The sequence below is a fragment of the Elgaria multicarinata genome, chromosome 11 (assembly GCF_023053635.1).
Source record: "Elgaria multicarinata webbii isolate HBS135686 ecotype San Diego chromosome 11, rElgMul1.1.pri, whole genome shotgun sequence".
In the NCBI taxonomy this organism is placed as follows: Eukaryota; Metazoa; Chordata; class Lepidosauria; order Squamata; family Anguidae; genus Elgaria; species Elgaria multicarinata.
The window spans coordinates 31,953,343-32,078,317 of NC_086181.1; the positions used below are offsets into that span (position 1 = coordinate 31,953,343).

General features: G+C 48.3%; 6 protein-coding genes and 2 long non-coding RNA genes across 11 annotated transcripts; 6 read left to right on the top strand and 2 right to left on the bottom strand.

Moving 5' to 3' along the window:
* The first annotated feature begins 8,421 nt into the window (after positions 1-8,421).
* Positions 8,422-15,094, top strand: GARIN5B (golgi associated RAB2 interactor family member 5B). Its single transcript, XM_063136899.1, has 5 exons — positions 8,422-8,440; positions 9,732-9,892; positions 14,594-14,763; positions 14,885-15,050; positions 15,083-15,094. Exons 1-5 carry the CDS (start codon positions 8,422-8,424, stop codon positions 15,092-15,094), a joined length of 528 nt encoding a protein of 175 aa, XP_062992969.1.
* On the top strand, positions 15,095-18,371 carry LOC134406304 (uncharacterized). The gene is made up of 3 exons (XR_010025968.1): positions 15,095-15,152; positions 15,865-15,962; positions 18,330-18,371. It is a non-coding gene; the product is annotated as an uncharacterized LOC134406304 (long non-coding RNA).
* An 8,618-nt stretch (positions 18,372-26,989) lies between these two features.
* On the top strand, positions 26,990-28,260 carry LOC134406434 (uncharacterized). The gene has a single exon (XM_063137862.1). The coding sequence runs from the start codon at positions 27,154-27,156 to the stop codon at positions 28,192-28,194; it is 1,041 nt and encodes a 346-aa protein (XP_062993932.1). The 5' UTR covers positions 26,990-27,153; the 3' UTR covers positions 28,195-28,260.
* A 6,404-nt stretch (positions 28,261-34,664) lies between these two features.
* LOC134406369 (cytochrome c oxidase subunit 6B1) lies at positions 34,665-38,999 on the top strand. Its single transcript, XM_063137747.1, has 3 exons — positions 34,665-34,797; positions 36,537-36,637; positions 38,946-38,999. Exons 1-3 carry the CDS (start codon positions 34,665-34,667, stop codon positions 38,997-38,999), a joined length of 288 nt encoding a protein of 95 aa, XP_062993817.1.
* A 5,878-nt stretch (positions 39,000-44,877) lies between these two features.
* RASIP1 (Ras interacting protein 1) lies at positions 44,878-68,813 on the top strand. The gene is made up of 12 exons (XM_063138505.1): positions 44,878-45,015; positions 48,196-48,347; positions 51,454-52,037; positions 53,838-54,208; positions 56,586-57,233; positions 58,618-58,655; positions 60,615-60,766; positions 61,512-61,627; positions 61,729-61,969; positions 64,390-64,562; positions 65,820-65,967; positions 68,213-68,813. Exons 2-12 carry the CDS (start codon positions 48,214-48,216, stop codon positions 68,410-68,412), a joined length of 2,805 nt encoding a protein of 934 aa, XP_062994575.1. The 5' UTR covers positions 44,878-45,015; positions 48,196-48,213; the 3' UTR covers positions 68,413-68,813.
* Positions 68,814-68,995: 182 nt separating this feature from the next.
* Positions 68,996-73,095, bottom strand: LOC134406877 (uncharacterized). 2 transcript variants are annotated; one of them, XR_010025987.1, is made up of 3 exons: positions 73,033-73,095; positions 71,197-71,270; positions 68,996-69,331 (listed from the first exon to the last, which is right to left on the bottom strand). It is a non-coding gene; the product is annotated as an uncharacterized LOC134406877 (long non-coding RNA). The 2 variants fall into 2 exon arrangements; XR_010025986.1 differs by having other exon boundaries at positions 71,197-71,297.
* A 1,937-nt stretch (positions 73,096-75,032) lies between these two features.
* Positions 75,033-100,364, top strand: MAMSTR (MEF2 activating motif and SAP domain containing transcriptional regulator). 3 transcript variants are annotated; one of them, XM_063138592.1, is made up of 14 exons: positions 75,033-75,049; positions 76,011-76,096; positions 83,787-83,852; positions 85,237-85,295; positions 87,376-87,451; positions 89,623-89,772; positions 90,496-90,632; positions 92,592-92,714; positions 93,801-94,072; positions 95,027-95,174; positions 96,253-96,663; positions 97,243-97,380; positions 99,468-99,522; positions 99,919-100,364. In XM_063138592.1, the coding sequence occupies exons 2-14, from the start codon at positions 76,042-76,044 to the stop codon at positions 100,362-100,364; spliced, it is 2,136 nt and encodes a 711-aa protein (XP_062994662.1). In that variant the 5' UTR covers positions 75,033-75,049; positions 76,011-76,041. The 3 variants fall into 3 exon arrangements, with proteins under 3 accessions (XP_062994662.1, XP_062994663.1, XP_062994664.1); XM_063138593.1 differs by lacking the exon at positions 75,033-75,049 and having other exon boundaries at positions 95,030-95,174; XM_063138594.1 differs by lacking the exons at positions 75,033-75,049; positions 92,592-92,714.
* A 3,597-nt stretch (positions 100,365-103,961) lies between these two features.
* On the bottom strand, positions 103,962-118,490 carry IZUMO1 (izumo sperm-oocyte fusion 1). The gene is made up of 9 exons (XM_063138124.1): positions 118,259-118,490; positions 114,435-114,509; positions 113,216-113,299; positions 110,567-110,587; positions 109,291-109,371; positions 108,972-109,072; positions 107,241-107,391; positions 105,550-105,718; positions 103,962-104,055 (listed from the first exon to the last, which is right to left on the bottom strand). The coding sequence occupies exons 1-9, from the start codon at positions 118,488-118,490 to the stop codon at positions 103,962-103,964; spliced, it is 1,008 nt and encodes a 335-aa protein (XP_062994194.1).
* Positions 118,491-124,975: the final 6,485 nt, after the last annotated feature.

Genomic DNA, 124,975 nt, shown 5'->3' on the forward strand with positions numbered 1-124,975 from the left:
AACTGCACTCCACGGTCTGAGACTATTCCCTCTGGGAGGCCATGGTACCTGAACACCTGATTTACAAAGAGCCTCGCCGTTTCTTTTGCCGTGGGCATCCCTATGCAAGGTACAAAATGGGCCATCTTTGAAAATAAATCTACTACCACGAAGATGGTGGTATGGCCTGCAGACAGAGGAAGGTCCGTTATAAAATCCATTGAGATCACCCGCCAAGGACCTGAAGGAGTCGCCAAGGGGTGCAGTAACCCTGCCGGCCGCCCCCGCAAATCCTTTGCTCTGTGACAGACTGGGCAACTTTGCACATAGCGGCCAACATCCGCTCGGACCCGAGGCCACCAAAATTCACGTGTCAGGAGATGCAGCGTTTTACAAAACCCAAAGTGCCCGGCAGGCTTTGAATCGTGGCACAGGCGAAGCACCGAATCCCGACAAGGCCCCCCTGGTACATAAAGACGGCCACGGTGATACAGAAGGCCGTCCTTCATGGCGAACGGAGTTGGTGGGTCATCCCTGGCGTGTGCTGCCACCAAAGAGTCCCGCCCCTGGAGGTCCCGAATTTGCTCGATCAAGGGGGATCCTACTGGGGCAGCCGCAAAATGTTCTGGACGCAGAATTGTTGACCTTTTTTCTTCCCCAGGCTGTGTCGCATATTCAGGCTTCCGGGATAACGCATCCGCTTGTCGATTCTGGGAGCGTGGGATGTACTTCAGCTTGAAGTTAAACCGGACGAAGAACAAGGACCATCGCTTCTGACGCTGCGTCAATTTTCGTGCAGTCTGCAAATACTCCAGATTACGATGGTCCGTTCTCACCTCCACCGGGTGTACTGCTCCCTCCAGCAAATGCCGCCATGCCTCAAAGGCTGCCTTAATGGCCAGCAGCTCCTTCTCCCAGATGGTGTAGTTACGTTCTGGGGGCGTGAGCTGTCTGGAGTAAAAGGCACAAGGCGACAACCGAGATGTCTCCTTGTTTGGCTGCAGCAGCACTGCTCCGATAGCAACGTCCGAGGCGTCTGTCTCAACTATGAAAGGGGTCCGAGGATCGGGATGCTGTAGAATTGGAGACGAGGTAAACTTAGTTTTCAGTTTCTCAAAGGCCTGCTGGGTGCTCATAGTCCACTGGAACGGGGCCTTACCCCGGAGCAACTGGGTGATAGGCTCAGCGAGGGTTGCAAAGTCGGGAATGAATCTCCGATAAAAATTTGCGAATCCTAAGAACCTCTGAACCTCCTTCCTGTTCCTCGGAGGCTGCCAGGATAACACCGCCTCCACCTTTGCTTGGTCCATCTCCACCCCTCTTGCCGAGATCCGGTACCCCAAAAATTCCACCTCCGTCAAATCGAACTCGCATTTTTCTAATTTTGCATAGAGGTGGTGTTCTTGGAGCCTCCGAAGCACTGCCTTCACATGGACGTCGTGGATGGTCTGGTTCGGGGAATAGATCAAAAAATCGTCCAGATAAATTATTACGAACCGATCCAAGTAGTCCCGGAACACATCGTTCACGAAGTGCTGAAACACGGCTGGGGCGTTGCACAGGCCGAACGGCATGACCGTGTACTCGTACTGGCCGTATCTGGTCATGAAGGCAGTCTTCCACTCATCCCCGGGTCGGATGCGCACCAAGTTATAGGCTCCCCTTAAATCCAGCTTCGTAAAAACCCGAGCATGACGAAGACGTTCCAACAATTCCGGGATTAAGGGTAGCGGGTACCGGTTGCGGATGGTAATTCTGTTCAGAGCTCTGTAATCATTGCAGAGCCTGAGTTCAGTAGTGTTCTTCTTCTTCACAAAGAGGACCGGGGCCCCTGCAGGCGACGTGGATGGACGAATGAAGCCCTTCCTCAAGTTGGACTCCAAAAATTCCCTTAGGGTGGCCAGTTCCGGTTCCGACAATGAATATAGGCGCCCCGCCGGTATAGGGGCTCCTGGGACTAAGTCTATGGCACAATCATATGTCCGGTGTGGAGGCAGTCGCTCAGCTTCTTTTTTGTTGAAGACTCCCGCAAATTCTTGATATTTTGCGGGTAGGCTGCCCGCAGGTTCTTGGGGGGGTGTTTCTGGGGCGGCAGGGATCCGTTCGGGCCAGCAGTGCTCCTGACAGTAGGGTGAGGCAAACAGCACTTCCCTCCGAGCCCATGATATACAAGGGTCGTGCTGGGTCAGCCAGGGCATCCCAAGAACCAGCGGGAAGTGTGGGACAGCGGCCACGAAAAACTGGACCTGTTCCACATGGCCCTGAATCTCCATAGTCAGCACCTCCGTCTGTTGGGTCACGGGGCCTGACTTTAGGAGCCGTCCGTCAATAGTCTCCACCGGCCGGGGTTCTTCCAGTTGCTGCAACGGCACCTGATGCTGGGTGGCAAACCCCAGGTCCATAAAGCTGTTGGACGCCCCAGAGTCAATCATGGCCCCTACTGACATCACCGGGCCCTCCCGTCCCCTAAGGGTAGCTGTGACCAGCAATGGATCCCTTCGGGGTTCTGACTGGGGTGGGGTAGTGGCTAAAGCCGGTTCTCCCAGGCTTTTAACCCCAACTAAGCCTGGGAGAGTCCGTTTCCCGGCAAGGAGGCCCCTCGCTGCTTGAGAGGACACACATGGGCAAAATGGCCCCCCTGTCCACAGTAAAGGCAAAGGCCCCCTGCCCTCCTTCGCTCTTTTTCTGCTGCTGACAGACGTGGACGTGCTCCTCCCAGCTGCACCGGCTCCTCTGGTGGGCTAGGTACAGGAACCTTGGGCGAGGCTATGGATGTCTCTGGAGCAGCTGCATGTCCCCCCAAAGCCCACCCTTCTGACCTGGGAGGGTTCTGTAAGCGGGCTAGCCTGCGGGCATGCAGCCTGCCATCAATCCGTGCCGCCTGTTCCATGAGCAGAGCCAAAGACCCAGGTGGAGCAGCTCGGGCCAATTCATCGAGGATAGCGTCTGAGAGTCCATATCTATACTGGGCTTGGAGGGCGCTATCGTTCCAGGTGAGGTCCTGAGCGATGAGGCGGAACTCCGTGGTGTACTCCCTCACGGAGCCCTTTCCCTGGTGCAGGTGATGGATGAGCCTTTCTGCTGTTTCCACCTTAACTGGATCTCCCCAGGTAGCCAACATCTCTTTTAAAAAATTGTCCAGCTGGTTCAGGAACGGGTGGTCTTGGAGCAGATACGGAGTGGCCCATCGCTGCGCTGGTCCAGACAGGAGGCTGATGACAAACGCCACTTTCTGAGTGTCTGTAGGGAAATCCTCTGGCCTGAGTTGGAAATGCAGCCGGCACTGGGCCAAAAAGCCTTCCAGCTCCTGCGGTTTGCCATAGAATTTCTCAGGTAGGGCTGCCAAACATTTATTCCTTCGAGGGGGGGGCGGGGGTTGGGCTGGTTGCGTTTGCAATACAGCGACGGCGGTCTGTAACTGCATAACAAGAGTCTCCAGTTGCTGGTTTTTTGCTAGTAATTCTTCCATTGCCCTTATCTTTGTCAGCCAGGTCAGAGATTATTCTGTCCGGGAAAGCTGCCAAATGGCTTGACAAAGACAGATTAGACCAGCGGGTAACTAAGCAACAGATGAGTTTATTGCAGTATGCAAACAGTTCAGGGAAGGCAGTGCAAACGGAGCTGTGAACGTAAAGGCAAAAGGACGTTGCAGATCAGGATTCAAGCTTACAGAGAAGTCAAGGTCCAGTCCAAAGTCTAGGGAATTGGCAAAGCAGGTAGTCGAGAGTCCAGTCCAGGGTCAGCGCAGCCAGCATTCAGCAAAGTCCAAACAACAGTCCAAAAGTCCAGGGGGCAATAACAGGCAAGCGTAGTCACTAACCAGTCCGCGGTCAACCAGGAGTCCAGAGAAGCAAGGCGTGGTCACGGGGTCCAGGAGTCAATGCCGGAATCAGGAACCAGGAGTCAGGGAGCAAGGCACGAGGTCACGAGATGCAGGAACCGAGGCTTTCGCCAGAAAGCTCAGATAATCTCTGACAATTTGGCAGGGCTCCCGGCTGCTCTTTTATCCTCAGTCAGAGTGCTGAGTCAGCGTTCCGCAGCTGGTCTCTGATTGCTTGGCGTTTCTGTTGGAGACGGCTAGACCTGCGTCGGGTGGCCTTCTCCGCCCGGAACTGGCTGAAACCGGGCTTCTCCGTCTCCTCCTCAGATCCCTGCTGCTCTTCCAGAGTCTTTGCTGGCATCAGGCCCTCAGAGCTGGCAGAGGTTCCTGCTGGCCGTGGCTCCTCTCCCTGAGGCTCTGCCACAGCCTCTGCCAGTCCATTCTCCTCTCCTGAGCCAGGCCCCACTGTACTGGGTCCAGCCTCTGCCAACTCCCCCTCATCTCCTGACTCCGGTTCCATGCAGGGCATGACACCAGCCCTGAATCGTGGGAACTGGCAGGTAAGCTCAGAGGGAAGAAGGAATTCTCAAGAGGGTGGCAGATGACGTCAGCATCCCTGCTAATCAAAAAGTGCTGGTGCTATGTCCCTGCAAGTTGTGGCTCCACTATTCCACTTCATACCACCCAAACAGAGACCCAGTGAACTTGGCTTGAAGGGGGCCTGCCCCCAGGACAACCCCTGCATCACAAACTGAAAAGCAGAGGCACAGTGCCTCTTCCTCCAGAAGTTCCAGTGGCCACAGGCAGAGATTTGAGTCCCCTTATTGGCTGCTTGCAACTTCCATTTTGGAGCGCAACACACAAAGGTAAGGAAGGGTCGTCAACAGAACGCAATGCCTACGTAGTTCCCCGGCCAGGAGGCCTGTAGGGAAACACACACAGCCCTCTAAGGACAAGGGTTCAAGACCCACATGGGGAGGGAAAGACTTTTGATAAGCCGGATAGGGTGACCATATGAAAAGGAGGACAGGGCTCCTGTATCTTTAACAGTTGTAGAGAAAAGGGATTTTCAGTAGGTGTCCTTTGTATGCATACAGCATCTGGTGAACTTCCCTCTTCATCGCAATAGTTAAAGCTGCAGGTGCCCTCTCTTTTGTATCTGGTCAAGAGGGCAGGACTTCTGCAGCTTTAACTGTTATGACGAAGACAAAATTTCACCAGGTGCTACATGCATACAGATGACACCTGCTGAAATTCCATTTTCTATACAACTTTAACGATACAGGGTCCCTGTCCTCCTTTCCATATGGTCACCCTACGGGCCATATCCCTTTTGGCATCAGCTTTGTGTTCGGAATGCCTTCACCTGCTGCATCACCAGGTGCTGTCTTGTCCTGGGGGTTGCCAAGGGTGCAGGAGCCTGTAAGAAACCGATGGAAGGAGGGCCAGCTGGGAGCATCCTGGCTGCTGCTGTTAGTCATGAATGGGGGTGGGGTCGGGGGTTTCTCTTGGCTAGCATGGGATACTGTGCAGGATGGATCTTGTACCTGCCAGAGAGTTGCTTGCGAAGAACGGGGGGTGGTGGGGGTGGCGTGGTTTGTGGGAAGTATGAGCAGTGCTGAGCAGGTGGAACTCATCGTCCCTGGACCTGGATGCACAGTAGGTATTTGTGAGGGGTTGAGGAGGAGCAGGGCGTAGGGTGACCATATGACCGGATCTGTCTGGGTTTTTAATGGCAAATCCGGGAGGGGAAATCCGGATTTTCTTTCAAAGAGCAGCTCTAATGGGAATTAACAAAAATGCTTATAACTCCATCATTTTTTAAGATAAAGACATGAAACTTGGCACAATGGTAGCTCTTAGGAAGGGCTTTAGTCATACCAAATTTGAAACCGATCTGTTCATCCATTGAATTTTTAGGAATTTTTTAAAAATTGAGGTTTTAAAATTATTATTTTTTAAATCGTTATTTTTAAAGTTAAAGAGATGAAACTTTGTACCATGATAGGATTTAGGTAGAGCTTTAGCCACACCAAATTTGAAACATATCCGTTCATCCATTAATTTTGTAGGATTTTTTTTAAAAATTGAGGTTTTAAAATTATTATTTTTAAAATCGTCATTTTTAAAGCTAAAGAGATGAAACTTTGTACCATGATATGATTTAGGTAGAGCTTTAGCCACACCAAATTTGAAACAGATCTGTTTATCCATTGATTTTTTAGAAATTTTTTAAAAAATGAGGTTTTAAAATTATTATTTTTAAACTGTCATTTTTAAAGATAAAGAGCTGAAAGTTGGCACCATGATAGCTTTTAGGTAGAGCTTTAGCCATACCAAATTTGAAACAGATCTGGGGGCAATAGCAAACCCTGTTAACAACAACGGCAGCTTGCAATGAGTGAAGATACAGTCAGAAAAGATATTTGAGGGAAGGGGAGAATGTAACACACAGAGTATAGCAAAAGCTTCAAAGTACAGCAAAACCTACAAAAGTAGGAGTGAGTGAAGTTAATTTCAGATACATTGAATCTCTCACGTTCTTTATTTCATTGATTTTAACATTAAGATGTTATGTAGAACAGATTTATCTTAAATGTGTGCTGTAAAATCAGACATGTGACCAAGGCTATGTTCGGGTGGGCACGCCCCCTTGGTGCTGGACACGCCCCCTTGGGGGCGACCATGTTGTCCTCCTTTTTGGTTTCCAAAATATGGTCACCCTAGGCAGGGGTAACACCTGAGTGCTCTCCCACTGCTCATGGGAGACTGCAGTAGCTGATCATGCTAGCCCTTTCCTCGTTGAACGATTGCAGCAGGACTCCACGGCTGAGTTTGGACGACAGGCTAATCAACCAGGGTGGGTGGGTGCAGGGTTGTTTTTTTTTAATAGGAACAGAATGGGAAACAACTGTTGATTAGCTTGTCGTCCAAACTCAGCCTACGGGTACAACGGCTGTTTGCTCTGCACCATACATCCGGGCTGTGATCCTGCCAGGCCAAAGTGCTCATGAGTGGTTGAAGTGGAGTGCCTGACCCTGGCTTGTGTGAGCAGGGTTGGAAGAGTGTTAGAGCCATACAGCTCAGCGTTCACATACGACAGAGGGGGTAGTGGGGAACACATGGGAACCGTTTGCAGCAGTTGTATCGGGCTGCATACGGAACATGATTAGTGGAACTGAAGTGAAGGCCAACAGGCTCCCTGGGGGTGAGGGGAGCTATTAAGAGCAACACCTCTTAGCCTCTTAGTCTACTTCCAGTTTCAATAAAGCTTTGGTTGTAGGCCTAGCTGTGGCTGAATCTATTTACCACTTAAACAGCATAGTTGCCCCCTTTGCACACCTTGTGGGGTGCTCTGTCCTGCCCTCCCCCCATTGAAATGGAGTAGAGGGGGCATTTTCAGTGTCTGGACCGCCTAAATAGAGAAGACTTAGCAAATGGGCGCATGTTCACGCAAAGTGCTCCCTTTTAGGGGCAAAGTGCCTAGAGGCCTTCAAGAGGCAGCTGGACAACCATCTGTCAGGGATGCTTTAGGGTAGATTCCTGCATTGAGCGGGGGTTGGACTCGATGGCCTTATAGGCCCCTTCCAACTCTACTATTCTATGATTCTCCGTTTTCCCTAACCAGAGAAAGCTGTCATCCCGTCGCAGTGCCATCTTAACGCATGGGCACGCTGGGCACGCTGGGCAGTTGCCCGGGCCCCCCACGAACATAGGGGCCTTATGCTAATCTATGCACAGACCAGAATTTAACACTAATTTTTGTTTTTCAAGTTCAAGGCTCATGTTATATTGTCCAGACATTTCTATTGATTAATCTTTGCTGTACAGCAAGGTTTTTTTAATGTCAAAACACTGATTTTGTTGGAGGTACCAATAAATATAAGTTTATTTTATCGATAATTTACATTTTTATTCCTATGAGTGGTTGCGTAGGCAGGGCCCAGTGCACTGCTTTGCCCGGGGGCCTATAAGACGGCCCTGCCCTGTAGCCCTTTAGCTGGCATTGCTGAAGTACAAGATTGCTATGCTAATCTGCTTTTTAAAAAAACAAAAACGTGTCTCCAAATGTGATGATAACAAAGAAAACAGTAGACTGATAGATCTGATTTGTCGGGGATTGTCAGGATGAGTGCCTGCACTTAGAAATTTGCCGCTACACCATTGGGGTCTAGGCAATGCCATCACCTTCCATTCATAACCCTCCTGAGTTTTCCCAGCGCTCCGTCCTTTCTTACTGCAGAAAATCTGTTCAGAAGGAATTGCTGCACAGTGTCTTCTGACTGTAGCGCTCGGAGGTGTCCGTCTCGATGCACCTTCATTCAGCTGCTCAGCAAGTCCAGCTCTTGGTTTCTCGGCTGATGTCACAATGCGGGCAAAGCTTGCAAGCAAACATTCTGCAGGGTCAGGCCTGCCTTTCAGCTGGGGGCAGGGGGGGGCACTTGCAGAGTGGAGAGGCCACCGTGGTCAACAGAATCCAGGAGCCGCAAAGGACATGGGGGCCCCAGCCCCGTCCAGAATAGCGATCCGGGATTTTGTGGCCCAAAGGATGCCCCTGGTCCTGTACCGTGATAATGGGCAAAGCTCTATAAGATGTTCTTGAATTCACTTCAGGCACAGCCATGACCACGTACCCTTCAGGTAGGTGCTGAGATGCATGAGTTGGGGAGTACATTGGAACTGGAGAATCTAGGCCAGCTTTCCCCAGCCTGGTCCCCTCCAGCTGGCCGGGGGGATTATGGAAGTAGTAGTCCAACGTGTCTAGAGGGCACGAGCTTGGGGAAGGCTGGCCTAGGAGGATGTTGGGTGTCATGGAGTTTATACCCCAATTTAAAGAAGGAGACTTGGCTGATAAGTTTTCCTTGTGCTCAGGTATTATTTGAAGACTGGGGAGGGGGCATTTCCCCCTTAGATCAGATTGTCTCATATATCTAAAAGAAGCAAGTGGATATGGTGTCGCTCTTCACTGAAGCATGTGGCTTGGCTCACTTGCTTGAGTTGCCCCTTGCTAGCCTGGCCGGCATTTGCTATGGCCTGAATGTCAGAATCTGTCAAGAAAAGATGATCAGCGGCCTGAAATCCCTGGCCTTTCGGTGTCTCCCAATTTTGTGATTTTAAGGGAGAAGCTTCTGGTGGGCTTAATAATAATTATTAATATTTTTATATCGCCCCATCACCAAAGCTCTCTGGGCGGTTTACATAAGATTAAAACATTAAAAACCATATACAAAATTTAAAACTATAAAAACATACCACAGACAAAACATACATCTTAAAAACAACTATAGGAAGGGGTGTGTGTGTGTGTGAGAGAGAAAGAGAGAGAGAGAGAGGGTGTACTGGGACTGGGGCAGGACCTACACTACTGCTTTATAACAGTTTATAACGGTTTTGACAACTGTTCAGGCCCAGGACACATTACGTATACATTTTTAAACCGTTTTCACAGTGTTTAGTGTAGATCTGCCCGTTATTTATTTTAGCACCATCATTAATCTTTGTAAACTGCCCAGAGAGCTTCAGCTATGGAGTGGCATATAAATGTAATAAATCATCATCATCGTGTACAATGCATTACAAAGTCCAGGAGGACATCCCTGACGCTGAAGCGCTTGCGATCTATTCAAGAGTGTAGAACCTCCAGCCATGGGTCCCAATCATGCTGGTATTTTTGGCCTCGTCCGTTTTGACTGGAATGTGCTCCCCAAGAACTTCTCTGAAATGGAATTTGGCCCTCTTTCAGATGGAAAGATGTTCATTGCCACCCCATCCCACCCCACCCAGCTATAACTCACACAGGAAGACCAGAGCATTTGAAAGGGAGGGCTCTGAAGACTCAACAAAAAAGCCGTGAGCCTGGCCTTCTAGGCTCCTCTGGCCTTGATTTCCCATGCACCACCTCTTCATTTATTTCCCCCTTTCTGTCTCTCAGGGAAGGCGCGGAGGAAGGACCCGCAGAACTTCCCTGAATGTATCGGTGACCAGGACTTCAGTGGCTGGGCCCCATCGCCTGGCAAACTGCAGAAGCTGCTGCAAAAGGCTGAGTATAATCTGTTAAGCAAAGCGCCGATCTTCGAGGGCAACTTTTTGCAGGTGACCGAGCGGGCTGGACACGGGGCTGTATGGCAGGGAGACGATGCTCCCTGTCGGAAGAGCCTATCCTCCCCCTCACACCCCCTAGATGCGTGAGGCTGTGAACACCACATGGGCTGGTGTAGAATAAATGGTGGTGGTGGGCAAACCGCTTCAGCGCCCCGCCCCCGCCCTCACCAGCAGCCGCCCTGTCCCATGTTTGTGCCACTTGATGTTGCTGCAAACACCCCCAGTGTTTCCTTTGACATTCTGCATGGATTTATGCATAAAAGAAGCAAGGGGTGCATGTGCACGGCTGGCGCAGGGCCGGTGCTATCATAGAGGCCACTCAGGCAACCGCCTAGAGCGCCCAGCTAAGAGGGGCGCTGTGCGGGAGCACAGTACTCATGCACGTTGGCTGTGAGCCAGCCCGGCCCAAGGATTCAGCTGGGCCTGGGCGGGCGAGATGGTGCTCCTTGCCCGCCCAGCCGAAACAAAGCCAGGGACGCTGGGGTGGGGCGGTTCCACGTTCGGACTTCCGGAACGCGCCCGGAAGAGAGAGAGAGAGATAATGTATGTATGGTTGAATGGATTGCATGGGGTCTTTGAGTGAATGCATGTGTTCATGCGTGTGTTTGTTCGGAGTGAGTGATGCTGAGTGTGCCTGTGCACGCGTGTGTGAGTTGGGGGGATGATTTGGAGGTGATATTCCTATTAAACAATGCATTTCAGACCCATAGATGTTCCTTTCCAATTTGTTTGCTATAATTGGCATGACGTATTTCTGGCACTTTAAAATAAATTTAGCAGTTTCAAGTGTTGTGCTTATTTTTTCCAGGAAACATATGCTCTTAAAAATCAAAGTTGGCATTTTTGGGGTGGGGGTGGGGCGGTGCGGTGAAAGTAGCTCACCTTGCCTAGGGCGCAAAATAGTCTGGCACCGGCCCAGGGCTGGCGTCAAGGGTGGGCATGGTTGGACACTTGCTGAGGGCCCACGCCTCAGCAGGGGCTCGCTCAAAAGAGCCCCCTGGAGTTACTCCCCCACTTCAGCACTGCATCCTGCTTGTTCACCTGCCTCTCACTCTGTCCCAGGTAACAGCGGGGGGGGGGGTGAGTGTGAGGAGCAGCAGATGCCACGGCATATTTACTCCCTGGCTCTCTGCCTGTCATGCAAGCAAGTGGCAGCAGTGTTGAGAAAGAGGCCGAACCAATAGTCGCTGATGACAATCGTAGTCTCTCTGAGGGAGGAGGCGGCCCGTTGAGGGCATCTTGTGCAAGGGCCCTCAAAAAACAGACCAGCACTGGTCGGTGGGGGATGGGGGCAGAGAGAGGAGAGACTGTTACATTGGCAACCCACTGCAGCAAGGTGCTCTGCGGAAAATCTGCTCTGCATGCAGGAGGCCTTGTGGTTCATCTCCAGTTAAAAAGGGCTCAGGGAATAGGGTGACCATATGAAAAGGAGGACAGGGCTCCTGTATCTTTAACACTTTATTGAAAAGGAAATTTCAGCAGGTGTCATTTGTATATATGGAGAACCTGGGGGAAATTCCCCTTCATCACAACAGTTAAAGCTGCAGGAGCCCTGCCCTCTTTTAAATCTGGTCATTCTAGTATAGCTCCTGCAGCTTTAACTGTTGTGATGAAGATGGAATTTCATCAGGATCCCCATATATACAAATGACACCTGCTGAAATTCCCTTTTCTATGCAACTGTTAAAGATACAGGAGCCCTGTCCTCCTTTTCATATGGTCACCCTATCAGGGAAAGGCCTCAGCCAGGGAGGTGCAGCCAGTCGGAGTAGAAAGCGGCTGGATGGACCAGTGGTCTGACCCATTAGGAAGAAGCTTTACGTGTTCATATATGAGAGGGGGAAGAAATGGAGGTTTGCATGGCTGTTTTCTGAGGAGACTCTAGGCCTTAAGTCAGCCTTCCTCAACCTGGGGCGCTCCAGATGTGTTGGACTACAACTCCCAGAATGCCCCAGTTGGCTGGGGCATTCTGGGAGATGCAGTCCAACACATCTGGAGCGCCCCAGGTTGAGGAAGGCTACCTTAAGTGGAAATCACCCTTTAAGGAACAGCAGTGTCATCCCTCAACCAGGGGTTAAAGGCTCACTACCCCAGCGCGTTAGTAGCCAATCAAACACACGAAGCTGGAGAATGCTCTTAATCCATTTACTTCCAATATACTGCAGTATGGGGGTGCTCTCCAGTTCTACAAAATGGAGGCACCCAGAACAAAGGAATCTCAGTCTATTTATAGGCCCTGACTACAAGAGGGTGTTAGTCTCTTTCTAACCCCTTGATTGGTCAGTTCTGGATTAGCAAGTTAAGTTACATTCAATTCTCAAGTTAAGGTGCACAATCTCAATGAGTCATAGGTTACAGTCAATGCTCCATTGGTTGAAAGTTTTCCTCTTTGTCTGCTAGCACATGAGGCCCTGGTTAGGCCTCATCTAGAGTATTGTGTCCAGTTCTGGGCTCCATAATTCAAGAAGGACGCAGACAAGCTGCAGCGTGTTCAGAAGAGAGCAACCAGGATGATCAGAGGTCTAGAAACAAAGCCCTATGAAGAGAGACTGAAAGAACTGGGCATGTTTAGCCTGGAGAAGAGAAGATTGAGGGGAGACATGATAGCACTCTTCAAATACTTCAAAGGTTGTCACACAGAGGAGGGCCAGGATCTCTTCTCGATCCTCCCAGAGTGCAGGACACGGAATAATGGGCTCAAGTTAAAGGAAGCTGGACATCAGGAAAAACTTCTAACTGTTAGAGCAGTGCGACGGTGGAATCAGTTACCTAGGGAGGTTGTGGGGTCTCCCACATCTGTCAGGGATGCTTTAGGGTGGATTCCTGCATTGAGCAGGGGGTTGGACTCGATGGCCCTTCCAACTCTGCTATTTTATGATTCTATGATTCTATGATGATGTCCACCATTAAGGAATGCAAATCTGGCCCGCAGCCACCTGTAGCCACCCTTTGGCAGAGAAGCCATCTTTAAGCCTTGGCACATTACATTCTTAGGCAAGATGAAATCTCTCCCTGGCTCTATCAGCAGGGTTAGGGTGCTTCACAGAGGGCAGTCCTCTCTCTGAAGGGCTGTCCAGCCCACATCTGGTTTAAAGGTAAAGAACCATAGGAGAGAGAGACCAAGGGCCTTAGCATTTGACTAACCACCAACAGTTTGGGGAGTGACCCTGCTCCTCTGGAATGAGGGTCCATCAGGGGTTTAACAGGCCCCTTTTTTGCCGGCCTTCAGGAGTGCTCTGAAGAGACCCACCTGTTTTCAATGGCCTTTTCTTAATTTTGGGTCACCTGGTTTTATTTGTAGCCCGTGAATGGACCCAGGTTGTAATAGCCCTTGATACAGGGAAGCCGTCAACCAAACATACACAGGTGTCAGAGTTGGATATTTTGTGCCCACCCTGAGGGAAGCCACCGTGCCGGCTGGCAACCCTACACACGGCTTCTGCCTGTGCACCCCTCTACTGTAGCCCCCTGCAAGAGGTGGGTCTGTCCCCTCCGTTCCCCTGAAAGATTGGCTGAACCGCAACAGTGGGGAGCAAGCAGGCAAAGCATACAACTTCTCCCTCAGCCTACTAATCTGTAGGTCAGGCAGGCACCAACTTTGTATTCCTTTCGGTGCCTCCTGAAAACATCATTATTCCAGGAAGCCTTTCTTTAATGACCAGCCACGGTTCACTGTACACTTTGCTTCTTTTAAGATCTATTTTAAAGTGTTTATTCTGTTTTTATTTTATCTTATCTTGTACACCGCTCCGAAATTTTGGGGAGCGGTATATAAATATCGTAAATAAATAAATAATCTCCCTGGGCATCAATGCTATGTGCCGGCTAGGGAAGTCTGCCCCTAGTGGCTAAAGTTGTTACTCCAGGTTTCAATCGATCTCCGGCTATTGGGCGGTATAGAAATTAAATAAATAAAAAAAATATAAATTTAAATTAAGGACATACCAAGGGTCCATCTAGTCCAGCACTCTGTTCGCACTGTGGCCAACCAGCTGTTAACCAAGAACCCATAAGCAGGACCCAAGTGCAACAGTATTCTCCTGCCCATGTTCCCCAGCAACTGTATATTGACTTAACTGCCTCTGATACTGGAGGTAGTACATAGCCGTCAAGACTAGTAGGCGTTGATAGCCTTCTCCACCAGGAATTTATTTAACTCCTGTTCAAAGCCATCCAAATTACTTAATATGTTTTTAAAACAAGTAACCCTAAAGTGGAAACCACTAGGCACTACTTAGTATGTATGCCAAATTTCAGGTGTCTAGATTTCACAGTCTTGGTGTTTTGGCATTGGCAGATGGACAGAAAGACAGATGCACACACATCCTCTTTTATAGATCAGGTTTTTACTAAATGTTATTGTTTAGTATTGTTTCTTTTAACTTGTATGCCAGCTTTGCGGAGGGTTTTTTCCCCACACTTACAGGTGGCCTAAAAGTCATTAATAATAATAATAATAATAATAATAATAATAATAATAATAATAATGCCTTTCTCTATCTGTCAGCACCAGAGGTTATTTTGTTTTAAATTACATTAATTAATTTTAATTTTAATGTGGACATGTGGTTGAAGCCTGCAGTAATTCCTTCAGTCCCTGAGTAGTACACAGCTTTGCAAAGAGATTAGTAGGCTGAAGGACAGATTTTATATGGCTTCTCCCTCCCCTGCTCTTCTCTCCTCCCCACCCAGGTGACCAAGAGGGGCAAATGCGCTGGCATCCTCAACCACCCCAATATAGTCGTCGTGGGCATTTTGGCCAGCAGTCCCAGTCTGCTACTTCCAGACCTGATGATCATCGCCCGGGAAAAAGCAAGTGTAGGCGCAAAACACCCAAAGTCTAAAGAACTGGAAATCACTCGGTAAGACTGGTGCAGCCTCACCCCCAACCCCTCCACTTGCCATGCCACCCCACATCTTCCCAGGACATGCCCCCCCCAAGCAATGCTGAGGTTCCTAGGTTGACCCCTTCCTCCCCCACAGGCTGATCCCACTTGAGGCGGTGGAGATTTTTGTTCATGACTTGGAGGAGCGGCGGCTGAAAGTGCAGATAGCGACGGGGCAAAAATACTACCTGCAGCTCTATGCCCCTGGCAGGGATGAGAACTTCCTCTTTGAACGCTGGCTGCGCCTCCTTTACCTGCTGCACGTGGCCTCTGGCAGGATCAGTGCTCCACCAAGCTTCACCTCTAAGGAATCTGGGCTTCACACGATATGGAAAACTGCTAGCCTGCGTGCTGTGCCCAAGAAGGTGAGCATCACGGTAGCCAAGCGCAGGCCAGAACTTCCTGGATGGGGGTGATAAGGAATTTGACTTGTGGGTGGGTGTCTGTACGGTCTATTAACCCTGTAGTGGCTGCACAGTGGTGATGCATTGTTTAAATGATGCAGGCGCCAATTCACAGCCACATCGGAATCCCCCCCCCCCGAAACTGCGCGTTTCCAAAGTGCTGATTTATGGAGACTTTTACCTTTGCTCCAGGTTATCCAGTGGGCGTTGCGAAAAAGCTCCAATTGGCTACTGAAGAGAGAAAGAGAGAGAGGCAGCGTCTGTTGTTGTTGATGATGATAGGAACGCAGGGCAGGGGGGTGGGCTTCCCCGGCTGGATAGCCCACGCTCCCTCCTGCCCCGTCCAGCTTTATCGATTTAGCCTCGGAGCAGTGATGCTGTGGGCTTTTGAGCTGACGCCCTTCCAGAGCAGCATTGTATAGTCACGCCTAAGGAAACAATGCCATTTGGAAGCCTCCCTTCTTTCATCCTTCCCCACATCAGCCCACCCACCCACTTTCCCATCTGTCTGCTCAGTCTTCACCCTCTCCATCACGATCCCAGACACTGCCGCTCATCCCTTCATATTGGGCGAGTTCACGCGTCGCCCAGTTGGGGCACAAGTGCACCTGACCCAGACACGGTCCACCCATCATACTGCTGCTTCTGCCTGACTTGCTCTGCATTCCTCCAGCAGCATTGGCTCCCAGCCATCATGGAAAAAGGCTCCACTGGACAGCTGAAGGAGAAAGTACGGAAGGCCAATTCCGCAGGCGGGAAGCCAAGATCCATGTACGTAGTTGCTCTGCTTCTCGGACTTGGGATGAATGATCCTAAAGTTGCTTATGGTTGATCACAGGTGTGTCCAAACTTTCCTGCAATTTCTTGCAGGACTATAACGCAGGGGGAATGGTGACCATCCTCTCTCAGTGTCGCAGCCTTGAACTACCCCATTCCCAGCTGATTTTATCTTTTTTTTGGGGGGGGGGGAAATAAAGGGCAAGGGAAGGTTCAGTTACAGGTCTCTAGTTGCCTCATCTTTAAAACACGCACGCACACACACACACACTGTATTGTTTCTAAAAATGCATATTTTTTTCCTTTTTTTCAAAAAGTATATACATTTAAACAGGAAAAAGAGCAAAATTAGTTCAAACAAAAAATATATGATTTTTTTTTGGTATGTATATTTTCCAAACGTATACATTTCTGCGCACAGTTTTTCAAATGTGTAGATCTTCTGCAAGCAATTTTACCAAAGCATTTTCATGTTCATTTTACCAAACCAATGTGCATGGTTCCAAATGTATGCAATTTTTGTATACATTTTTTTACAAATGCATTCTTTTTTGTTGCAAACTGCATCGTAAACTTTGGGAAAGTATGGGTTTCAGTTACTAAGTGTGTTCTGAATTTTATTCAGGTTCAGAAAAGGGGAATTTGGTAAGTTTTCATTGAAATGCAAACCGAAGTAATTTCAGTGCTAGAGAAAATGCTTTGCACGCAGGAATTCCCAGGTTCAATCCCCGGCAGGGATGTATGAACCATTTTGTCTCGCAAAACATGCCCCGTTCAAAGCTCTGAACGGGAGCACGTGTCCACCAAAAATGTTCACAAGTTGTCAAACACATGCTCCCATTCGTCTTCTGAGTTTGATTTGTGCAAATTTCCTAAATTGTACAAATTTCCTCTGTAGAATGAATCAGCCCTCCCTGTAGCCTTTGGAGGAAATTTGCACAAATTGAGAAATTTGCACAACTTTGAGGACATTTGCGCAAATTTCCAAATCGATTGCTGCTCGTTTTGCACCGTTTTCCCATGGAGAGCGATCACAAACAAGAATTGTGCATGAGACTATTCCTGGCAATCTCAAACACTGCTTGCTCACCCACCCTATCTTCAGGTAGCACTAGAAAAAAAACCTGCCTGAAACCCTGGAGAGCAGCTGCCAGTCAGTATCGACAATACTGAGCTAGATAGACCAATGATCTTGACTCAGTGACGGGGTTCGCAAAATTATGAAGGGTAAAATAAGCCACTTCACTTCTTCCCGCCCACCCACCCCGACACACATACGTGCAGGTCACATGCTGGGGGGGGGGATTTGCATAATTAACCTTGGCAGTGCAGCTTGTTGTGTGAACCTGGCTACGGTGGCTTGTTGCTGTGGGTAACAAGCTACCCAGAACCCTAAAACAGCCCAAGGTAACCCTGGACAGCTTCACAACAGGCCACCCTGCTGAGGGTAATTATGCAAATCCCTCTGGCATGCATGGGGAGGATGGGAAATAAGCCAATGTGCCTTATTTTCCCTCTGTGAATGTGAGAACCAGGCCAGTATAAGGCAGCTTCCTGTGTTCCTAACCTGGTCCTATTCCACACACACTGAGGCTGCTGAGGTGTATTTTGAACTGCTAGTAACCCACTGGCCTTGTTCAGATGACACGCTGAGCCACGGTGGTTAAGCATTTTGAGCTAAACCGTATGGCTTAGCGTGTCATGTGAACCATGACTTAGCATGTGATGTGAACCATTCCTAACCATGGTGGCTACATAACCATGGTTTAAACATGCTCACTAACCATTTGCTGCAAAAAGGTGAGCAGCCTAACCATGGCTTAGCGTGTTGTCTGAAGAGACCCACTTGTCAGGCCGTTACGTTTTTCTCTTTAACCAAAAGAACAAATGCCATTTTAGCTTTTAAATTGCTGAAGGAAAGGCCTCCAAACTGAATCCCAGTCTACAACAGGTGGAGACTTTTTGGTAACATGTAATGGGGTGGGGAGAATAGCACTGGGGAGAATTGCTGCGAGAATAGCAAAGCGTGGCCTTGTTTTCATCTATAAAATGATTGGAGATGTTTTCCCTCCCGCTCAATAATAATAATAATAATAATAATAATAATAATAATAATAATAATTTATTTCTTACCCGCCTCTCCCTTTGGATTGAGGCAGGGAACAATATTAGTACAACAAATCAAAATGAACATGTTGTTCAGCTCTGGCCAGTTGTGCAACTAGGGAGGAAAGAGGATATTGCCGGTTCAGAAGGACTCCTGCCACCGCTTGGTTCCCCCAAAGTTAACTGGGTTGGGCCAATGTATTGCGGGGAGGGAGTTACTTTGGTCAGTTTCTTATCCAAGCTTTTCTGTTGCAGGCCAAGTGCCATCGCTTCAAAGCAAAAGAGCCTAAAAACAGGTAGGGATGACAGCAATGAAAGCAGGGGCATGCTCAGTTAAACCCTCAGCCCTATTTCCTGATATGAGTGGGGTGGGCAGGAAGGAACTCCCCACCCCACCCCGCCTCCAGACAAATGCCTCTCTATGGTGCCGCCATTGTTGACATGGCCCAGAAGTGAATCTTTTATTCAGCTGAGTGTCTGTAGATGAAGTAGGTGGGTTCGCCCACCCACCCAGAACCAGTGTGCCATCACTCACCATTCTCTACAGCCCCTCTTCACCAACGGACCCCTTTTTCAGCCTCACTGCCCTTCCTGCCCCACTCCTTCCTTTCTTTTGTATTTTAAAAGGAATCTCTGGACATTCATCTTACTCCTCTCAAGGATTGCTTAGAATCCCAACAAGTGAGGTAAGGACAGAAATAGAGACTGATCTTTTTCTTCTCCGGACTGGCTCTGTAGTTTCCGCTACCTCCCAGAGAACCCAGTGCCTAGAGCCGGCATGTCTTAGAGACAAATGACACAGATCTGCCCAAGGTGCTAGTCCTCATCACCCTTTTTATTGTCCTGCCCTAGCTGTTTTGGTGGGAGAAGTAGCCCGTGTGAAAGGGGAAGAGAGAAAATTGATACAGCTTGGAAGACAGAGAAAGGTTCTAGATCAGCCTTCCTCAACCTGGGACGCTCCAGATGTGTTGGACTACAACTCCCAGAATGCCCCAGCCTACTGGCTGGGGCATTTTGGGAGATGCAGTCCAACACATCTGGAGCGCCCCAGGTTGAGGAAGGCTGTTCTAGATGCTAACGTCTAGGGGGAAAGGAAGTCCTCAGCACCTTCAGCAAACTACAATTCCCAGAGTACCTTGTCCATTGCATGCGTATAAAGCTGATAGAGGTTTGCATTATAGATAAAGAATTCCATTGGCTTTCTTCATAGTGGAAGAAAGTAAAAAGCAAGAGGCTGGAAGAGGAGCTGAGTTTGGGTTATAGAATCATAGAATAGTAGAATTGGAAGGGGCCTTTAAGGCCATCGAATCCAACCCCCTGCTTAATGCAGGAATCCACTTTAAAGCATACCTGACAGATGGCTGCCCAGCTGCCTCTTGAATGCCTCTAGGTAATTGGTTCCATTGTTGTACTGCTCTAACAGTTAGGAAGTTTTTCCTGATGTCCAGACGGAATCTGGCTTCCTGTAACTTGAGCGTATTATTCCATATCCTGCACTCTGGGACGATTGAGAAGAGATCCTGGCCATCCTCTATGTCACAACCTTTCAAGTACTTGAGGAGTGCTATCTTATCTCCCCTTAGTCCTCTCTTCTCCAGGCTAAACATGCCCAGTTCTTTCAGTCTCTCCTCATAGGGTTTTGTTTCCAGACCCCTGATCATTCTTGTTGCCCTCCTCTGAACCCCTCCAGCTTGTCTGAATCCTTCTTGAAATATTGTGTCCAGAACTGGATGCAGTACTCAAGATGAAGCCTAACCAGTGCCGAATAGAGGGGAACCAGTACCAGGCGCAATTTGGAAGCTATACTTCCATTAATGCAGCCCAGAATAGCATTTGCATTTTTTGCAGCCCCCTCACACTTTTGGCTCATATTCAGCTTGTGATCTACAACAATATCAAGATCCTTCTCACTCGTAGTATTGCTGATCCAAGTATCCCTCATCTTGTAACAGAAATCATCACAAGAAATAAATCGCTCTCCATGTACTGTGTTGTAATAATTGGTTTCTTATTCCTGTAGGGCAGGGGTGGGGAACCTGTGGCCCTCCAGATGTTGTTGATTGACAACTCCCACCATCCTTGACCATTGGCCATGCTGGCTGGGGTGGATGGGAGTTGGAGCCCAACAACCTCTGGCATCTGGTGCAGCCTTCCCCAACGTAACGCCCTCCAGATGTGTTGGCCATGCTGGTCAGGAAGGATGGGTGTTGCAGTCCAACACATCTAGAGAACGCCAGGTTGGTTAAGGCTGGGTTCTGCCCTCAAATGGATGCAAAGCAGTGGATGGGGACCATCTGTGGTCATCACCATCCTAGCTCTTGCCCGTCTGCTATGAGTTCAGAAAGGAGGACTTTTGGATCCCCAAGAAGTGGGCAGGTCAAGCTTTCTGTGGAAGCGATAGCATAGGAATTCCATTTACCTTCCCTCCATATGCCATGATACTGAATCCTTCTTCCCTTACAGGGGTGCACTTACACAGATCAGTCTCAGTATTCAGTTCCAAAGATTCGAAGCCGGAGTGCATCCAAGAAGCCCGAGAGGCCCCAGGCTAGCCCTTCTAGCTCCCACAGACCTCGGTCTCCGAAGCAATCCCAATTGAAACAGGCTCCTCCCCGCTCCTCTCCACGATCCCGTGCTTCGGTGGGCAAAGAGCTTTCTCAGGCCTTTATTACGTCTCAGGCCGCTGGACGCCCCAAGACAGACAATTGGATCAACACTGGGGGATCTAGTCAGGCAAGGAGTGCTGGGCATCCCTATGTCGCAGAAGAACTCCCCACACCCGTAACATCGTCCAATTCTGAACCCACGCCTGTCAAACTTCAAAAGAGCCAAAAATCCAGTGCTTTGGTACAAACCACAGACAAGACACCCACAAAAGAGCAGAGCCCCGAGCCCCACGGAGACAAGGAACCTGCTACCAAATCACCGAGCAGGAGTCCTGGCCCTACAGAGCCACTCAGGCCTCTGTCACGAGGAAGAGAAGGGGCAGCCTCCCAGAGCCTGTCACCGAAGCACAGTCAGTCTGTATCCAGACCTGCTTCTACAGGAGCGCCATCAGCCAGCCCTCCCACAAGATCCCGCATCTTAGCAGCTGGTGCTCCTTATGAGGCGGGTGCCGTATCCATAGCGCCAGGCCCAGCCAAACCAGGTGGTCGGGAAACTCAAGTGACTTCAGAGAAACGTGGGACCTCATTTGCTCCTTCAGCGCTAGAGAGCCGGGGCCGGAGCAGTGCCTTGCGTTCACAGACAGCAAAGGTGGCATCCCAGGAGCCAAGCACGGCACTGAGCAGCAGGCTGCAGTCTTCTTCAAGCCCCTCCCCAGAGTCCGCTTCTCAGAGTCCGTCGCGGAAGAGGAAGGAGGCTGGGTTGCAAATCCGCAGGACAACGGCGTCAGTAGCGGTGGGTCCTTCTCAATCAGGTTGGAAGACTGTGGCAGTGGGGCCCTCCGGGCTGGGCAAACTGGTTCTAAACAAGTCCCAAAAGCAAGCATCGGGAACCCAGAAACAAAGTGAAGCAGAAACAAAATCCTATGCAGTGAAGAGCAAGGAACCGTCCAGGTATGTTGGGAGAGCCAGCTCACAAGAACATACGAAGAGCCCTGATGCTGGATCAGACCAAGGGTCCATCTAGTCCAGCACTCTGATCACACAGTGGCCAACCAGCTCAGGTTAAGAAGTGCAGTCCTAGTAATTTGGGGGTGGGAAAAGCAAAAGAACCATCTGGAGAGCTGCCTTTGAAGCCCAGGTGATTGGAGTCAGGCAGATCTGTTAGCATCACTGGGATAAATTATTATTATATTTATTTGTATCCTGCCTTTTGCCCAATGCTGGGCTTCAAGGCGGCCTTACAAAGTTTAAAACATACATTGGTGGGGGGGTGTGTGTGAGAAAAAACACACAGAAACGTTTAAAATACACAACAAAATTATAAGTCATTAACATAGATGGAGGGCCAGATTATTCTCCAAAGGCCTGCTGGAACAAAAAAGTTTTCGCCTGCTTCCGAAAGCCCATCAAGGAGGGAGCCAGCCTAGCTTCCCTGGGAAGAGAGTTCCAGAGCACTGGAGCAGCCACCGAGAAGGCCCTCTCCCATGTTCCCACCAAGCGTGCCTGTGAAGATGGTGGGACTGAAAGAAGGGCTTCTCCAGAAGATCTTAAAGCACGGGCAGGCTCATAAGGGAGAATACGGTCTTTCTTGAGATAAAGATACTCAAGTGAATGAAGACAAGTATGCTTTACACAATGGATGTGATGAAATGATTGATAGTGACCCCCTGTCAATGAGATGATGGAAGCTTGGTTTGTACATTGCCACAGCAGTGGGGGAATGATCTGTGGTTCCGTCCCACGCCACGCCGTTTGGATGGAAGAATCACGGGGGCTGGGCAAGTGACGTGATTTCTTCTCACGCTAGCGGTCCTTCAAGGTTGGAGGATGTTTATGTGGAAACGAACCACAAAATCCTTCCCATCCGGCGATTCCTCCACCCAGACCAAAATGACTCTTGCATTGCTGGTCTGGCATGATGGCAGTTCTCTGTCAGAGGGCTGAGTTGCAATATTTAAAATCCCCTTCCTTGGCTGCTGCTACAGGGAATAGGACTCTCAGGCTCCACAGCTGTGGCACCAGACCTGGGTGGCTCAATATGAGCCTGTTAAAACCAGTCCAAGCCTAGAGAAGTTTTGTGCCTGGTGTAGGTGTAGTTGACAATTTCCAGTCATGTACCTTCTTGCCCCTCAAGAAACAGTTGCTGAGGCCAGAATGCTTGTTCCCTTTCAGTTATCTCCGAGATAGGAAGAGCTGCATTTGCTTAATAGTGATGCATCTGGGTGCTGTTAAAGGCACAGGAACAGGGCCAATAAAAAAACCCACTCCTATCTGCTCAGAAGTGGCTGGCCCCTAGCAATGGCTGGCTTTAGGCTGGAAGCGGATCCAGAGGACGACATCTTCCACTTGTAACCCTCCTGTGTTTTTCCACCGCTTCCGTTTTTTTGTTCTTACCACAGCAAATCTCTTGAGAAGACAAAGATGGGGCAGCTGCACTATGCCTTCTAACTGGTTGTGCAAATAGCGCCCAGAGTGTCGCTCTAGAGCATTGTGGGGAAATTTTAAATGGTGCCATATAGCTGCCTGGTGTGTGGGGCTGAAGTCAGTGCTAGGAACCCTTCCAGGGTGCTTGGGCTCCAGCATGGGTGCTGGGTGCTGTCGCTGGGCCTGCCGTTATCCCATATAAGCATGTCACCATCACTTGCTTTGTCCTTTGCTCTGAAAGGATTTTTTTTTGAGGCGGCCGGTAGTCCCTATGTGAAGTTGGCAGCAGTATCTTCTGCCTTCCTGGGCCAACAATGCGTGATAATAAGGGCTATTACTGGATTAAAGAACTTGTAGCGAATTCAGTGTATATGTTTTAATTAATGAATTAAAGTTGTAATTATTATCTTGCACAACCTTGCTCTATTGGCACCGTCTTAGAGGAGGCATTCCATCCTCTGTGTAAGAGAAGGGGAATGCCTCTTCCAAGATGGTGGCCTGCCATCTGCAATCATTGTAAGAATTTTTTAAATTAAAATTATATTGCATTGTAGCCATAAAATTTGGTCACCTTGTCTTGACTCAGTTCCATAATAAGGTGGAAAGTGCATTCTATTTTAGCAGCCTGTTTTGTCTCCGTCTTTGCTTGGCATTGCTCTAAATGTCAAGCAATTTATTTTATTTTATTTATTTATTTAAGTATTTTTATGCCGCCATTCAGCCAAAAAAGGCTCTCATGGCGGCTTACAAAAGTATTTCTTGACAGTCCCTGCCCACAGGCTTACAATCTAAAAGACATGACACAAAAGGAAAGGGGATTGGGAGGGATTTGGGCAGCTGTAAGCCAAGTACTATGGGCAATGTGCATGCAAGCACATTTTGGTTAAAAGTTATGCTTATTGCTCTCTTGAACCATCTGAATACAAACTAGAGTTGGTGGGCACGTTTTGCTTATTTCTAACATATTCTGAACTTTTAAAAATGTTGCCTCCAAAGCACTAACATCAGAGCCAGGTTAAGAAATCTTGAATGATGGAGTTCGAAATCTCAATAACTGAAAAACACTATGCGTTTGGGCTTTTTTTACTTGCTTTCTTTTCAAAGGGATAAATCAACATGCCCTGGGGGCGGGAAACATCATCCCAGCTGTAGCCTCTTTCTGCAACCTATTCATGTTCATTAGAACCTGTAAGAGAACCTCACACACAAAGCTGCCATTGTGGAGGACTCTCTCGACATACAATCAGAAATCATCCTTTTCACGTATAATGTCTGATCCCATTAGTAATTATGTCATATTTTCCTGTCTTCTGCCTCCATGTGATTTAGAAACATGCTTTTCCCATTAAAAGCTTTAAGAACATAACAAGAGCCCTGCTGGATCAGACCAAGGGTCCATCTAGTCCAGCACTCTGATCACACAGTGGCCAACCAGCTGTCGGCCAGGGATGAAAAAGCAGGACATGGTGCAACAGTACCCTCCCACCCATGTTCCCCAACAACTGGTGCACACAGGCTTACTACCTCAAATACTGGAGGTAGCACACAACCATCAGGGCTAGTAGCCATTGATAGCCTTTGCCTCCAGGAATTTATCCAACTCCCTTTTAAAGCCATCCAAATTGGTGGCCATCACTACATCTTGTGGTAGTGAGTTCCATAATTTAACTTTGCACTTTGTGAAGAAATCCTTCCTTTTATTTGTCCTGCATCTCCCACCAATCAGCTTCATGGGATGACCCCGGGTTCTACTGTTTTGAGAGAGGGAGTAAAATGCTTCCCTATCCACATTCTCCACACCTTGCATAATTTTGTACACCTCTATCATGTCTCTCCTTAGCCTCCTTTTTCCCCAAGCTAAATAATCCCATTTGTTGTAACTTTTTGATTCTTGGGATTCCAAGCAGGGAGAGTAGGTGATCTTGGATACCATTATGAACTTTGAAATTAAAAATCCATACCTTCTTGAACAAATTAAACTAATTGAACCACTGTTATCTTACCAGGAGCCAGGAGTCCAGGAACAAATTGAAATTGGCTCTCAGTGCAGGTAGGGGGGAAATTCCAATTAAATTACCTATATAGTCCCCTTGTTCCCACCAGACTACCCCTGGCTGGTGCTTGCATGGCTGGGAACTGTGCACCTGATGCTTCCTCTCTTTCCTTTTCAGCCAAACAAAAAAGCAGCCTTAGTTTCATAACCCTCTTTAGCATCCTGTCTTCATCCTTGGAGAAAATGAAACACTCAAAAAGCAAGGATGACAATAAGGTACTGGGGAAGGGCAAAGGCAGGGCCAGGCTAAAGGATGGGGCGGGGGAGGGACGGGTCTACATGGGACACCTTTTGGGAGCGGGAGGAGGTGCTCTTCAGGGGTAACTGATCGCCCCATAGTTCTTGTGCACCCGCACTCCCGAAAGCAGCTATCGCAAAGTGGTCTTCTCTGCTCATGCTGATTAGTCAGCACTTAATGACTGACGGTCAAATGTGTGTTTGGAGGTGATACGGAAGTTCTATCTGTGGGATTATGGAACTGTGATGATCATGGGGCTGCCTATACAGCAGCAGTTTGCCCCCACGATAAGCAAAACCCCTGGTGCTTTTGCTACTTCGGGGTGGCGGTGGCTAACCCTGGAGCCTGGGCCTGTCCTCTGCCTGGGCGGATGTCGGCCAATCAGGGGTCGCCATCTGCTTGGCCACGCCTCCGCTGAGACTCTGGAGCGAGGATGGACAGCGGATGCACCATAACCACCTCGCTCCGGAGAAAGAAGTCGGGTAAGTCCCTGACTTTTTTTCTTTGCAGTTTTGCAGGAAAGCCCCAAGGTGGCTGCTGTGTTGTATAATCGATGCAGCGCCGTCGCACACCCACCCCTGGGCTTTCTGTGCGTATAGACAGCTGCCCATTCACATGTCTAAGCCGTAATTTGTTGTTGCAGTCATGTATGAACCAGTCCGTATTTTAGGATTTTTCCAGGGGTTTCTTTGTGTAATTCACCACCAATGTAGCTCCAATGAAGACTTGTCTGAAGTAGATATTTTTCAAGGAGCCTCCCTAAAGCACATGCCATTCCCTTCATTTCTCTCCCTTCATTTCAGGGAGAGAGTGAGCAAAGGAGGAGGAAAACAAACAACCCAGGGATTGAGATAATAACTATGGGTTGTTCAGTTGTCTCCTAGACAAACCCTGGGTAAAGCAACAAACCATGAGTTAACCATGAGTTAAATAAACTATGTGTTAGCATTATGTGCAAACCAGGTCAAAGGATAGGTTTGCGTTTCATTATCTTTCCCCCCATTTTTTAACCAAATTTAAGCCCAGCCCAGAGGCAGAGAAGATGGTGACTTGCATGATGCATATGAAGGCTATGTGCTCATGTTTTGGTCAATCCTGTTGTTGCAAAAACAGGTCCTTCCCTGGTGGCCTGCAGTGGGGATGGGGTGATGCCCAGGTACAATTTGGTCAGTAGCGAGGGCCCCGCAGGGATCTATGCCACAAGGTCGAACTGCGGAGGGTGGCACAACCCAGATCCCTCTGTGCCCCAACGGAGATACTTGCTAGGGCTGTTGCAGAACCTCCAGCAGTCTTAGTGGTTCTGTTAAACTTCTCTTGTCCAAACCCAAATAACAGAATCACTGAGTTGGAAGAGACCCTGGAAGCTATCTGGTTCAGCACCCCAACCTTACAGCCATATATTTTCAAACATTAGCAAGCATACTGGAATTAGGCACATGGAAATCCTTTGCCTCTGAGGAAGACCTTCAGTCAAAATGAACTGGGCAGTCGTCACAAAATAAATCATTACTTTTCAGACATCAACACGAAGCCTGCCTCATTCTACGCTTTTTTGGTTTTTTGCTGCTCTCTCTCTCTCTCTCTCTCTCTCTTTCTGCTCTCTTGTAGCACGTGGCTCTCAAGCCTTCCAAAAAGGTAACAATCTCTGGCGTGATTGGCCCATCAGGCAAAAACATCCTGCAGGAGGGCGAGGAGGAGTGGAATCCAGAGGGGAGCGCTGCTCTGAATACGGATACAGGCACCAGGACTTCAGCAACGATGGGGATGGAAGCAGAGGACCGCCCTCCCTCACAGTCCCTCTCAACTGTGGGCAAAGGAGCTCCTGAAGCAAAGACTCCTGCAGCAGGTGGTGGCATTTTGGAAGCGGCTCAATGCCTGAGGCCAGGCAGCCAGATTGCTGCTAAGGAGCCTGCTGTGGCAAGCGAGACTTCCCAGGAGCCCAGCAAGATCACGCACACGGGACAGCCCTCACACTTGGGGAATCGAGATGTAGCTAAAGCACCCGTGGCCATATTCAAAGCTTCCAAGAAATCTAAGACCTCTGCTGCCCCTTCTAAGCCAGGCACTAATGCACCTCAATTGAAAATGCCTAGTCCCAGACCCTCCAAAAAGCCTTCACCCACCAGGGGATCCCCTAGTCCCAGACCCTCCAAAAAGCTTTCACCCACCAAGGGAGCCCCTAGTCCCAGACCCTCCAAAAAGCCTTCACCCACCAAGGGAGCCCCTAGTCCCAAACCCACCAGGGGAGCAACAAGAAAAACAGGTAAGGCTAGCCCAAGAACCAAAATATCTGTGGGCATGGGACACCCAATGGTAGACACAGACACCATGGCAGCTGCTCCCTCTGACCCAGACAACAGCAGCAGAGCCTGGGAGCAAGGGAAGCCCAGGGGGCCGTCTCCACAGCGGAGGGGAACGGCTGATGGCCAGAGGTCAAGCTCCCAACCCCCTGCAGTATCCGGCCCTTCCCCCAAACCCCGTGTTTCGGTGGGTGTGAGTCGCTCCGTAACAGAAACCAAATCTATGGGGGTGGGGCGCTCAGCAACGCACACATTTTCTGAAGCTACTGGCCCTTCCGTGCCGGCCAGTTCTCCCCCCAAATCCCACGTTCCGGGTTCTGAAGCAGCTGGCCTTACAAGGCAGGTCAGCAAGGCCAGATCCAGACTGCCGGTGAACAGGGCACCCAAGCTGCAGCGGCTTGACGTTGTGAAGTTGGAGGACAAGACTATAGATGAGACGAGGAAATCTCCGAAACCCAGAAAAGCTGCTGTCCCTAGCGGACCCAGCCGTCATGAATGAAGAGACCCATCTCACAGATCTGGATCATTAGAGAAGGCAGCGGGATAAGTGGGAAAGTCTCTAGAATTGGGGACAGGACCTGACAGCCGTTTTTAAAATTATGTACGGAGTGAAGGCGGTGGGCAGAGAGATGTTTTCCTCCCACTCCCATAACGTTAAAACTCAGTGGAAATGGATTACTATTAGCAGTAGATTCAGGATGGAGAAAATAAAGTACTTTTTTCACTCAGCACATAATTAATGGAATTTGCAACCACAAGATGTTGTGGTGCCTGCTACCTCAGACGGTTTAAAAAAGGGATTTAGCTCAGAAAAACAGTGGGTATGGATAGTCATGGTTCATGTTGTGTCTATATGGAACCTCCATGTTCGGGGCAGTATATACCCCTGCATACCAATTACCCTTTGCTTGTGAGCTTCCCAGAAGTATTTGGCAGCCCACCATAGGGGGAAAGGGAGCTAGAGGACTAGATAGAGCTTAGATCTGATCCAGTAAGGCTGCTCTTCCTTCGTATGTTCACCAAGACTGAAATGCATCTTTCCCCAAATATGAAATTTACCATATTTTCCCAATTTGAAACTTCTTCAGATGTCATTTTTGAAATTCAGGTTGCAGCCAGCAGGCCCACTCTCTCCGGCTCATGTACGACAACCTATTGGTTTTAAATCAATGGGTTGTTATTACATATGAACCAGGCCATTGTGTGCAGGCTGCTATTCCTTCTTTCCCTCCACAATTATTGTAAATTCAGGATACCTTTAAAAAACCACTGAATCTTAGGGCTTGCTGGTGACGTTTTCAAGCAATAATGCTAAGTGTCAATGTGCCAAACGCAGTATCTCCATATTGGAAGGGTTTGTTGGACTACAACTCCCAACAGCCCTAGCCAGCATGGCTTACAGTGAGGGAAGATGGGAGTTGCAGACAGTCCAACAACATCTAGAAGACCACGAGTTGCCCACCCCTAGCTGTGCTAAACCATTCTTCAGCACCACATGCACAACCAGAAAGGAACCCAAGCAAAACCTCAGACTAGCGTGTTCCACCCCCACCCCGCTCATTCAGTTCCACTTTTCCTCTTGTCCTTACATACTAACTCAAGTCAACTGCTAAACAAGCCAACTACAAACTGAAGTTTTTTTTGCTGGTGTATTTAGCAAACTACAGTTTATTTTAAACTTCGGTTTCTAGTTTACACGTTAACAACAAACCCAGAATCTGATGAAGTGAAACTAAATTCTGGTTGTTCTTCCTCCCAGTCACATAACAGGAGAGCGCACAAGTCCGACACTCCCTGTAGGCGGCTTCCTCCTCATGCATGTAGCAGTAAAATATGATTTGACATGATATGCAAACGCTGCCGTTGTGTGTTTCAAATTAAAACGCTATATTCAGCAGCAAAACACCTAATGAGGAATATGTCTTAGAGCTCCATCCGACGAACGTTTTACTGCACGCTCATTACTGGGCACTCACGGATTACTCACATGACGTCGTCTGCCTCTCGCGTGTCTTCCGCCCCTTCTGGCCTTTGTTGTGCCGCAAAACCCCCCAGAGAAAGTCCGGTTGCTGCTCTCTCCTACCAGAATGAATGGGGCTAATTACTTCCTGTTTTCAGGAAGCGACGTGGGAGCGGCGACAGAGAAGGGACGGGAGCTGTGCGTTTGACCTAGATGTGATGGGGCTTTTATTCTAAAGGTGCATGGGGCCCCAATGTGGATTGGGACCACAGCACACAGATAGAGGAGGTTTAAACCTTTCCCCCTGCCACTTGTTTTCTCATGTTTGCCCACCCCCTGCATGGGGGCTAAAAAGGTGCGGGGAGGGGAAGCCTCCATTGGCACTGATGGAGGCTTTTATTCTTTTTTTCATCCCCATGTGGAGGGGAGGCAGATGTCAGAAAACAAGTGCCTTGTGGGGGAAGATTTAAACCTCCCTTATGCTCCCATCCTGGTCCCCATCTGCTTCCGGTCCCCGTGAATAAGAGTAAGAAAGCGGGAGGAGGTCAGGTGCACACTGCATATTTAACGTATCATGTGGTTTGATCTTCAAGTAAAGGCCAGTCTAGTGAGTACAACAATACCCTTGTGCAGCTCCCATTTCTTTCAATGGGGCTTGTGCAGAAGATGTTCCCCATGGATTCTATCTGTACCCTAGAGAGGAGAAAAGGCAGGAGTGACGGTAGGGTGGAGCTGCAAATTATTTGCAAACCTGCCAGTAAGGATATAAAAGATGAAACTGATCCAACATTTCCCTTGGAGCGCCAGTTAAATTCTCTCCTCTGTATTGTATTATGTAGGGTTGCCTTTGCAAAGGGCCTGGAAGCTTGAGTTGCTGCAGAAACCTGCAGCCTGATGGTTCGCTGCAACTGGCTACTGTGAACTTCTCACTCCAAATGTTCTAGTTTGTTTCCAAACACAAATCAAAGTGTTGGTCTTGACTTTGAAAGTCCTAAGTGACCTCAGGCTCCCTTGGTACCTAAAGGACCATCTTCTAAAACACGAACTTGCCCGTCAATTGAGGTCATCTTCTGAGGCCCTCCTCTGAGTGCATATGAAGCAGAGGGGCTTTTCTGTGATGGCGGCCCAGTTGTAGAACTTGGCACCATCAGCGTTGTCTTCGAGGTGCCGTACGAACTTTATTCTGTTTCCCAAGCTTTTAGTAACACCTGAGATCCTTGTTGTGTCTATTTTTATCCAGATGTGTGTCTGAGGGTACAACTCCTCTGGATTTGTTTTTTGTTTTTGTTTTATATAGTTATATTTGCTTTGTAAACTGCCTTGAAGGTTTTAATGTGGAAAGAATGATAGAAATATTTTAAACAAGTGATATGCTCTGATGCATTGTATTTCCCTGCTCTCTTTTTCTCCAGAATTCAGAAGTAAGCCTGTTTGAAAGGACCCTCTCTTGATGGTGTCCACAGTGTGTTTGCTCCCAGTCATAGCCCATTTTGCACGACGAGCCAGGTTTTGGAGTAACCCGAAGCCGCGATGGGAGATAAAATAGGAGCAACTGGTTGCTATACATAATGCTAAGGATCAAAGACTATTTTTATTAAACTTTTAAAAATAATAATAATGAGCATGTCTTTTCTTTCCTTCCCAGGTTAGGGCCAAACCCAGTCAGAATACACTGATGGTTGATAAGAACCCTTTGTGGCTGTGGGCCAGAGGCGTACCTTTGGGTGTGGCCTGCAGAAGTCAGAAATGCCATTATCTACAGATGCCATCGGCAGAAGAGAAAAAAGGGAAAGCCAGGCCTCATCGACTACACCAAGCAGGATATTGCGCAATGAAAGCAGTATAAAAGCGGTATATAAAAGGCAGGAGGCACACTACTGCTTTATAGCGGTATTGAAGTACACTGACAACTGTTGGGGCCCGTAGATGCATACCATATACTGCTTCCATACCACTATATCCTGCTTGGTGTGGGTCCTGCCTTTTTATATACTGCATTCATAGTGCAATATCCTGCTTAGTGTAAATGGGGCCCTAGTCATAGAATCATAGAATAGCAGAGTTGGAAGGGGCCTACAAGGCCATCGAGTCCAACCCCCTGCTCAATGCAGGAATCCACCCTAAAGCATCCCTGACAGATGGTTGTCCAGCTGCTTCTTGAAGGCCTCTAGTCTGTGGAGTGGCAATGAGAGGTGTGGGAGGGGAGAGGCTTTCAGCCTTATGTGGCTGGCTGTCTTGCCAGATGCTTGAAAGGCACCCGGGGGTGCTGCTGCTGCTGCAGAGTTTCACTCTTCCTTGCTGCTGTAGGCAGGGCTTCTAGGTTGGGATCCTTCCCAGGGGCTGCCTTAATGGCGCCACATTGATGCTGCGCTCTCCCTAAACCTTGCTGTTTCCCTCCTGCGGGGTTGCGCTTGCTAATCCGCAGGCCAAAGAGTGAGTGAGTGTTTCTGGTGGTCATCTGGTCACTGGAGCTCCCCGCCCCCCCCCGCTCTCTTCCTGGCTTCCAGCGACCAATTGCCAGTCGCCAACTACCAGGATCGCCCCTATATTCTAATTTTTAAAATGTTTAGAAAATTTGAATCAGGGAAATTCCACATATGCACTACAAATTCTTCTTCGCTCTTGTGTATACACACAAAAAATGTGATGTGAAAATTTCCAGCGAGCAGCAGCCTGTTTCTTTGAGTAATGTGGCAATGCTTGGCCCTGATTGGCTGACTAATTCCCGCTCTCCCCCCTTCTGGAAGTTTCCGTGGCAGTTAAGTTACTCCCAACCTGCCACCAGAGCGGTATCTACCTTCTGATTGGTCCTGGGGCTTTTTGCCCTTCCATGTTCCTTCAGTTCTGGAAGTTTCTATGGCAGTTATTCCAAACGGACACACAGAGGTGGGAGAAGACAGAACGAAACTTCGCTGGTTCATTCTCTAGAAAAACTTGCTGGTTTGCAAGCTGCCATTTTGGGTTGGTTCTAGAAAGTTCTCTCTTCATAAGCCTCCCTCACAGGGCCAGCTAAGAGCACTTCGTGGAGTGCTTTGATTGGCTGAGAGCCTTTGCCCTCCCATGATTCCCTTTGGGTTCAGGGAAAAAAAAGATATCCTGTTTATTTCAGACTTATATTGCAGGGTTGAGAAGTCACTTTTTCTTTCTGTTGTTGAGGGCCACTGGAAGACTCTGCTTATTTCTTTTATTGCTGTGTTTTTAAATGTGTTTTTAAGTGATTTGTTTCTATGTTAACTTTTCATGATGATTTGGGGTTGGATCGAGATTTACGCTGGATCAATTGCACTGGCACAAGTGGGCTTCCCTGCTACCCCCTTCCCACGCCAGTCTGTCCAGCCCCTTGAAAATGCTCAGCCCTGCTGAATGGGGTGAGTTGGGGTGAGGGGGATCCCCAAAAAACAAGCAGAGGGTCTTTCCTTTTGAGGAAGGCCTCTTCCTCTAGAAGAAGGCAGGTCCTGGGCTGCTCGTCTCTCTCCTTCTTTCCCTCTTTGTTCCCACCCATTAAGCTCCTGGACAGGGACAGATTGCTTTTAAAAGAGTGTGAATGTTTGTAGAAGGATTTGGCCAAAGGCCATAGGTTGTCCACACCTGATCTATGTTTTGTCCTAGTGACTGTTCAAGCCAGTCAAGAGACCACAGAAGTGCCCCCACCCACACTTTTCCCATCCTCCTTCCCTGTAGTGGCAGTTAGGAACCAGAGTCATGCCAATTATTTGATGCTAGTACCAAGCAATTAGGTTTGGAGGAATTTAATGGTAAGATAAATTGTTTTAAATTAGACTAGATGGGTAATATGGTGGGGAGGGGCAGGCTAGGAGAGGAAGTTATGAGACTGAGGTTGGGGTGTCAGGAATAAAGGTAAGTGCAGGAAGGGGTGTCGTCTGGCTCCAATCATGGGTATCCCCTGTTTACACAATCAGAATTATACTGGATTTTAGCAACCCCTGAACTTGATTCAGCCCTTGATAAGATAGACCTGAATCATTTTATCTTATTGGGGTGAATCAAGGGTTGGAATTAGTGGCAAAGGTGGCTAAAATGAAAGGCCATATCTTAGATTCATCCTTCTTTCAATCCCTCTATAAGCAAACTTCATGTTAACCCAACCTGGTTCCTTCCAGATAAGTTGGGCTAAAATCCCCATAATTCCACAGCCAGCAATGCTGGCTGTGGGGTTATAAGTGTTGCAGTGCAACACTTGGGGAAGACTGATGTAGACCAGGAGTGGGCAGATGGCAGATTTCCAGATGTTTTGGATTTCAACTTCTAGAATCCTTTGCCATCATAACCAATGGCCAGGAATTCTGGGAATTGAAGCGCAAAACATTTGAAGATCTACTTTGTGCCCATCCCTATGGTAGACAACAGTAGGGCTATCTATCTCCAATGGGCTACACTCACAGTTGCATAGAAAAATAATACAGCTATTTGTGAATGATCCATTATAAGGCTACAAGGAAGCAGCGGCTGGAACAGCCTGGAATAGATACAGTTGTCAAGGTATTGCTCCCTCCCTGACGACTGACCATGGTGCTTGGGGCCGATGAGAATTGGAATCCAACATCATTTGGAGGGTCGCAGGTTCTCCACCCTTGGGCGTTGGAGGCCCATGATCATGGGTAGCAATGTGAGGTCAATGCAAAGGAGGGAGTCAAGGAAAGCAGAAGTAGATGTCACAAAGAAGCAATTTATTTATTTATTTATTACATTTTTATACCGCCCAATAGCTGAAGCTCTCTGGGTGGTTCACAAAAATTAATAATAAAAATAAGAGCAATTTAAACGGTAAGGTTTGGAAAAATTGTTTGTGGAAGATAAGATAACTTCTAGAAACACTGGTTGGATTCAAAACACTGGGTTGAAGATTAAGCTGAGACAAGAATGCAGAAACTGGTAATCGGAAGCTGTTTCTGAGCCAAAGTCTTTAATTCTCTAGAAAGGAAATGAGGGTGGCTGGGGTGTGATTTGTTACTTGCATCTCTCATTCTTTATCTGTTTCCCTCTCAGAAATGCCGCGTGTTCCAGCTCTTTCAGAAGACATCAGTAAGCTTAAGAAAAAACAGGGCAACTATCTCACGGCCCCATTTGACCCTCGCTTTCCAAACACCAACCAGACCCGTAACTGCTACCAGAATTATTTGGGTGGGTAAAAGAGGGGATATGGCTGCATAGGGTAGGCCGATTCCTGAACTGATTCTGAGGTATTTGGGAGGGGCAGGCTGATAATATCTGCGCAAACGTCTTTCTCGACCTCAACAGCTTTATATATTATTTACTCATAGCTTCTTCAGTGAGCTGTTTAGCAGAGCACAAACAAGTAATAAAGGCCCAGTGCTAAAGGTCAATGCAAATCAGGTGAAAAATAGCCACCCTTGAATAGGAGGATAGAATGGCTATGGTGCAGTCCTGTTCAATTCTGGTTTTCACACACACACACACACACACACACACACACACACACATTGTTGCCCATCAGCAATTAGGATCTGGGCAGTAGACTGAACACACAGACACACAGGTTACCTGGTCATAGTATTCAACACTATGCTGAGATATACTGCATTTCTATTTAAAATATAATCATTTCTAAATTTTCATCTATACATATAAATTAGAATATGCAAATTTTATGCAAACCTGTGTCCTCCTTTGTCCTCTTTTTTTGGGTGTGTGTGTGATACATGTCCTCTTTTTGTGTGGGGTGTATGATTTATAAGCAGTCACCTTAAGTGATACAAAAAACCAGCCCCCACTTGGTTTTTTAAATGGCATTGCTTAAAAGCAGTTTCGCCTCCAAAACATTTTGTAGTGAAATTTGATGTTAACTGCCTGTTGCTCTGAAACTGCAAAAGCCAGTGGAAGTAGCACTCTGACCTCATCCACTGACCAAAGAAACAAGAGCCACCAATTGCTATTCATTGCAAGAACATCAGTAATAAGATCAACCTGGCCTGAACTGGATATAAATGCCCAATTATAGTTCAAGGTAACCATTTTGTTGAATTCAACTCCTCCACTACCTTCTTCCTTTCCCTTTTCCTTGTGTGTCTTGGCTTTTTAGTTTGTAAGCCTGAAGCCAGGGCCCAGTGCTCTCTCTCTCTCTCTCTCCCCACCCCTCTTTTTGTTGATGTGAGCTACTTTGCAAGACAATCGTCCGAAAAGTGGGATAAATATACAGTAAGTAAATAACATTCTAAAATACAGTTTTAACTCCTTTCCCCTGTTTCTAGTTCTCAGTACCTTTGACCTTTCCATGGTTCCGCTACAGACCATCCCTCCCCAACATCTTACAACCTCTGTCCTACAATCATCCACGTCTGTCTGTCTCCTATCTAAAATTATTTCTAAACTGCCTTTAAGGTTGGAACCACAATCTGTAATCAACGACATCATCATAATCTCTACTCCAAAACCCTATGCTCAAACATCTGCAGATCCCTCATCAATAACCTTAAGCATTTTACTTAGGTATCACCCTTTGCCAGCTGCCCAAAGGCTTCTGTCTGCTTGGGATTCAGAGCTCTTTCACACTGAATCCAATACACACTAACCTGGGAGTAAGGCCCAATGAACTTAATGGGGCTTATTTCTGAGTAGTCATGGATAAGATTGCACTGTTCATGACCTAAGAGCCAAAGCAACGAGGAGCCATGTGCTGCTGTGTTTCAGGTATGTTTCATCGGCAGGTTCAGATTGAAAGATCTTATGTGAAAGTATTCTTGCCTGGTTAGAGGAACATTTAGTTATTGCAGGGAGGGTGATTCCATGGTGCAGATACTACAGCTGAGACGCACATTAAATAATCTTAAACGTCCGCCAGTGAAAAAACTGGATGGATAGCACTACGGAAGATGAATGTGGCCTCTAATTCTTCTTTGCAGATTATTACCGCTGCGTGAAAACCATGAAAGCTAAAGGCAAGGACATCAAGATGTGTGAATGGTACCGCAGGGTCTACAAATCCCTCTGTCCCATTTCTTGGGTAAGTGGAAGCATCACATTTGCAGGAGGAAACTTGCAAATGTGCACTCTTCTTTTCCAACACCTTTAAATGAGCAATTTATTGCACACGTGATTGGCCACTCACGGAAATTTTCAGAATCGTTACATGACATCGTCCACGAGCAGGGTGTCTCCTGTGGTATCCCCTGAAAATCCCAGGATGAAAAGAACCACTTTTAAAGTAGTAATAGCCAGGGAAAGTGGGAACTCCCGCCACTAGGCAGTGCTGTCTCAATGGAAGTGACTGGAGCACGCTTAGAGGGGAAGTATTGCATTCAAAGCACGTGGTCACCCCTCTCCTCCCATGTAACAATTCCGCCAAAGAACAAAGAAGCACAGAAGCTCCAGATAAGCAATGCAATTTCCCTTAATGTAGAGATACTCTTCAACAATGCCAATGAGGCTGCATGCAATGAGGAGCTGAAACGGAGGCTTTTGGTTTTCACCTTGCATTTGCATTTCTTAAAAAAAAGAAGAAAAAAGCACATTCTCTGTCTGTCTTTTATTTGGTACCTTGAAACAAACAGGGTGTGTTGTTTTTAATGAAAACTGGCAATTTGCTGATAAAAAAAACCCTCCCCTTAGAAAACGTTGCTGCAAAAGTAGCAGACCATACACTTTTGCTATAACTGTAGTCATGGGCCACTTTGGAAAATCTTGAGCTTTCTCTGTTTATTGTAGGTCTATTGCCAATAAAACACGCACATAGTTTGCCCTGCTGGTGTCCATCAACCCTCCGAAGGGGTCTGCCCCTCCCCCCCAGTTGGAGAAACTGGAGACCTCAAAAATCCAGTGGTTGGTGGCGCAGATCTGCAGAATCTAGAGTGCTCCACCAAGCTCAGCCTGTGACAGCTTTGCATGCAAAAGCCTGGACATTTGTCACAAAAGAATTGCAGAATAAAGTATGCAAAATAAGATAAATTATTTTGGAAACAAAGCCCTATGAAGAGAGACTGAAAGAACTGAGCATGTTTAGCCTGGTGAAGAGAAGATTGAGGGGAGACATGATAGTACTCTTCAAATACTTAAAAGGTTGTCACTTAGAGGAGGGCCAGGATCTCTTCTTGATCATCCCAGAGTGCAGGACACGGAATAACAGGTTCAAGTTACAGGAAGCCAGATTCCGGCTGGACATCAGGAAAAACTTCCTGACTGTTAGAGCAGTACGACAATGGAATCAGTTACCTAGGGAGGTTGGGGGCTCTCCCACATTAGAAGCATTCAAGAGGCAGCTGGACAACCATCTGTCAGGTATGCTTTAGGGTGGATTCCTGCATTGAGCAGGGGGTTGGACTCGATGGCCTTATAGGCCCCTTCCAACTCTACTATTCTATGATTCTATGTCCATTTGCTCAATTTGCATAATGCAGGTGTGCAAAACCCAGCCCGCTGGGATAAAATCCAGAGGGTATCCCCTCAGATCAGAGATGACAGTGAGGAACCAGGTGGTGGGGACTCGGCCTACTGTGCTATGTAGTCTTGCACAGTGTCCATAGTTAGCTTTGTGTGGTGCCCTGCATCCATGGGGACACCAGGAACCACTCAAAACCAGGGACTCAACCAGTGCTAGGAAGAGAGGCCACTGGCTGAGTCCCTTTCTCCCAGCTGATAGGAACCAGCACAAAGAGAGGGAAAAATAGAAGAGAAAAACGGGGCAGGATGATGGGTGTGGGACCACACCCATTTAAGTCATCTGGCCATGGTGGGACTGGTGGGGGCAATCCAGTTTCCCACCTCAAAATGATTCTGGATCCCTGGCATAATGTATACAGGCCACAGAATCTGGGTTTTTTTTTCTCTTGATGTTGAATTTGGATTGCCCAAGCAGAGAATTATGTATACGTATATATCATACATACATAATTTGAATCTAGATTCAGCCATATATAGAGTAGGCCCATATAAATCAACGGGACTTAACTATTTAAATTCCATTGATTTCAGTGGCTTTTTTCTAAGTATGCCTAAATCTGCAATCAACCCACATATCTTAATGCAAAATACAAAGAACCCTGAGCATAGAATTTCTTCAAATCATGCCCACACAATTCTTTCCATGGCTGGGTCTAGTGTGAGCCAGCACGAAACAGCCAATCTCAGGTGGAAGATTTTGGAGTACCATTATGGGACAGAAAATTATGAATTACATAGATGGAGATGCTTTTTTCTCTACCAGTGTGCATGTATGTGTGAGTGTATGATTTATTTTACCTCAGGAACCATCATATCTTGGGGGAGGGGTCTCTTTTAAGCTTCCTCAACCCCTTGTCTGCTTTCCCCCTCCTCAGGTAAATCGCTGGGATGAACAGCGCGAACATGGAAACTTTGCTGGCAAGATATGAACTCCTGCAAGAGGAATTCTTCCAGCGCATCCCAAATCAGTCAGTCAAACTATTAGTTATCTCAGTTGATGTGATATTGAATTGTTCAGTTATTTTTGTGGATTTGTAAAAACAAAAGGAAAAACAAAAGTACAAATATTACTTTGAGAAGAAAAAAAAGCTGGAGGGAAAAATCATTCCCAATAAATTTGTTAGTGAAAACTGAAAAGTTTAGGTTATTTATTTTCATTTCTCCTCCCCTCAACTCCATCCTCATGTATGCATGTTTGATTGTCCCATCTCTCGCCCTGTCAAGATTATTTGTATTTCAAAAAGTATAGACTTCTCCCATTATCCCTCACTGGCTTTTGGCAACGTTGCCTGCGTCTGTCACTCTCCCGTCTTGGACATCTTGAATACATAAGCCACAGTTATGCATAATTTCCATTGAAATCTATAGAAATGAGTTTTCCTAATAGATCAAATAGCAGCTTCCAGAGGTACGGGTGGATTTAACTGGGAGCTTGTCTTGACGAGGGATTTGCCCTGGGGTGGATCTGGAGTGGCAGCAGGTCATCTATATGATGCAGCCGCCATCCTAAAGCCATCCAGGGGCAAACCCCCAAAGCTCCGCTTTTAAAAAGTCAGTCACTTACCGTGATTTTTTTTCTCTTGGAGCTCCTTTGGAGGCTTGTCTGGGCAAATGGCGAACCCTGATTGGTCGCCATTTGCCCAGACAGAGGAGAGGGGTGGGCCAGTGGGCTGAATGGCCACTGGCTCACCTCAGCGCTTCTCCAACATGGGGAGAAGCCCCCCCACCCAGGTTAAAAAAAACGGGTATGCAAGGAGGTGCAGGTGGCCTGTGCACGGGCACAGCGCCTCCTCCAAAGTAAAGCGGGGGGAAAACAATGGAGATGCAAAGAGGCACTCCTCGCATGCAAACCTCCGCGCTAGTGTCTTCATGTGTGGATAATGTGAAGGGGTGCAAAAGCGGGGGTTTGGGGGATCGTGGCGCAAAAGCGCCATCATCAAGATGAAGTCTATGAAAACAGTGCAGGCAAAAAGAATTAAACCCTCCTCCCCAATGCCACAATCCTGATCTGAATCCATCCATTCCACCTCACCCCACACAGGAGTGTTTTGTGCACACACACACACACACACACACAAAACAGAGCTGTTTTATGCGAAAACTTTCACAGATCCTCTTACCATGTGGGGCACAAGAGGTTTATAAACTGGAGAGCAAAAGCTGACCCGTTCAGCCCGTTGCCCTAAGACAAGATCCTGTACGCTCCTACTGAGTGCACACCCAGCATGCCCTGGAAATAATGAACTGGAAAGGTGTTCAGCCAGAGCATAAACGCCCACTCCTTTGCCCACACCCAAGCGTAACTGGCTGAGGGAAAAGGGTGTAGGGGAAATGCACGCTCACGTACCGAGCAAGCACACACCCAATATCCAAATTGGGGTCGGCAAAACGACTGCACACACCCTGCAGGGACAAACCCAAAAAGAAAAAAAAGAAAATTGCTTATGAAGGGGACTGTGGCAAAGGGAAAATGCTCTCCGCCCAGAATAATGGCTAAGGAAACAGGTGTGGGAAACATATTTATGCACATGTGAATTTCAGAGGGTTGGAAACACCCCATGAGGCTGTTATTCCTTGGCCCCTGCAGTGCACCACTGTGCCGGCTGCCAGATCCACCCACCCACCCACCCACCCCAATGCCATCGCTGTGCCAAATGTACTGCTGAGCGAACGCACACTGGGTTCTTTTCCTGGAGCAACCTTCTCCAACCTGGTGCCCTCCAGGTCTGTTGGACTACATCTCCCAGCATGCCCCGGCCAGCATGTAGTCCCAACACATCTGAAAGGCACCAGGTTGGGGAAGGCTGGCCTAGAACTAGAGTTAGGGTGACCATATGAAAAGGAGGACAGGGCTCCTGTATCTTTAACAGTTGTATTGAAAACGGAATTTCAGCAGGTATCATTTGTAAATATGGAGAACCTGGTGAAATTCCCTCTTCATCACAACAGTTAAAGCTGCAGGTGCCCTGCCCTCTTTTAAATCTGGTCACTCTAGCATAGCTCCTGCACTTTAACTGTTGTGATGAAGAGGAAATTTCACCAGGTTCTCCATATTATTATATTTATTATTATTATATTTATTTGTACCCCGCCTTTTGCCCAATGCTGGGCCTCTATATACAAATATATACAAATATATACAAATGACACCTGCTGAAATTCCCTTTTCTATGCAACTGTTAAAGATACAGGAGCCCTGTCCTCCTTTCCATATGGTCACCCTAACTAGTGTGGCATAATGGTGAGGAGACTGAGCTGCAAACAAGGAAGCCCCTGCTTCAAATAATATCATCTCTGCTGCGAATTCACTAGGTGGCCTCAGTCTAGCCGGCCTCCTAACCTACGCCTCCAGCTGCCGCATGGGAATAACAGTTCAGGCCTACTTATAGGATTGTTGTGTAACGATTACTAAGATCATGCAAAATGTTTTGGACACCCTATGTCCCGCTGTTTAAAAAAAGTTTAATAGACAGCTGTGGTGGGTATGAACTGATTGGAACCGCAATACTTGGGGAGGGGGTTTATTTCCCCCCACATCCTGTTTGCCTGATGAATATCACCTCCCTCCTAAGCTGCTTTTTGCCCTGCAGCAGAAAATACACAGTAACCCTGTTGTTACGTTTCTGATGGAATTCAACCTATTTTCCCTTTCCTTTCCTTTCCTTTCCTTTCCTTTCCTTTCCTTTCCTTTCCTTTCCTAGAAGGCATCTTAAACATTTTAAAATCAGTGTGTGACTTAAACTTTTTAAAAACGGTGGTTAATCTAACCACAGATATCCCAATGACATGACTTGTTACTCCCTCAACCTCTCTCTATACGCTTGGCCAAAGCGTTTTGATTCCCTTTGGAATGAGTGGCAAGAGAGCCATGGTATTTCTTTGCCCTGTGCCCTGTGGTGGACTTCCCAGAAGTACCTGGCAGGCCGCTGAGATAAGCAGCATGCTAGATTAGTTGGACCTTTGGTCTGATCAGTAAGGCTGTTCTAATGTTCTTATACTACGGCGCTGCTCCCAGGGCCAGATCTACACCAAGCAGGATATGACACTTTGAAGTCACTTTGCAAACTGTATATGGAGTGTGTCCTGGGCTCCAACGGTTGTCACTACTGTTATAAACTGTTTTAAAGCAGTACTGTGGATCCTGCCTAGATGAGGCTTTTATGGTGGAATCATCCTACCTCATTCATGGAACTTTACAGCGAGTCCAGATGGTGTCGTCTTCCATTTGTAACCCTCCCGTATTTTCCCACTGCTGCTGCCGTCTTTTTCTTTATCAGAAAAAATAATAATTGTGGAGGGAAAGAAGGAATAGCAGCCTGCACACAATGGCCTGGTTCATATGTAATAACAACCCATTGATTTTAAACCAATAGATTGTCGTACATGAGCCGGAGAGAGTGGGCCTGCTGGCTGCAGCACACCCGCCTCCTCTGCTTTTACGCAGCAACCCAGGTTCGGCTCTTACTGAGTCTGCCATCCAAACTCAGACTGCTGGGTTGTTTAAAATGTTTTTTTGTTGTTGGGTTAACCGCTGGGTTGTTTAGCCCCTAAATAGCTTAGCAGTCCGGGTTTGGACATCACACTGAGCTAGAGATGTACAGGTTGTGTAAAATCTGTACTGTCTGTGTTTCTCGGTTTGTCAGGCGCCTTTCATTCTGTTGTCCACCCATCAACTGAATTGGGATTTTTTAGCTTTCCAAATGTGTGCAAATTCGCACATGTGAAAATGCGCTAATTCCACCCAAATGCACATTTTTGACTGGGTGGGTGGGTTTTTTTATGAAAAAAATTGCACAAAATTCCCAAAGGTTAAAAAAATCATTCTACAAGTACATGGAATCTATCCAGCGGGGAAAAAGCTGGTCTGCTATGGGTCGGATTCATCCCTATACTTAGCAGGAGCCGATCATGGGTTGCTGAGTTAAAGCGGAAGAGGCCGCCACTCCCTCCCGCACGTTCCCGACAGCCCATTGGTTTTTAAACTGATGGGCTGTTGTTATGTGTGAACAGCACCAATGCCGTTTGATTGATAGAGCTATGAACCTGGATCCTCCTCCTCCTCCTCCTTCTTCTTCTTCTTTTTCTTCTTCTTATTGTTATTATTATTGTTGTTGTGGGCCTGTTCACACAACACACTAAGCCACAGTTAGGCCAAGAACCCTTTTGCAGCAAATGGTTAGTGAACATGTTTAAACCGTGGTTTTGAAGCCACCATGGTTAGGAATGGCTCACATGACATGATAAGCCATGTTTATCTCAAAATATTTAGTCACTGTGGCTTAGCGTGTCGTCTGAACAGGGTCTTAGTGTTTATTTCTTTTCTTTTTACTATACGTTTCCAATGCTACTGTCCAACTCATTTTCAAAATCTTTCTTGTTGACACAGGGAAACTGTTATCTGGGAGAAGAAAAAATAATCCCCCGCTGTTTCACTGTACACACTAATTAACTATCTGATAAGAACAATAGTGATAATTGTTGTATTTATATTCTAACTGTCAGACCAATGTAGACCCAATCTGAAGGTTCAAAGCTTTTAATAAAAATGTAAACTTAAACCACTAGTTATGATAAAAACAAATGTACATAGAATAAATATTAAACTGAGGACTGGAAGCTTACATGTCACAAAGATACATTTGCTTCTTCCTCCATACGTCTTGATGACACTCCGCCCCTCCGGTCTTTTCATGATCTCTTCTGGGCGTATGATGGCCACAGGAAGTGCCTGCGCATGTCAACTCCTAGTCTATGGCCAGTCGATTATGTGGATCTGCAGCCACCACAGGCAGGATGTAGCCCCAGACAAGACACCTCAAACATTGCTTTTTTGAACAGAGGCATGTAGGCGTGCCAACTGACCAGGAAAAGTGGTCCAGCCTGCTCTTGTGCCTTTAAGAGCAGCTTGCTGTGTGCTGAAATCAGTAGGTGACGCTTTTCAACCCGATCATATCTCCATATCCTAGCTGTAGCTACAGGCGCAGCTGCAGTAGAGTGACCAGATGTCCTGCTTTGCACAGGACAGTCCTCTATTTGTAGGCATCCTCTGTTTGAAGCGCTGTCCAGTCTAAGCCAGGCTGAAACATAAGGAACCGTAAGAAACTATAGGAAGGGATAGGAGGGAGCTTGAAATTACCCATCAGCAATCAGCACCTGGTCAATGGACTGAGCAGAGCACACAGGTTACCTAGTGAGTCCTTCCCCACTATGGCGAGATGTATTGTATTTCTGTTTAAATTATAGTCATTATTTCTAAATTTACCTCCATACGTATCAATTAGCATATGCAATATTTTGTGCAACAGTGTTGTCGTCCCCCCCCCTTTTTTTTTTGCAATGCAGAACTGGCCACCATAAACTACACTGGCTAGTAAAAATACTGGCAACCTTCATGGCGTGTCCAAAAGCTGGCTCCTATGCATGGCGGCCATGTGGTACAAACAGCTATTGAAAGCCTATCCTGGGAGGCTTTCCCCATAGCTCCCTCAAGGCTGAACAGTCATGCCTGTAGGCCCCCACTGTTTGGTGTGCGCGGAGTTGAGTGTCAAAACCCCAGACTTTGGATTGTCTAGGTTCACCCCTCCCCACCTCCTCCTCACTGCCAGGGGTTTCCTGGCCCTGCTAGTTCAGATGTCTTTGCCTGCCTGTCCCACTCCCTGCTCCCGTGCCCTCCCCAGTAGTTCTTGGGAGAGGCCCAGCTTCCCAGCCAGTTTCCTGCCCCCCCATCTCCCTTTCCTGCCCCACCTCCTGTATGTGAATGACCAGAGGCACGGGAAATCCGTGCGCAGTCATCGCTGGACTTAAGTCACAGCACACACAGGAACGCCGTCGCACAAGGCTGGCCACCATTCTCCCGAAGCAGAAGATGGAGCCTGGCCTGGAGGACGCCTGAGAGTGGGCGACGTACTGAGATCGCAGCACCCTCTGGGACACTCCCTGGAGCAGGTAAGCATGCTAATCCCGTGGCTGCATGTACGAGGCATAAAACCCCATCGATAATCTAGAGAATTCAAAACTGTGGAAGGACAGTGAACAGGTGGCAAAATGGCGGCAGCTGGGGCTGTGCTGGGATCTTTTTTCTGCTCTGTCCTATCACATCCCACATAAAGAGAACCCAAGCCCCCCCCCCCACTTTCCTCTCAGAAAACCCAGAAGTTGTGGCTCCTGGCTCCCCCTTGCACTGACCTATTTCTTAGATCCCATTTCAAATAATCCAGTGCTCAAGCCATCCTGCCTTCTCCCCCTTCGCCATTCTTTGCTGTCTCCACAAAGAATCGTCTTCTAGAAACGACCTGGAAGCCAAGAATGTGGAAAGAATAGGAGCCTAAAAAGCTTCCATTCTCCGGGAAAAGCTTAGGTTCACTATCAGCTCTGGTCCTACTGTTAGCTAGGGCGAGCTGTCCTGCTCTGAACGGCAGATTTGGTGGGTGGGGGTCGGGGGTTACCATTATAAAGCAGTGCGATGTGGATTATTTACTGTAAATAATCCTGTATTCTTACCACCAGATGGGTGGAGGTGTGGTAGAGCATCTTTTGGATTTTCTACCTGAGGCAACAAAATATTTTGGGGCAACTTGGGATACAACAGGGGTGCTGGGAGCCAGAACTCCTGGGTTTTCTGCCCCCAAACCTGCTGTGTTTTATGGAGGAATGAAAAGAAGCCAGGCATTTGAAATGTGGTGGGTTAAACACTGGGGGCTCAGTATTTTGAAGAGGGACCGAGTGGTTATGATAGAACCGGGGCAGGAGAGTAAAGAGGGCCTTCGGGTTTTGGATTCCTAAGCTTCATATCGTCTCCCCCATTGTGACCATCTCCTGAAAACCAAGCTGCTTAGGAGGTATCCTTGTGAGGTGAGGCTCCAACTATCCTGACCCCCCCCCACACAGCTCCTTATCTCGTGTTTTCCTGTTGACGTAATGGTTTGACTCAGAGCCTCTGACTCACCCCTCAGGGTCAGAAAGTGGAAGTACAGGGCTTGAGGTCATTGCCTCTCTGGTCTGGGTTTGAATTCCACCAGGCAACTACACACTGTAGGGTCCATGAAGAATGGTGGGGGTGTGGAAGGTTAATTGGGGTGTGGAAGGTTTAGGGAAAGAGGGAATCTGGACTAAAATAGGAATGCAAGGTCAAATCACAGGGAGCTGAGTGTAAAGACTTTCAGAGTGTGGTCTGCTCTATATGTGATTGATTGACTGATTTGTTACATTTATATCCTGCCTTTCATCCAAGGAGCCCAAAATGGCACACATCAGAGGTTGGCAACAACTGGGCACCAATGCATCCCCAGACATCTTTCTTGGGGCCTTACCCTTCCAACTTAAAAATAAATAAATAAATAATTTTCTTACTGGCGGTTGGGATTGCTGTGAAATAGGTTTCTGTTGGTGCTGAAAACTGGTTCAAAAGAGATGTTTAGTGTGTTGGGGCTCAGACCCCCACCTCTGCCTTGTACTCATTGCTTTTGGGCAGGTTACTTGTCCTTTGCCATGGCAGCCATTTTGTGGTGATGCCCAGAATAGTTTCTCAAATTGCCAAAGATGCCCATGGCCCCAAAAGGTTGCCTTTTCCTGGTATACATGATCTTCTTCCTTTCCATTTTATCCTCACAACAACTCTATGAGGTAGGTTAGGCTAAGAGTCAGTGACTGGCTGAAAGTCCCCCAAACACACACAGAAAGAAATTTTATTTATTCACTATATTTGTATCCCATGTTGTAGTCAAAGTGGCTTATAGCACCATTAAAACAATAACAAATAAACATTACAATCAAATAGAATCACAGTAATACTGGGGATGTGTGAATCTTTGTGATTCGCTTCCGGACACATTCATATTTTTAAAATTTCAAGTCTTTTTTCCTCCCGAATAAGAACTTTGCAAATTTTGGTAAATTACTAACAGAAGACGAACTGAAACAAAATTCTCATCCATTTGTACCAACCAAATTCAGTAGGTATAGCTATTTCCTGTACATCGGTGTCCATGATTTACCTGCCTACCATATCGCTGTTAAAGATAAGCCTGTCAGAAAAAAGGGGTGGAAATCCCATTTAAGCACTAACATGCTTGAATACACAGAGATTCAGACCAGGACTTTTAAGAGCAAAGCACTCAAAGCTCTTGGCATGGATGGATGAATCTCGTTTCTCCCACATTTGACTGCTTTATATCTGAAGTTCTTTTTGTCCCAAATATGGAGAACTTTGCGAATTTCGCTAAACTCTGACCAACACTCAACTGAACCAAAATTCTCACTCCTCCCTAAGTAAAACGGTTGTGAACGCAACACACAGATATTGGCTCCAATTTAATGCGGTGGCCATCAAGTTTAATGTCACCTGGAACAAGAAAATCCTTAACTGTCCATTTGCCAAAGTCCAAGCAGAGGAGGAGATGGGGGGGGGGATTTCACCCGAGGGGGGTAGAAGTGGTTCTGCAATCAAGGCACCCCAAACAGACAAAATCCTGTCTCTACACCTTTTTCTGCATGAAGACAAACACCCACTGATAGTACAATCCCATCCAGGCTTTAAATTACACCCAATTGAGCTCATTGGGATTTACTGTCATGTAAGTGCATATAGGATCCCGAGCTCAGAATCTTAGGGTTACTCTGCCAAAGAGTAACGTCTAAAGTTATGGATGGTGAGTGAACACAACAGATATGCCAATGGAAGCTTTTTAAAAAAGATTAATTGCCTTGTGTGTATCGGTGGTAAGGGGAAACAGCCAAGGAGGGGAGGCTGTGGGGCAGATGGGGAGGCCCTATGGACTGAATGCGTTCCTTACTCTATGGTGTGTAAGAACCTTCCCCAACCCAGTGTACTCCTGTTCTACACAGGCTTGTACACGGAAAGCCAAGGTTTTAAGACCCAAGGAGCCTGTGTTCTAAACCTGGTGCCTTCCAGATGTGTTGGATGACAAATCCCATTAATGGACATGCTGGCTGGGGACGATGGGAATTATAGTCTCACATGTTTGGAGGGTACCAGGTTGATGAATGCTGGCCTAAATGCCTCTATAGACAAGTCCGCAGAGGGGCTGAGGGTGACAGTGCCTAGGGAGAATTAGCCTTTCACGTTGCGCCTCTCTCCATCCCCTCACTGTATCTGTCTTTCAAAAGCTATAGGTCCTTGTGACCATGTTCTCAGATGAACGGAAAGACGGGAGTCCCCGATTTGGGAAGCTTCACTTTCCTGTTGGCCTTTGGATCAACTCCCCAAAGAAACATTTTGCCAAGCTGGGACGCCGGTGGCCAAGCGTGGGGTCCGTCAAGTAAGTTGAATGTCTTACAACAACAACCTATCTTGGCCGGTATCAGGCATTCTCCCTTGATTTAGCTTCATGGGCCCATCAAGCCTGACGTCAGCCATGGATTGCAGCTGAGTGAGATCAGATGCATCTCTTATGGAATATCAATTTCTTCCCGTTAGGCCGTTTCCTTCCCAAGATCGGGCCTTCGGATCTTGGGAAGGAATCTGAATTTGATCAATCATAGAATCATAGAAAAGCAGAGTTGGAAGGGGCCTACAAAGCCATCAAGTCCAACCCCCTGCTCAATGCAGGAATCCACCCTAAAGCATCCCTGACATAAGCTAGAGTGTAATCTGAATTTGGTGAATAAGCTAGGATGGCCACTTGTGAATCGCCCCTCCCCCCAAAGCCACCGATTTGCATAACATTTGCATATGCTAATTTATATTTTTAGCTGCACATTTTTATTTATTATAGCACTTTTATCCTGCCCTTTAGCCATAAGAGGTTCTCAAGGCAGCTTACAAAAATAATTCTTAACACAGTCTCTGCCTACAGGCTAACAATCTAAAAAACATGACACAAAAGGAAAGGGGAGGGGGGAGGGAGGAGAAAAAGCAAATTTAGGCACTAGATTCTTAGTTGCACATTTAGAAGTAATGATCATAACTGAAATGGAAGTACAACACATCTCATCATAGTGTGGAAGACTGGGACCAGGTGAACTGTATGAAACAAAAACAGAGGGAGCTGCTTTATATGGGGCCAGAGCCTTGGTCCATCTAGTCTAGTACTGCCGACACTGACTGGCAGTGGCTCTCCAGGGTTTCAGGCAAGTGTCTTTCCCTGCCCTTTCTGGAGGGGCCGGGAATCAAACTTGGGACCTTCTGCATGCAAAGCAACAATGAGCCACAGCCTCAGTCTACTCATGAGGGACCGACCATGGATGGTCACCTTCAAGGCCCAGCTCTTCCTTTGGTGGTTTATCTTTACTCTAGACTTGGACTGGACAGCACTTCAAATAGAGGATGCGTTCAAAACAGAAGACTGTTCTCTGTAAAAGAGGATACATAGCTGCTCTATGATAAAACAGTATAATACTACCTATATAAGAAGTAGAACCTGCAACAAAATGTTGCAGCGCAGAGTGCTCTTGTTCAGGGTTCTGGCCGCCCAACCATGGCTTCTTCTACAGTACTTAATTCCATCCACCATCCCTAGGTTTTCTGTCCCCACCCCAACAGTCCCTCAGCATCCCATACCCACTCAGCATGTTCAGTCTTCAATGGGCTATTTCCCCCCATAATTAGGCTTTTTAAAAAACAGAGTTTTTTGCACTTCTGCAAATCCTGGGATTGATTGATTGCATTTATATCCCACCTTTTGTCTGTCAAGGAACTCAAGGTGGCATACATAATCCTCCTCCTCTCCATTTGTATCCTCACAACAACCCTGTGATGTAGATTGGCTGAGAGTCTGTGACAGGCCCAAAGTCACCCAGTGAGCTTCCATGGTCAAGTGGGGACTAGAACCCGGATCTCCCAACTTCCAGTCCAACACTCTAGCCACTACACCACATTTTGGCTACATAACAACAGGCACCCAGGCAGCAAGTTCACTGTTAATATGTAGAATATTCTACACTTGTCTGTCTGTCTGCCTAAAACACTTCATTATTTCAGGCAAAAGAAGTATTTTCTAGGAAGATTAACAGTCTTGAATTGGTCCAATATTCAGAAATCACGTCTTAGGAAATTCAGAGTGGAGAAACACCCTATAGCAAGGTGGTGTGTCTTTGTAGGCTTTCTTGCCTTTGTGACATCACACCAATTCAATTCTTCTTCTCACACCTATTTGCATAATTACAATTCCTAGCATTAGTTGAGAAGCAGCTGCTGTGCATTCCATGCAGTCAGTATTTCACTTCTAAGCAAAAAAGTGATAGCCATACTAAAAGTAGGATTGCAATAGAACAAATATACCAAATTTGTGCCATATGCTCCTGAGGCCCACTCCATGGTTGTTTGGTGCAGAGCATTTAGCATGGTGGTGCCATTTTTTATTTTATTTCTTGCCCACCAATCTTCGAAGTGAGGGCAGAATTGATTTGGCTTCATGATGACAGCTTCAATGCATAGTGTCATCATGAAGAAATCAGAACGAGGGCAGGGCTTCCTGCCTTCACACTGGAGCCTGGTGGGTTAGAAAATGGTGCCCACCATTAACTGGGAGTGCAGCTGTTAAGTTTACCCTACACTTTGCCCTGGTCTGCACCCCCAAATTGCTAAAATGCCTCCACCCAACTTTGCAGCATACAAACAGGGTTGTGAAGTTGAAGGTCATTTTGGCTCTGTGCAATTTATAAACTACTTGGCCGAGTTACAACCAGTTGAAGCTGGTGGTTCTGGTCTCAGTGAGGTGGTGAATCTGCTCTGGGTTTCAGTCAAAAAATATTATTTATTTATTTATTTATTTATTACATTTATATACTGCCCCATAGCCGAAGCAATCTGGGCTGTTTACAAAGATTAAAAACATTGAACATTAAAAATCAATACACAAAATCTGAAAACCATAAAAGCACAAAATTTAAAAATAAATAAATACATGCACACATTTAAAACAACTATGAAGTCTCAGCTGATCTGGGGTCAATTACAAACTCAGCATATGCTGTTAAATGCCTGGAAGAAGAGGAAAGTCTTGACCTGGTGCCAAAAAGATAACAATGTTGGCACCAGGTGAGCCTCGTTTGGGAGATCATTCCATAATTGGGGGGCCACCACTAAAAAGGCCCTCTCCCTTGTTGCCATCCTCCAAGCCAGTCAGAACTCTGAAGGAGCTCTCCAAGGTGTGGAATTCTGACTGACAGCCACCCAGAGCGGATTCACGCCACTGACACCAGAGCCACCAGCCTCCACTACTTCCAGCACCATCCTGGCCCCTTTGGCTTTCTGACAGTGGGAGAGAATTGGGTTAAGCTGAGCAGAGGTGACTTGTCCAAGGCTGCCCAGTGAGCTTTGCGACAGAGCAAGGGTTTTGACAAACCCAACTGCCTGACCATTGCTCAGCACCACTTGCGATATCAGCCCCTCTGCCTCTTCCAGACGGTTTCTGCTCTTTGCAGGTCTACGTCCTCGGATACGGCCAGCCGTGGCAGTGAACCGGTGGAGATGCGCCCGGCCACCAAGAACAAGGCCAGCCGACACAAGAGGCTTTCCACGCTCTTCCAGAGAAGTGGGGTGGGAGGGCAGACTGGTGGGGGCGGAGGCCGCTGGGCCAGTGAGAAGAAACTGGCCAACCTCATCGACCCCTTGCCTGAAGGCCGGGTCGAGCCCCCATCGCAGGGGGAGGTGCCGGGGGTCCTGAAAATCTACGGCGGGGACATCTCCACAGGCGCCAATTACAAGAGCGTGCTGGCCACGGCGCGCTCCACCGCCCGGCAGCTTGTGCGTGAGGCCCTTGAGCGCTACGGCGTGGCACAGCCCAACGCCGAGGAGGCCTACGTCTTGTGCGATGTCGTCGGCAGCGTCCACCACGGCACAAACGGCTCCTGGCAGGCCCAGTATCTCCGGGCAGTGGGCGACTCTGAACGGCCCCTCGTGCTGCAAGATGTGTGGAAGCCCAAGACCGGCTGTACCCGCCGCTTTGAGATCCGCCGGCGGTGTGATGTAGACAGGATGGCAGAAGGGGAGGACGAGGACGGGGCCGGTGAGTGTGGAGCATGAGGCGGTGGGTGGAGTTCTCCCTGGGTGCCCCACAGGGCTAGGCCTAGCTTTCTGCCATAGCAGGGGTGTTGGACCTCTCTCTATCAGCCCAAGGCAAATTCAGTTTCCAGACAACCTCTCGGGGGTTACATTCCAGCAGTGGGCGGGGCCAAAGGCAAAAGAGGGTGGGGCCAAAATACCCCAAACACCCATTTATTTATTTATTGAGTTTATATCCTGCCTTATTTCCTCCTTCATGAACCTAAGGTGGTGTACATAGTCCTCCTCCTCTCCATTCTATCCTCACAACAAGCCTGTGATGTAGATCGGGCTGAGAGTCTGTTGTGATTGGCCCAAAGTCACCCAGTGAGCTTCCATGGCTGAGTGGGGACTAGAATCCAGACCTCCCAACTCCCAGCCCAACTCTCTAACCACTAAACCACGCTGTCATATTTGAGCTTAGCGCTGGTAATTAAGCCTTAGGAAAACGTGCAAAAGGCGGGAACCCACCAAATGATTGAAGAAGTGGGGCGGGCCATGGGAAGAAAACGTAATCATGTGAGGAAACCTGGAGGTCTGGACTGGGACCCCAGGTGGGCCAAATTTGGCTCCCGGCCAGACACTCCACTGCCCCCGTGCCATAAAGTATTGTGAACTTTCCAAATCCTTCAGAATGGGTTCCCTTTTTTGAAATGAGCCTTACAGTTGTGAGGAAGAGACGCTCAGATGTTAACACCTGGCAAATGGAAGTACTTCTTTGCCCGGTGCATAATCAACTTGTGGGATTCACGGCCACGAGCCGTGGTGTGATGGCCTTGAATTTAAACAGCATTCAAAAAGAATTAGGTCTAGGCACATGGGGAGAGGCCGATCCATGGCCGCCCAAGAGAGCTGAAAATGGAACCTCTCTGTTCAGACGCGGTATACAACTCCCATCAGCCCCACCTGGCCTGGCCAATGCTCAGGGATGATTGAAGTGCTATCCCAAAGCTTCTGGAGGGCACCAGGGTGGGAAAGGCTTGCTTGGCTACTTCCCATTATTCCTTCTCTTCCATGGCCTCTGTCATACCAAACTAACCCTCCCTAGAGGAAAACATTATTATATAAATTAGTAGAGAGGTAGTTGTGTTAGTGTGTTGCAGCAAAAATGGCAAAGAGTCTTGTGGCACCTTAAAGACTAACCAATTTATTCTGGCATTAGCTTTCGCCGACTCTCTCCGCTTCATCAGTTGCACCTAATGAAGTGGTCTACAGTCCACAAAAGCTTGTGCCAGAACAAACTGATTTGTCTTTATGGTGCTTCAATAGGGAATCCGCACGTCGTACCGAGATCGCTTCTAAGCGACCCCAGTGCGGCGTGAAAGCGATCGTGTAACTTGCCTTTGGAAGAGCCGACGAAGAGACGTCCTTCCCGCCGCCGCTGCCACCCGCAGACCTCCTCGCCGGCTGGGACGGAGAGCTTGGGGGAAGAAGGCGGGGTGGAGAGCTTCTTCCGCTCTCAACCCCGCCTTCTTCAGCCGAGCTCTCCTCGCTGGTCGGCGAGGAGGTCTGTGGGCGGCGGCAGCAGCGGCGGCAAAGATGTCTCTTCGTCGGCTCTTCCAAAGGCAAGTTACACGATCACTTTCACGCCGCACTGGGGTCGCTTAGGAGCGATCTCGGTACGACGTGCGGATTCCCCCCTGGACTCTTTGTTATATAAATGAGGTAAATCTCTCCCGTTTGACTTTGTTTTGCAAGGAAAGGCAAACTGGCTCCCCTGGTTCCCTTTGCCTTCCAACTCTTCCTCTCTTCCCGTCGATGGCAGGTATCAACTCCCAGGCCCATCGGCAGCAATCCCGCCGCTCTCGGGCCGCCTCAGGAGGCCACACAGCCCCCAAGGAGAGGGCGGACAACCTCTCCCTCCGTCGCAGCATCAGTGAGATGAATCTCAGCACAAAACGCCGCAGGGACCGCAAAGGCGTGCTCAGCATGGCAGCCGGAGAAGCGGCGGAAGGCGGCTCGGCTGAGGAGGCACGACTCAAGGCCGAAGAGGGGGCCGAGGGCACGTCAGCCCCTTCGGCCTCGGAAGAGGCGGCCATGGACGTGGCCAGTCTAGAGCAGCTCACGCAGTGCCTCATACAGCCACCCACGGAGCACCCCTATTTCCTACAGTTGTTGGGCTACAATGAAAAGCAGGTAAGTCCATTTTTCCATTGGGAAGAGCTGGATGGTTCACCAATAGGGGGCTCAGTGTCATTCAGCTTTCATGTAGCGAAACCATAGAGTTGGAATGGACTAGAACAGTCTTCTCCAACCAGGTGCCCTCCAGACACCTGGAGGGCACCCAGTTGGAGAAGGCTGAGCTGCAAATCCCTGCTGAAGGAGGACCGCTCCTCCAGTAGCCCTTCTTGTCCCCTCCGTTAGCCCGCATCATCTGGTCCACACACACACACACACACAACAGAGAGCAGAATTAAATCCATGAGGCTGAAGACACAAAATGTGGGTCCCAGGCCCTGTACCAGGGGGAAAGGCAAACGGGCGCGCATCCAGTTCGCAAGCCAACATTCTGCCTGATCTTCATGGGCTGAAAAACGAGGTGGTAGAGTTCTGGAGTGGCAGGGAGGAAAGAGTCACTAAGTTCAGACTGCCGCAAGGAGGTTCCTATCTAAAAAGCCTCCTGCAAATAGCAACCTGCCCAGCACATCCATGAGGCAGTTTTCATTGAGCCTGCTGTTCCTCATGTGGTTCCAAAAGTCTTACAGTCCAGAATTCTATCACTGTACCTCTTCTTCTTCTTCTTCTTCTTCTTCTTCTTCTTCTTCTTCTTCTTCTTCTTCATCAGCATCAGCATCATCAGCATCTATATAGCACCAACAATGTACTTGGTGCTGTGCAGAATATACAAATAAAACAGCGATACCCTGCCTAGAGGCTTACAGTCTAAAATCTCATTAAAACATATGAAGGGGGGAAGGAGTTACACAAAGCAGAAATAAAGGAATAATCATAGCAATGAGAACAGTAAATCAGGTTTAAATACCCAAAGCTATGAAAAACAGATGAGTTTTCAAACGCTTTTTAAAATCTAAGATGGAACTCATTCTACTGTTATGTAGCCCGGGCCCAAGTGAAGCAAAGATTATCCATTGAGTTTCCTTAATGGAGTCCATGAGAAGTCTAAGAAGAAGGGGAGGGTGCTGTTGCACTCGTGTCCCGCTTGTGGGTTTCCTGTGAAGAGCTGGTTGGCCACTGTGTGAAAGAAATGCTGGACTGGATGGACCCATGGTCTGGTCCAGCACGGCTCTCCTTATGTTCCTACCCCCCACCACACCACACCTCACATGAATTTAGCAGAAGGTAAGAGAAGCTTTCCTCATGCCACTAGGCAGGCCCTACCATGAGGCAGAGTGAGGCGGCTGCTTCACGAAGCTAATTCTGGGCGTTCTTGAAATGATAGCAAATTGTTAGTTATCTCTAATTTATTGTTATTGTATTTCTACTCTCGGAGAGAGAGGCTCGCTTGTGAGATTTTTCTGCCTCAGGTGCCAAAATAAAGACAGGTTGCTTACCTGTAACTGTAGTTCTTCTTTGTGGTCTCTGTGCATCACACATATGGGCCAGCTTCGGAAACTTCTCTAGCTGGGAGCCTTTTAGGCGGGAACCCCTCCCCCACCGTCCAGTAAGCAGTCTCCACAAGCTGTTGACCCACAGGCGGTTGAAGAGAACTGAGGGGATTAGGCGGGAACGCCTGAGCATGCTCAGTGGACGGTGGGGGAGGGGTTCCCGCCTAAAAGACTTTCAGCTAGAGAAGTTTCCGAAGCTGGCCCATATGTGTGATGCACAGAGACCACGAAGAAGAACTTGGCCAGTCCTGGATACTATGCACTTTTACCTTGTGGGGAGGGAGCCATTTGTTATTCTGCCTCAGGCGGCAAAATGTCTTGGGCCTGCTTATCAAACTCTCAGTTATGATGCTGTGGAGCTTTCGTGGTTGCATCCGTCACACTCCAGCTATTCGAGCATCCTCAATGAATGTCCACAGAGTTTCTTATCTGCTCATCCCCACCCAAAGCTGCTTCTCGTTTGACCCTCACTTGTCTTCTGCCTCCCTCTTTCAGTCAGCATCCACCTCCCCTCCTCTTAACTTAGGGTAATCTTGATGTCCAGGGGTTTATGTCGCTGAGCTCTTCACAAAAATGCACTAGGAACTTGTCTTTATGCACAAGAAGCAAGGTCAGGCCTTACCGCTGGGCCAAGTGAGGCGGATGCCTCTTGGGGTGGGGGGGAGAGGCAGGGCAGCAGTACAGCGGAGGGCAGAGCTGTCTATGCAGCAGGTCTTGCGCCACCTTACGCTAGCTTGCTGTCCTCAAGTGTGGTGGAGACAAGCGGTGCTTCCAAACAAGGCCTTTATGGTACCATCACTTTGCTTCATTTGTATATTTATTTGTTACATTTATCTCCCACCTTTCCTCCAAGAAGCCCAAGGCAGTGTACACGACCCTCCTCCTCATTCTAGGCTGCTGGAGCGCTTACCCTGTCTTTCTCCATTGCTCCACCGCCCCCTCCACAGGAGTTTGTGATCCACGTCATGACCCGCCGCCGGCACATTTTCGGACGCCCCGAACGCCGCCCGGCTCCAGACCAATCCAGCTACGTGGACACGTTCCTGAGTGCCCCGGACATCCTGCCGCGCCACTGCTGCGTCGTGTCTTCCGTGCCCCCGGCAGATCCCAGCCAGCCCCGGGGCTCGGCCATGGTGCGGCCTTTCCGGGGAGCGTCCATAACCCACAACGGCGCCCCGCTCCATCGCCAGGTGGAGCTGGCCCCCGGAGACTTGCTGGGGATGGGGCAGCACTTCCTCTTCATGTACAAGGACCCGCGGTCCGCGGCCGCCCCGCCGGCCTGGTTGCCCAAGGCGTGGGTGTCCCCAGGATTGGTGGGGGCCTTGGCGTGCCAGGCGTGCGGCCGGTCCCTGCAGGAGAGGCAAGAGGCCTTCCGGGCTTACCTCAAGAGCCGGGAACCTCAGCTGCGTTACCGGCCCCAGGAGCAGGAGGCGCTCTTGGCGGAAATCGTGAGGCTGCAGGAAACGCCGGGTTGCAGGCTGGGCCCGGCCTTCCTCTTCGGGCTCTGCCTGGAGCACGCGGCCCGAGAGCTGGAGCCAGGACAACTGCCCAGGTTGATAGCCAGGATTGCTCAGCTGGTCAAGGAGGCTGTTTGGGTACGTGACTCTCGTACAGCTTGCTTCGTGCCCTTTGACCCCGACATTGGCGCCCTTCCCTTGGCAGGGGTGTCAAAACTCTTTCAGCCCAAGGGACAGATCCAATTTGAGAGATGCTCTTAGGGGAGGCAGTCCAGTGGTGGGCGGGGCCAAAGGCAAAGGGGGCGGGACCAGATTTACTCAAACTACCAGCATATTATAGCTTAAAGCTCTTACTGCTAGTAACTAAGGCTTAGGAGAGCCAATCCAACCTTCAAGAAAGGCGATAACTGCATGAGAAACGCCCAGCGATTGGCAGTCAGGGGGGAAGGGGGCGTGGCCATCTGTGCAACCCTGGAGGGAGGGATTGGGACCCCTGGCAAGCTAGATTTGGCCTGTGGCCGTGAGGTTTGACACGCCTGCCTTGGGACAACCCCACCCCCACTCCACCCATTCCCTTCTGTCTGTATGTGTAGGTCTGTAATATATTCAACCATGAAATGGAATCCAGCGTTTTCGCCTTCGTGAAAAAAGCAGCAGCAGCGATAGTACCAAGATGCTAGTCCTTATGGTTGTGGATAAAACATGGAAGCTTCTCCATGCTCTTCTGCTTCCTAAAAAAAAAAAAAAATGAACAGAAACAAATGGATTTGAACCCCTTATTCTCATAATACAATTTGGGCTTCCATTATATACAATTTAAAAATGTATGTATGTGTATGGGAGGAATATATACAGCCCTGTCCTTAAACTCAGTTCATTCCAATCCACGTCTCGTTCATTTTATATTGATTTTTGAAATTATTTTCTTGTGCACCGCCACGATTGCTCTACTGTAGGGGCACTCTAAAAATATCATTAATAGGTAAGTAAATCAATAATTTTTGTGAACCGCCCAGAGAGCTCCGGCTATTGGGCGGTATAGAAATGTAATAAATAAATAAATAAATAAATATTTTTACAAAGAAGCACGATTCTAGTCCTTATACCCTATCTGATGGCAACTGAACAAGCTCCACTCCTAAGCAGAATTAGGCCTGCCCAGTACCTACGTGAGAGAACACGTAGGACGCTCCCTATGTGAGCTCTGTATCTGAGCTCTTTAAGAGGAAGTTATAAACATAATGAAGGAAAATAAGATTCCCCCGTATCACTTCCTCCAGCACCCACGGGCTTCCTCGCTTGTGGCAGCGTTCCCCAACCTGGTGCCTGCCAGATGTGTTGAATTACAATCCCCATAATAATGGCTGATGATTATGGGAGTTGTAGTCCAACCGTTATTGGGGACACACAGTCAAGGAAAGCCACCCTGTGGCTTTCAGGCATGGAAAGGGTTCAAGGCTACTTGGTATTAGGTTCCAGTCCTCCCTAATTAATTGTATTTTCTTCATATCCTTCTTCCCAGGAGAAGATAAAAGAAATCAGAGATCGGCAACCAGAAAAGTAAGTAGGACCTGAAGTTTGTCTTGTATTTGTCTGCTGGGAGATGCTGCTCCACATAGCACATCGTTGGGAGGTGCCACGAAGGGCCAGCCTAAGACATTTTGCTGCCCGAGGCAAAAGACAACATGAAAGGGGGGAGGCCCTCCCATTCCATCTACAAAAGCCAACTGGGCTGGCCGTTGAATATTCCTTCAACCTTGATCCTGGAACAGCATCTTCCGCCACACCTAAAACCTAAAACCATCAGGCCAGCTTAGAGGGGGCAGGGCAGGGCAGGACCACGTGGTCCACAGATCTCCTCCAACGCCTTCTGCCATCTCCCATCACCTGCTGCCTGAGGCGGTTGCTTGACTCTGCCTCATGGTAGGGCTGGCTCTACTGCTACACAATTATAATCTGAGCTATATGGTACTTCCAGGATCCGAGGCAGCATCCTTCTGGATACCAGCTGCTGGGGAACAACAGTAGGAGAGGACTCTTGCCCTCATGTCTGGCTTGTGGGCTTCCCAGGCACATCTGGTTGGCTAATGTGGAAAAGTGAGCTAACTAGGCCTGATCCAGCAGGGCTCTTCTTGGGTTAATAGATGGAGAGTATCAGATAGCAGCCCCTGGCATAAACTCTCTTCCCCAACTTGATGCCCACCAGATGTGTTGGACTGCAACTCCCATAATGCCCAGCCAGCACACATCTGGAAGGCGCCAGATTGGGGAAGGCTGGTATCAGAGACGGTGAGCTATAAAATATGCCCTACCGGTGAAATAAAGGTGGAGATTACTGCCTTCTGTTAAATGTATAATGTCGCCCTTCCCTTTTCCAGGGAACAACTTCATGCAGCACATAGTTGAACTATGGAATTTGCTGCTGGAAGGTGGAAATGGCTTTAGGAGGAGGTTGTTCCAGCGGCTGGTGGCTCCAATTTTGGTGGGGCTGTGAATCCCTTCCAGGTTTCAGTCAGAACTAGCTGGAGCTCTAAAGGAGCGATCCAAGGTGATGCTGAGCCCTATCCCCCAAATAGTCAGCACCTTGGATAGTTCCTCTGGTGTTCTGGATGGTTCTGACTAAAACCCAGCATGGATTCATGGCCCCACTCAGATCAGAGCCGCCAGACTCCATATGCAACCTCTGGGATGTGAGGCAAAATGCCTCTAAAATTACCAGCTGCCGTTTCAAAATCAATGACATGATATATCCAAGGTCTGCAAAGATGACGAAGAGTTTTGTGGTAGAATAGCAGTATTCATTTTGTACTTAAAACAAAACAGGGTATGTATATCAGCCTTCTCTGACCTGATGCTCTCCAGACGTGTTGGACTACAACTCTCAATGGCCATGCTGGCTGGGGATGATGGGAGTTGCAGTCCAACACATCTGGAGGGCACCAGGTTGGGGAAGCCTAGGCTATATGCATGCTCCAGCACTGAAGAGAGGGGAAACCACAGCAATTGGGAGAGAACTGCCTTGCCTGCGGTTCAAAATGTAGCACTCACCCTCCTTGCCACAGAAGTTCAGCTTCGTGGGGTGCTTGCTTAGTCTGGTTGCAGAAATGGGTAACGCCACAACTGCACATTGGCCGGGTTGAAAACCGGTCGTCTAGAAAAGCCTCTGAAAATATCTTCAGGCAAAGACACTGCTTGCCAAAGCACACATCAGAACATCCTTAATACGCAGTACTAGCAGCATTGGCCACGCGGAGGGCAAATTGCGAACGCCAAAGGAACAAAGCAGAGGAAGCCCTACGCCTCTGCCCTTTGGAAGCAAAGTTCACAAACGTCAAGAAAAACGCTGAACTCGGTGTGAACTCTGAAAAACTGTGGAATGGCTCGAATTCAAACTATCCGGGCCAGCTGTTGTCTTAACGGCCCAGCCAAGAGTCAGCTGCCTCTTGGCGGCAGGTGAGAGCACCCCTTTGGCACTCTGCACTCATCCCACCCCCCTGCTCTGTCTGGTAATCCTTGCAGCCAGCAGGACAAAGGCGAAGCAGGAAATCTCGGCGTGGAGGAAGTGGCGGCCGACTTGCGCCCCCTCATGCTCTGGATGGCCAACTCGATGGAGCTGCTCAACCTGGTGCAGAAGAGAGTCCTGGACATCGAGAAAGACCTGGACTTGGAGGGTGAGCCAAGAATCCTGTCATCCCTAGGGCTCAGAGGAGGGCGGAAGGGCAATGGCGGACCTCCCGGGACACTGGGGTTCCCCAAGAACCTCATCAGAACAGAGAGAGCCCAGCAAATAGGCCTCCTTGGTTTTCTGAGACAGGTCATGCAGGCTTATGAAGGTTGTGGAGCTGGAAAGGGAGGGTCCAGGACTCCGGGGTTCTTTAGAAAGGCCAAGGGATAGAACAGCAGAGGAGCTTATGGCTTCTGCATAACGGAAGCGTCATGAGACTCTAAGGATACTCCAGACTAGGCTTCCCCAACCAGCTGCTCTCCAGATGTGTTGGGCTGCAACCCCCACCATTCTCAGCCTGCAGAGTTGTAGTCCAACACATCTGGAGGGCACCAGGTTGGGGCAAAGCTACTCTATACCAGAGGTGGGCAGAAGGTAGGTCTCCAGATGTCTGGGACTTCAACTCCCATCAGGCCCAGCCAGCATGGCCAATGGTCAAGAAGGCAGGGAGTTGAAGCCCAAAACATCTGGAGATCTATTTTCTGCCCACCCCTACTCTATACTGTTACTAAGCTTCCCCCCCAAGAATCCTGGGAATTGTAGTTTGAGGGGGATTCTGAGAATGCTCCGAAAGAGATGCCCTACAGAAGTACCATTCGCAGGGTTCCTATGAGACAGCAAACAATTCTGAAACTAGTTGGTCTGCCTGTAGTGACGTTCTGCCTTCAGACTCTCTCTTCCATCCCCTGCAGGAGCTTCCCACAGTGCACTGCTCTCCAGCGACCTGGAGACATGTGATGAGGCCATGGCTGTCTTGGATGAAGTCATCATGTCCACGTTCCAGCAGTCTGTATACTACCTCACCAAGGTGAGTGAGCACCTCCAGAAAACAAAGCCTGACCCACCCGTCCCTCCCTTCTCGCCCGCTGCCCTCGTCTTTGCGTTTCTGAGCCTTTCCTTGCCTGGCAGACCCTCTACTCGGCCCTCCCTGCCTTGCTTGACAGCAACCCGTTCACGGCCGCGGCTGACCTGTCCCACGTGCCGGAGCTCAGCAGCATGCCCGAGGGAATCCGTGGGACGCTTGCCATCTACCAGGCGACGCTCGAGCTGACCCGCAACTGTGACCTGCATCCTGACCTCGTCTCGCAGACCTTTGGATACCTGTTCTTTTTCTCCAATGCCTCGCTCTTTAACACCCTCATGGAGAGAGGTGAGCCTAGAATAATCTCCTGACTTTGGGGGGTGGGAGAAAACGGTGCCATGTGGCCTGCCCTGCACCTCCCAAACTAGCCTGCTGCCCTCTGGGGGGGGGGGCACTGTCCTACCATCACAGGTTTGTGGTAGATTGAACTGTTAGGGTCGTCGTCTCCTTTACCTGGAACAGGGAGAAAGGGAGCCATCTTGTCCTTTGTCTCAGGCCGAAGATGCCTTGGGCTGGCCCTGATAGCAGCCTGGCCCAACGTGGCGCCCTTCAGATGTGTTGGACTGCCACCGTGGCCAATGGCACGGGAGGAAACAACCAAGGGAGGCTAGGGTGGCCACTTACGAATCACCAAAAGAGAGGACACAGATCTACATAAATTTTCAATACGCTATTTGATATGTATAGATATAAATTCAGAAATAATGCTTATAATTTAGAAATGGAATTGGTCAAAACAGCTCTTCAAATAGAGGACGGTCCTCTGTAAAAGAGGACACATGGCCACCCCAAGGGAAATAGAGGGACGGGTAAACAGGGGAAGGACCTCTATTTGTTCAGTTACATGGAAGACTAAGGGCACAATCTTATGCATGTTTAGATGGGTGGGGGGAAAGGCCTACAACTCCCAGCAGTCCCAAGACAATGTGGCTGGCTGGTGGATGCTGGGAATTGTAGGACTTCTTTCTGTCTAAACATGCATAGGATTGCACCCTTAGTTACTGTTGGTTGTGGGGATTAAGGGGTTGTGCCAAAGGCTGTACGTCAAAAGAGATTTTTGAAAGAGACGTGGTGTCACCCAGGTGTTTGGGGAGCAGGCCGGCCGGGAATGTTTTGCTGCCTGAGGTGAAGGACAAGAAGATGGCGCCCCCTGCCCAGTCCACGTACAGAAGTGGACTGGATGGGCAGTGAAGCGGATGTCGACACTGGGAATGGGATAGCCATCTCCCCCCCCCCCCCCACACACATGAGGCACAAGGCTTGTTTACGGGGCCCAAGAGAAGCCTGTGTTGCATTCGCAGCTCTGTCCTTCAACAGATGGGAACAGATGGAGAGTTCATGAGGAACAGCCTGGAGGCTGCCACCGCTGCCCCACCATCACCCAGCACCACCTGCCACCCAAGGCAGCTGCCTCACGTGTCTAATGGTTGGGTCCGGCCCGGCCCTGTTTGAGAGACAGACATAAGGGGCAGCAAAGTTGGAGTCAAAGTTGAGTGGGGGGAAGGAGAGCCTGGGATGGCTGAGAATGGTGGTGCTGGAGCAGCGATCGAAACCAGGATGACTCTGGTGTAGGAGTGGGCTCTGGAGGGATAGAGCAGGGGGCTTGGGGGAGTTGGCCCCCTGGGTTGTGTGGGAAGGGGAAAGGAGACTCCTGATAGTGGGAGAGAGCCGGGAGTTGTGAAGCTCAGGGGTTCTTCGAGAGGGGAGGGGGTGATAACATGTACTCGAGCCCCCGTGGTCAGACAAAACTGGAGATCATCCCAAATAACTTGGCAGAAGAGACAAAGTCTCCGTTTTATTATTTGAAGACGCCCAAGGCGGTGTGGCCCTGTACCATAGAGTTGGGCCTTCTTCAGGGATTAAGATTTCTAAAAACGGCCTGCAGAGAAAACTGTCTCCAAGATGAATCCTGCATCTTTGTCTCTTTTTATCTCCTGGGCTACAGCTCCGTGGTTCAAATCTGTCCCTCCAGGGTTTGCCAAATGGCTGCTCCCTCTTCCCTTGGCTCCAACCCGTTTCCTCCGATCTTGGATCATTTTGTGTTTTTTCATAACCCCCCCTCCCCCAACACATTTTAAAAGATTGAAATGTCCCACCTAACCTTAGTTCCTGGGACTAAGAGGTCTAGCTTTTGGCCTTCAGCCCTGCCCACCACTGGAATTTGTCTCCCAAGAGCTTTTTCGAAAATGAATCCCCCCCCCCCGAAAGGTCCTGCACCCTTTTTTTAATCCTTCCATGCCGAATAAAAAGCAGGAGGGAGAGATATGTGTGTGTGGGTCAAATACAGGCAATACAGGCCTTACTTTCTCATTACAAACCAAGAACCTCTTTCGGCCGGGTGCACAGAAAAGGGCCCGGGGGAGAACCAGAACTCTCTCAGGTTCTGTCCCTTCACTCCTGAGCAGTGCAAGGAACACCCCCCTCCCTCCCTCCCTCCCTCCCCCCCCTCCCCCTCTGGTTTCCTCCTATTTTCTGTCCTGGTCTCTGGTGGAAGCCGGCTGTTTCCTGCCTGTCCCGGAGTTCAGGGCTGCCCTCCAGCAGGACAGGAAATAAGCCGGCCGGCCTGTGGGGCGGCTGCCTGGTCCAGCGTTTGTGGAGCGGGTGGGGTGGGGGATGCCAGGACCGAGCCATTGGCAGGGAGGGCCGGGCTGGAGGGGCATCGCCCAGGTGACATTCTCAAACCCCTTCCACACCCTCTTTCCCCCCAGGCGGTTCCCAATCCCTGTTCCAGTGGGCCAAGGCGGTGCAGATCCGAACCAACCTGGACCTGGTGCTGGACTGGCTGCAGGGCGTGGGCCTCGGGGACATCGCCACTGAATTCTTCCGCAAGCTCAGCACCACGGCCAACCTGCTGTGCGTGCCCAAAAGCAGCTTGCTTCAGGTGAACCGGCAGGCCCGGCTTTCCCCCCCTCCTGGGGCCTGTGGAGGGTGGCAATTCTCAGGCCTGGGGGAAAGTTTTCCACTAGGAGATGTCAGCTTTGCTTTGATCTGGGGACAGCTGGTTGAAAGGACAGAGGAGGGAGTCCTTCGCTTCCCCTTTCCTCTCAAAGCACACAGCTCACGGCTGTCTTTGTACCGTCTGTTTCCTTTAGAGGAGAATATGACATATATATATATATATATATATGCCTTCTTTGTGTTCCACTGTAGAGGCCCCTGGCTTAATCATGGACACAGCTGTGTGTTTCTGTGACTCCACATAAGCATAGATTTTGCTACTACTAGGCCCACAGTGCAGCAGTACCCTGAGAGAATCTCAGCTTCCTTTTTAAAAATAACAACAACCAAGTTTCTAGCCCTTATGGCAGTGTAGACAGATTCAAAAGGGGTTCACAATGATAAAATCTCAGAAATGGGACGTATGTATCTTTGTGTGTGTGTGTGTGTTCTTGTCCTTCCCCATCTCTAGCAGAAGCAGAATAAATTATGCAAAATAAATTCATGCAAACATACCGATTTGCATAAATTATATGGGTCACAGGATTCCACTTGTTTTGATGCAGAACTGGGTTTGTTTCTATAATCCATCTGAATTTATTTACTCTAGCAGCAGCTTCCTCCACTGCATCTGCTTGAGGCATATTATGGTCTGGGATTGAGTAGGTTGATCAGGGTGCGGGGCAAGGCCTAGTGAATGGGGCACTCACTAGGTGGGGCACTCACTGCCAGGAGTGGTGTGGCTCTTAGGTGGCTTTTCTGTCTCTTTCTGCTAAAACTGCAGTGTCTGTCGATTATTCATTTAGATCAAATAATTAAAAATTCTTGATCAACACAGAAAGTCTCTGATGAATCAGGCAACACTTCCTTTAAAAAAGGAAGAAAGTGTTGCCTGCGGTCATCAATAAACAAAGTATGTTTTTTCCCCTTCAAAAACTATTGCTTTATTCATTAGCAAATTCATTTTTTTTTAAATTAGTTACTCAAATAAAATCATGGAATTTATCAACTGTGGCTTGTTTGTTTTTTAATGGGGTACCAACCCTTCTTTCCAACTCTACAAAAGCAAGTGCTGTATTTGGAAGAGCAGTTAGTTATTGCCGCGACACTGGGAAGGAGTGGGATCGGGGATGCTTTCTCTCCCAGGGTTTATCGCTAACCGCTCTTCTGCTCTGCTCTGTTCTTCCCTGCCTGCACACAGGCCTCCTGGTCCCGCCTGAGAAATGACTATCCGGCACTGTCACCGTCTCAGCTGCAGCACGTGCTCAGGAATTACCAGCTGGGACCAGGCCGTGTGCCCCCCGAGTGCTGGAACCCACCAGAAAAGGAAGGAGATGAGATTGTACACAGTAAGTAGAGGGGCCTTCTGATCTCTGGCAGGCTTTATGCGCCTTTAACAGCCCCGTGGCAGGTAGAAATTGAACAGGCGAAGCTTCCCCCCTGCATATCTCCATGCTGGGTAGCCAACCCCCATCCTACTCTGACCCATGTCTCTCCCTAGGTTTTCCAAGCCTCTGCCTCAGAAGTGTTGCTAGATCAGGGCCCACGAGGCCTCAGCCTTACAACATGCATCCCAGGGCCCAGAATCTATTTCACAGAGCCCTGAGTATCTTTTGGTGCCAATTAGCTTTTTTCCTCAGCTTAATTGTCATGCTGGGGGCATGTTCCAAGGGGGACTGCAGTGGGGAGGGAAGGGTGAACTCTCCCCTTCCCACATGATGCCAACCCTGCACCACCACCCTCCATTGTCCCATGCATGGCAATTTGGATGGCTTTAAAAGAGGCTCAGATGAATTCCTGATGATGGAGGAGGCCATCAATGGCTACTAGTCCTGATGCCCCTATGCTACTTCCAGTAATCAGAGGCAGTGAGCCTGTGTACACCAGTTGCTGGGGAACATGGGCAGGAGGGTGCTGTTGCACTTGTGTCCTGCTTGTGGGGTTCCCATCAACAGCTGGCTGGCCGCTGTGTAAACAGAATGCTGGACTAGATGGACCCTTGGTCTGATCCAGCAGGGCATTTCTTATGTTCTTAATAAAGTTTAAAAGAAAACTCCCCCCCCCCCCATCGGTTTGGGAAAACATTGGGACAGGGTGGAAATTAACAGAGGAATGAATTTTGTTTGAGATGATTTGTAGGAGAAATTAATCGGCTGGTTTTGCCTCCTGTGAAATTTAAATAAATCCTAGTAATGATTTCTAAATTTGCATCTAAACACATTAATTAGCATATACAGATTTATGTCCTTTAGGCCTGGGCAATGAAACTATTAAGTGGCTAGGAACACCCCTGCTGTGCCCCCAAAACTCATGAAATGGGACCTGAAATGCGTTTGGTATCTTGTGCTAAAGACGGCTGCTCCCACCTCCTCCTCTGGCTCCTTACTCAGAGGCTGTGATCAAGGCTGGAGGAAGGGTAGAGTTTCCAAGAGAGCAGGTAATCAGAGCGGGGACGGATGTGCAACACACACTGAGAAAATCCAGAGTGAGAGGATATATTATTAATTATTATTATTATTATCATCATCTCTTTTGCTCATGGCAGTGGTTGTTGTTATTTCTTTATTTATTTATTACATTTATATACTGCCGCCCCATAGCCGAAGCTCTCTGGGCGGTTTACAGAAGTTAAGGCAGTTTACATTATTATTATTATTATTATTATTATTATTATTATTATTATTATTATTATTATTAATTATTTCTATACCACCACATAGCTGTAATTCTCTGGGCAGGTTATACAAATTAAAACCATTAAAAATACAGTATCCAAAGTTTTAAAACCATTTACATGGAAACACACAGACAGTACACACAGCACGACTTTAAGCAATCAACCAGAAGACAAATCCAGGACCTGATTAAAACAGACCATTTGTTGCCAAATGCCTGAGAAAAGAGAAATGGTCTTAACCTGGCACCAAAAAGATAATAATGAAGGCGCCAGGCGGGCCTCATCAGGGAGATCATTCCATAACTGAGGGGCCGCCACTGAGGAGGATCTCGTCCTTGTTGCCACCTTCTAAGCCTCCCTTGGAGGAGGCACCTGGAGGAGGACCTTAGATGCTGACAGGTTAATGTCAGGACAGGCGCTTTGTATCCTAGTCCTGAGCCATGTAAAGCTTTAGAGGGTAGGGTTCAGTTTTTTTAATAATTTCCCCAGGGCACAGAAATGTCCAACTAAAAGCTCCATCCGACGAGCGTTTTATTGCACGCTCGTTACTGGGCACTCACGGATTCCTCGGAGGTAGCTCACATGTCGTTTGCCTCTCGCACGCCTTCTGCCCCTTCTGGTCTTCCTTGCACGGCAAGAGAAACCAAAAAAACGCCAAAATATTTTTAAAACCGAAGTTGCTACTTTCTCCTGCTGTGTGTGGGAGAAGCAGTGTGTTCACAAAGAGGGACTGAATGGCCCTTGTGCACCTTGTTTACTTCCTGTTTGAAAGCAGGAAGTAACTGAGTGTCCATGGAGAAGCGATAGTAGCCAGCGTTAGCCAGCGTTTCTTCCAAGGCGTGATGGAGCTTTAAGGCTCTGGGTGCAGCCTGAGTGTCAAACGCTTCTCATTTTTGAAATGTCCAATTCTGCCCCAGGTGACATCTTTGAGAGCTTCACCGACCACCCGCCCCTGATCCTTCCGTGCGACGGTTTCTGCTTGCGTCTCTCGGAGCCTGTGTCGGATGACTCCCTCCACCGTCAACTTGTACGCCTGCGCCGTTTTCTCTGGGAGCTGGAGCGTGAGTCCCTGCCGGCCAACCAAAGGGCAGCATATGGGTTGGATCCCAGCCAATGAGAAGCGGAGCGCATACCAACATTCAAGATGGTTCTTGGTCCCCAGGAAGCTCTTGTAAGAACACTCCTCAGTGGATGGGCAGAGAGCCTGCAAATGGTTTTGGAAGAGGCAAAATCCCACGAATCCATTGCTTGTCCGAATACAGGATTGTCCTGGAAGGTCAAGGGTCATCCTCCCACCCCAGGCCACAAGAGATAGCCCCCGTGGCTGCTCTTACCGCCTCGTACCCATGCCATCTGGTGGCACACGCTGCTCATCTCAAGGACCAATCCGGAAGTTCTTCCAGAGAAATGGTGACTTCTCCCCCCACTCAAAACTTTGCTGTTCTTTCTGGCCTCAAATCATACTTGTTTGTAGCAAACTATGTATTCCTTTCCTCGCTGCAATAAAATTATTAATTGTGACAAAGAAAACCAGATAGATATCTTGATGTGAAGGGGAAGTTGCTGTATGGGCAGCATACAGCAATGGGCATACAACCATGGGCAGAAGGCGATACTGTAGGAAGCAGGAGAGGGCGAGAGAAAGAGTTATGGTTACACCAGGCTCAGTGGGGTATATTAATCTCTGTGTGTGTATAAGAGAGAGAGAAAGAGAAACTTAGGTGTGTGGATGTTGGGACCCAGGACTCGGGTCCTTTGGTGTCTTCAATACAGGCCTAGTTGTCTCTGGGACGTGCCTCCTTTCTATTGTCCTGGGCCACAAGTGCTATCTTTGTCAATCGCATCAGGCCCACGGCTGCTCCTGGAATTAATTTCTGAAATCTGAGCCTGGGAAAGACCTATGAGCTCATCCCCCTCTTGCCCTACACGCACACACACCATATGGAGCCCCCAGCCAAAGGAACCATACCAAGAGGCTGATTTTGGAGCAGACCAAGGATATCACAGCCAAGGCGTGAGAATCCAGAACTGTTCACCTGAGAGACAAGGGCAAGGAAAAGAGCAGAGTCCGTTCAGCATACATAAGCGGAGAGTTTTAGCTCTGAAACACGAGGCCCCGTTCCCATGCTGTTCCCCTGCCAAACACAACAGTAGGGCACAAATCCCCCCTATCCCTGGAGAGACTGGGGCATGTTACACCGTCTTCTCTGTGAACGTTACACGTTTGCTCACGCAGAGACCTTAACGTGCTTGTTCTGCATCACACGTGCACCCCAATATGTTACACACACACCCTCTTCCTTCACAGATAAGAAATATGCCTTATATTGACTCAGGGCATTGGTGCCTGCAGCCCAGTGTACTCTGGTTATCAGCTGCTGTGCAGGGTTTTAGGTAGAGATATTTTCCAGCCCCAGGACATAAGATTCCTTTACGTGGAGAATCCAGAAAAGATTGAACCTGGTGCTTCCTACATGGAAACCGTGTGCTCTGCCTCTGAACTATGGGCCCTCACCTATAAAGCCAGCAGCGTTTCAGGTGCTCTCAGACACAGTGGACTCATCTACACCAAGCACAATATTCCACTATGAAAGTGGTATGAAAGCAGTATATAAAAAGCAGGAGCCACACGACTGCTTTACAGTGGTATTGAAGTGCACTGACAATTGTTGGGGCCCATGACACATCTACACCAAGCAGGATATAACACTATGAAAGTGGTATGAAAGATGTATATGGTATATGTCAAGAGGCCCCAACAGTTGTCAGTGCACTTCAATACTGCTATAAAGCAGTCGTGTGGCTCCTGCCTTTTATATATCGCTTTCATACTACTTTCATAGCGGAATATCCTGCTTGGTGTAGATGAGCCCAGTGTCTCACTCAAGACCTCTTGCTTTCTCACACGCAATCCGCTGACCACACAATTGGCCACCCCAAGCGCATGAGTTATGTGCATGTTGGGTTACGAATAACCGGAGGACAAAATGCAGACATACTGCATCCGTGATGAAGGGGCACCTGCGTGTGTAAATCACCCACTTTTTACTTGCAAATGCACACAGGCGGTGAGTAGGAAAGGACTGGGCTGCTGCTAGTGTGAATTTTAAGAAGAAAAACGGATTCATATAACTGCAGGCTCTTCGTACCTGCAGGCATTTTTTACTCAGGCATGTGAGCACCAAAAATGCATTGTGAGATAATACCTTATGTCTCATAGAAAGCCAGTAATGCAAAGACATACAAGCAACTCTCTTGTACACATGCACGTTGTGTTAAGACACTCATTCTGCTTCCCTCCCTTTGCTGCCTCTCACACAAATTTGTGCGGCGGCACTGTTGTGAGTATTTGTCGTTTTCACACACAACCAGGAGGGGGCAGTCTTGCTCATCATTCACACCAATATGCTCATTCCACAATGCAGGCACAGAAGTTTAGGCAGACATTCGCACATTTCCCCCTGTTGTACACACACACACACACACACACACACACTTTTGCTACAACCGCAAAGCTGATTAGAATCTAGAGGAAGGTGGGCCGAGGGTGGTGCCAAGGGGGCAGGGCCCAACATAGGGGGCAGGGCAGGGAGCGTGTCTGACTTTAAATACCCTGGTCCGAATCTGATCCGCCGCGTCAGTGAAATCCAGCGCGGGCCCCGGACGGCTGGCAACAGGTGACACCTGTTGTGTGAAGAAACACTCCCCGTAGCCCGACAGCAGCCGCTGGGAAAGGGCAAAGGGGACCCAGCGAGGGCCCACCTCAGACACTCCGGGTCTTTGCAGCGTCTGGCATGGGGCTGCCCCCTATTTTGATCAGCAGTCTCTTCAGCAACATAGGGACTGCTCCGTTCGCATTTAGGACTACCTGGAATGATCACACAGGAACGTAATTCCTGACCTTAGTGCCTTCCTGCAAGGAGAAAGATCCGTGTCTGATAAATATAACTGGGGTCTTCTTTTCCTGCCCAGAGCCTTTGATGAAATAAAGACAAGTAGAACCTGCAACAAAATGTTGCAGTATTTATTTATTTTAAACATTTCTTAGCTGCCTTTCAGGGCAGAAGCTCTCACAAGGCAGCTTACAACAATAAAATACATAAAATATTAAAAGGAATAAAATATTAAAATATTCAAAGCAATAAAACATAAATTAAAACAATAAAACCAGCAGTATTTCAATCTTCCCCAACCTGGGGCCCTTCAGATGTATTGGACTGGCTGGGGGATTCTGGGAATTGTAGTCTAACATATCTGGAGAGGTCCAGGTTGGATAAGGCTGCATTATATCCTTAGTGTTCCAGCCCACAATACCTTCCTTCAGGATATTATAAACTGTTAGGGCATCAAGCCAGACTATTCAGTCTCCTCCCTCCCTGCTTGCTTTTCAGTTGTTCTTTTCCAGCTAGATTCCATGGCTCCCAGTAAATACTGAGCATGTTTTCGGCCTGGTTTGAGGCTTTTTAAAAACGTTTTTTCCCCTGTAAACCTCTGGGTTCCCTCAAGGATGCTGACACCTCCCTCTTCTGTCTCAGTGGCCACGTTTTGGCTTTTTTTCTGTGGCCACAATGGCACTGAGTTAGCCATTAGAAAGATTGATTGCCTTTGAGTGTGCGCAGAGAGCGCATGTCCCTCACCGGTGGCTGCTGACAGGTTACACAGCCGTCCCCGAACTAACTGGAGGACATTGCCTCAGGAACTGTTGGGAAATCGCTGCCTCCTAGTGCGCATAAAGCTAGCCCAAGTTGCATGCGAGCGATAGGTCTGGCAAGCACAAATATTGCAGGCAGTGTGTTTATGCTGCTGTTATGCTACCTATGCTTCCACATCTCGAATCCCTCTTCCCCTTACCCATGCCACACTGAATACCGGATCAATTTAAATCTACTTTATTTCCCCCATTTCTCTCTTTCTCTCTCTCTCTCCCCGCCCACACTTCAGCTGCTGTGCGCTCCCCGTCTCCACTGTTTCAGCACCCACCTGCCACAATTCAAAGGCCCAGCTACACGCAGCCGGGTTATCCTTTGGCAACAACAAGGCTACCTCCCTGCCCCCTTCCGTTGTGCTGGGATGGTGGGGGGTATCAGTTGAAATTGCTAGCACTGGCTAAGTAATTACAGCAGGGGTGGGCCATTTGTGGCTCAACAGTCACAAGTAGCCTGTGGCATAATTTCATGTGGCCGTCCAGAGCCCAGAGGAAAAGAAAGAGGCGAGGAGAGAAAAAACAGGGAGGGGGAGACAAAATGAATGAAGAAATGGAAGGCTCTCTGCAAGTGATCAGCGCATACTTCTGGCAAGAGCAATCTGTCCCTCCCCTGGTAAACTGCTGGGAAGAGAGAGAGAGAGAGTTGTGGGGGGGGGGGGGAGTGCCACAGCCATCCGCCTCAGGCCCTCGGTTTGGGGGGGAGGGGCAGGAAATAGTTATTTTAATTTATTATTATTGTATTTTTACTGCCAGGGAGAGGGGGAATGCACTGGTGGGACTTTTTACCTCAGGTGCCAACTTCCTTGGCCTCGGGGACTATTTGCATCTTGAACTTGGGGGGCATTTCCTGCTCTACCTCAGGCTGCAAAATATCTTGGGCGGCCCTGGGCTCTATCCACTTTGGGCTCCAGTCCCACCTGCCACCAGCCTGTGGCCTCTGAGAGATGATACCACCCACCCCCAACAAGGGAATGCAGCAGCCTACAGTAGAAAAAAGGTTCCTCAATGCTGTCTTAAAGAAAGGAGTATTACCTTCACAGGAAGGAATCTTGGCATGGACCAACTCACAAACCATCCACATTTCTCCAAGGGCAGATCAGATCAGGGAGGTATATGTCCAGTGACTGCCTGCCTTTCTGTCTTTCTGTCTTTCTTTCTTTCTACAATTTGATAATAAACAAACAATAAACAGGTAAATATATCAGACACCAATCATTTTAACAGATTTAATTAGATTATTGGTCCTATATTGAAATTATTATTATTATTATTATTTATTTATATAGCACCATCAATGTACATGGTGCTGTACAGAGTAAAATATCCAACGGGGAGGAATATGTTGTCCAGTTCATGTTGTGTAATGTGTTCCAAATTATTTCAGCCTAAATGGTCTCTCAAAGTTGACCATAGAAACCCAGTATCTTTCTAAAATCAGTCCCTTGAGCAGTAATAAAAAAAAAAAACCCCAAATCTCACAGAGTACTTCCAGATGAGGCTTTGATTGTGCAATCACCCTGCTTCATTCACGGAATTTTACGGAGGGTTCAGATGCCATCTTCTTCTTCTTGTAACCTCACCGTGTTTTTCCACTGCTTCTTCTGTCTCTTTTCTAACTCACTAAAAGATCTGCTAAGGAGGAAAAAGATGGAATAGTTGCACAATGCCTTTCGATTGGTAGTGCAGAGAGCATCTGGAAGGGACCCTGATGCCAAATCATGCAATTAAACTATAATATGAGCTTCACTGTAATAGCACATTAGCCCCTTAGTTACTGATAGATTTCTACACAGAGGAGGCTTCCACAGAGGAATTTCAGATTGCATGAGGCAGGCCTTTCACGTATAATGGGTACATCCAACCTCACTCAAAACTGGTCAAAGGATGCCTTCAAAGACAGTCAGGACTCCTGAATTCTCTGAAAGGGCAATGGAGTACAAAAGGTGGAGTTGGGCACCTGGGCACTCTGGAAAGGTGTTCTGGGGAAAAGGGAGCCATGATCCTTCCTGGGTCCCTTGATAGGAGAGATAGGTTGAAAACAATAACCGAAAGCCTGGCCTCCCAGCTTCCTTTAAGGTCATCGCTCTGCTCCCTGCAGCAGCAAGGAAAGTAGGGCTGGGAGAGGAGTCTAGTAAGTGAACCCAGGGATGTTTAGAGCGATGGCGTTTGGTTCCCTGGAAAGGGAATGGGGGACACTAGGGAATGCTGGGAGCCAGGACTCCTGGGTCCCTTAGGGGAGGAATGGAGCTTAGCAAGAGAATATGAGTTGCTGGGGGCCAGGACACCTGGGTTCCTTGGGGAAGATGTAGGGGGAGGATGGGAGTCAGAAGTCTTGGGATTCTTGGAAAAGAAATTTGGGGAAGCAAGGATGGAAGCCAGAGCTCCTGGGTACCTTGGGAAAGGAGGAGCAGGTGAAGGCTGGGAGCCAGGACTCCTGGGTTCTCTGGGAGAGTTGTGGTATAGGTGGCTGCTGGGAAGTCGCCAGGACTCCTGGGTCCCCTCAAAGCAAGATCAGCTGGGGAGGCAGCCGGGACTCGTGGGTTCCGTGGGCCGGGAGTGGCGGCTCGTGGTGGCGGGCCAGCCGAAGGAGGCGGGGCGCCGGGTTCTTGGGCGAGGAGGATTTGGGGAGTGGGGCGGAGGGGCTGTCCTGCTGAGCCAGCAGCGCGTTCCGGGTGTCGGGTGTCGCGGCAGGTGGCACCGGCGGCGAGGGAGGGGCGGGGGAGCATGGCCGAGGAGGCCCAGGGACATCCCAGCTGCCCGGGGCCGGGGAGGGGGGCACGGTGGCGTCGGACCCCCGGGCGGGGGCCAGAGCCCTCGGCCCAACCCTCCGCGGAGCTCCCTGCGCTCGCCTGTCCCGCCGCTGCCATCCTCACCTGGGCAGCGAGGAAAAGGAGAAGCGCACCGCCGCCGCCCCCCTCCTCCCCCGGAGTGGCCGCCGGCAGACCCTGCCACAGACGCCGTCGGGGGCGGACGATCCCCAGCGCGCCCCCAAGCCAAGCGGCGGCGGCAGCAGCAGCAAGAGCACGACGGCGCTCTCTCGACCATTCCGGTGAGCCAGCCCGGACGCCTGGGTCCTTGCGGCAGGGGCAGCTTCGCGTAAACCAGCCCGGACTCCTGGGTTCCCTGAAGGGGGTCTGGGGTCTCCGGGGCAGACTGGAGTGGAGTCCAGACTCCTGGCCTCTCCCGGAGGAGGGTGCAGCGCAGCCTTCCTCAACCTGGAGCCTCCCAGGTGTGCTGGACTACAGTCCCCATCAGCCATGGCTGATGGGAGATGTAGTCTAGCACACCTGGAGGGTGCCAGGTTGGGGAAGGCCGGCATAGTTGGGGCCTGTGATTAAAAAAGGAGTGTTGCCACCACTATCCCTTCCGTGGGGCTGCTGTGCCTTGGAACAGGGCAGAAACTCCACAGGTGAAGCAGTGTCCTTCAGTTGACGTCGAAGTCAGGAATCACTTCTCCACCTGATGCATTTCTGCGAGCTGCAGAGCTGTTAAATGGTTAGTTTGCCCAGCCTGCCCTGCAAGGGACTCAGGGTGACATGCATTCTCCTCTCCTCCCCTTTGCCCCCCCCCCCCACAAGTTGTATCTTTGCAACAACCCAGTGAGGCAGATTTTTTTATCCATCCTTGCATTAATCTTGCCTTTCCTCCTGGGAACTCAGGGCTCTTCCCTCTGCGGAGGTGGCCTATACTGCCCCCCAGGTCAAAATTCCCAGGGCTGTTTACAGTAACAGGTGAGGGTGAGAGAAAGTGACAGGCCCAGGGTCACCCTAAGTCATAGGCCCTAAGAACTCCCTGGCTGAGTGGGGATTTGAGGCCCAGGCCCAGCAATCCTGCTTCTGTCCCACACTGGCTGCCCAGGCGCATGAAAGGAAGACCTGCTGGAAAGAACAGCCTGCTGGATTCTCTGAGAGCAGCATCCTTCTTTGAGATCCTTCTCTGTCCTCTACTTACGCTCGTCTCTTTGTTCCCATTGCCCCTACCTTGCTGAATATCTTTGGGGCCTGCCACAGATTAGGGCTTGTAGCTGCACGGACCCCAAAGATGACACTCCTGGCTTCTGAACGATCCATGCTGATCAGAAGCAAGTTCCGCTCCGGTAAGTTGGGATCTGAGAGTGACGTGGGTTTTGGTTTAGGGTTTAGGTTTTAGGTTTTTTGTTGTTTTGTTTTACTGTTTTGCACACATCTCACAAGGTTGTCAACTTTTAGTACTATTTGAGGTTTCTTCGTGAGGTTGTTTGTCTAGACTTTGCATGTATAAATCCTGCCCATTTATTGTATCTGTTGTTTTACTTGTTGATTGCTGTGTTTGCGGTTTACACCGCAGGTTTTGAGGTGATTTTTAATATTGTTTTATAGATGTGAGATACCTTGAAAATTCCTAAGAATTGTAATGCAAGATATAATTAAATAATAATAATAATAATAATAATAATCAATAATAATCAATCAATTATATCAATTTTCCTGCGTGGTTTTTATTCTGGTTGTGCTTTTTATATTGTATTGTGTATTTGTGCTTTTAACCTGTTGATTGTTTTACTATGATTTTAATTTTTGTGAACTGCCCAGAGAGCTTCAGCTATTGGGTGGTATAGAAATGTAATAAATAAATAAATAAATGAAGAAGCAAGAATTAAATCAAATGAAGCAAATGGAAAAAAATTGGAGGAAATGGGCATATATTTGTTTATTTTGAATTTGGGGCAGGCTCAGCAGGGTGCTAAAGGTGTGTGGGGGGGGGCTGGTTTCCTGACCGTCACAGGAGACTCCTGGTGGATTGTTCCTGAAGGATCAGATCCATCTTGTCTCCTACTCTGCATCCTTTAAGATAGGTCCAGTGCCACCAGGTAGCACAGAGGGCCTGGTGCCACCTCTGTGATGCTTCATCCTAGTAGGGCCACTGTCAGCCAGCACGGGAAAAACTTTACTGCACACATCTGAATTTTCTATACTGTGTGAAGCAACAATACAGGCCCTGTTCACCATCAATTAATTAGAACCAGGTTTTCAATGACAGGTCTTGCCTTTAGTTTCTCTAGGCATGTGTGGAGTGCTTTTCCCACACCGCTTAGTAACCACAGTTAATCATGCACACACACACCACTAGAACATGACTAGTTTAAGGGCAGGCCCTACAGGTTAGAGGGTGTGGGTTCCCTCCAGATAAATCTTTTTTAATTAAAGAAATTAACCCCTTCAGCACTCCATCAGAACCTTAATGGCCCAAGTCATGATATGAGGGAGGGAGGCTCGGAGTGTGGGAGGGGGCCTTCTCAGTGGTGGCCCCTTGACAATGGAATGAGCTCCCCACTCAGGCCCACCTGGCACCAACACTGTCATCTTTTTGGCACCAGGTTAAGACTGGCCTCTACTCCCAGGCATTTAATAACATTTAGTGGTATGTGATGGGGCATTGAAGCCAGTCATCTAAGCAGGTCTAATATTTTATTGAAACTGTTTTTAGCTGCCTAAATTGTTTTAAATTTTGCATATGTAATTTTTATGCTGTGTTCTATGTTGTATTTTATGTTGTACTTTATTATTTTATGAACTGTTGTAAAACTGCCCAGAGAGCTTCAGCTATAAGGCAATATAGAAATGAAATAAATAATAAAGACAAATAATAATATGTTAGAGTTACTGTAAAACTGAATGCAGAGTAAAAACACTATAGGAAGTTAATGCTGATGATTACATTCTTGAGGCAAACCTACTGCTTACACAGGTGCTGTGCATAATGATAGCCATATAAATGTTAATATCTAAATCAGAAAGTGAAAATGACATCAACCCCCCCAACCCCAGCTCATTATTTTTAATGACGTGCAGAGTGGAAATTGCCAGGAAAGTGGTGAATCTCCTCTTCAGTCTATTGTCCACCTGAAATGGAGTCTGATCATGATTTTTTAAATATTTTGATGGTTTAGGTAAACATCTGTTTACTCCTGCAGTAGGATACAGATAAATGGGAGAGCCAGTACAATAGGTAGATCTCAAGATTATTGTGGGGAGGGGATAAGGTCAGCACAGATATGTATGATTAGCCCTTTAGTCTTTGAGTGTTTGGTCGTATAAGTTTGGGCTTTTGCTGGGGGTGGAGAGACCTACCATTTCTAATTTTCAAAAATGACGTTGGACCTCTAAACATGTCCAGAGTTCAGTACTGGGGACTGTCCAAAAATATGCCTTTTTCTGTAGACTGGGAAGGCTCAGGCAGCCCTGGAAGAACAGGGAGAGGGCTAACCCTGTTTCTTGTGGTTCTCTAAATCTCAGGGGTGCCTTCAAATTCTGAGACTTTTTTTACTTTATTTTTAAGTGAATGTAAGGTTCCTTTCACTGCCTCCTGCAGCATACCAGACCAGCAGTTTGCAACTTTACAACTTGCTTGGCCAGCCTGGGCAAGAGAAACACAGTAGTTCTAAAGTGACTGTTTGTATGTTTCCTCTCTCTTTCTCATGGGGGTAAGAAAAATGGCTCAAGAAGGTTTGAGCAAATGCTCTTTCCAAAGCTGAAGTGCCAGAATACGCCCACTTCAGTCATCTGCCCTGTTCAGAAGACACCCTAAACCATGGCTTTAACCACTGTGAATAAGGCTTTTTGCCTTATTTGCCGTGGTTTAAGGTGTCTTCTGAACAGGGCCAATGTCAACTCAATGTCCTTTCAGTCAATTGTAAGAACCACTTTCCTTTTAGAAACAGTGGCCAGTTTTTTTGGCCAGCAGAACTTCATAACCTAACCCTGGTATCCAGCAGCCATTTTGTTCAGGCCCAGCCGAGTAAACAGCCCATCTGCTCACAACATAACAGGTATTCCTCAATGGCTCCTGTGGTGCCATTCTAAACCTCACATGCCTCTCTCCTGTGGCGAAACACCCCAAGAACTTCTCCACAGATTTTTTCTTTCTTTAAGGCATAGACTGGGTTTGTAAAATGTTTTATTATGTGCGTGTGTAAACCAGCATTGTTTTAATGTATTTTGTTCATCAAACCTTTAGTAGGGGGCATTTTTAATCAACAAAGGACCATTTCGATCAGTTAGAGTGAGAATTAAGGGCACATGTGTTTGTGTGCATGTGGCTATGTTGGTTCTAGCATGTGACTATATTAGCTAATGACAAAATTAAAGATGGCCTTTCCTTCTCATATAATACAATCCTATGCATATCTACTCAAAAGTAGCTCCCACTTTGTTAAATGTGGGTTACTTCCACTTAGGCACCTATAGGATTACAGCCATAATGAATGATGGTTTTTAAAAATTAAATTGTAAATGATTGCATTCCCTGTCAGAAAGACACTTGCAGTGTGGTTCTGATGCAAGAATTTAAGTCCAATCAGTTGTTTGGTTAAAAGGCAAATTGTTACTTTGTGAACCATTCTGAGAATGGCACGTATGAGCGTGGCAAAGATGTCAGTGTTGTAGCAGGCACTTGTATTGAGGAGCTGAAATTGGCTGCCACAGTTCTCCAAAGTGGCAAAACGCTTGCGTGCCCCTGTGTGATGTGTGAGGGGGGCGGCACTCATGTTTCAGAGACAGTGGGTTCTCCCTGAGCAGTTCTTGCAGCCTCTGGCCTGGGAGTTAGGGGGCATCTTGTGTTTCCAGCCTTTTAAATAAATAGCTGGTGGCGTCACCTCAGCTGCTGCTGACAACGGGACAAATGCCCAGGCAGACAGGAGCGAAGGGGGCACAGGAATAGAAACGCTTGGAGCAGTCCCACCCTCCAAAGATATGACGTGCTTGCAGTTTGATGGCGGGGTGAGGCAGGGGTGCCGGCGGCTCAACCCCCCACACCCCAACTGTACCCATTTGGTGCTCTTCCTTGGTCAAGGTTATCCTTCCCAGGCATTGTCCCAGGGGAGCAGTATTTGGATTGCTGCACGGATATGAAGAGCCCTCGCAGTGCTTTTGATTTCAAAGCAGGATAGCAAGACTAATTTAGGTTTCCCGTGCAGCTGGGATGTTGCTGCCTTGCCAACTCTTATCGTCTTACTTTCCAGCAGTGTCCCTGCGCTAGTGATGTGGTGAGCGCTGGTGAATCAGGCTCTCTGTGCTAGCTCCCGTGGAACTGATCCCCTTTTCATTCCAGATTCGGTGGTCAGACTGGAGGAGCCACAGGGAAGTGGCGCCAGTTGTAGGGATCTCTATATTAGAAACATAAATTCGTGCAACTGTAATGGCTTCCCCTTCTTCTTGTCAGGGAATTGTGGGGACTGTAGTTTTGTGTGCTGCTGGGAATTCTGCAAGGGAAGTTTCAACTTCCTGACTGCCTTGAACCATGAACATTCCAAGGATTCTGGGTGGAGGAATGATTAGCAGTTGGATTAATTGGAGTTTAATGCATGAGATATCACTCTAGAAGGTGCCAAGAAGACTCCCAACCCTGCTCATTTTCTTGTGATGCCAGGAACTTCTTACAGAGAATTCTTAGCATCCTAACAAAACTACAGTTCCTATAATTCCTCTCTGTGTATGTATGTGTTTGTGTGTGTGAGGGGGGTGGGGAGAGAATGACAATTAAACCAGTTGGTTGTGCAGATGTGACTTAAATGTTGCTCTGGGTGCCCTTTGATTCGATGTCTTGCAATTAGAACTTCCGCATACAGTGTTAAGACTCAAAACAATGGCCACATTATTATTTTTTAGAAGACTGCTATTAGAAGACCAGTCTAGAAAGTTGTATGCCTGTTTGTGGAAGTGGTATAGTTGAGGTTTTCCCACATTGTTCATTTGAGTGCCTTTTGCATATGGACATTAGATTCAAATGGAGAGCCCAAGTAGTGGAGAACTTGAGGTTTCCTATGATGATGAGTAAATCTACTCGTAACTGGGAGGCAAAGATGCTGAGTTAGCCAAGAAAGTTAACATTTGCTCTGGTTGTTGCCAAAATCGGAGCCATCTGTGTTAAGTATAGCCTCATCTACACCAAGCAAGATATTGCACTATGAGAGCGGTATGAAAGCGGTATGTAAAAGGCAGGAGCCACACTACTGCTTTATGGCGGTATTGAAGCGCACTGACAACTGTTGGGGCCCATTGACGCATACCATAGACCGCTTTCATACCGCAATATCCTGCTTGGTGTGGCTCGTGCCTTTTATATACTGCTTTCATACCACTTTCATAGTGCAATATCCTGCATGGTGTAGATGAGCCCACAGTATGACTGTACTGAGTCTTTTCCTCCATGAGTGCAAGCCAAAGGCGCACCATTCCATTTTATCTCAAGCATGTTGTTTTCCATTGGGGACCAAAGGGTTCCGTCATTGGATCAGCTCGGCACATTTTAGGTCTGCCAGTGGTATGCACTTGATCCCTGGGAATCCAGTCTGTAAGGCGGGAAGTCCACCTGTTGTCTTGCCAGTGGAGCGCAAGGCTAGCTCATCTGTAGTGGTATCATAGATGGCCTGTATCACAGCTATTATGCCCACGAACTGCCATATTTCTTCAGTTTGCATGCGGTCACAAAGAAAGTTTTTTTTTGCATATATCATTCCACAGCCCTTTAGTTATCAGCTAATTTTTCTTCATCTAATGTTGCCAACTTACACTCCACACACCATAGATTATTGCAGAATTCACTGCTGAGCTGTAAAGTTCTCCTTTGGGCAGTTCATTGTCAAGTCAAGATGACTTTATTCAATTAAAACTGGCCTGTGTATTCACCTTCAAAAGGGTTGGTTTTAGTTATTCATTGACCAAAGTAGATGCCAGTCCCAATTTCTTCTCCACTGATTTTAACAATATCTACTGGGCAAAACTCATTTAACTATTGAGAGATTAATTTCCAGACCAATTATGTGAGGTTTTTGCTCCAGCTTGTCAAATTTACTTCTTCAATTCCGTTGTATCATTGGATAGTCATTGGCGAAAGCTAAATCCGTTTGTTGTTGACAATTGATGTTGTTTCTATATTCCTAGTTTATTTTACTGAACAGCAATGCCAAAATGGCAGCAAATCGTGAAAGAGACATTGTGTTGCCTTGTCTCACAGTGTTGCAAAAATGGATGCCGCCTGGATCACTGAATAGCTTGTTCTCTGTAGTACAGTTTCTCTTGATTTCTTCAAGCTGGGTGCTTCCAGATGGAGGGCTCCGAGCACCCGTCGTCAGAAGACATTGTGTGGCTGTTCCATCTTTTTCTCCTTAACAAATTCTCTGTGCTAAGGAAAAAGATGGAAGAAGCTGTAAGAAAATACAGGGGAGTCATGAGTAGAAGGCATTCAATGGGTTCACACAACACACTAACCAACCATGGGAGATCATGTTGTCTGAACGCAGCGTGTTTTCTGCAGGGTGGGTTGTTGTGTTGTCTGAACGCAGTGCGTTTTCCACAGGATGGCTTGTTAACTATGTAGTGTGGTTTATTTTTTCTCAAACAAGCCGTCTTGAGAACCCACAGGTTCTTGTTGGGCTGTTCAGGGTGGTTAAAGGGCCACATCGCATAGTTAACAAGCAGCCCTGCTGCATTCAGATGACACAATAACCCACAGTTCAATAACCCACACTGTGTGGGTTAGCATGTTGTGTGAACCCAGCCATTGTCATCTGAGCCCTCCCATAAACTTCCGTGAATGAGGCTCAGCGATGGCGCTATAAAAGCCTCAGGTGGTAGCATCCGCTATTTCCTCAATCAAAATATCTACTCCATTCTGTTCAGCACCTTTCAACGCACTGCAGATAGCACTGGGTTTAATGGCTTCCGTAATTGGATTGAGTTCAAATGTGATGTCACCTCTCCCCCTTCCTTCAGATCCCTGCTCAAAATGCCCCTTCGACTTATCTCTTTAGTCCCAACTGTAAGCAAGCCCGCATCCTGTATTGTCCCGCTTTTCCTCCCTCCTTCTCTCTGTTTTTGATTGTAGGCTCCTTGGGGCAAAGGATCTTTCTGTTTTAGCCTGTGTGACTGTGTGACTGTGCAAGGCACCATGTGTCCCCTGTAACGCAGCATGTATAGATACATAAAAGCTGACAAAAGTGAAGCAAAGTAGGATTCATTATTTCAATTAGTTGCTGGACTGAGTGTGTACAGTCAATGGTTGGGAATCCTGAACAGAGGCCATCTTGTCCCTTGCTGGTTTGCAGTTTGAAATCAAATTCGGAAAGTGGGAGAATCTTTAACAGGTTTTTAGCTGGTGGAAATTGTTTCGCTGGAATCCTCCCCTCCTCCACCATTGAAATGAATGGGCGGGGGTGGGGGTGGGGAAACGAGCAACATCAGCTTCATGGACCTGGAGAATGGAGGGCCTTTGGATCCAGTAGATCCAGATCTGACCCTGTCCTGACCCTGGAACAACATGTTTGATAGCCTGTGTCGGCAGGAGCCCTGCCAGCAGCGGATTTCTGCTGGTGGAGCTTCAGTGTGTGTCAGCGTGGCCTCTGGGAATGAGAGCCCCTTCCCCCCGCTGGCAGAAAGCCCCCCCCCCACTGTACCCTGATTCCCCTCTGGCAGCTCTCCAAAGGGGTTAGGATAGCTGCCTTAGTTAACACGTTTTTATTAGCTTGCTTTTATTTGCCAGTTTAATGTTTGCCTTTAATGAGCCAAATTTGTCATTCCAAACCAAATAACTACAAACCGTGTCAACATTGCTAATCTCAAATTATATACCAATCCCTCTACTGTTTATATTGTTGTGGTTTTTTTTTTTTTAAAATGTAAATAGCTTTTATGATTATGTTTTTGGAATTTAAGTGTTCACTCCTTTCCCCCCTTTCTTCTTGCGTCAATCGGGCGATTCAAATCAACCCATTCCTGTTATTCATACCTTGAATAATTGCCTCTCTGCAGTACTGCAGCTGCGAATGCAACACCGGCGGTCCCAAGAGCAACTCTCCGAACGCCACTTAATTCCAGGTGAGTCCCCCCGAAAAGTAAAGGGGATCACATGGCAAAGAGGACGCCAGGACCAAGGCAGGAGAGGGCTGGAGGCCAGAGGAAAGCAACTGGCCTCCCTACCAGGAAGTAAAATTGGCCCCTATTTAAAAACGCCCCACCAGTAAGAGACAAAGAGGCCCGCATCAACAGCGGATACTTTTCCTGCCGTGATGGGGAAGGGGACCTGTTGAATTTTTGCAGGCCATGCAGCTGTGGCAGGCACAGGGATTTGGAAAGGAAAATGGCGGCCACCCTGCCTGGTGGCAATTCCGGTCCAGGTTTTGGAGACACTTTCCATGGGGCCCCTCCCTCAATGATTCCACCTTCTCATTGCAATTGTCACCAGTTACTATTGCTCCTCCTCCTCTCTCTCATCATTGCTGCCATGTGCTTGGTTGACAGGCAGAGAGCCAATGAGCAAGCAGGAAGTCACATCTGCTCCTCCTCCTCCTCCTCACTACCGTTGTCTGGCCGAGTGAGAGGCAGGTAAACAAGCAGTTCACAGTGATGAAGAAGAGGAGGAGCAAGTCCAGGGTCTCTTGTCAGTGGGCCCCTGCCAGGATGTGATCCCTTGGCAGAAGCCCGACCACGCCTACCCTTGACGCCAGCCCTGCCTGGGGGCGTGAGTGCATTTGTGTGAAATGGAAAACAGGGCTCCTCATATGATAAGGAGAACGTTTAGACACCTTTTCCGAACCGGCTTCCTTCCAGATGTGCTGGACTACTGCTCCCAGATATGTTGGCCTACAACTCCCAACACATCTGGAAGACACCAGGCTGGGAAAGGCTGGATTAGTCTATGCATGTTTCAGTGAAAAGCTGTTACTTTAATGTTTGCTTTTATTTGTGTAACAATACAAATAGGAGAGGCTGCCTCAGTCTCCTCCATCATCATGAGGGCTAGAAACTTGGATAGATACATTTTTTAAAAAAATGAGCTTAGAACTCCAAAGTGGCGAATTTTGTGCCAGATACCAAATGACACACACACACACACACACACACACACACACACACACACCTGGGATGAAATTGTGGCCCTGCAGAATGTAGGCAGCCTTGAATAACATTACCCCCATTTGATAGCACAGGGTACTGAGAAGGTCAGTGACGTATTGAAACCATTGGTTGATCCAGGAGTCAGCCGGAATTCTAACCCAAATCTCCCCATCCCTTTGGGGCGATAAAATCCTGTTTGGATTGGCAGAAAGCCACCTCTTTGTGTAAATGCCAGTTGGTTCCTTCTCTGGAAGTGCTGGGTTATCTTAAAGATGTCCCCAAAGGAGAAAAGGACATATTAACGGAAGACGGAAAATTTCCTCTGTTGGTGACGCTAACGTATCTCCCTTTATTGATCCTCCAGCACTCAACAAACCTCTTGCAACTTTCACGCAGCCCAACGGGACACAGGGCCAGAACCGGGTGAGTATAAATGGGATCTAGGGATTCCAGTCACATGTGAGCTGGGTTTTCACCAGCCACCACTACTGACTGCTGGCTCACCAGGCATGTATATGAGCTTCTATAGCCCCGCCCCTCTCTCACCATTCAATAATGTTGATTGGGATGGTGGTGAGTCTCCCCGGAAAATCTGAACACAGGGCTGGGTCATACTGGAGAAGGCAGCCCTTCAGTCCTGCTTCCATACTGACACTCTGACTGATGGTAGTTCTCTAAAGTCTTAAGTTAGGGAAATCTCTCTCTCTCTCTGTTCTGCTACCCATGATCCTTTTAACTGGAAATGCAAATTCACTGGCTGCCAATTGGTCTCCAGGCAAAGTATAAAGTGTTGGTTATCACCTTTAAAGCCCTAAATGGTTTGGGTCCAGGTTACCTGCGGGATCGCCTTCTCCCGTACAATCCGGGAGAAGGTCCTCTGGGACCTTCTCCCGGAGGTCCCAGGTCCTCAGGTCCTCTGGGAAGGATTTACTTCAGTCAGAGAAAACTAGGCTAATAACCATTACCCAGAGGACCTTCTCTTCTGCTGCTCCCAGACTGTGGAATCACCTGCCGGGAGGGATTCGTCAACTCAACAGTGTTTCTGAATATAAAAAAGCTGTAAAGACTGATCTCTTCCGGCAGGCCTACCCAGTCGAATTTTAAGATGTCTGGCTGTTATTTTAATAATGTATTAGTTTTCTAGGTTTTAATCCGTTTTATGTATTTTATAATATTTTTGTATTCTATGTTGGTCCCCGCCTCGATCCAGAGGGAGAGGCGGGTAAGAATTATGATGATGATGATGATGATGATGATGATGATGATGATGGGACTGAACCCAGGGCCTCTCCCATGCAAAGCATGCACTCCACCACTAAGCCCCACGTTACTAGTCAGGATAGCTGTCCTTTTAGACTTCAGGGTTGGTAGCTGTCTTGCCTTAATAAGCTGGGTGATGAATGAGCTTGTTGCCTGTGCACACAGCCCCTTCAGTTCTCCCCTCTTCATGGGAGCAAGCGAGCCAGAAAGTTTTCCATTAACTACAGTTTCCTGAAGTGGTATTACTGATGAATTTTGAAGCATCATGATAGTCCTATAGCCATGCCCCAAGCAGAGTCCAAAAATACAGGCAACTGAGTTGATCCATATCAACAAACCAGGTTTTTTTTTTAAATCTCATCCAAGAGCAAGTCTTTTGTAAAGCTAATGGGTCTTAATTCTCCGTTCAAAAATCAAGCCGCCCCAAAATTCGTTGCATTGCAACAGAGAAAAGTATATCGTTGCCGGGAAAATTCCTTTTCCCCAGCTACTGGGAGGATTGCAGCTAAGGTCAGAGAGAAGAGAGAAACGTGGGGGATAGGAAGATGATATCAGCATCTCTACTAATTAAAAAAACCCCACCAGAGCTGTGTCCCTGCAAACCCTGGCCCCATTATACCAGCATCCAATCAGGGAAGCTACGGGTAAGTACTTCAGAACAAGCCAGAATATTAAGCCAGCTTCAAATCATGGCTTAATATCCTGGCTTATTCTGAAGCTGTTAATCATGGTTTTCTAGTTTGGATGAAAAGCGAAATGATAGTTAATGGAAGACTTGCAGGTTTGTTCACCCATTCATGTGAAGGTACAGCGTGCGCAGTCAGACATATTTCAGCTTATTAAGCCGGAATATAATTGTCTGCATGCAGTCGCTGCTAAACTGAGCAGAACACAGATTTAATTTTTAAATGGCCCCCTCTTGTTTACTGTGGCACATTAACAACATTTGCAGTGGCACATTCTGGGCTACGAAGTTCTCTCGCCCTCGCTGGTGGAAACGTGATAATGGCCCATCTGGACTGCAGCTGCCAAAACGCCATGGTTGGGTCGTGGTGGTGGGTGGGCAGGGGCTCTGGACAGATCAGGAAGAAGCCGATGTGGCGGGGGTTCTGGCTTTTAGCCATCCGACGATCTTGGTTCAAGGCTTGGGAGCGTTGGCCCTGCTTGTTATACTCCGGGCATCCGGGGGCAGTGGCTGGCCGGGCCTGTCGCTAATGTTGCGCTTCCCTCTGCTTCTCTGCAGGCCAATGAGATCGCAAAGCTGAAAGTTTTGCCCCGGCCCCATAAGACTGGCCCTGCGAAGGGTCAGCTTCCAGAAGGTAGGGAGTAACTTCTGCCTGTGTCCTATTCATCGTTGCCAATCCTGTATCATCTACTTGAAGGAAGACATGTGCCCAAAAGTACTGATATAAAACCCAAGATATTGAGGGTCTCTTGCTTAACCTCATTTCACCCATTCATCATTTAGAGAAGCCAGGAGTCCAGACTGTCAGACCCCAACTTTAGTCTTTTAATTCACGCTTCCTTCCCCCCAAAGCCAGGTGTCCTGGGCCCCTGCATCTAGGGCTGTGCTAAGAACTCTGGGGGGAACTTTTTTTGGCAGAATCACAGGGATAGGTTCAGGATCAAAAGTGGGGTGAAGGGAAAAGAACCCCACAATATTCAGGATTGGTGGTGAAACTTTTAAAACTTTGAGCGGGGATGAGACTTATTTTCACAAATGTTAGTAACAGAAGTGTCCCCTCCCCCTTTTTAAACTATTTTAAAACTTTTTTTTTTTGTCACTGCGGGAAAGACATTGCAGGGAGACATAGCCTTGGAGATCACTTGGAGTGACAATGCTGAGTGTAAAAAAAAAAGGGGGGGTTGGAGAGAGTAAGAAATAAAAGCAAGCTACTAATTTTTATGAAAGTAAGTTCCCTGCTCCCAAATGTTTACAGGATTTTGCTGGCCATCTCCAGAAGAGTGCAGACGGTGCCTCCTGCTTTGCAGCCCGAGAATGGGGAGGCAATCTGGGCTTTTCTGTATCCTGCGCCCCCAATGGGGAAAGCGGATGGGAAGGTTGCACTGTTAGCCCACAACTAACAGTACAACCCACAAGTGATGATGAAATGCTTGGTCCAACCCCCCTAATATCCCTCCTGCCTTGGTACTCTGCACTTAGTGAGGGATGAGTACACCTTGGCTTGATTTGCAATTGGGTGGCACAGAGTGGTAAGCGGCAGTTACTGCAGCCAAAACTCTCCCCACGGCCTGAGTTCGATCCCAGCGGAAGCTGGTTCTCAGGCAGCCTGCTCAGGTTGACTCAGCCTTCCATCCTTCCAAGGTCGGTAAAATGAGTACCCAGCTAGCTGGGGGAAAGGGAACTGCGACTGGGGAAGGCAATGGCAAACCACCCCGTTACAAAGTCTGCCAAGAAAACGTCAGCGAAAGCAGGCGTCCCTCTAGGAGTCAGCAATGACTCAAGTGCTTGCACGAGAGGTTCCTTTCCTTTCCTTCTGCAAACCAAGCCTTTTTTTCTGAAAATTTGGGCGGGCTCAGAATTTTGGAATCGGGCTCAGGAGGATGCATGGAGAGCTATTTCCCAACTTCTCCATGTGGGCTGAATAGCATGAATCGGCACTTAAGCCTCACTCCCTGTTGTTAACTTCCTTGGGATTTGGAGTCCTTGCCGCAAGACATGTTGAGGTCCTCAAGGCTTAGAGGGCTTTAAAAAGGATCACAAATCCGTGGGGGAGAGCTCCATCCCCTAAAACGAAACCTTCCTGTTCAGAGGCAGCATAACTTCTAATGACCAGATGTTAAGGACAACTGCCAGGGGATGATTATATCCCTCCTGCCCCCTGTTTGTGAGCCTCCCAGTAACAACGGGTTGGCTACTGCTGGAGACAAGGCGCTGGAATAGATAGATGACCTTGTTACCCTGATCGCTGGTGGTTCCCCAACTTTGGTGCAGTTTCCTTCCTATGCTAAAAGGTGGAAATGCCTCTCCCATGGCACTGTTCCTGGCAGTAAGAGCTTTACGTTACAATGGGCCTGTTCAGACGGCGCACTAAGCCATGGTTGGCCATGGTTAGCCTGCTAACCCTTTTGCAGCAAATGGTTAGTGAGCATGTTTAAACCGTGGTTATGTGGCCACCATGGTTAGGGATGGTTCGCACAACATGCCAAGTCATGGTTCGCACGACACAGTAAGCAATCATGCTTAGCTCAAAATGCTTAATCGCCGTGGCTTAGAGTGTCGTCTGAATGGGGTCATTATGCTGGTATTTTTGCCCCTGCTCCCTTTTGCTTTTGGCCCCTCCCACCACTTCAATGTGATCCCCAAGAGCTCTTCTGAAATGGACTTTGGGCTTTGCACTGGAAGAGGTTTAACCACCACCCCCTGTAGTGACTAGAGAGACTTCCGGTCTGATCCAGCAGGACTGTCTTCATGTTCGTTCTTCTGCTTCCCATGAACACTCAGTCCTCCTCTCCTTCACCACTCCAGTGTCTCCAGGGGACCCTTCTGAGCTGCAGGACAAAAAGGCTCGTCTGGCCGAAGACCTGAGTGAGAAGATCCTACACCGCCCTGGGCCACTTGAGCTGGTGAAGAAAAATATCCTCCCCTTGGATCCGGGAATCAAGGATGTAGTGACAGGTAATGGTTTAGGGAGGATGCTTGGAGTGCTCCAGAAGGAGGAAAGCTACCTCAGGGAATGGAAAGAGTCTTCCAGGGGCAAGATAAAAGGCTTTTCTACACTAGCATTTGTTGTGTGCTCGTCATTCCCTACTTGCAGTTGTTTACAGCTTCTTTAGACGACAATGTGACCCTCCAGTTTCACTTCTATTTTTCAACAGCACTTCTGGTGAGTTTGTTTAGAACAGGGGAAATGCAGTATTATTTAAAGAAAGTGAAAGAAAATGCTATATCCATTTGTGTAATTGCGCTATTCTGCTATACCACAGTGCCACCTAAAGGTTATGTGGTGGAAAAGCAGGAAAGGAAACGCTCTTTGTGTAGTTCTTGGATCTCAATTCTGTGATGAAACAATGTAGATACAGTGGATTAACTGCCCCATGTAAAAAGGCTCATAGCGGAGCAAGTCCTGATGGGACTATGGGGAAAATACTTGGGCTCTGGCATTCTCTGGCAGGAGGTATCAAAGCGAGTTTAAACAGGGACTAGAGAGTTGGACTGGGAGAACTTGGAAAACGTTACTTGGCAGATTAAAAATTGAATGAATGAATGAATGAAAACCACCTCTGCTATTTGGCTTGTCCGTTTCGTAACTGAAAAGTGTCAGGGGAAGCAGTTAATGCTGCCCTTTCTCACTCTGCTGTAATAACACCAAGCTCCCTCCCGCCTCAACACCATCTCCAGATGCAACTCCTGCTGCTCCTGATTCCTTCAACTTCGAGGAAGACCTCAGTAGCTCATCTTCATCCTCTTCCCCCTGCTTTGCGCTGTCTCCCGTCAGCACTCATGGGAATCCTTCTGCCGCAGGAACAGCCTTTCAAGTAAGCAACCGGCTGCATATAGTGTGCGTTTGTGTGCCTGCATTGATGAAGGAGTACTAAGCAGAAGGGGGAAAGGAGAAATGAACAAGGCTGGCTCCAGGATAATAATAATAATAATAATAATAATAATAATAATAATAATAATAATAATAATAATAATAATAATAATATTCAAAGAACTATGGCAACAGGAAAAGGTCACAATTATTCCATTAGTCACATCAGTCACTGGCATCACATCAGAAAACCTTCAGAAACTGGGCCTACCAAAATACATTCACACCAACATCTGGAAAGCAGTCATACTTAAAACATGCTCAATTGTCAGGAAATTCCTGAATCTGTAAAAGACAGCATAACTTGGCAATGGCCGTTATGAGGGGACAAGATGAAAAAGGTGGGATGGGCACACGACACGACAGAAGTCTCTCGCGTTGCCCTCTGACTTTTTGTGGAGCACAGTGAGATGGATCAATGGGGGCTTTTGACCGTTTTAGGAGGCCTGGCTAATATGTGCCCTTACACACCATATAGGCCAGAAATGACTCCTGAGGTGCAGTGCTTTCTTCCTACTGAGCAACTGGTTAGCCATCCATGCTCTTTTCTTTCTATGTTACATATTTAAAACAAGTGCCCGACACTCAGGCCTCTCACTCCTGCGGCTGTTGGCCTGGTCCACAAAGGAACACAGCAGACAAATGGTGTTGTCAAAAATGTGTTCTGCTGTTGCAGGAGGAGAATTCGAGTGTTCTTTGAGTCCCAAGTTGTATTCATCAGTTTAGGTCCCAAGTGTGCACACTTTAAAGCATGTAGGGTTGTAAATACTGGGGGCCTGGGGGCAGGGAGGGGAATTGAACTTAGGTCTTGGTGTTTCTGCATAGGGATGTTCGTTGGTGGGAAATCCAGTTCTTTTTTGGGTGGTGTGTATGGTTTGATTTGCATCTGCGAGCCAAGATGCAGGCTATTCCCTGAACTCTGGGAACTTTTTGCGCATTTTTTGGGTGGGTGAGTGGGTGGGGAAGGTTTGGCAATTTGTGCAAATTACTGCCGAATTTGAGCAAATTATGAAAACTCAGCAATACTTTGCTTAGTTTGTGCAAATTTGATCATAATTTTCGCGCAGGTTGCTCTGAAATTTCCGCAAATTGCAGAACCTTCCTCCCACTAAATGCACAAAATTCCTGGAAAACCTACAAACTGGTCCAACTAACTGCAGATCACGTTGGGCACTGCAGCGAAAACCAAAACAAAGTCGGGGGGGGGCAGGCTGAAGAAACCCATCAAACCTCACCCCCCCCAAAATGGATTCTCCGACATCGATAGGATGCCTGTGTGTCAAATAAAAGTATGTGGGTTTGCTGCCCTCTACAGGGCACTTTGGAACATTGCCGTGCCTAGAAGTAATAACAACCAGCAAGTTTAGGATGGGGTTGGGGAGGCGTTAGCAGCCTCCTCTCTCTTTTTCCAGGCCACAATAAAGCTTTCCTTCAATGTTCTACACAACAAAACCCACCAGTAGATAAGTAACTAGTCCCAATCTACTCTTCCTCCAGCATCACCAACTTCCGCTGTTCCCATTCAGGCTCACCGCTTCACGCATTCCCTCTCCTCAACTGCCTCTTGTCCAGAACTATACTTATTTATTATATTTCTATCCTGCCATTCCTCTCAAGGACCCCAAGGCAGTGTACGTAATCCCCCCCCCTCTCCATTTTATCCTCACAACAACCCTGAGAAGGTAGGTTAGGCTGAGAATCAGTGATTGCTCAGAGTAACCCAGCGAACTTCCTGGCACAGTCGGGACTAGAACCTGGGTCTCCCCAATCCTATACTCTAACCACTACACCACACTACCTGGGGTATATACACAGGAAATATGGTATATCCCTGCCAGTTAAACACCTAGGCAGCCTGAATGTCTGAAGGGTGCCTGAGGGTTCCATTTTTTCCTCCCTGCAGCTGGACCTACCCCCGATCCTGTCAGATCCACAGCCCCCTGTGTCATCCTCCTCCACCTCTGAGGCAGAGTTCCCTCTGCAAGGGGGCAGCCCCCTGGCCAAGCCCTCGATTTCACTCCTCAAGGTAAGAGATGGATCGCTGGCAGAGCTAGGCCCAGTGGGAAAGGGCGTGGATTGGAAGGGGGCGCTCCGTCATTGTCGCCAGAGAAAAGTACGGGCCACATGTTGGGGGCGTAATTCTGGGAGGTGCTCTGGTCGCCAGCTGTCTGTTCTGAATTGGGGCAAAGGCTCGTGGGGCCAGGCTTACTCGTCATTGAGCAGGCACCATTACTCCCCCGCCCCTCTCCAAAGCGCCGTGTGTGTGTGTGAGAATGGCCCTGTTCAAACCACACTAAACCCCAAGGGTTAAGCATTTTGAATTAAACCTTATGGCTGAGCGTGTCATGTGAACCATGACTTAGTAGGTCGTGTGATCCATTCCTAACCATGGTGGCTACATAACCACATTTTAAACACGTGCACTAACCCCTTGCTGCAGAAAGGTTAGTGGCCTAACCATGGTGGAGCGTGTTGTCTGAACAGGCCCACACTGGCCCTGTTCAGAAGACACCTTAAGCCCCGCTGGTTAAGGCTTTTGGTTCAGCAGCAAGGTTTAAGGCTGAACAGGCCCTCTGTCAGCATTCCCTAACCTGGTTCCCTCCAGATGAATTGGATTATAATTCCCAGCATGCAAGGAGAGAGAAGGCTTTTTCAGTGGTGATGGTGGTGGCAGCCTTGCGATGGAAGTCCCTCTCCAATGAAGATTTGCCTGCTCTCATTTTTTGCTATCTTTTAATTGCCCAGCTAAGTGTGTTCTGTTTGCCTCAGCAGACTTAATGAGGCTTGATTTTACTGCTTGAAATCGTTTCATTGGCTGCTGGTTTGACATATTCCACGAAATTTGTTCTAATGATCGTTGACTGTTCTTCTTCATCACCGTCTTTTATAGTGTAGAACTTGTAAGCTGCCTAAAAGGGCTCTTTTAGTGGATAAATAACCCAACGGAAAAAACACTGGGTGGCTGTTTTCGGCCCTGTCAAGAAAAAAAAACCTGGCCCAGTTCTAGACTCCCCCTGCTCTAACCACTACGCTCCACCTCCTTCTGAGAGTCGCAGCCTTCCTGCTTCCATTCCCACGTTTAGCCGCGCCTCTCCCACGTTTCTCTGGCCAGGCCCCACCCAAGGTTTCTGAGGCCAGGAAACCTCCACGCCCCAAGAAGGTGAAGGAGCCGAGGCCCAAAGTGAAGAAACTCAAGTACCACCAGTACATGCCACCAGACCAGAAGGGGGAGCAGGCGCCCGTGCCCATGGATGCCGCCTACGCCCGCCTGCTGCAGCAACAGCAGGTGTTCCTGCAGCTCCAGATCTTGAACCAGCAGCAGCAGACCACGTCAGCGCCACCGGCCACCTTCTGCGTCCAAGCCCTGCACGCCGTCCCAGCCAGGTAGGGCTTTCTGTCGGCAGGTCCACGGGTGCAGCGCGGGGAGCATTCGCCGGGGCGGTTGACCAGTGGAACTGCGCCTGCCTCAACCGCTGCTTCACGTTTGGGCTGTTCAGAACCAGCGTTAGTCCGGTATGGTTGTGGTCCTCCTACGTCGTCACACAAAGTGGTCAGACTCCGTTAGAGGGGAGCCGCTGTGGTGCGTATTTATTCCTTTAGCTTCTTTACAGTGGTGGGTTCGTGGCTCCGATTTCGCTGGGGCTGTGAAGCCATTCTGGTTCAGCACCTTGGATAGTTCCTTTAGGGTCCTGGCTAGTTCTGAGCGAAATGCAGAATGGATTCACGGCCCCACTGAAATTTATATTCAGTGCTTATTTATATCATGCTCTTCCTCTTCCCCCCTGCCGCCCATTTTATCTTCACAACAACCTTGTGATGTAAGTTAGGCTGAGAGGTGTGGCAGGCCCACTACACCAGGGGTCGGCAACCAGGTGTCCTCTAGATGTTTTGGACCCCAGCTCCCATGGGCCCCAGCCAGTGTGGATGATGGGAGCAGTAGTCCAGAACATCTGGAGGGCAGGGGTGGAGAACCTTGTTCCTCTCGAGGGCCATGTTGCCTTGGCTGAGACCTGTTGCGGCCTGCATTTCAGAAGTAGGTGTGACCAGAACCAGAAGTGGAAGGAGCCAAAGCGAAAAGTGGTTAAAACTAAGCCGAGATTCACAACCGGTTCTCAGGCTATAGGTTCCCCACCCTTAGGTTAAAGGAAAGATGGAATACAAATGCAATAAAAATAAATAAATAGTAAGCAACAGGTGAGGACACCTCCCCTCTGCAGGCAAATGCTGTCTCTTGATTCTGTTCGTGGTCAAAACACAACCAAGATGAGGGCAGGTTAGTCTGGGCCAAAGTTTATTTGTATGTTGTTGTTTTTATCTCTTTCTCTTTCCTTTGCACAGCAGCGCTCCAGAGCAGGTCCTGAGCTTCCCTGGGACGCCCGCCCCACCAAGTGGGCCTCCTCCGCTCCCGCTTCCCTCTCCGGCCACGCCGACCTCCCCTTCGCCACCCAAACCGGAACTCTTACCTGCCAACTTGGAAGAGCTGACGGTAAGATGGAGCAGGAGAATTTCTAACAGCCCCACCCTGTCTCCTGCCCTGCACATACCGAATTCTGCAGGCGCTGGAAATTCTGCGATTAGAGCAGCCTTGTCCAACTTGGTGCCCTCTGGGTGTGTTGGACTGCAACTCCCATCATTCCCAGCCAGCATGCAGCCCAACAAATCTGGAGGGCACCAGGCTGGGGAACATGGTGTCAGAGTCTGCAGGGGGATGTCTACACAGCGTTCCGAAGGCGCCCCGGAGCCCCTTGAGGGCGCCCCGAAAACGCTCGTGTAGTACGTACCTTAATCGTCCCCAGAAGAGGCGGAGGAGGAGGAGGCGTGCTTCGGCGGCACAGACTACGGGTGGGCTGCTCCAGGCTCCGTTTCCCTTTAGGCAGCAGGCCCTGCGAGAGCTCCCAGCAGCGGGGCTGGGTCGTGGGAGGGAAGAGAGCGGACGGGCGAGGAAAGGGGCGGCGGCGGAGGCCCCTGCGCGGTCCCGGGGGCGTGGGAGGCGCCCTCCCCTTTCCTCGCCCGTCCGCTCTCTTCCCTCCCACGATCCAGCCCCGCTGCTGGGAGCTCTCGCAGGGCCTGCTGGCTAAAGGGAAACGGAGCCTGGAGCAGCCCGCCCGCAGCCTGCGCTGCCGAAGGACGCCTCCTCCTCCGCCTCTTCTGGGGCTTCGGGGCGCCTTCGGAACGCTGTGTAGACGTGGCCCAGGTCAAGTGTTTTGCAAATACCTGCTGCTGTTTCTAGGACCAAACTAGACCTTTCTAATGTCGCTTCGTGTTGCACATCCGTTGTTTTCTTTAATCTGTAGCCGGTTCAACGGACCCCTGAGCAGGATTGGGGTCTTGGGTGTGGTGGTAGGGGGCTTTAATCCTTTGCCCCCCATCCTGTCCTCCATTACAGCTCCACTTTGGATCGCCTGTGCTGGGGGGGAAACGTTCCCATTCTCTCCAATGGCCATGCTGGCTGGGGGATAATAAGCATTGTACCCCACACATCGGGAAGGCAGTGGTTTGGGGACGGCCATTTCATAGCATCTCTTGCTGCCTAATCACTCGTGGCCCATTGCTTTGACTCCCAGGTCTCCGAACTCCGTCAGCAGCTCCGGAAGCGGGGGCTCCCCGTCTCGGGCACCAAGCCGGCCCTGCTGGAGCGCCTCAAGCCTTACCAAGTGGCCCGGGCCAAGCCCCCGCCTGCCCCGCTCTCCAGCGCCCGCTTGGCCCCTTCCGACCTCGACGAGGAGGCCCAGGCCCAGGCCCTGCGGGAGAAGCAGCGGGTGGCCGAGAACCTCGCGCTGAAGCTCCACCGGGAGCAGAAGCAGCAGCAGCAGCAGCACCACGACCTCCGCGTGGAGCTGGAGATGCACAAGCGGATCAAGAACCGCCGCAAGGGGGCCACGCTGCCACCCCCCAGCCAGCAGGGGGCTCCCCCGCCTTACGCCCCCAAGAGGGAGTGTGCCAAGGAGCGGGCAGGCAGGGAAGACAGTTTCCTGGTGAGCGTGCCAGCGGGCCTGGGCTCACCTCCAAGGGCGCGAGGGGAGGGAGCAAGGGGACGAGGCTGCGTTGTCTGTGCAAGGGAAGGTCGGGCCGTCCGAATGGATTGCAGCAGCGTGTCAGGCGGCCAGATCTACACCAATTTTAAAAATGGTATATGGAGTTTGTCCTGGGCCCCAGCAGTTGTCACTATTGTTATAAACCCTCTTAAAGCAGTGGCGTAGATCCTGCCTGGGTTGCGCAGCTGTCCCTCTGGCATCCCCCCCCCCCAAATCTATCCCAGTTTCCCAGTTGCTCCACCATCCCACTCCCACATTCCCCAAAGCTGGCCTGAACCAAGCCCCTGCCTATCACCCCACTCCCTAAGCTCAGAGCAGGATTTGTGCCCGCTGGGCCAAACAGCATTCTGCCATCCTGTGTTAGGAAGGGTTGTCTTTTGTCCTAGTGGGATAACAGCATTGGGGCTGGTAGAAATAACTGCTAGACATTTAATAATGGGTTTGTTTGTTTGTTTTTTGCCTGGGGCAGAAGCCGCTAGACTGACCCCCATCTTTATGTTTCCTCCATCTTTCCACTAGGTTTTATGCCCTCTCTCCTGTGAGCCAATTAATTCTGACATGGACCTGCCCCTTGAAATCACAGCCAGCCCCCCAGAGTCAGCCCCAGGAGCCCGTTCCCTTGAGGAGGAGCTCCAAGAGGCCATCCAAAAGGCTCAGGTATTGTGGGCCCAGGAAGCGGGGGAGGGGGGCACCACGGACCACGTCCCACCCTTGACACCTTCGTGGGTCCGTCCACCTCCCACCGCTTTCGCGTTGCCCGTAAAACGTAGGCTGTACGAATGAGAGCCATTCCTTTGGCTGCACAAACTTCTCAGTGCTCTCGCGTCTCTCGGTCCCACTAAGCCAGGGGTTCTCAACCTTCCTAATGCCGCGACCCTTTAATACAGTTCCTCATGTTGTGGTGACCCCCCAACCATAAAATTATTTTCGTTCTTCTCTACACGATCCATTGTCATGGGATGGTTTGCTAATGAAAATAATACATAACAATAGCTTTAATAATACAAAAGATGATACATGACATAGTTCAGTCAATACAGTTTCCTAAACCATCGGAAATATGTGTTTTCCGATGGTCTTAGGCGACCCCTGTGAAAGGGTCGTTCGACCCCCCAAAGGGGTCCCGACCCACAGGTTGGAACCGCTGCACTAAGCGAAGAACAGAGATCCGGGGGGTGGGGTGGTCTCTGGTTTCAAAGAAGGATCCAGTAACAGGGGATGGGGGAAGAGCTTTCTCTGCCCCAGAGCCCCACCAGTCAAAGCAGGCATGCTGGCCTAGACGGACCAAGGATCTGACGCAGTATAAGACCCCCTTCGTATGATCACATGACATCCCACCACCCCCTTCCATATAATTTCCCCCAACATGTTCCTCTTTATAGGCGATGATCTTTTTTTTTACATGCAGCTTGTACAAAGAGGTAGCCAATGTACGTGTCCTCCCCTTCTTTGCTTATACTTTTTAGGATTTGTAGTGGGAGGTGTCATCTTAATCATCTGTTCAGTACATCCCCCTAGCACAGGGATGGGCAGCTTGTAGCCTTCTAGATTTTTGACCTACAACTCCCATCAGTCCAGCCAACAAAGCCAAGGGTGAGAAGTGAGTACCTCCCCATCCTGGGCTTGCCAGACGTTCGTTCAAATTATTTAATTATTCATTTCGTTTCATTTCTATACTGCCCCATAGCCCAGGCACTCTGGCGGTTCACAGAAGTTCACAGAAAAATACTAATGATGGGAGTTTTAGGCCCAAACCTAATGATGGCGGTTGTATGCCAAAACATCTGGATGCCCACAAGTTGCCCACCCTGTTCTAGTAGGGGTTTTTTGGGGGGGGGCGTGCATGAAAGATAAAATTTAACTGGTGAAGCCTCCCCATCACACCTCCATGGAGGAGAAAACTGCACCTGCTGAATGCAGCCGCACAAGTGTTAAAGGTACAGGACAGCTGCCAGAAGCACAAACCAACAAAATAGTGTTTAGTATCATCATGAAGTTACAATTCCACAGTGGTCACCATCTTAAAATGGTGGAAAAGCTGGAGCGCCCAGCGCCTGGAATCCACAAAGGGTGACCTAGAAACCTGCCTCAGTGCCTCCAAGGGGCTTATATACGCGGGGAAATCCCTGCGGTGGCTGCAGGTTTGTGCTGCGTCAGTTACATGACGTAGACGCCACTTCGCAGCCACCACGGGGCTTTCCCACGAAGCGGCACATTGAAAAAGTTGGAGACTTACCCTGTTTTTTTCAATGGGAGCAGTTGCTCTGGACCCAATCCAGGGGTAGTTGCTGGTGGAAGGTGACCTGCAATTGGTCGCCTTCCATCAGGAAGGGGGGAGTCTCCAGTACCTGGTTGGCCGCCAGAAACTCTGTGCTTCCTCCTCGGTGTCGGGATTACCTGATGCCACCCCGGGGGACAAAAAAACCCGGGTTTCGGAGGGAGGTGGTACCAACCCAGCGCCGTGAAGACAGCCCCCTAGTCTCAGATGTGTGGTCAGGCTATGATGACTCAGAGGTGAGAGAAATGCATTCAGCACGGGTTAATTATCATCATCACCATCACCATCATATGTTTCAGGGCTAAAGCCTTGCCTTGAAAACAAATTCTGAGGACAAGCTCCCGGGCCATCTTACCTCTGCCTCAAACATAGCTGAATCTCGGCAGCGTACCAGGAAGAGCCCTGCCCCAGAGCTGGGTGAGAGGTCCCTTTACAGCTGCTGTTCTCTTTCCTTCCCTTTGTGCAGCTGGTGCCAAGCCAATCCATTGAAGATATCTTAGAGGAACCGCTGATGTGTACAGGTGAGAGCGTGGCTCCAGTGTCCCGGCTTACCACCAGGGCACAGTCTTCAACCAGGAGTGGCTGAAAGAGAAGCTTAGGAGCAAACATCCGGCTACCAAGCACAAAGAAGGGGTAACTGGGTCTCCTGCCTGCTTCAGAATGAGATTCTCTGCCCTGGAAACCCAACCCCTATATACCCAGTTAAGTAGGGTTTAGTCATTGGTTACTCAGTGGCAAGTGGCCACATGCCGAAATCCATAGTTAGTTCACACGTTCTAGTGTGAAGCCCTGGCCTAGAAGCAGGTTATGTGGCTCAGCCTTTGCAAGCCTCAACTCAAACGATGCTCGGGTTGGAATGGCTCAGTAGGCGTCCTGTTTGCCCATGTTCATCCTCGCTTCTCCTCATCTTCTTCTAGGCAGCCTTCTTCAAGCACCTGCCTTGACCCCAGAAGCCCCCGATCGAGTTGCCCCATCCCCGCTGGCCGCCCAAGAAGCATCACCGGCAAAGAAGCCCCGCCCCAGCAGCGAGCTTCCTTTGGTGACCTCGGCCATCTTTGATTTCCCGGGCTCCTACGATTTCCTCTCGACGGCCTCCTCCTCGTCGGCGTCGCTGGACTCGCTGTCCTCTGTTTTCTCCCCTGACTCTCTGGAGATGCCCCCGTCCCCCCCGGATGCCTGGCGAGGGAACGGGACCCGGGCCGGATTTGACCCCGTGGATTGGCTGGAGGCCTTGACCTCAGGCTCTGCGTCAGGCCTCGGCTCCACCAGCCCTGCTGGAGGCAGCATCTTCTGCACTGACTTTTTTGATTCTCCTGACCTCGGTGTCAACCACATGATAGACCTAATGGTGGAGCAATGGTAGATGGGGCACTAATAGCCCGTCGGGGTCCCCAAGGCCTGAAGGAAAGCGGGGAGGATTCTCCTTCATAAACTGGAAGGTCACGGCAGCACTGGGTACCAGCTGGGCATGAATGGCAGTGTTTGGATTGCCAGCGTTGAGCTTCGTCACGGATGGCCTTGTGTCTGTTAATGCCAAGTCCACTTGTTCCCTTGGAAGAATTAAGTCACCCGTGTTTGGGTTGTGTCAAGGTCATACCTACTCTTGTATGGCTAGCCAATCCCATAAACTCTTGTTTTTTTCCCATCAGGTGTCCATCTTGCGACAGATGAAACCAATGAGCCAGCCTAATCAGGTGGATAAAATCGTGGTTCAGGGCATCACTGACCTTAACAAGCCACCATAGATTAATCAAACATGGTTCCCCCCCCCCCCCCCCCCCGTGACATCAACATCTTATGTCATTGTGAAGCACTTACACCGAGGCTTGGAACGGCACCAGTTTTGGATGCCATCTTGGCTGGAAGCCAACAGTTTACATCCGGATCCTTAACAACTCTGGAAGCTGCCTTGGATTAAACTTTCAGCGGATGGGTCTTCCCGGGTCTTCCTGCCATGTCTGCCTCATGTCAACACTAGAAGTCGTTTGCAGGATGAGAAATGCTGTGGTCCAAGAAAAGAGCATCTTCAAGAGACCACGTTGGTTTGGTTGAACAGTGAGGACAACACCTGCTCTGCACACATCCCGGCTGTCCCGTGGGTTTAGATGTGCCGTGGTTGAGGATGGGGAGGACAGATTCTACCGTGGTTGAGACATACCGTCTTGTTTTATGGAACCAAGCAGAAGGAAAGTGCCAACTTTGAAACCCATTTGGATTGTGCCGACTCAAACCCCTGCAGTGCTGGAGGAGAAGCTATCATTTCCGGGGGCCGCCCTGAATGTACCGCACCAGCAGTGGTGACCTCATGGTTTTTTGAAAGGGGTTGTGGGGGAGAGATGAACACCGTCTGTGTACAGTCCGCAACACCATCTGTGTTGGGGACCGTACCTCCTTTTTACAGCTGGTCAAAAGAGGAGGTGCCACCTTCAGCAGATCATGCCATTCTTAAATTCTTATTTTCGTTTTTACTTGGTGTTACAAAACGGAGGGGGATGTGTGCATATGCAGGGCTCAAAACCATTCTTTGGACCGGGGGAGGGGATGGTGGGCAGTTCCCTAAGGGAGCTGCATATGGAGGTGTCCACTTTTGCAGGAGGTGGTGGTATTGGGTAGTGTCCTGGTAACCAAAGGTTGCTGGGAAATTTAGACCAAGGGGTTTATGGAAGGATCAGGGCCCAGCTAGGGCAACTGCTCAGGCGATGTGAAAACTTCGGGCATATCTAACCGCAGGTGAAACCTGGTTTAAAATGGGCCATTGCCTTCTCCACTGGAACACCTGGGAATTGCAGTTCTGTGAGACGGTCTAGGGCACCCTAATAGAGGATTCCCACCAGCCTCACCAAAGTACATTTCCCAGAATGCTTTGTGAGGGTGGAGGTAGGGGGAGGAGGCATGGCGGTTAAAGCGGATAAAAGTTCAAAACACAGATATGCTCTTAGGGCGACCTGGCTGGGTATGATGGGGACTGTAGTCCAACATGTCTGGAGGGAACCAAGCTGGGGAAGGCTGTCTTAGGGTGCGTTTGTGGCTCTCTAAGAGACAATCTAGATCGGGGTGGAGACCATCTGAGTTGTACCCATCACTACCTATCTCCTGCTCACTCTCCCAATAAACACCGTTGCTCGCTGCCTCAGATACTGGTGGATGTTCATTTGTTTGTTTTTCCTCCACCTGGTGGAATTGACTTAGGCCGATTTGAGGCATGTTCCGTCGGCCTTGTGTGGAGAAGAAACACAGTAAGCCTGGAGAAGTTTGTGGAGCCTGAGAAGTCAAGCAAGACACCCAAGAGGTCTAGTGTGGGTGGGATCAGTGAGAGGGTGGCCATATGGAAAGGTGGACAGGGCTCCTGTGTCTTTAACAGTTGTACTGAAAAGGGGATTTCAGCAGGTGTCAATTGTATGCATGTAGCGCCTGGTGAAATTCCCTCTTCCATCACAACAGTTAAAGTTGCAGGAGCCCTGCCCTCTTCTGTATCTGGTCACTCTAGTATAGCTCCTGCAGCTTTAACTGTTGTGATGGAAGAGGGGATTTCACCAGGTGCTGCATGCCTACAAATGACACCTGCTGAAATTCCTTTTTCTATGCAACTGTTTAAGATACAGGAGCCCTGTCCGCCGTTCCATAGGGTCGCCTTATCAGTGAGGACAAGAAAACTGCACCTCCTAGTCTGTTGCTGTAGCCCCCACCCTTGTGGTGAGTACTTGGGGCTGCAGATTGGAGAAAGAAGAGAAAGTATGGTCCCAATACGGCTCCACCCCTCAGGTAGCCTATTGGTTCCTCTCAGTATGGCCTGGCTATCAGTACTTCCAGGTTAGGTCTGGGTAATAGCCAGGTTGTGGGCCTGTTCAGACGACACTTCAAGCTCTGTGGTTAGCGAAACTGTGGTTGTCTAAGGTTAGCACTAACCACAAGCCGTGCTGTCACACACAACACCTTAAGCCACGGTTAGAGCTGCTAACCCTGCTGCAGACGGTCTGACTGGGGTTAGTGAGTGAGCAGGGTTTAGCAAAACGCATTGCACAAGACACCTTAAACCAGCCTTCCTCAACCTGGGGCGCTCCAGATGTGTTGGACTGCATCTCCCAGAGCTGGCTGGGGCATTCTGGGAGTTGTAGTCCAACACATCTGGAGCGCCCCAGGCTGAGGAAGGCTGCCTTAAACCCTGCTGCTTAACCAAAAGCTTTAACCAGCCGGGTTTAAGGTGTCTTCTGAACTGGCCCACTGTCTTGTTTGTACGGCTCTCCACTTTCCTCCAAGGCCTTGTTTCTCCTCTGACTTCTGGCTCCAGTTTGCCATGCCCTGCTGCTGCCTGCCTTTATCCTCGGCTGCTTTTCCTAAGGATGGGAGGATGCAGTTTTGGGGAGGGACCCATTTTGAGCAGAGAAGCGGCGCGTAGGGACTAGCTGCACAACTGCTTTCTCAACAGCTGCCTTCCTATGTCCGGTCATCTCCCCAAGCTGTGGAAAATCGCACACCCAAGATGCTTTTCCTGCTTCAGTAACCTGAGCTTAGGTGTGGGCCTGGGATGAAGAAACAGCCGGTGGGGAATGGGTTGAGCACTCCTTCCACAGCCGCTGCTTCTCCATTCGAGCAGGATCCCTCCTCCTTGAAACGGCTGGTCTTCAGAAATAGCAACATCGCGTGTATATGTGTGTGTGCCAACATACAGCCTGCCCCTTGAGTATCCTGACACCCCAGTTTCTTCCTCTCCATCACTTTAATTCTCCCCAATAAATACACCAGGAGACCCAACAGCAATTGACTCAAGCCTTAATTCTCTCCTACAGAACCCGAGGAGCCTTTATCTACGAAAGTATATATCTATCCGCTGTTTTTATCCGTTCTTATAAAATAAATAAACGTAAATGAGTTAGATTAGCAAGTACAATAGAAGGAAGGCTTGTGGGCGGGGGAGGCATTGGCATGCGAAGAATCCGAAAATGGGGAGAGGATGGAGACTTCACATTTCCGCCAGTTCTGACGACTTACTCTCACTCTCATCGTCATCTTCCTCTTCATCCTCATTGTCGTTCTTACGACGATAATAACATAAGCTATAAGAGAAAGCGGGTTATGAAGCAGAGGAGGAAGCGGAGTTGAGAGCAGCCGGTCTCCAGCCTTTTAGCTTCAGCGAACACTCCCTGCATTCCCTTGTCTGCCGATGAGCCCCCCTGCGCAACTGCCACGGAGGCCCAGTGTTCTAGGGGGCGCACGTGGTTCACACAAGGCCTGCTGGGCCTTACCTTTGCTTTGCACGGACAGTGAGTGCATCCCCACATGTTAATTTTGGCTGAGTTGAAAGGGACTGAAGCTGGGTCGCACACCAAACTAAGAGTCACCAAGGCTACAAACAAAAATTGTTGTTTTCTAAAACGATTGTGTACCGATTTTTTCGTATCTCACCAGGCATTCTCCACTCATTCATTTTCACAAGCATAAAGACTTTTTTAGTGGGCTGATGACAAATTTCAGCACTTAACGAGGTATAATCCCCAAAGTATGGTATATAAACAACCCTGATGCCAGCCCGTTTTTCATCCCTCTGCACAACAGTGCAGACTTTATATGCGATTGTCATGCAATAAGATTTTTGGTAGGCAAGTTAAGCGCCTATCTGCCTAGTGAGTAGAGCAGGGAACATGGAGCCCTCCAGATGTTGTTGGACTGCAATTCCCATGATCCCTCATCATTGGCTAAGCCAACTAGGGGCGGTGGGAGTTGCAGTCCAACAACATCTGGAGCAGCACACATTCCCCGTCCATAGATTAGAGCCTGGTCCACATCTGGAGCAGATGAAGGTGGTAAGAGGAGGCTGTGATGCCTGAGGCTGCAGGTCACATTTTTCAGCGTTCCATTATGTAAAAACAAAAGTCTCCACTAGCACAGCAGGGAGAAAGCTGTGTGAGAACATCTCCCCCCCCCCCCCCAGCTGTGCTGCTTTCCTCCTAGCAGGGAGTACAGGGGGAAGCATTCAAAGAAAGCATTCCTCTCGCGCAGGCTGAAGTGGTGCAGGCCAATGTACCATCTCTTCCTGCTTCATGTATAAAACAAATGCCTCGTTTGGCATGACATATTGTGGCTTATTTAAGCCACGAGGAGCTGCAGCACCCAAGGGCGCCATCCTGAATATTCAACCCCTGACTGTGGGTGGGTTCTCACGTCGTCTGAACCCAGCCGGTGAGGGTGATGCTGGCTGGGTTCACACGACATGACAACCCTCATATAACCCATGCCCTGTTGCTGGTAGCCCCATGCTTAAGACAGCCTCCTGCAACCTGGTGCCCTCTGGATGGACTGGACTACAACTCCCATCATCTCTGTCCATTGGTCATGCTGGTTGGGGATGATGGGCTGCTGGTCCAACATACCCCGAGGGCTCCAACTTGGGAAGGCCGCCTTGGGGCATTGTGTTATTTTCAAACTTAACGTTTGGGGAAGGAGGCCCTGGAAACAGAGGTGTGTGTGTGTGTGTGTGTGTGTGGACCTATCTCCAGTCATCCCCCAGGGAAGGGAAATGGCTACAATCGTGGGGAAACGCCAAGACTCACAACGTCACGACAATGAGGAACAGCAGCGCTCCTGTGCTCCCAATCACGATCCAAACCGTCCAGTCCTCTTGGGGAGGGGGCGCCCGGGAGGAGATCCCTAAGACAAGGGGGCCTTCCATCGTGGCATGTGGCCGGGGGAACCAGGTGGTCCTCCTGACTGAAGGCAGCACTGATGGACGAAGAAGAGCGGGATTAAGAAGAGACATTGGGGTAGGAAATAGGGCTCCTTTTCTTGGGATAGAAGAGAATTATTTCATCTCATTTATCTGTGACCCTTCAATTGATTTTTGAAACCATTAAAAAGATACCCCTGATTAATTGGGCAAGACACACACAGATATACATCTTAGAAGAAGTATTCCGCCTTCACTTGTCCACCGGTAGGAAGGCCTCGTCTGAAATGGTGTCTGGCTGCTGCAACATGTACATGCGCCATCTAAAGACAAAGACCTTTCAAAACAATTAACCAAATGCATGCAGATTTAATCTACTGATCCATTAAAGCTAACGTTGAGTAAGGCTGAAATCCTAAGGCACATGCTAGGGACTAGTTCTTAATTAACATGCTTCAGACTGCACAGCTTGGTTTCTTGAATTGAGAGGCAGCATATGTCAGGGGTGGGCAATATGTGGCCCTCCAGATGTTTTGGCCTACAACTCCCAGCAGCCCTAGCCAGCTGATGGGGCGTTATAGGCCAAAACATCTGGAGGGCCACAAATCGCCCATTCCTGCAAAGGAACATAGGAAAAGCTGCGTTGTCCCAGGACATCTGATTGGTCAAGCCAGCCAGTCCAATATTGTCTGATCAGCAGTAGCTCTGCAGAGCGGCCCTCCATGCCAGGTTTTGCAGGGCCCACCCTCCATGGGCCCCCTTCCTCACTCTGCCTTCTTCCTGCTGTTGTCACCGGCGGCTAGAGCTCCTTGGCATTTTTCTCACAAATGCCACCACTTCCTCGCTTGGCAGGCAGAGAGCCAGGGAGCAAGCAGGCCCTGGCACCTGCTGCTCCTCCGTCTCACCACCTGGTCCAGAGCAAGAGGCAGGTGAACAAGCAGGTTGCCATGGTGAAGAGGAGCAAGTCCAGGGTGCTCTTGTCCGGGGGGTGGCCTGGGGAGGGGCCCCACCATGCCTACCTTTGGCACTGGACCCGGGGAAGGTCCTGGCTGGGGCAGGATTCCCCTTGGCATGGAGGAGCTGTACATGCGTACATCAGTATGTGCGTAAACCCCTTTCTCACGTGTGCCAAATGTACCGCCAGCTAAGAGCCCCACAGCTTTGAACACATGGGGGGGCAGTAATGATAGCACTCTTCAAAGGTACTTGAAAGGTGGTCACACAGAGGAGGGCCAGGATCTCTTCTCGATCGTCCCAGAGTGCAGGACACGGAATCATGGGCTCAAGTTACAGGAAGCCAGATTCCGGCTGGACATCAGGAAAAACTTCCTGACTGTTAGAGCGGTATGACAATAGAACCAATGATCTAGGGAGGTCGTGGGCTCTCCCATGCTAAGGCATTCAAGATGCAGCTGGACAGCCATCTGTCAGGGATGCTTTAAGATGGATTCCTGCATTGAGCAGGGGTTGGACTCGATGGCCTTGTAGGCCCCTTCCAGCTCAACTGTTCTATGATTCTGAACCCTAGTGGTGTAAAGCCTCTGGAGGCATTTCCCGGCCCACATTCACTTCACTCACCTACTACTTGGAAGTTGAGCCTGCTGGCAGGATGGCCCTCCGGATCCAGCATTTCACACTGATATCTGCCCGTGTCATTTACGTTGGCCTCCTTCTTTACCAGAAAGGGATCCAGACTGTTGGCCATCAGCTGCGGTTTGCCATTCACCATCTGAGGAGGAGGAAGAGGACAAGGTCGGGCCCGAACGGAGGTTCCTGGGGAGAAGGAGTGCAGCACAGGCACGGGGGAAACGCGTCAAACTGAGGGCTACATTGGCTTCAGGGAAAAACGTCAATGGGCACATACCTGCAGTGGGGGTGTGTGTGTGTGTCGCAATCCAAAATTAGTGGGGCTAGAGCAGTGGAGACTGGTGGCTCCCATGTCAGTGGGGCAGTGAATCCACTCCAGGTTTCAATCAGAACTTTGGATAGCTCCTTTGGCGTTCTGGCTGGCTCTGACTGAAACCCGGAGTGGATTCACTGCCCCACTGACACTGGAGCCACCAACCTCCGTTGTGCTATTGCTCAAAGTGGTCAGGGACCCCTCTCTCTGTTGCTCCCTCCCTTTCTCTCTCTCTCTCTCTCTCTCTCTCTCACACACACACACACACACACACAGAGTATTCACACTTTTCGTACACACGAGCACACTTTTTGCCGCTGCTGCAGTGGTGAGGGTAGAGCTGCCCCTTCAGGAACAGCTGTTTCAAGGTGCTCCTGGTGCACCACTGCAGCGAGGACTGACTGAGCCAGTTTCCATCTTACCCTTCAGCGCTTCAGGGAGGAGGACCGGCCTCGGCAGATAGGATGGGGAGACCTGGCAGGCCAGGGGTTTCCCCACCTCTGGTGAAGTGTTCGGACTAGGACCCGAGAAGACCTGGATTCAAATCCTCACCCAGACATGGGTGATCTTGGGCTAAACTCAAGGCTTTTCTAGATCAGGCTTTTAACCTGCCACTTTACCAAGGCTTCTGCTTCTGGATTCTTGGCGGGATTAACATCAGCTCCTTTACACGTGTTTTTTCCCCAGGGTTTTATTCTATATGTTCTTTTATACAACCATTAGGTGGCACTGTGGTATACTGGAACTGCGCAAATACTCTAGGTTTCTTTAATGCCATTCAGAAAACAGATTAGACTTTCCTCATTAGGGGAAAAAAAAGTAATAATAGTTGCAAAGCACAGGAGAGGCCCTGGAGGATGACAACATCATGTAAATGAGCCACAAACTACTGTAAGTAAGCAATCACGAATGGAGAATAAACGCCTCATGTAAAAAGACTCTCTCTCTCTCTCTCTCTCTCTCTCTCTCTCTCTCTCTCTCTCTCTCTCTGCCTGAGGACAGAAAATGGGCTGGACAATGTACTCCACCCTGAGCTCTGCAAAGGAAGGATCAGTGGAGGCTGGTGGCTCCGATTTCGGTGGGGCTGTGAATCCACTCTACGTTTCCGTCAGAACCATCCAGAATTCTAAAGGAGCTACTCAAAGTGCTGAACCTTATTCCAAAAATAAGCTGAGTACCTTGGAGAGCTCCTTAAGAGTTCTGGCTGTTTCTGACTGAAACCAGGAGCAGATTCACATCTCCATCGAAATTGGAGCTGCCAGCCTTCACTGGGAAGAATGGGATAAAATTGAAATGGATCAATAAGCTCGCTCTTGCCAGAGAGCTACAGGTCACCAATGACCAGGGGCTTGTGGGGAGGCTAGCGGGCTGGTATCAGAGAAGTCTGCTCATTAGGCGGCGCTGCCTACCCGGTAGAAGTTGTATCTCTTCACCCCGTGGCTTAACTTGTGCCACCTCAGAGCACAATCCAGAATCAGATCTTCATCCATTTCCACTCGTATCCTCCTTTCTGCAAAATCCACCAAAATCTATTCCACTTCCTGGCCTCATCGGCAGCTACCTTAAATCGGATCTGTAGACCCGTCTGGCCCGGCACCAGGCCTCGCTTTCCAGCCCCCCCAGCTTGAGGCCTCATCCTGCAGGTCTCGATCCTGGAGGGCCTCAATTCCTAGTGGCCCAGCTCAGAGTCATGGCCCCATCTCAGGCCTGCTCTGCGGATTCTCTCACCTCCACACCGGATATCCTTGTAGCATGAGTAATAATTTGTCTCACATGAGTAGCAGTTGATGAGCACATAAAGCATCCGACCTGTGGAGCAGGAGTCTGATCAGAAGAGGACCAGGAAAGGGGAGGGTGGGGTTCGGTTTAGGGCAGCAAAGCTCTCTGGGAGCAGAGGGGAAGAAAGGCCTGAAGGAGAGACGGCAGGCTGAAGTCCGGCCTGCTATGGGGCAATGAAAGATGGTTGCCTCAGGAGGCAGATTCTAGGGCAGCAGAGTGGGTGATACATTGCAACAACCATGCTGGCTAAGGCTGATGGGAGTTGTAGGCCAAAATATCTGAAGGGCCACAGGTTGCACACTTTTGAGCTAACAAATCACTATTTCTCCATTAAAATTCAAGGTATGCCACCCAATACGTATTGACACCACTGGATTAAAGCCCTTTATCCTACCCCTCTGTGATTACTCTAGAGTAAAACATGGGGGGGGGCGGGGAGACTTAATGGCTAGTTAAGTCTTTAAAGTCACGTCTGCTTCCAGTCACACAGAATGGATCGGTGGGGCATGAGCCAATGGAAGACTGTCCTGTGCAAACCTCATGGAAATGAACAAGGATCCTCTTCCTGTGCGTTTCAAAGGGGTTGCCGTACTGAGATTGCCAACTGATCCCTACCAATGGCCTGGCCTGCTCCTGTGCCTTTAAAAGAATGTTAATATGCAGAAATCGGCGCACGAAGCGTTTTATGACATGAAGATTTAGACCAGCCTTCCAAAAGCTGGAACTCTCCAGAAATGTTGGACTGCAACTTCCATTATCCCTTGCCAGCTGGGGGGCATTTGAATAGTCTGCCTCTGGTGGCAAAACCCCACAGGTGAGACCCAAGGGACTATACCTCAGTGGCAGGACACAGTCTTTGAATGCAGAAAGATCCCACTCCTGGGCTTGGATCCCAGTTTACTCATGCTTAGAGTAGACCTATTGACACCAATGGGATCTAAGTTAGTCATGTCTAAAGTTAAGTTCCATTGATTAGGGGGCACAGGGCAGGCTGCTTGGCATACAGCTCCCTCCTCCAACACCCTGCTGCCGCCTCCCAGCATCTGCCGCCTGAGAGGACCGCCTCACTGCCTAATGGTAGGGCCGGCCTATCCTGTACTGCCATTGGCCAGGTAGAAGGAAGTTGATAGGAGGGCTGGATTTGGCTCACAAGCCTGAGGCTCCACCCCCTTGCTTAAGTGGACCTTCCTCTCCCCACCCATCCGTTCCCCAAATGGACACTTACCACATTCATTGCTGCAATAAACTGCAAAAATAGAGAAGAAAGAAAGAAAGGAGGTTAGAAATGCAGGGGTTCCCGCCTCCATTGTCAAGTACGCAGTTAGATTTGCCAGAACCAAATTTTAAGCGGACACCCCGAAGCTCTCCTTTTAACGGTGTTCTGATCTGGCCATCATCCATTTAATTTCAGAGGATGGGGGACAACTGGAGAAGCATCTCCTATTCAGTAAATAGGCAGGTTTTTGTGATCCTTCATATAAATATGATAGATCATAGAGAGGTTAGGTTAGATTAGACCAGGTTTCTCCAGTATGGCACCAGTAGAAGCTAGTGGCTCCAAAGTCAGTGGGGTGGTGAATCTGCTCCAGTTTTCTGTCAGAACTAGTCAAAACTCCAAAGTGCTTTATCCTGGCACTCTGCGACATTTTGGACTACAACTCCCCTAAGCCTGATCCAGCATGGGAGAAAGCAAAGCTGACAGATTCCCTATGAAGGCCTGTGCATGTGAAGGCTTCTTCTAAGTCCACAGGTGTGCTAGGTTGGCTGACACGTGCCTGCCTGTGGTAATAACTGCATATGGAACTTGCACCTGCAGGACCAACCATTATATAAATATGCTGTATAAAGGAGTAGTGGATTGCCTTGGCCATGTTGCTGCTCATTCACTGGAAAGAAAAGCACACGAAGATGAGGAAAGTGCTTCAAAAACAGGGCCGACCCAGGACTTTTTGCTGCCTGAGGCAAGGACAAGATGCCTCCCTCCCTCATTTCATTTCCACATACAGAAGCAAACTGGACTTTAACTCTGGCAAGAGGACAGCCTCTTCTACTGCAGGGATGGGCAGAAAATAGATCTCCAGATGTTTTGGACTTCAACTCCCAGCATTCCTGACCATTGGCTATATTGGCAGGGGCTTCTGGGAGATGGTCCAAAGCATCTGGAGATCTTTTATGCCCACTCCTGTTCTACAGCAGTAGGCAAGCTATCATGGGACACACAGTCCTGTCCTCCAATATCTCACTGCCACTACCCAGCAACTGCTGCCTGAGGTGGCTATCTCACGCTACCTCATGATAGGGCCAGTCCTGTTAAAAGGTATCTCATTGATTATTGATAAGAGGTTTTGGAATTTCTCCAAGAAAACCCTAAAACCCAGTCCCTTCAATTTCCCCCTTATTTTTCTGGGGCCAATACATTTCTAGTTCTATCCCTTTGCTGTTGGACTATCTTCTCAGGCCCAACCTAGTTTTTTGACTTTCAAGAGTTGGCAACCCAGTGATGTCATCAGGCCCTGCCTCATGACATCATCAAGCCCCATCTTTTGAATCTCACAGGCATTGGGATGATGTAGACCCAATGACCTTAACAGACAGATAGGAGTCATTTCAGGGTAAGGGTTTGGTCTTGATAACCCTCAGTGAAAATCCTGAAGACCGACCAAGATGGCTGCGATCTTGCTGCTGCCTTTTGGCAGGGAGAGTTCACAAGAACAGCTCTCAAGGACCATTTCTGGGGGGAAAACCAGTTTGCCAGGTGCTTTCCCAGAAAACAGCACCTGGGTAGTTATCAGTGAAGCTTCAAGGCCGGGAGTAATTGGTGGTGCTGACTGACTTCATCTGTGGGAAAAGCGGCCTGGTGGGAAAGGCTCTTTCCTGAAGGGACGGGGGACAGGCCGAAGGCTTGAGAGGGGCTTGAGCCTGGCCGAAACGGGTCATGGTCTCGGGAGGCCCAAAAGGGATAAATGAGTTAGCAACTGGGGGCCAGCCATCTTCTCTGGAACCGAACGCAAGTGAGTTGTGGAAGATTCCTTTGCAAGTGAGGTAACAACTTGGATTTAGCTAGGATTCTTGTTTTAGTGTTAGTGCCTGGTTGCTCCAGGGATCAGTTTGTCGCCTTTGGGCGTGATTTGTGGTAGGTAAATGTTTTAGTGCTGCTATATACCTCATGCTTCTTTCCTCCCGCCCCCCTGCCTTCCTGTGTCTGTGTTTTTAAGTTGTATGCTTAATCGAGGCCTTACATGATTAGTTTTAGATAGGGTGACCATATGAAAAGGAGGACAGGGCTCCTGTATCTTTAACAGTTGTATTGAAAAGGAAATTTCAGCAGGTGTCATTTGTATATATGGGGAACCTGGTGAAATTGACTCTTTATCACAACAGTTAAAGGTGCAGGTGCCCTGCCTTCTTTTAAATTGGTCATGCTAGTATAGTTCCTGCACCTTTAACTGTTGTGATGAAGAGGGAATTTCACCAGGTTCTCCATGTATACAAATGACACCTGCTGAAATTCCCTTCTCTGTGCAACTGTTAAAGATACAGGAGCCCTGTCCTCCTTTTCATATGATCACCCTATTTTAGAGTTTTAATAAACTGGTTCAGACTGCTGTGTGGTTATTCTCTGGAGGGCTGGCTTCAGCCATCTTGGCTGGGACTAGGGAGGTGGGAGCCTGGGTAACTGGTTGGCCCAGAGCCTACCTTGCAGGGAGGGCAGGTGGACCCTGGCTTTCCTGCACAAAAACCACCCCTTAGCTTCAATGTTTCATCTGGGCTGATTCTTATCAATGCTCAACCCCAGAACCCAGGTGTCAGTCCCTGAATCCTGAAACCTCTTGGGATTGTTTTGTTTTGTTTAGAGAAATTTAGCGCGGCTTACTCTTTGTAAATTTTGGCATTATCTCCTCAAATTTGTTCAACCAGCTCTGGCTGTTCCACATTACTTCATTATACAGTTGTTCATCTGCAAAGGAAAAGCAGGAGGTAAGGGGTGAGAGAGGTGGATGATAAGGTTGAAAACGAGGCCTCTTCTGCTGGTACTAAGCCCTGGAGAAGGCCCTAAAACACACCCAGGATGGACCAGGGATACTTGGAGAATTCCAATATGATTCTGCACCTCCCACCTGGACTAACATGCGGACCAGAACTTAGCTGCCCACTGGCTTTCTTTCACACACTTGCCAAATGCAACTGATTCTTGCACAGGTCTTGTCTCAAAAAAAAAACACAAATTGTGGTGCATTAAAAAAAAAAGCTTGCTTTGAGAGAACATTTGTATTTGGGAAGAGAATACATTCCGAAATATGTATTTGAAAACTGCAAAAAACCTCAATCCAACTGCAAAGGCCTTTATTAGGACCAACCCCAGATGCACAAAATCGTGAGCAAGCTTTCGAGATCTCCGGATCGCTTCATCAGGCCGCTAGTCATGTGGCGGAAAGTCGCTGGCTTTGGGCTGGAGATGTGGGCTTGCTATTGAAGTCATAAAGTCGGCACGCCAGTGTCTTAAGAAGCTGGAGCGTGTCTTACGTATATTTTAAAAATGCACATTTTCATGTCAATTTTCCTAAAATGCGGAGATTCGTGTCAAAGTTATGAGCGAGGACATGAAAAAGTGAAACGGAGAACAAATAGACTGATTTGACCGTTGCCAACAGAGTAAATAGGGTTGCACTATTTCAGAAGGACCACCTGGTGGCACTGTTCAGTCGATTGCAAGACAGAAGTCTTGGGACTATGTTATTATGATACATTTCAAAAAGACAGGGCAATTGGAGATAGATAGATAGATAGATAGTTGAATGAATTGGGCAGCCAAGGCAAAGCCATACCTTGAATGGACATGTCCTGGAATGACATAAACTCATCCTTTGTTTCATACATTCCAGACTATATAAATTCCAGTGGAGGCTGGTAGCTCCAATGTCAGTGGGGCGATTAATTCGTCCCAGGCTTCAGCCAGAACTCTAAAGGAGCTATCCAAAGTGTGGAACCTTCCACTGCTACATTCAGAATGTTCTTAATAGCCACTGGGAAGGAACCAGCCTCATGTATTTCTTATGGGCCGTTCAATATCATTCATTCCAGCACATTTCTACCTTTAAAGTTGTTTTCCATGATCTGGTTCACAGAGCGTTTGAAGTAGGCAGTGAGTTTTTCTAAGGTGATTTCATCTGACGAGGTCGGAAACAAGGAAAAATTACAGGAAGAAAAAAAGTAGCTAGTTTCATTCTTTCCTGCTCATTCAGGCTTATATATATTATTTAAAATATTTCAAGGCTGCCTTTCAGGACAGCAAGCCCCATGTGGCGCAGAGTGGTAAGCGGCAGTTACTGCAGCCGAAACTCTCCCCACAGCCTGAGTTCGATCCCAGCGGAAGCTGGTTCTCAGGCGGCCGGCTCAGGTCGACTCAGCCATCCATCCTTCCGAGCTCGGTAAAATGAGTACCCAGCTAGCTGGGGGAAAGGTAACTGCGACTGGGGAAGGCAATGGCGAACCACCCCGCGACAAAGTCTGCCAAGAAAACGTCAGCGAAAGCAGGCGTCCCTCTAGGAGTCAGCAATGACTCAAGTGCTTGCACAAGAAATTCCTTTCCTTTCCTTTTTCAGGACAGCAGCCCTCATAAGGCAACTTACGACAATAATGTTCATATAATAAAAAATGCTACAGTAATATATATATCAAACATTTTTTAAAAAAAATCTGCATAAGCCAAGTCCTACAATACAACTGGCGCTACAACCCTGAACAGTCTGATAAAACATAACCAGGGGAAGGCCAGAACAAAAAAGTTAGGGTGCGATCCTATGCACGTTTGGACAGAGAAAAGTCCTACAAGTCCTGGCATATCCCAGCCACCCTCTGCCTGGGAAATGCTAGCAGTTGTAGGACTTTTTTCTGTCCAAACATGCATAGGATTGAGCTTCATATCTTCAGGCCTTCCTAAAAGCCTGCAATGTTGGGTCCTGGAGCCATATCATTCCTCCATATCTAATCTAATTCCCATGGACATGAATATCCTGTCCATCTTTTTCTTTTTGAATTGACTTGTGGGGGTCGCTAAGGGCCACTTAGATTTTCTCTGATGTAGTCCCTTTCTCCATGCATCACCATAGGGCATGTGTTCCCAACCTGGTGCCATTCAATATGGCACACGTCATCCAAAGCCAGCACAGCCAATACTCAGGGATCATTTGAGTTGTAGTACAATAGTCGTCTCATAAGTAAGGTAAGTGCCAGAACCCTGAACCAAATCCGTGAGAATTTCTCCAAAATGTCTTCTCCTTTAAATTTCTTTTCGGAAGCAATTTCTTTCCCATCAAATCGCATGAGAATGGTTGGGGAAAATGTGGGAGAAATATTTGGCACAGCACTAGTTATTATTATGTGTTTTTTAGGTTTAAATCTTTGTAAACTGCCTGGAGAGCTTCAGGTATTGACAGTTCTCTATTAGAAGGTGTCCTCTCTTTGAAGCGCTGCCCAGTCTAAATCAGTGGCCATGTTCAGAAGTCACCTTAAACCACGGCTTTAACCATGGCAAATAAGGCTTTTTCTCTTATTCACTGTGGTTAAAGCCGTGGTTTAAGGTGTCTTCTGAACACAGCCAGTGTCAGGAATCATTCCCTTCCCTTGTCCAAGTTTGGAACCCGTGTATGTATTGACCTTCCCTTGTTTCCAGAACCATGGAGATGTCAGCGGGGAAACTACGTTGATGGGGATCTCATCACGGTAGTAGTGATTAGCTTTTGACTGTTCTGGAATGTCTTGGAGCCTGCAACTACTGACCATCAGCTATATGCGTGTGCAACCATGGTGTGTAACCATGAAGTTTTTGCTGTGCGATTTCCTGCAATAAAGAAGTCTCACTTTGGGTGTTTCGTGTCAGTTTGACAGAATGCGTGCTTGCCTGAGGGACTGGGGGAACTGACAGGCTTGAAGATAAAGAACCGTAAGAAACTATACGAAAGGAAAGGAGGGACTTTGAGATTGCCTATCCCCAGTTATCACCTGGACAGTCAACTGAGAAAGGCACACACATTACTGGGCCTCATCTACACCAAGCAGGATATTCCACTATGAAAGCGGTATATAAAAGGCAGGAGCCACACTACTGCTTTATGGCGGTATTGAAGCGCACTGACAACTGTTGGGGCCCATTGATACATACCATATACCGCTTTCATACTGCTATATCCTGCTTGGTGTGCTGCCTGCCTTTTATATACCACTTTCATGCCGCTTTTGTAGTGCAATATCCTGCTTGGTCGCATCCTTCCCCACTAAGGCGCATCCTTCCCCACTAAGGCGGGCTGCATTATATTTCTATTTCGATTATAATTACTTCTAAATGTGCATCTATAAATTTAGGGTAACCATATGAAAAGGAGGACAGGGCTCTTGTATCTTTAACAGTTGTATTGAAAAGGGAATTTCAGCAGGTGTCATTTGTATATATGGAGAACCTGGGGAAACTTCCTCTTCATCACAGCAGTTAAAGTTGCAGGTGCCCTGCCTCTTTTAAATCTGGTCACAGTATAGCTGCAGTATAGCTCCTGCAGCTTTAACTGTTGTGATGAGGAGAAAATTTCACCAGGTTCCCCATATATACAAATGACACCTGCTGAAATTCCCTTTTCTATGCAACTGTTAAAGATACAGGAGCCCTGTCCTCCTTTTCATATGGTCACCCTAATAAATTAGCATATACCATTTTGGTGCAACCATGTGTCTTCGTTTGTCCTCTTTTCTTGGCCACTCTACCTCTCTTACCACACCACTGAAATTTAGGTGGCAGACAGGTAAGGCCTATCAACTCATCCCCATAAATTAAGCCCCCATCTGCCCGCCGCCCACACGATATTTTTTTAACTTCAGTGTTTAAATTATCTTAAATTATCTTGCCTTAAAGATGCTTAAATTAACTGTTCTGATTCAGATTCCATTTTTCTAGTGGAGAATTCTGTGGGAGTTGTACGTAAGGGGAAAGAGGCTTTCCCTGGCAAGGAAGTATTAATGGCAACAGCCTGGATGCTGAAGCCAACTCTCGGCTGGGAGGCCACGCCAAATCTCCTCCTGAGCTCGCTGCTTTATTTAGTGCAGGAAAGCCGCAAAAAAGAAGGAAACCCTAAATAGCAAGGGAAAAAAGCCAAGGGCAAGGGGTGGAAACAAAGATATATTTTCTAAGATATATCTTTGTTTCCACCCCTTGCCCTTGGCTCCCCCCCCCTTTATTTAGTGCAGGGCCAAAAATACCAGTATATTTTAGCTTAAAGCTCTTACTGCAAGTAACTAAGCCTTAGGAGAGGGATTTCAGCTTTTTAGAGAGGGGGGAAAGTATGCAAAAACTGAGAAACCAAATAACTGTTGGTTGGAGGAAACAGGTGAGGATGGGGTGGTGGTGGAGGGAACTGCCATTTGAGGATTCCCAGAGGGCCAGATGGAGACCCCAGGCCTGAGGGATCCATACCCCTAATTTAGTGACATCTAGGATACATAGACTGCTAGATTTTTATTTTTAAACTGGGTCTCTAAGAGCTTTTCTACATGAGGCTGTTAATTGCCTGTTAATCCATTGCATCTACTTTTTTTTCATTGCAGAATTGAGATCGGAGCACTACTTGAAGAGCATTTCTTTTCCTTATTCTCCACTGCATAACCTCTAAGTGGCGGTATTGTATAGTGGAATAGCACAAATTCACAAGAGGAAATTGTGCTTTCTTTCACTTTCACAGTTAAATGCTCCATTTGGCCTGCTCTTTAAAAAGAGCTGTTTAAAAATAGAAGTGAAACTGGAGGGTCATGATGTCATCTAAAAAAAACCTAAAAACAGCCCTGAGTAAGTAATAACAAGTGCATGAAAAATAGAAAAGCCCTAAATTGTTAATCTTAAGAGCATTGGAGGCTGGAATCGGTGTAGCCATACCAATAACACCCATGAATTTTTTGGGATCTTTGGGCTGAAGCGACAGCATCTCTATGGCATCGTCCAGCAGACTCCGCAGTTTTGTTCTAAGTTCAAGGTTCCTGTGAAGTTTCGTCTCCAAGTAGTTATCTTTGAATTCCCTCAACACTACCATGGCATTCTGGCTGCACTTTAGGCAGCTGTGAGATCCTGTGATGGCCAAGGCTATTAGCCCAAACACTAGCCAAGACATCACACTTTGCTGCGGTTGCCATCAGACTACCCAGAGGTGACATCATAGCTATGACCTCACAAAGCCTGCATGCTCACAACCATGCGGAAGCACAAGGTGGATCTTCCCCTTTACGTATATGGCTATGATGGGCCAAGAAGGCAACAGATATTGCAGGGAGAGGTTTTCATTTCATTTGCAATGGCCAAGGAGAGGCAATTTGAGGCTTCCTCCAGCTTCCAGTTAGAAGCCCTCAGAAGTTTGTCAGCTTTACCGCTGTTGTTAATTTAACTTTCATCTTCATTGGTATACCTTCAGTACAATGCTTAACATTTTATTCCTTATCTTTTTGTCCCTTACTCTTCCATTTCTCAACATATGCTGGAAGGACTGTGAGCCTATCTACACAAGGCTTTTTATTGTGGGCTCGTAATTGCTCACTAACAGTAGTTTACGGGTCCTTTATATCATGTTGTCATCCTCCTGGGCCTCTCCCATGCTTTGTCCACCTTTTAAAAGAGGCGGTAGTATGGTCACTTCTAAAAAAGCCCTCCCTGGATCCCCTGGACTTTAATAATTACAGACCAGTATCAAATCTTCCATTTTGAGGCAAGGTGATCGAGAGAGCAGTTGTCTTCCAACTCCAAGCAGCTTTGGACGATATAGATTTTCTAGACACATTTCAAACCTGCTTCAGGGCAGGATATGGAGTTGAGACCACTATGGTCGCCTTAGTGGTTGATCTATGCTTGAGTATTGACAGGGGGAGTGTGGCCCAATCTAGCCTCCACATAAGATAGAACTCGGAGCAGGGCCTCATTGTAATATCTCACATTGGATGTGTGTGTGTGTGTGTGTGTGTGTGTGTGTGTGTGTGTGTGTGTCTTATACAGGAGAAGAAACTTCCTGATATGCCCAGGAACCAAGACTTATATGGCTTGAAAGGTAAGAACCAGAACTTTGAACTGGACTTGGGAAGGAATTGGCAGCCAGTATAGATGCTTCAAAATAGTAAAACATGAACCAACAGTATGATGTGGCTGCAAAAAAAGCAAATGCTATATTGGGCTGCATTAATAGAAGTATAGCTTCCAAATCGTGCGAGGTATTGATTCCCCTCTATTTAGCACTGGTTAGACCTCATCTTGATCAGGGGTCTGGAAGCCCTATGAGGAGACTGAAAGAACTGGGCATGTTTAGCCTTGAGAAGAGAAGACTGAGGGGAGACATGATAGCATTCCTCAAGTACTTGAAAGGTTGTCACAGGACACGGAATAATAGGCTCAAGTTACAGGAAACCAGACATCAGGAAAAACTTCCTGACTGTTAGAGCGGTACAACAATAGAACCAATGACCTAGGGAGGTCATGGGCTCTCCCACACTTGAGGCCAAGATGCAGCTGGCAGCCATTTGTGAGGTAGGCTTTAAGGTGGATTCCTGCATTGAGCAGGGGGCTTGAACTCCATGGCTGTATAGGCCCCTTCCAACTCTACTATTATATCTAAGCCTGTTAATAGGAAGACCCATTGCATTCTGCACTAGCTGAAGCAAGGCTTTAAACATAGAGACATTAGGTCTGCTTATTGATTTATTGCATTTCTATCCCACCTTCTTCCTCCAAGAAACCCAAGGTGGGGTATGTAATCCTCCTCTCCACTTTTATCCTCACAACATCCCCATGAGGTGGGTTGAACTGAGAGTCTGTTGCTGGCCCAAAGTCACCCAGTGAGACCGGATCCCCTACTTCCATTCCAACACTCTAATCACTAAACCGCACTGGCTCTCCAAAAGAGAATCATGGTCCACGGAGGCTTTTCAAATAATGTGCTCTGTCTCTTTAAGAGGCAAACCAGAAGGCCCACCACCAGGGGGATTTGTGAGTGTTCTGGAAGAATCAGTTTCACTTTTGCAGCAGAAGCACGTGTGAATGCTAGCAACTTCTCAGGGGCCAGAATAATCCTAGGCCTAGATGGATCTGTGACTGGGGACACTTCTCAGTTAAGTTGCATTTACTTTTACCCTCCCTTCCAATGCAAGTGTTTTTTTCTCCTGCCTTGGGTTTCCCCAATGAATTGTAATCATAAATGCTTGACTTCTTAGAAGCATGCTGCTTCTCACATACGTATATTTGTGTTTTTAGACTGTTGGTTGTTCTATTATGGTTTTAATTTTTGTGAACCGCCCAGAGGGCTTCAGCTATTGGGTTGTATAAAATGTAATAAATAAATAATAAATAAATAAATAATATTTATAACGTTGTTTCAGGCTGGGTGTGACTCTGTATTTTCTGCCTTGTTAATGGAATTTTACAGGGGTCCAGACGTTGAGGTCTTCTATTTGTAGCCCTCCCGCGTTTTCCTACAGCTTCGATCTTTTTTACCATAAAAAATCCATTAGGAAGGGAAAACGTAATAGCTGCACAATACCTTTTCATTGGTATTGTGCAGCGCATATGGCTTGGGATTTGGGCTGACATGCTCCCTCCTCTCTTTACACATAACTGTTGTTGTTTAATACATTTATATCCCCCTTTCTTCCAAAGAGCCAGTGTGGTGTAACGGCTAAGGTGTTGGACTGGGAGTTGGGAGATCTGAGTCCTAGTCCCCACTCGGCCATGGAAACCCAATGGGTGGCTTTGTGCCAGTCACAGATTCTCAGCCCAACCTACCTCACAGGGCTGTTGTTGAGGATAAAAATGGAGAGAAGGATTATGTCCACAGCCTTGGGCACCTTGGAGGAAAAAAGGAAGGATATGAAAGTATAAATAAAATGAATAAATAGCTCAGTGCTACCTGGATATATAGACCTGGATAACTCACAACAATTGTGAGTTGTGATGTGCGAACTGGGGCCGCTAGCAACCTCTCTAGTTCAGGCAAACCATGATTTGCCACTACATCCAAACGTGCAAACTATGGTTTGTGCTTTTCCTGTAAACCAAAATCGTAAGCCAGGGTTTGATCCTGGTTTGTTTGCAGGGCAAGTTGCAGATCCGTTGGCCGGTTCAGACTTAATGCCAAATGATGATTTGTTGCAAAGAAGGGAAGTTGGGAAGGGCCCCAAAACCCATGGAAGAGAAAATCAGCCTGAGGCTCAATCCAGTAGTGCCAAACCATGGTTTGGCATTTAACTTGGCTCTTTTGAGACGTGAGTCTGACTTTCCCTTATTATAATGCTTCTCCCTCATCCCCCATCTCTCCCCACAGCTGACCCTTTGGAGGTCAGTTCCCCAAAGGCCGCCTCTCTCCAACCCCCCCCCCCACTTTGCCCTCCCCACCCGCCACGCCTCATAATCTTGCAAATTCCTGGGCCGTGTCACCCTTTCATCGCATCTTGTATATCGGGGCTCTGGGACCACCTGGCCCTGTGGGGTCAGAATAACTGTGGTCACGGTCTGCTCTGCATTAATTAACCTTTGATCCTTAACGGGCACCCCGGGGGAGGAGAGGCGGGGGGAGCCTCGTAAAAACAACTGGGAGATTGATACCCAGCAAGCAATTTCACTTTCAAGACTTGTGAACAGCTGGGGAAAAAGGAACCCATCAAATGGGGAGTGGGTGGAAAGGGGACAGCAATTTGGGATCTCAGGCTGGAATTACAACATAACTGTGAGTAGCTTTGTTAAGTTATGAAATGGGGCAGAACCAACCCGCTCCGCTTTTGTGCCTTTAATAGCAGTTTGATTTGCAGAAATCATCAGGGGATGTTTTCCACAGCATAGAGATAAACTTCACTACCTGCTAATGTCTGCATTTCAGGCACAGCAACAGAGGTTGGTAGGAAAGTTGGCAATCCCAGCTGTGAGGCCAGATTATGGTACCTGGTCTGCAGAACAGTTTCGAAATTAATCTTAAATTGCGATGTAAATGCCACAATTTTCAAAACGTTTGAAGATTATCTTGTGAAACTTATTTGGGGTAGGCAAAATGGTGCCCTCCACATGTTTGGACTACATCTCCCATAATCCCTGACTATTGGCCATGTTGGCTGGACTGATGGGGAAATGTAGTCCAAAGCATCTGAAGGATTCCAGGCTGCCTATATCATATCTTATTCATATCTACTGGATTTATGAAATCAAAATATGAATTATTATTAGATTTATATGTATAATATCTAAGATAACATTCTTGGACCAAAAAGGAATTATGAAATGTTTGTATTCTGTTTATGGATTTCACATAAAATCCTCCCCTCCCCCCACTTTATTTTACTTCAGTGTAAATTGATTGGATAACTACTTATATGATAGTATATTGCAGCACAATCCTTTGCATGTTTACTTAGAAATGCTTCAGTGTTACTCTCTTGTAAGTGTGTTTAGTGTATACCTCTACATGTCTACTCAGAATAAGTCCCACTGAGTTCAATGGAACTTAACTTCCAGGTAAGTGTGAATAGGATTGCAGCTTTAGGGTGCAATCCTATGCATGCTTAAACTTTCTCCTATATGAAGTACAGCCTTGTACTTAGAAATATTTGGTTGGTTTATTTAAATGTAATCAATCAGTTGAATGAAACCAGATTATGAAACTTGCATATTAATAAACCTTCAATATAGCTTCCTTTTTGAGGACATTAAAAAAGAGTTTATTAAGTTTGATAAGCAAATCTAGCAAGTGATTTAATAAGCAAAATCTATAGTTATTGGAAGGAAAATTCATTTTGTGAGTAAAAATATTCCATATCTCAGTAACACAACACAGCCAAAATGCTTTTGTAATGAAGAAAGCCAAATCCCATCAGCTAGCTAGTTTTCTTTCTTTCTAAAGATAATTTCTGTCCAGCCTTTCTGCTAAAAATATAGCAATCAAGGCAGCTAATAATACATTCATAAAAGAAAATGTAAAATTATAAAACAACAACATATTTTCATGAAAGAGCAAAGTTTTAAAACGTGTACTGGCAGTGATTTCAACTCAACATTGTTCGCTTTACTTCCCTAAGGCTGTTGATTTTAGAAGGAAAATTGAAGTGATTTCACTTTGAAACGATAAATATCTGATTTGGATACGGAGTGGAAAGCAAACCGCTCTAAGGCTGAAATCTTATACATCCTTATTTGGGAGTTAGTTGAGTCCCACCACGGACAGTCAAACTTACTTTAGAGTACCATGCACAGGATGGGCAAGTTTCTTTTTCAGCATATTTGGCTAAACTGGAGGGAAGGTCTATATGGATTGCTGCAGTGTAGATTTAAAAGCAATAATCTCCTTTTCTGAGTTGTGGTCAGAGCCAGACAAAGGAGCCTGACTCCAGATCAACTTACATGTGACCTGTGGGAAGTCAAAGTCATGTATAGACCAAGTAATGCATAGATGAGCTCTTAGAACCAGTTTCTTTGAGCCAATACAGACATTACTTTAAATGTGTGTCTAGCAGCTCTGCAGGGCCCCTGATCTAGATTGGGACCATAAAACCTTGAGCTTTTCTTCAAGGCTGTTAATCTGCTGTATCTACTTTTGCTTTTGCTGCAGAATTGAAATCACTATTTAAGGAGCGTTTCCTAATTTTCCACTACGTAACCTCTAGGTGGCACTGTGGTGCAGTGGAATAGCACAAATACACAAGAGGAAATCATGCTTTCTTTCAGTTTCAGTATTAAATAAATGCTACACTTTCCCTTTACTAAAAAAAAAAAACTCTTTGAAAGTACTGGTTAGACACAGAAGCGAAACTGGAGGTTCACAGTGTCATCTAAAGAACCTGTAAACAACCATGAGTAGGGAATGACAAGCACACAAATGCCTCACGTAGCCCTTTAACCACAAATCCAGGTATGGTTGTGCAAATCCTTAGTTGGCAGAACGAGTCCTTAAACAGAGATCCGAAAAGCAAGTCTGGCAAGCTGTATAGACCAGTGTGCAATGTGGCCTCATCAGTACCAGACAACCCTCTTGTTTTAGCTGTCCCAGGAAGGCAATAAAAGTGGAATATTACCTTGGTTGGCTGGCTGCCCTCAATCTGGTGGCTCACAAATTGTACCAGCCTGGCTAAAAAATGTTATGGTTTCTGAGAGAGAATAATTGCTGTAGATGTGACTTTCCCCCTCAGTTTAGTTGTGGCACTGCCACACTGTCAACCACTGGGGTGGCAAACAGGGAGATGTGTTTTTTTTATAGACCATGGTAACACCCCTCCCGATCTTTTGAGTCTACATTGGTGCTGCACTAGATGGCAAAGCTGAGTGTGTGAGTGAGAGAGAGAGAGAATGAGAAAGCAACTCCACCCCCACCTCCAAATTGTTCTGTCAAGTCTTGGCCAGGTTGGCTTTTTCATCTACAGGCAAATTGTAGATAACAAATGCTTTATAACAACTGACCTGGCATTAAATAGCAGCATCTCCTGTCCTGAGGGAAGCACTATTCAGAGTATTGTGGCCAGAGGACAAACCAGAAGGCAGAGCAGCCTTTAAAAATAGAACTCCTCTTCCTCTTCGCTGGCCTATCTCTGCCACATCTTCCTCCACCACACCTCCCTCTGACCATGATGGTTGATGTTCGCA

Bases quoted from the DNA above. Each gene is read 5' to 3' on its own strand.
- IZUMO1 (XM_063138124.1), bottom strand. From the start codon at position 118,490: ATGTCTTGGCTAGTGTTTGGGCTAATAGCCTTGGCCATCACAGGATCT. The intron at 110,588-113,215 runs GTAAGCCGCGCT...CTATTTTTGCAG, and splicing joins AATGCCAAAATTTACAAAGA to TTTATTGCAGCAATGAATGT. The intron at 104,056-105,549 runs GTGAGTCTTGGC...TTTCTCTTATAG, and splicing joins TTCCTCATTGTCGTGACGTT to CTTATGTTATTATCGTCGTA.
- LOC134406369 (XM_063137747.1), top strand. From the start codon at position 34,665: ATGCCGCGTGTTCCAGCTCTTTCAGAAGACATCAGTAAGCTTAAGAAA. The intron at 34,798-36,536 runs GTGGGTAAAAGA...TCTTCTTTGCAG, and splicing joins CTGCTACCAGAATTATTTGG to ATTATTACCGCTGCGTGAAA. The intron at 36,638-38,945 runs GTAAGTGGAAGC...CCCCCTCCTCAG, and splicing joins CCCTCTGTCCCATTTCTTGG to GTAAATCGCTGGGATGAACA.
- RASIP1 (XM_063138505.1), top strand. From the start codon at position 48,214: ATGTTCTCAGATGAACGGAAAGACGGGAGTCCCCGATTTGGGAAGCTT. The intron at 48,348-51,453 runs GTAAGTTGAATG...TGCTCTTTGCAG, and splicing joins CCAAGCGTGGGGTCCGTCAA to GTCTACGTCCTCGGATACGG. The intron at 64,563-65,819 runs GTGAACCGGCAG...GCCTGCACACAG, and splicing joins CCAAAAGCAGCTTGCTTCAG to GCCTCCTGGTCCCGCCTGAG.
- LOC134406434 (XM_063137862.1), top strand. From the start codon at position 27,154: ATGGGGATGGAAGCAGAGGACCGCCCTCCCTCACAGTCCCTCTCAACT.
- GARIN5B (XM_063136899.1), top strand. The intron at 9,893-14,593 runs GTGACCGAGCGG...CTCCCCACCCAG, and splicing joins TCGAGGGCAACTTTTTGCAG to GTGACCAAGAGGGGCAAATG. The intron at 14,764-14,884 runs GTAAGACTGGTG...CCTCCCCCACAG, and splicing joins AAAGAACTGGAAATCACTCG to GCTGATCCCACTTGAGGCGG.
- MAMSTR (XM_063138592.1), top strand. From the start codon at position 76,042: ATGACACTCCTGGCTTCTGAACGATCCATGCTGATCAGAAGCAAGTTC. The intron at 76,097-83,786 runs GTAAGTTGGGAT...GCCTCTCTGCAG, and splicing joins CAGAAGCAAGTTCCGCTCCG to TACTGCAGCTGCGAATGCAA. The intron at 94,073-95,026 runs GTAGGGCTTTCT...TCCTTTGCACAG, and splicing joins CTGCACGCCGTCCCAGCCAG to CAGCGCTCCAGAGCAGGTCC.